Here is a 144,179-nt window from a genome sequence, read left to right on the forward strand (position 1 = left end):
CCCGTTGTCCCCAGGGCCCATTGTGGCACCATGTGGACCCCCTTTTTCCCGAGGGCCCATTATAACGTCCCAGGACCCCCCATTGTCCCCTGGGCCCATTGTGACATCCTGGGGTCCCCCTTTTGTCCCCTGGGCCCATTGTGACACTGTGGGGATCTCCTTTGTCCCCAGGGACCATTGTGACACTGTGGGGACCCCCTTTGTCCCCAGGGCCCATTGTGACATCCTGGGGAATCCCTTTGTCTCCAGGGCCCATTGTGACGTCCCAGGACCCTGCTTTGTCCCCGGGGCCCATTGTGACATCCTGGGGAACCGCTTTGTCCCCAGGACCCATTGTGACGTCCCAGGACCCCCCCTTGTCCCCAGGGCTCATTGTGATGTCCCAGGATCCCCATTGTCCCCAGAGCCCATTGTGATGTCCTGGGAACCCCCTTTGACCCCAGGGTCCATTGTGACACCATGGGGACCCCCTCTTGTCCCCAGGGCCCATCGTGGCACCGTGGGGACCCCCTTGTCACTGGGGACCCATTGTGACACTATGGGGACCCCCCTTTGTGCCCAGGGCCCATTGTAACATCCTGGGGACCCCCTTGCCTCCAGGGCCCCTTGTGACATCAAAGGATCACCCTTTGTCCCCAGGACCCATTGTGACATCCCAGGACCCCACTTACTCCCCAGGGCCCATTGTGGCACCATGAGGACCCCCTTTGTCACTGGTGCCCATTGTGACATCCCAGGACCCCCCATTGTCTGCAGAGCCCATTGTGACACTATAGGGACCCCCCTTGTCACTGAGGACCCATTGTGACACCATGGGCACCTCCCCTTGTCGTCAGAGCCCATCGTGACATCCCAAAACCCCCAATTGTCTCCAGGGCCCATTGTGACATCCTGGGGACCTCCCTTTCTCCCCAGGGCCCATTGTGACGTTCCAGGAACCCCCATTGTCCTCAGGGCCCATTGTGACTTTCAGGGGACCCCCTTTGTCTTCAGGGCCCGTTGTGACACCATGGAGACCCCATTTGTCACTCGGGCCCATTGTGACATCCTAGGACCCCCCATTGTCCCCAAGGCCCATTGCGACATCCTGGGGACCCCCCTTTGTCCTCAGGGCCCACTGTGACATTCAGGGCACCCCTCTTTGTCCCCAGGGCCCATTCTGATGCCATGGGGACGCCTTTGTCCCCAGGGCCCACTGTGACATCCTGGGGACGCCCTTTGTCCCCAGGGCCCATTTTGACACCATGTGCACCCCCCTTTGTGCCCAGGGCCGATTGTGACATCCTGGGGACCCTCTTTGTCCCCAGGGCCCATTGTGACATCCTGGGGACACCCCATTGTCTCCAGGGCCCATTGTGAACATCCTGGGGACCCCCTTGTCCCCAGGGCCCATCGTGGCACCGTGGGGACCCCCCGTTGTCCCCAGGGCCTATAGTGACACCGTGGGTACCCCCTTTGTCCCCAGTGCCCATTGTGACATCCTGGGGACCCCCCTTGTCCCCAGGGCTTATTGTGACATCCTGGGGACCGCCTTAGTCCCCAGGGCCCATTGTGACATCCCAGGACCCCAAGTTGTCCCCAGGGACCATTGTGACACCGTGGGGACCCCCTTTGTCCTCAGGGCCCGTTGTGAACATCCTGGGGACCCCCTTGTCCACACGACCCATCGTGGCACCGTGGGGACCCCCCGTTGTCCCCAGGGCCTATAGTGACACCGTGGGTACCCCCTTTATCCCATGAGCCCATTGTGACATCCTGGGGACCCCCTTGTCCCCAGGGCCCATTGTGACACCATGGGGATCGCCTTTGTCCCCGTGGCCCATTGTGACATCCCAGGACCCCGCGTTGTCCCCAGGGCCCATTCTGACATCCTGGGGACCCCCCTTCTCCCCAGGGCTTATTGTGACATCCTGGGGACCCCTTTGTCCCAGGGGCACATTGTGGCACCATGGGGACCCCCTTTATCCCCAGGGCCACTTGTGACATCCTGGGGACCCCCCTTGTCCCCAGTGCCCATTATGACATTCTGGGGACCCCCTTTGTCCCAGGGGCACATTGTGGCACCACGGGGACCCCCTTTGTCACCGGGGCCCATTGTGACATCCCAGGACCCCAAGTTGTCCCCAGGGCCCATTGTGACACCATGGGTACCCCCTTTGTCCCATGGGCCCATTGTGACATCCTGGGGACCCCCTTGTCGCCAGGGCCCATCATGGCACCGTGGGGACCCGCCTTTGTCCCCAGTGCCCATTGTGACATCCTGGGGACCCCCCTTGTCCCCATGGCTTATTGTGACACCCTGGGACCGCCTTTGTCCCCAGGGCCCATTGTGACGTCCCAGGACCCCCCATTGTCCCCAGGGACCATTGTGACATCCTGGGGACCCCCTTTGTCCCAAGACCCCATTGTGACATCCTGGGGACCCCGCCTTGTCCCCAAAGCCCATTGTGACATCCTGGGGACCCTCTTTGTCCCCAGGGCCCATTGTGGCACCATGGGGACACCCTTTGTCACTGGGGCCAGTTGTGACATGCCAGGACCCCACTTTGTCCCCAGGGCTTATTGTGATACCATGGGGACCCCCCTTGTCCCCAGGGCCCATTGTGACATTCAGGGGGACTCCTCTTTGTCCCCAGGGCCTATTGTGTCATCCTGGGGATCTCCCCTTGTCTCTAGGGCCCATTGTGAGACTGTGGAAGACCCCCTTTGTCCCCAAGTCCCATTGTGACGTCCCAGGACGCCTCGTTGTCCCCAGGACCCATTGTGACTCCATGGGAACCCCCCCTTGTCCCCAGGGCCCATTGTGACATCCTGGGACCCCCCTTTGTCCCCAGTGCTCATTGTGAAATCCTGGGGACCCACTTTGTCCCCAGGGCCCATTGTGGCACCATGGGGAGCGCCTTTGTCACTGGGGACCATTGTGACATTCCAGGATTTTACTTTGTCCCCGGGGCCCATTGTGACATCCTGGGGATCCCCCTTTGTCGCCAGGGCCCACTGTGACACCGTGGGCACCCTCTTTGTCCCATGGGCCCATTGTGACCTTCAAGGGACCCCCCATTGTCCCCAGGGCCCATTGTGACATCCTGGGTACCCCCTTCGTCCCCAAGACCCATTGTGACATCCTAGTACCCCCCGCAGTCCCCAGGGCCCATTGTGACATCCTGGGGATCCCTTTGGCCCCAGGGCCCATTGTGACAGGGCGGGGATCCCCCTTGTCCCCAGGGCCCATTGTGAAACCGTGGGGACCCTCTTGTCCCCAGGGCCCATTGTGGCACCGTGGAGACCCCCCCTTTGTCTCCAGTGCCCATTGTGACATCCTGGGGACCCCCTTTGTCCCCAGTGCTCATTGTGACAGGGTGGGACGCCCCTTGTACCCAGGGCCCGTTGTGACATCCTGGGGAGTCCCCTTTATCCCCAGGGCCCATTGTGACATCCTGGGGACCCCCTTTGTCCCTAGGGTTCATTGTGACATCCCAGGACCCCCATTGTCCCCAGGGCCCATTGTGAACAACCTGGGGACCCCCCTTTTTCCCCGGGCCCATTGTGGCGTCCCAGGATGCTTCGTTGTCCCCTGGGCCCATTGTGACATCCCGGGGACCCCTTTTGTCCCCAGGGTCCATTGTGACATCCTGGGACCCCCCTTTGTCCCCAGTGCTCATTGTGAAATCCTGGGGACCCACTTTGTCCCCAGGGCCCATTGTGGCACCATGGGGAGCGCCTTTGTCACTGGGGACCATTGTGACATTCCAGGATTTTACTTTGTCCCCGGGGCCCATTGTGACATCCTGGGGATCCCCCTTTGTCGCCAGGGCCCACTGTGACACCGTGGGCACCCTCTTTGTCCCATGGGCCCATTGTGACCTTCAAGGGACCCCCCATTGTCCCCAGGGCCCATTGTGACATCCTGGGTACCCCCTTCGTCCCCAAGACCCATTGTGACATCCTAGTACCCCCCGCAGTCCCCAGGGCCCATTGTGACATCCTGGGGATCCCTTTGGCCCCAGGGCCCATTGTGACAGGGCGGGGATCCCCCTTGTCCCCAGGGCCCATTGTGAAACCGTGGGGACCCTCTTGTCCCCAGGGCCCATTGTGGCACCGTGGAGACCCCCTCTTTGTCTCCAGTGCCCATTGTGACATCCTGGGGACCCCTTTGTCCCCAGGCACCATTGTGACAGGGTGGGACCCCCCTTGTACCCAGGGACCGTTGTGACATCCTGGGGACCCCCTTTGTCCCCAGGGCCTATTGTGACATCCTGGGGAGTCCCCTTTATCCCCAGGGCCCATTGTGACATCCTGGGGACCCCCTTTGTCCCTAGGGTTCATTGTGACATCCCAGGACCCCCATTGTCCCCAGGGCCCATTGTGAACAACCTGGGGACCCCCCTTTTTCCCCGAGCCCATTGTGGCGTCCCAGGATGCTTCGTTGTCCCCTGGGCCCATTGTGACATCCCGGGGACCCCTTTTGTCCCCAGGGACCATTGTGACACTGTGGGGATCTCCTTTGTCCCCAGGGACCATTGTGACACTGTGGGGACCCCCTTTGTCCCCAGGGCCCATTGTGACATCCTGGGGAATCCCTTTGTCTCCAGGGCCCATTGTGACGTCCCAGGACCCTGCTTTGTCCCCGGGGCCCATTGTGACATCCTGGGGAACCGCTTTGTCCCCAGGACCCATTGTGACGTCCCAGGACCCCCCTTGTCCCCAGGGCTCATTGTGATGTCCCAGGATCCCCATTGTCCCCAGAGCCCATTGTGATGTCCTGGGAACCCCCTTTGACCCCAGGGTCCATTGTGACACCATGGGGACCCCCTCTTGTCCCCAGGGCCCATCGTGGCACCGTAGGGACCCCCTTGTCACTGGGGACCCATTGTGACACTATGGGGACCCCCCTTTGTGCCCAGGGCCCATTGTAACATCCTGGGGACCCCCTTGCCTCCAGGGCCCCTTGTGACATCAAAGGATCACCCTTTGTCCCCAGGACCCATTGTGACATCCCAGGACCCCCCATTGTCTGCAGAGCCCATTGTGACACTATAGGGACCCCCCTTGTCACTGAGGACCCATTGTGACACCATGGGCACCTCCCCTTGTCGTCAGAGCCCATCGTGACATCCCAAAACCCCCAATTGTCTCCAGGGCCCATTGTGACATCCTGGGGACCTCCCTTTCTCCCCAGGGCCCATTGTGACGTTCCAGGAACTCCCATTGTCCTCAGGGCCCATTGTGACATTCAGGGGACCCCCTTTGTCTTCAGGGCCCATTGTGACACCATGGAGACCCCATTTGTCACTCGGGCCCATTGTGACATCCTAGGACCCCCCATTGTCCCCAAGGCCCATTGCGACATCCTGGGGACCCCCCTTTGTCCTCAGGGCCCATTGTGACATTCAGGGCACCCCTCTTTGTCCCCAGGGCCCATTCTGATACCATGGGGACCATTTTGTCCCCAGGGCCCACTGTGACATCCTGGGGACGCCCTTTGTCCCCAGGGCCCATTTTGACACCATGTGCACCCCCCTTTGTGCCCAGGGCCGATTGTGACATCCTGGGGACCCTCTTTGTCCCCAGGGCCCATTGTGACATCCTGGGGACACCCCATTGTCTCCAGGGCCCATTGTGAACATCCTGGGGACCCCCTTGTCCCCAGGGCCCATCGTGGCACCGTGGGGACCCCCCGTTGTCCCCAGGGCCTATAGTGACACCGTGGGTACCCCCTTTGTCCCCAGTGCCCATTGTGACATCCTGGGGACCCCCCTTGTCCCCAGGGCTTATTGTGACATCCTGGGGACCGCCTTAGTCCCCAGGGCCCATTGTGACACCGTGGGGACCCCCTTTGTCCTCAGGGCCCGTTGTGAACATCCTGGGGACCCCCTTGTCCACACGACCCATCGTGGCACCGTGGGGACCCCCCGTTGTCCCCAGGGCCTATAGTGACACCGTGGGTACCCCCTTTATCCCATGAGCCCATTGTGACATCCTGGGGACCCCCTTGTCCCCAGGGCCCATTGTGACACCATGGGGATCGCCTTTGTCCCCGTGGCCCATTGTGACATCCCAGGACCCCGCGTTGTCCCCAGGGCCCATTCAGACATCCTGGGGACCCCCCTTGTCCCCAGGGCTTATTGTGACATCCTGGGGACCCCTTTGTCCCAGGGGCACATTGTGGCACCATGGGGACCCCCTTTATCCCCAGGGCCACTTGTGACATCCTGGGGACCCCCCTTGTCCCCAGTGCCCATTATGACATTCTGGGGACCCCCTTTGTCCCAGGGGCACATTGTGGCACCACGGGGACCCCCTTTGTCACCGGGGCCCATTGTGACATCCCAGGACCCCAAGTTGTCCCCAGGGCCCATTGTGACACCATGGGTACCCCCTTTGTCCCATGGGCCCATTGTGACATCCTGGGGACCCCCTTGTCGCCAGGGCCCATCATGGCACCGTGGGGACCCCCCTTTGTCCCCAGTGCCCATTGTGACATCCTGGGGACCCCCCTTGTCCCCATGGCTTATTGTGACACCCTGGGACCGCCTTTGTCCCCAGGGCCCATTGTGACGTCCCAGGACCCCCCATTGTCCCCAGGGACCATTGTGACATCCTGGGGACCCCCTTTGTCCCAAGACCCCATTGTGACATCCTGGGGACCCCGCCTTGTCCCCAAAGCCCATTGTGACATCCTGGGGACCCTCTTTGTCCCCAGGGCCCATTGTGGCACCATGGGGACACCCTTTGTCACTGGGGCCAGTTGTGACATCCCAGGACCCCACTTTGTCCCCAGGGCTTATTGTGATACCATGGGGACCCCCCTTGTCCCCAGGGCCCATTGTGACATTCAGGGGGACTCCTCTTTGTCCCCAGGGCCTATTGTGTCATCCTGGGGATCTCCCCTTGTCTCTAGGGCCCATTGTGAGACTGTGGAAGACCCCCTTTGTCCCCAAGTCCCATTGTGACGTCCCAGGACGCCTCGTTGTCCCCAGGACCCATTGTGACTCCATGGGAACCCCCCCTTGTCCCCAGGGCCCATTGTGACATCCTGGGACCCCCCTTTGTCCCCAGTGCTCATTGTGAAATCCTGGGGACCCACTTTGTCCCCAGGGCCCATTGTGGCACCATGGGGAGCGCCTTTGTCACTGGGGACCATTGTGACATTCCAGGATTTTACTTTGTCCCCGGGGCCCATTGTGACATCCTGGGGATCCCCCTTTGTCGCCAGGGCCCACTGTGACACCGTGGGCACCCTCTTTGTCCCATGGGCCCATTGTGACCTTCAAGGGACCCCCCATTGTCCCCAGGGCCCATTGTGACATCCTGGGTACCCCCTTCGTCCCCAAGACCCATTGTGACATCCTAGTACCCCCCGCAGTCCCCAGGGCCCATTGTGACATCCTGGGGATCCCTTTGGCCCCAGGGCCCATTGTGACAGGGCGGGGATCCCCCTTGTCCCCAGGGCCCATTGTGAAACCGTGGGGACCCTCTTGTCCCCAGGGCCCATTGTGGCACCGTGGAGACCCCCCCTTTGTCTCCAGTGCCCATTGTGACATCCTGGGGACCCCCTTTGTCCCCAGTGCTCATTGTGACAGGGTGGGACGCCCCTTGTACCCAGGGCCCGTTGTGACATCCTGGGGAGTCCCCTTTATCCCCAGGGCCCATTGTGACATCCTGGGGACCCCCTTTGTCCCTAGGGTTCATTGTGACATCCCAGGACCCCCATTGTCCCCAGGGCCCATTGTGAACAACCTGGGGACCCCCCTTTTTCCCCGGGCCCATTGTGGCGTCCCAGGATGCTTCGTTGTCCCCTGGGCCCATTGTGACATCCCGGGGACCCCTTTTGTCCCCAGGGTCCATTGTGACATCCTGGGGCCTCCCTTTGTCCCCAGGGCCCATTGTGACATCGCAGGAGCCCCCATTGTCCCAAGGGCACATTGTTACATCCTGGGGACCCCCTTGTCCCCAGGGCCCATCGTGGCACCGTGGGGACCCCCCCTTTGTCTCCAGTGCCCATTGTGACATCCTTGGGACCCCCCTTGTCCCCAGGACCCGTTGTGACATCTTGGGGACCCCTATGTCACCAGAGCCCATTGTGATATCCTGGGGAGCCCCCTTTGTCCCCAGGGCCCATTGTGCACATCCTGTGGACCCCTCTTTGTCCCCAGGGCCCATTGTGATATCCTGGGGAGCCCTCTTTTTCCCCAGGGCCTATTGTGACATCCTGGGGACCCCCTTTGTCCCCCGGGCCCATTGTGACATCCTGAAGACCCCCTTTGTCCCCAGGGCCTATTGTGACATGCCAGGACCCCCCCTTTTCTCCAGGGCCCATTGTGACGTCCCAGGACCCCCTATTGTCCCCAGAGCCCATTGTGACATCCCAGGACCCCCCATTGTCCCCAGGCCCCATTATACACATCCTGGGGTCCCCCTTTATCCCCAGGGCCATTGTGACACCATGGGGACCCCCTTTGTCCCCAGGGCCCATTGTGACGTCCCAGGATGCCCCATTGTCCCCTGGGCCCATTGTGAAATCATGGGGACCCCCTTTGTCCCCAGGGCCTATTGTGACATCCCAGGACCCCCCATTGTCCCCAGGGCCCATTGTGACACCGTGGAGACCCTCCTTGTCCTCAGGGCCCATTATGACATTCAGGGGACTCCTCTTTGTCCCCAGGGACTATTGTGACATCCTGGGGACGCCCCTTTACTCCAGGGCCCATTGTGACACCGTGGAGACCCCATTTGTCACTGGGGCCCATTGTGACATCCCAGGACACCCCATTGTCCCCAGGGCCCACTGAGACATCCCGGCGACCACCCTTTGTCCCCAGGGCCCATTATGCACATTCAGGGGACACCCCTTTGTCCCCAAGGCCCATTGTGACATCCTGGGGAGACCCCATTGTCCCCAAGGCCCATTGTGGCACCATGGGGACCCCCTTTGTCCCCAGTGCCCATTGTGACATCTTAGGACCCCACTTTGTCCCCAGGGCCCATTGTGACATCCTGGGGACCACCTGTGTCCCCAGGGCCCATTGTGACATCCCAGGAGCCACCGTTGTCCCCAGGGCCCATTGTGACATCCTGGGGACCCCCTTGTCCCCAGTGTCCATTGTGGCATCCTGGGACCCCCGTTGTCCCCAGGGCCCATTGTGGCACCATGTGGACCCCCTTTTTCCCGAGGGCCCATTATAACGTCCCAGGACCCCCCATTGTCCCCTGGGCCCATTGTGACATCCTGGGGTCCCCCTTTTGTCCCCTGGGCCCATTGTGACACTGTGGGGATCTCCTTTGTCCCCAGGGACCATTGTGACACTGTGGGGACCCCCTTTGTCCCCAGGGCCCATTGTGACATCCTGGGGAATCCCTTTGTCTCCAGGGCCCATTGTGACGTCCCAGGACCCTGCTTTGTCCCCGGGGCCCATTGTGACATCCTGGGGAACCGCTTTGTCCCCAGGACCCATTGTGACGTCCCAGGACCCCCCCTTGTCCCCAGGGCTCATTGTGATGTCCCAGGATCCCCATTGTCCCCAGAGCCCATTGTGATGTCCTGGGAACCCCCTTTGACCCCAGGGTCCATTGTGACACCATGGGGACCCCCTCTTGTCCCCAGGGCCCATCGTGGCACCGTGGGGACCCCCTTGTCACTGGGGACCCATTGTGACACTATGGGGACCCCCTTTGTGCCCAGGGCCCATTGTAACATCCTGGGGACCCCCTTGCCTCCAGGGCCCCTTGTGACATCAAAGGATCACCCTTTGTCCCCAGGACCCATTGTGACATCCCAGGACCCCACTTACTCCCCAGGGCCCATTGTGGCACCATGAGGACCCCCTTTGTCACTGGTGCCCATTGTGACATCCCAGGACCCCCCATTGTCTGCAGAGCCCATTGTGACACTATAGGGACCCCCCTTGTCACTGAGGACCCATTGTGACACCATGGGCACCTCCCCTTGTCGTCAGAGCCCATCGTGACATCCCAAAACCCCCAATTGTCTCCAGGGCCCATTGTGACATCCTGGGGACCTCCCTTTCTCCCCAGGGCCCATTGTGACGTTCCAGGAACCCCCATTGTCCTCAGGGCCCATTGTGACTTTCAGGGGACCCCCTTTGTCTTCAGGGCCCGTTGTGACACCATGGAGACCCCATTTGTCACTCGGGCCCATTGTGACATCCTAGGACCCCCCATTGTCCCCAAGGCCCATTGCGACATCCTGGGGACCCCCCTTTGTCCTTAGGGCCCATTGTGACATTCAGGGCACCCCTCTTTGTCCCCAGGGCCCATTCTGATACCATGGGGACCACTTTGTCCCCAGGGCCCACTGTGACATCCTGGGGACGCCCTTTGTCCCCAGGGCCCATTTTGACACCATGTGCACCCCCCTTTGTGCCCAGGGCCGATTGTGACATCCTGGGGACCCTCTTTGTCCCCAGGGCCCATTGTGACATCCTGGGGACACCCCATTGTCTCTAGGGCCCATTGTGAGACTGTGGAAGACCCCCTTTGTCCCCAAGTCCCATTGTGACGTCCCAGGACGCCTCGTTGTCCCCAGGACCCATTGTGACTCCATGGGAACCCCCCCTTGTCCCCAGGGCCCATTGTGACATCCTGGGACCCCCCTTTGTCCCCAGTGCTCATTGTGAAATCCTGGGGACCCACTTTGTCCCCAGGGCCCATTGTGGCACCATGGGGAGCGCCTTTGTCACTGGGGACCATTGTGACATTCCAGGATTTTACTTTGTCCCCGGGGCCCATTGTGACATCCTGGGGATCCCCCTTTGTCGCCAGGGCCCACTGTGACACCGTGGGCACCCTCTTTGTCCCATGGGCCCATTGTGACCTTCAAGGGACCCCCCATTGTCCCCAGGGCCCATTGTGACATCCTGGGTACCCCCTTCGTCCCCAAGACCCATTGTGACATCCTAGTACCCCCCGCAGTCCCCAGGGCCCATTGTGACATCCTGGGGATCCCTTTGGCCCCAGGGCCCATTGTGACAGGGCGGGGATCCCCCTTGTCCCCAGGGCCCATTGTGAAACCGTGGGGACCCTCTTGTCCCCAGGGCCCATTGTGGCACCGTGGAGACCCCCCCTTTGTCTCCAGTGCCCATTGTGACATCCTGGGGACCCCCTTTGTCCCCAGTGCTCATTGTGACAGGGTGGGACGCCCCTTGTACCCAGGGCCCGTTGTGACATCCTGGGGAGTCCCCTTTATCCCCAGGGCCCATTGTGACATCCTGGGGACCCCCTTTGTCCCTAGGGTTCATTGTGACATCCCAGGACCCCCATTGTCCCCAGGGCCCATTGTGAACAACCTGGGGACCCCCCTTTTTCCCCGGGCCCATTGTGGCGTCCCAGGATGCTTCGTTGTCCCCTGGGCCCATTGTGACATCCCGGGGACCCCTTTTGTCCCCAGGGTCCATTGTGACATCCTGGGGCCTCCCTTTGTCCCCAGGGCCCATTGTGACATCGCAGGAGCCCCCATTGTCCCAAGGGCACATTGTTACATCCTGGGGACCCCCTTGTCCCCAGGGCCCATCGTGGCACCGTGGGGACCCCCCCTTTGTCTCCAGTGCCCATTGTGACATCCTTGGGACCCCCCTTGTCCCCAGGACCCGTTGTGACATCTTGGGGACCCCTATGTCACCAGAGCCCATTGTGATATCCTGGGGAGCCCCCTTTGTCCCCAGGGCCCATTGTGCACATCCTGTGGACCCCTCTTTGTCCCCAGGGCCCATTGTGATATCCTGGGGAGCCCTCTTTTTCCCCAGGGCCTATTGTGACATCCTGGTGACCCCCTTTGTCCCCCGGGCCCATTGTGACATCCTGAAGACCCCCTTTGTCCCCAGGGCCTATTGTGACATGCCAGGACCCCCCCTTTTCTCCAGGGCCCATTGTGACGTCCCAGGACCCCCTATTGTCCCCAGAGCCCATTGTGACATCCCAGGACCCCCCATTGTCCCCAGGCCCCATTATACACATCCTGGGGTCCCCCTTTATCCCCAGGGCCATTGTGACACCATGGGGACCCCCTTTGTCCCCAGGGCCCATTGTGACGTCCCAGGATGCCCCATTGTCCCCTGGGCCCATTGTGAAATCATGGGGACCCCCTTTGTCCCCAGGGCCTATTGTGACATCCCAGGACCCCCCATTGTCCCCAGGGCCCATTGTGACACCGTGGAGACCCTCCTTGTCCTCAGGGCCCATTATGACATTCAGGGGACTCCTCTTTGTCCCCAGGGACTATTGTGACATCCTGGGGACGCCCCTTTACTCCAGGGCCCATTGTGACACCGTGGAGACCCCATTTGTCACTGGGGCCCATTGTGACATCCCAGGACACCCCATTGTCCCCAGGGCCCACTGAGACATCCCGGCGACCACCCTTTGTCCCCAGGGCCCATTATGCACATTCAGGGGACACCCCTTTGTCCCCAAGGCCCATTGTGACATCCTGGGGAGACCCCATTGTCCCCAAGGCCCATTGTGGCACCATGGGGACCCCCTTTGTCCCCAGTGCCCATTGTGACATCTTAGGACCCCACTTTGTCCCCAGGGCCCATTGTGACATCCTGGGGACCACCTGTGTCCCCAGGGCCCATTGTGACATCCCAGGAGCCACCGTTGTCCCCAGGGCCCATTGTGACATCCTGGGGACCCCCTTGTCCCCAGTGTCCATTGTGGCATCCTGGGACCCCCGTTGTCCCCAGGGCCCATTGTGGCACCATGTGGACCCCCTTTTTCCCGAGGGCCCATTATAACGTCCCAGGACCCCCCATTGTCCCCTGGGCCCATTGTGACATCCTGGGGTCCCCCTTTTGTCCCCTGGGCCCATTGTGACACTGTGGGGATCTCCTTTGTCCCCAGGGACCATTGTGACACTGTGGGGACCCCCTTTGTCCCCAGGGCCCATTGTGACATCCTGGGGAATCCCTTTGTCTCCAGGGCCCATTGTGACGTCCCAGGACCCTGCTTTGTCCCCGGGGCCCATTGTGACATCCTGGGGAACCGCTTTGTCCCCAGGACCCATTGTGACGTCCCAGGACCCCCCCTTGTCCCCAGGGCTCATTGTGATGTCCCAGGATCCCCATTGTCCCCAGAGCCCATTGTGATGTCCTGGGAACCCCCTTTGACCCCAGGGTCCATTGTGACACCATGGGGACCCCCTCTTGTCCCCAGGGCCCATCGTGGCACCGTGGGGACCCCCTTGTCACTGGGGACCCATTGTGACACTATGGGGACCCCCTTTGTGCCCAGGGCCCATTGTAACATCCTGGGGACCCCCTTGCCTCCAGGGCCCCTTGTGACATCAAAGGATCACCCTTTGTCCCCAGGACCCATTGTGACATCCCAGGACCCCACTTACTCCCCAGGGCCCATTGTGGCACCATGAGGACCCCCTTTGTCACTGGTGCCCATTGTGACATCCCAGGACCCCCCATTGTCTGCAGAGCCCATTGTGACACTATAGGGACCCCCCTTGTCACTGAGGACCCATTGTGACACCATGGGCACCTCCCCTTGTCGTCAGAGCCCATCGTGACATCCCAAAACCCCCAATTGTCTCCAGGGCCCATTGTGACATCCTGGGGACCTCCCTTTCTCCCCAGGGCCCATTGTGACGTTCCAGGAACCCCCATTGTCCTCAGGGCCCATTGTGACTTTCAGGGGACCCCCTTTGTCTTCAGGGCCCGTTGTGACACCATGGAGACCCCATTTGTCACTCGGGCCCATTGTGACATCCTAGGACCCCCCATTGTCCCCAAGGCCCATTGCGACATCCTGGGGACCCCCCTTTGTCCTTAGGGCCCATTGTGACATTCAGGGCACCCCTCTTTGTCCCCAGGGCCCATTCTGATACCATGGGGACCACTTTGTCCCCAGGGCCCACTGTGACATCCTGGGGACGCCATTTGTCCCCAGGGCCCATTTTGACACCATGTGCACCCCCCTTTGTGCCCAGGGCCGATTGTGACATCCTGGGGACCCTCTTTGTCCCCAGGGCCCATTGTGACATCCTGGGGACACCCCATTGTCTCCAGGGCCCATTGTGAACATCCTGGGGACCCCCTTGTCCCCAGGGCCCATCGTGGCACCATGGGGACCCCCCGTTGTCCCCAGGGCCTATAGTGACACCGTGGGTACCCCCTTTGTCCCCAGTGCCCATTGTGACATCCTGGGGACCCCCCTTGTCCCCAGGGCTTATTGTGACATCCTGGGGACCGCCTTTGTCCCCAGGGCCCATTGTGACATCCCAGGACCCCAAGTTGTCCCCAGGGACCATTGTGACACCGTGGGGACCCCCTTTGTCCTCAGGGCCCGTTGTGAACATCCTGGGGACCCCCTTGTCCACACGACCCATCGTGGCACCGTGGGGACCCCCCGTTGTCCCCAGGGCCTATAGTGACACCGTGGGTACCCCCTTTATCCCATGAACCCATTGTGACATCCTGGGGACCCCCTTGTCCCCAGGGCCCATTGTGACACCATGGGGATCGCCTTTGTCCCCGTGGCCCATTGTGACATCCCAGGACCCCGCGTTGTCCCCAGGGCCCATTCTGACATCCTGGGGACCCCCCTTGTCCCCAGGGCTTATTGTGACATCCTGGGGACCCCTTTGTCCCAGGGGCACATTGTGGCACCATGGGGACCCCCTTTATCCCCAGGGCCACTTGTGACATCCTGGGGACCCCCCTTGTCCCCAGTGCCCATTATGACATTCTGGGGACCCCCTTTGTCCCAGGGGCACATTGTGGCACCACGGGGACCCCCTTTGTCACCGGGGCCCATTGTGACATCCCAGGACCCCAAGTTGTCCCCAAGTTGTCCCCAGCGCCCATTGTGACACCATGGGTACCCCCTTTGTCCCATGGGCCCATTGTGACATCCTGGGGACCCCCTTGTCGCCAGGGCCTATCATGGCACCGTGGGGACCCCCCTTTGTCCCCAGTGCCCATTGTGACATCCTGGGGACCCCCCTTGTCCCCATGGCTTATTGTGACACCCTGGGACCGCCTTTGTCCCCAGGGCCCATTGTGACGTCCCAGGACCCCCCATTGTCCCCAGGGACCATTGTGACATCCTGGGGACCCCCTTTGTCCCAAGACCCCATTGTGACATCCTGGGGACCCCGCCTTGTCCCCAAAGCCCATTGTGACATCCTGGGGACCCTCTTTGTCCCCAGGGCCCATTGTGGCACCATGGGGACACCCTTTGTCACTGGGGCCAGTTGTGACATCCCAGGACCCCACTTTGTCCCCAGGGCTTATTGTGATACCATGGGGACCCCCCTTGTCCCCAGGGCCCATTGTGACATTCAGGGGGACTCCTCTTTGTCCCCAGGGCCTATTGTGTCATCCTGGGGATCTCCCCTTGTCTCTAGGGCCCATTGTGAGACTGTGGAAGACCCCCTTTGTCCCCAAGTCCCATTGTGACGTCCCAGGACGCCTCGTTGTCCCCAGGACCCATTGTGACTCCATGGGAACCCCCCCTTGTCCCCAGGGCCCATTGTGACATCCTGGGACCCCCCTTTGTCCCCAGTGCTCATTGTGAAATCCTGGGGACCCACTTTGTCCCCAGGGCCCATTGTGGCACCATGGGGAGCGCCTTTGTCACTGGGGACCATTGTGACATTCCAGGATTTTACTTTGTCCCCGGGGCCCATTGTGACATCCTGGGGATCCCCCTTTGTTGCCAGGGCCCACTGTGACACCGTGGGCACCCTCTTTGTCCCATGGGCCCATTGTGACCTTCAAGGGACCCCCCATTGTCCCCAGGGCCCATTGTGACATCCTGGGTACCCCCTTTGTCCCCAAGACCCATTGTGACATCCTAGTACCCCCCGCAGTCCCCAGGGCCCATTGTGACATCCTGGGGATCCCTTTGGCCCCAGGGCCCATTGTGACAGGGCGGGGATCCCCCTTGTCCCCAGGGCCCATTGTGAAACCGTGGGGACCCTCTTGTCCCCAGGGCCCATTGTGGCACCGTGGAGACCCCCCCTTTGTCTCCAGTGCCCATTGTGACATCCTGGGGACCCCCTTTGTCCCCAGTGCTCATTGTGACAGGGTGGGACCCCCCTTTTACCCAGGGCCCGTTGTGACATCCTGGGGACCCCCTTTGTCCCCAGGGCCTATTGTGACATCCTGGGGAGTCCCCTTTATCCCCAGGGCCCATTGTGACATCCTGGGGACCCCCTTTGTCCCTAGGGTTCATTGTGACATCCCAGGACCCCCATTGTCCCCAGGGCCCATTGTGAACAACCTGGGGACCCCCCTTTTTCCCCGGGCCCATTGTGGCGTCCCAGGATGCTTCGTTGTCCCCTGGGCCCATTGTGACATCCCGGGGACCCCTTTTGTCCCCAGGGTCCATTGTGACATCCTGGGGCCTCCCTTTGTCCCCAGGGCCCATTGTGACATCGCAGGAGCCCCCATTGTCCCAAGGGCACATTGTTACATCCTGGGGACCCCCTTGTCCCCAGGGCCCATCGTGGCACCGTGGGGACCCCCCCTTTGTCTCCAGTGCCCATTGTGACATCCTTGGGACCCCCCTTGTCCCCAGGACCCGTTGTGACATCTTGGGGACCCCTATGTCACCAGAGCCCATTGTGATATCCTGGGGAGCCCCCTTTGTCCCCAGGGCCCATTGTGCACATCCTGTGGACCCCTCTTTGTCCCCAGGGCCCATTGTGATATCCTGGGGAGCCCTCTTTTTCCCCAGGGCCTATTGTGACATCCTGGGGACCCCCTTTGTCCCCCGGGCCCATTGTGACATCCTGAAGACCCCCTTTGTCCCCAGGGCCTATTGTGACATGCCAGGACCCCCCCTTTTCTCCAGGGCCCATTGTGACGTCCCAGGACCCCCTATTGTCCCCAGAGCCCATTGTGACATCCCAGGACCCCCCATTGTCCCCAGGCCCCATTATACACATCCTGGGGTCCCCCTTTATCCCCAGGGCCATTGTGACACCATGGGGACCCCCTTTGTCCCCAGGGCCCATTGTGACGTCCCAGGATGCCCCATTGTCCCCTGGGCCCATTGTGAAATCATGGGGACCCCCTTTGTCCCCAGGGCCTATTGTGACATCCCAGGACCCCCCATTGTCCCCAGGGCCCATTGTGACACCGTGGAGACCCTCCTTGTCCTCAGGGCCCATTATGACATTCAGGGGACTCCTCTTTGTCCCCAGGGACTATTGTGACATCCTGGGGACGCCCCTTTACTCCAGGGCCCATTGTGACACCGTGGAGACCCCATTTGTCACTGGGGCCCATTGTGACATCCCAGGACACCCCATTGTCCCCAGGGCCCACTGAGACATCCCGGCGACCACCCTTTGTCCCCAGGGCCCATTATGCACATTCAGGGGACACCCCTTTGTCCCCAAGGCCCATTGTGACATCCTGGGGAGACCCCATTGTCCCCAAGGCCCATTGTGGCACCATGGGGACCCCCTTTGTCCCCAGTGCCCATTGTGACATCTTAGGACCCCACTTTGTCCCCAGGGCCCATTGTGACATCCTGGGGACCACCTGTGTCCCCAGGGCCCATTGTGACATCCCAGGAGCCACCGTTGTCCCCAGGGCCCATTGTGACATCCTGGGGACCCCCTTGTCCCCAGTGTCCATTGTGGCATCCTGGGACCCCCGTTGTCCCCAGGGCCCATTGTGGCACCATGTGGACCCCCTTTTTCCCGAGGGCCCATTATAACGTCCCAGGACCCCCCATTGTCCCCTGGGCCCATTGTGACATCCTGGGGTCCCCCTTTTGTCCCCTGGGCCCATTGTGACACTGTGGGGATCTCCTTTGTCCCCAGGGACCATTGTGACACTGTGGGGACCCCCTTTGTCCCCAGGGCCCATTGTGACATCCTGGGGAATCCCTTTGTCTCCAGGGCCCATTGTGACGTCCCAGGACCCTGCTTTGTCCCCGGGGCCCATTGTGACATCCTGGGGAACCGCTTTGTCCCCAGGACCCATTGTGACGTCCCAGGACCCCCCCTTGTCCCCAGGGCTCATTGTGATGTCCCAGGATCCCCATTGTCCCCAGAGCCCATTGTGATGTCCTGGGAACCCCCTTTGACCCCAGGGTCCATTGTGACACCATGGGGACCCCCTCTTGTCCCCAGGGCCCATCGTGGCACCGTGGGGACCCCCTTGTCACTGGGGACCCATTGTGACACTATGGGGACCCCCTTTGTGCCCAGGGCCCATTGTAACATCCTGGGGACCCCCTTGCCTCCAGGGCCCCTTGTGACATCAAAGGATCACCCTTTGTCCCCAGGACCCATTGTGACATCCCAGGACCCCACTTACTCCCCAGGGCCCATTGTGGCACCATGAGGACCCCCTTTGTCACTGGTGCCCATTGTGACATCCCAGGACCCCCCATTGTCTGCAGAGCCCATTGTGACACTATAGGGACCCCCCTTGTCACTGAGGACCCATTGTGACACCATGGGCACCTCCCCTTGTCGTCAGAGCCCATCGTGACATCCCAAAACCCCCAATTGTCTCCAGGGCCCATTGTGACATCCTGGGGACCTCCCTTTCTCCCCAGGGCCCATTGTGACGTTCCAGGAACCCCCATTGTCCTCAGGGCCCATTGTGACTTTCAGGGGACCCCCTTTGTCTTCAGGGCCCGTTGTGACACCATGGAGACCCCATTTGTCACTCGGGCCCATTGTGACATCCTAGGACCCCCCATTGTCCCCAAGGCCCATTGCGACATCCTGGGGACCCCCCTTTGTCCTTAGGGCCCATTGTGACATTCAGGGCACCCCTCTTTGTCCCCAGGGCCCATTCTGATACCATGGGGACCACTTTGTCCCCAGGGCCCACTGTGACATCCTGGGGACGCCATTTGTCCCCAGGGCCCATTTTGACACCATGTGCACCCCCCTTTGTGCCCAGGGCCGATTGTGACATCCTGGGGACCCTCTTTGTCCCCAGGGCCCATTGTGACATCCTGGGGACACCCCATTGTCTCCAGGGCCCATTGTGAACATCCTGGGGACCCCCTTGTCCCCAGGGCCCATCGTGGCACCATGGGGACCCCCCGTTGTCCCCAGGGCCTATAGTGACACCGTGGGTACCCCCTTTGTCCCCAGTGCCCATTGTGACATCCTGGGGACCCCCCTTGTCCCCAGGGCTTATTGTGACATCCTGGGGACCGCCTTTGTCCCCAGGGCCCATTGTGACATCCCAGGACCCCAAGTTGTCCCCAGGGACCATTGTGACACCGTGGGGACCCCCTTTGTCCTCAGGGCCCGTTGTGAACATCCTGGGGACCCCCTTGTCCACACGACCCATCGTGGCACCGTGGGGACCCCCCGTTGTCCCCAGGGCCTATAGTGACACCGTGGGTACCCCCTTTATCCCATGAACCCATTGTGACATCCTGGGGACCCCCTTGTCCCCAGGGCCCATTGTGACACCATGGGGATCGCCTTTGTCCCCGTGGCCCATTGTGACATCCCAGGACCCCGCGTTGTCCCCAGGGCCCATTCTGACATCCTGGGGACCCCCCTTGTCCCCAGGGCTTATTGTGACATCCTGGGGACCCCTTTGTCCCAGGGGCACATTGTGGCACCATGGGGACCCCCTTTATCCCCAGGGCCACTTGTGACATCCTGGGGACCCCCCTTGTCCCCAGTGCCCATTATGACATTCTGGGGACCCCCTTTGTCCCAGGGGCACATTGTGGCACCACGGGGACCCCCTTTGTCACCGGGGCCCATTGTGACATCCCAGGACCCCAAGTTGTCCCCAAGTTGTCCCCAGCGCCCATTGTGACACCATGGGTACCCCCTTTGTCCCATGGGCCCATTGTGACATCCTGGGGACCCCCTTGTCGCCAGGGCCTATCATGGCACCGTGGGGACCCCCCTTTGTCCCCAGTGCCCATTGTGACATCCTGGGGACCCCCCTTGTCCCCATGGCTTATTGTGACACCCTGGGACCGCCTTTGTCCCCAGGGCCCATTGTGACGTCCCAGGACCCCCCATTGTCCCCAGGGACCATTGTGACATCCTGGGGACCCCCTTTGTCCCAAGACCCCATTGTGACATCCTGGGGACCCCGCCTTGTCCCCAAAGCCCATTGTGACATCCTGGGGACCCTCTTTGTCCCCAGGGCCCATTGTGGCACCATGGGGACACCCTTTGTCACTGGGGCCAGTTGTGACATCCCAGGACCCCACTTTGTCCCCAGGGCTTATTGTGATACCATGGGGACCCCCCTTGTCCCCAGGGCCCATTGTGACATTCAGGGGGACTCCTCTTTGTCCCCAGGGCCTATTGTGTCATCCTGGGGATCTCCCCTTGTCTCTAGGGCCCATTGTGAGACTGTGGAAGACCCCCTTTGTCCCCAAGTCCCATTGTGACGTCCCAGGACGCCTCGTTGTCCCCAGGACCCATTGTGACTCCATGGGAACCCCCCCTTGTCCCCAGGGCCCATTGTGACATCCTGGGACCCCCCTTTGTCCCCAGTGCTCATTGTGAAATCCTGGGGACCCACTTTGTCCCCAGGGCCCATTGTGGCACCATGGGGAGCGCCTTTGTCACTGGGGACCATTGTGACATTCCAGGATTTTACTTTGTCCCCGGGGCCCATTGTGACATCCTGGGGATCCCCCTTTGTTGCCAGGGCCCACTGTGACACCGTGGGCACCCTCTTTGTCCCATGGGCCCATTGTGACCTTCAAGGGACCCCCCATTGTCCCCAGGGCCCATTGTGACATCCTGGGTACCCCCTTTGTCCCCAAGACCCATTGTGACATCCTAGTACCCCCCGCAGTCCCCAGGGCCCATTGTGACATCCTGGGGATCCCTTTGGCCCCAGGGCCCATTGTGACAGGGCGGGGATCCCCCTTGTCCCCAGGGCCCATTGTGAAACCGTGGGGACCCTCTTGTCCCCAGGGCCCATTGTGGCACCGTGGAGACCCCCCCTTTGTCTCCAGTGCCCATTGTGACATCCTGGGGACCCCCTTTGTCCCCAGTGCTCATTGTGACAGGGTGGGACCCCCCTTTTACCCAGGGCCCGTTGTGACATCCTGGGGACCCCCTTTGTCCCCAGGGCCTATTGTGACATCCTGGGGAGTCCCCTTTATCCCCAGGGCCCATTGTGACATCCTGGGGACCCCCTTTGTCCCTAGGGTTCATTGTGACATCCCAGGACCCCCATTGTCCCCAGGGCCCATTGTGAACAACCTGGGGACCCCCCTTTTTCCCCGGGCCCATTGTGGCGTCCCAGGATGCTTCGTTGTCCCCTGGGCCCATTGTGACATCCCGGGGACCCCTTTTGTCCCCAGGGTCCATTGTGACATCCTGGGGCCTCCCTTTGTCCCCAGGGCCCATTGTGACATCGCAGGAGCCCCCATTGTCCCAAGGGCACATTGTTACATCCTGGGGACCCCCTTGTCCCCAGGGCCCATCGTGGCACCGTGGGGACCCCCCCTTTGTCTCCAGTGCCCATTGTGACATCCTTGGGACCCCCCTTGTCCCCAGGACCCGTTGTGACATCTTGGGGACCCCTATGTCACCAGAGCCCATTGTGATATCCTGGGGAGCCCCCTTTGTCCCCAGGGCCCATTGTGCACATCCTGTGGACCCCTCTTTGTCCCCAGGGCCCATTGTGATATCCTGGGGAGCCCTCTTTTTCCCCAGGGCCTATTGTGACATCCTGGGGACCCCCTTTGTCCCCCGGGCCCATTGTGACATCCTGAAGACCCCCTTTGTCCCCAGGGCCTATTGTGACATGCCAGGACCCCCCCTTTTCTCCAGGGCCCATTGTGACGTCCCAGGACCCCCTATTGTCCCCAGAGCCCATTGTGACATCCCAGGACCCCCCATTGTCCCCAGGCCCCATTATACACATCCTGGGGTCCCCCTTTATCCCCAGGGCCATTGTGACACCATGGGGACCCCCTTTGTCCCCAGGGCCCATTGTGACGTCCCAGGATGCCCCATTGTCCCCTGGGCCCATTGTGAAATCATGGGGACCCCCTTTGTCCCCAGGGCCTATTGTGACATCCCAGGACCCCCCATTGTCCCCAGGGCCCATTGTGACACCGTGGAGACCCTCCTTGTCCTCAGGGCCCATTATGACATTCAGGGGACTCCTCTTTGTCCCCAGGGACTATTGTGACATCCTGGGGACGCCCCTTTACTCCAGGGCCCATTGTGACACCGTGGAGACCCCATTTGTCACTGGGGCCCATTGTGACATCCCAGGACACCCCATTGTCCCCAGGGCCCACTGAGACATCCCGGCGACCACCCTTTGTCCCCAGGGCCCATTATGCACATTCAGGGGACACCCCTTTGTCCCCAAGGCCCATTGTGACATCCTGGGGAGACCCCATTGTCCCCAAGGCCCATTGTGGCACCATGGGGACCCCCTTTGTCCCCAGTGCCCATTGTGACATCTTAGGACCCCACTTTGTCCCCAGGGCCCATTGTGACATCCTGGGGACCACCTGTGTCCCCAGGGCCCATTGTGACATCCCAGGAGCCACCGTTGTCCCCAGGGCCCATTGTGACATCCTGGGGACCCCCTTGTCCCCAGTGTCCATTGTGGCATCCTGGGACCCCCGTTGTCCCCAGGGCCCATTGTGGCACCATGTGGACCCCCTTTTTCCCGAGGGCCCATTATAACGTCCCAGGACCCCCCATTGTCCCCTGGGCCCATTGTGACATCCTGGGGTCCCCCTTTTGTCCCCTGGGCCCATTGTGACACTGTGGGGATCTCCTTTGTCCCCAGGGACCATTGTGACACTGTGGGGACCCCCTTTGTCCCCAGGGCCCATTGTGACATCCTGGGGAATCCCTTTGTCTCCAGGGCCCATTGTGACGTCCCAGGACCCTGCTTTGTCCCCGGGGCCCATTGTGACATCCTGGGGAACCGCTTTGTCCCCAGGACCCATTGTGACGTCCCAGGACCCCCCCTTGTCCCCAGGGCTCATTGTGATGTCCCAGGATCCCCATTGTCCCCAGAGCCCATTGTGATGTCCTGGGAACCCCCTTTGACCCCAGGGTCCATTGTGACACCATGGGGACCCCCTCTTGTCCCCAGGGCCCATCGTGGCACCGTGGGGACCCCCTTGTCACTGGGGACCCATTGTGACACTATGGGGACCCCCTTTGTGCCCAGGGCCCATTGTAACATCCTGGGGACCCCCTTGCCTCCAGGGCCCCTTGTGACATCAAAGGATCACCCTTTGTCCCCAGGACCCATTGTGACATCCCAGGACCCCACTTACTCCCCAGGGCCCATTGTGGCACCATGAGGACCCCCTTTGTCACTGGTGCCCATTGTGACATCCCAGGACCCCCCATTGTCTGCAGAGCCCATTGTGACACTATAGGGACCCCCCTTGTCACTGAGGACCCATTGTGACACCATGGGCACCTCCCCTTGTCGTCAGAGCCCATCGTGACATCCCAAAACCCCCAATTGTCTCCAGGGCCCATTGTGACATCCTGGGGACCTCCCTTTCTCCCCAGGGCCCATTGTGACGTTCCAGGAACCCCCATTGTCCTCAGGGCCCATTGTGACTTTCAGGGGACCCCCTTTGTCTTCAGGGCCCGTTGTGACACCATGGAGACCCCATTTGTCACTCGGGCCCATTGTGACATCCTAGGACCCCCCATTGTCCCCAAGGCCCATTGCGACATCCTGGGGACCCCCCTTTGTCCTTAGGGCCCATTGTGACATTCAGGGCACCCCTCTTTGTCCCCAGGGCCCATTCTGATACCATGGGGACCACTTTGTCCCCAGGGCCCACTGTGACATCCTGGGGACGCCATTTGTCCCCAGGGCCCATTTTGACACCATGTGCACCCCCCTTTGTGCCCAGGGCCGATTGTGACATCCTGGGGACCCTCTTTGTCCCCAGGGCCCATTGTGACATCCTGGGGACACCCCATTGTCTCCAGGGCCCATTGTGAACATCCTGGGGACCCCCTTGTCCCCAGGGCCCATCGTGGCACCATGGGGACCCCCCGTTGTCCCCAGGGCCTATAGTGACACCGTGGGTACCCCCTTTGTCCCCAGTGCCCATTGTGACATCCTGGGGACCCCCCTTGTCCCCAGGGCTTATTGTGACATCCTGGGGACCGCCTTTGTCCCCAGGGCCCATTGTGACATCCCAGGACCCCAAGTTGTCCCCAGGGACCATTGTGACACCGTGGGGACCCCCTTTGTCCTCAGGGCCCGTTGTGAACATCCTGGGGACCCCCTTGTCCACACGACCCATCGTGGCACCGTGGGGACCCCCCGTTGTCCCCAGGGCCTATAGTGACACCGTGGGTACCCCCTTTATCCCATGAACCCATTGTGACATCCTGGGGACCCCCTTGTCCCCAGGGCCCATTGTGACACCATGGGGATCGCCTTTGTCCCCGTGGCCCATTGTGACATCCCAGGACCCCGCGTTGTCCCCAGGGCCCATTCTGACATCCTGGGGACCCCCCTTGTCCCCAGGGCTTATTGTGACATCCTGGGGACCCCTTTGTCCCAGGGGCACATTGTGGCACCATGGGGACCCCCTTTATCCCCAGGGCCACTTGTGACATCCTGGGGACCCCCCTTGTCCCCAGTGCCCATTATGACATTCTGGGGACCCCCTTTGTCCCAGGGGCACATTGTGGCACCACGGGGACCCCCTTTGTCACCGGGGCCCATTGTGACATCCCAGGACCCCAAGTTGTCCCCAAGTTGTCCCCAGCGCCCATTGTGACACCATGGGTACCCCCTTTGTCCCATGGGCCCATTGTGACATCCTGGGGACCCCCTTGTCGCCAGGGCCCATCATGGCACCGTGGGGACCCCCCTTTGTCCCCAGTGCCCATTGTGACATCCTGGGGACCCCCCTTGTCCCCATGGCTTATTGTGACACCCTGGGACCGCCTTTGTCCCCAGGGGCCATTGTGACGTCCCAGGACCCCCCATTGTCCCCAAAGCCCATTGTGACATCCTGGGGACCCTCTTTGTCCCCAGGGCCCATTGTGGCACCATGTGGACACCCTTTGTCACTGGGGCCAGTTGTGACATCCCAGGACCCCACTTTGTCCCCAGGGCTTATTGTGATACCATGGGGACCCCCCTTGTCCCCAGGGCCCATTGTGACATTCAGGGGGACTCCTCTTTGTCCCCAGGGCCTATTGTGTCATCCTGGGGATCTCCCCTTGTCTCTAGGGCCCATTGTGAGACTGTGGAAGACCCCCTTTGTCCCCAAGTCCCATTGTGACGTCCCAGGACGCCTCGTTGTCCCCAGGACCCATTGTGACTCCATGGGAACCCCCCCTTGTCCCCAGGGCCCATTGTGACATCCTGGGGATCCCCCTTGTCCCCAGGGCCCATTGTGAAACCGTGGGGACCCTCTTGTCCCCAGGGCCCATTGTGGCACCGTGGAGACCCCCCCTTTGTCTCCAGTGCCCATTGTGACATCCTGGGGACCCCCTTTGTCCCCAGTGCTCATTGTGACAGGGTGGGACCCCCCTTGTACCCAGGGCCCGTTGTGACATCCTGGGGACCCCCTTTGTCCCCAGGGCCTGTTGTGACATCCTGGGGACCCCCTTTGTCCCTAGGGTTCATTGTGACATCCCAGGACCCCCATTGTCCCCAGGGCCCATTGTGAACAACCTGGGGACCCCCCTTTTTCCCCGGGCCCATTGTGGCGTCCCAGGATGCTTCGTTGTCCCCTGGGCCCATTGTGACATCCCGGGGACCCCTTTTGTCCCCAGGGTCCATTGTGACATCCTGGGGCCTCCCTTTGTCCCCAGGGCCCATTGTGACATCGCAGGAGCCCCCATTGTCCCAAGGGCACATTGTTACATCCTGGGGACCCCCTTGTCCCCAGGGCCCATCGTGGCACCGTGGGGACCCCCCCTTTGTCTCCAGTGCCCATTGTGACATCCTTGGGACCCCCCTTGTCCCCAGGACCCGTTGTGACATCTTGGGGACCCCTATGTCACCAGAGCCCATTGTGATATCCTGGGGAGCCCCCTTTGTCCCCAGGGCCCATTGTGCACATCCTGTGGACCCCTCTTTGTCCCCAGGGCCCATTGTGATATCCTGGGGAGCCCTCTTTTTCCCCAGGGCCTATTGTGACATCCTGGGGACCCCCTTTGTCCCCCGGGCCCATTGTGACATCCTGAAGACCCCCTTTGTCCCCAGGGCCTATTGTGACATGCCAGGACCCCCCCTTTTCTCCAGGGCCCATTGTGACGTCCCAGGACCCCCTATTGTCCCCAGAGCCCATTGTGACATCCCAGGACCCCCCATTGTCCCCAGGCCCCATTATACACATCCTGGGGTCCCCCTTTATCTCCAGGGCCATTGTGACACCATGGGGACCCCCTTTGTCCCCAGGGCCCATTGTGATGTCCCAGGATGCCCCATTGTCCCCTGGGCCCATTGTGAAATCATGGGGACCCCCTTTGTCCCCAGGGCCTATTGTGACATCCCAGGACCCCCCATTGTCCCCAGGGCCCATTGTGACACCGTGGAGACCCTCCTTGTCCTCAGGGCCCATTATGACATTCAGGGGACTCCTCTTTGTCCCCAGGGACTATTGTGACATCCTGGGGACCCCCCTTTACTCCAGGGCCCATTGTGACACCGTGGAGACCCCATTTGTCACTGGGGCCCATTGTGACATCCCAGGACACCCCATTGTCCCCAGGGCCCACTGAGACATCCCGGCGACCACCCTTTGTCCCCAGGGCCCATTATGCACATTCAGGGGACACCCCTTTGTCCCCAAGGCCCATTGTGACATCCTGGGGAGACCCCATTGTCCCCAAGGCCCATTGTGGCACCATGGGGACCCCCTTTGTCCCCAGTGCCCATTGTGACATCTTAGGACCCCACTTTGTCCCCAGGGCCCATTGTGACATCCTGGGGACCCCCTTGTCCACACGACCCATCGTGGCACCGTGGGGACCCCCCGTTGTCCCCAGGGCCTATAGTGACACCGTGGGTACCCCCTTTATCCCATGATCCCATTGTGACATCCTGGGGACCCCCTTGTCCCCAGGGCCCATTGTGACACCATGGGGATCGCCTTTGTCCCCGTGGCCCATTGTGACATCCCAGGACCCCGCGTTGTCCCCAGGGCCCATTCTGACATCCTGGGGACCCCCCGTGTCCCCAGGGCTTATTGTGACATCCTGGGGACCCCTTTGTCCCAGGGGCACATTGTGGCACCATGGGGACCCCCTTTATCCCCAGGGCCACTTGTGACATCCTGGGGACCCCCCTTGTCCCCAGTGCCCATTATGACATTCTGGGGACCCCCTTTGTCCCAGGGGCACATTGTGGCACCACGGGGACCCCCTTTGTCACCGGGGCCCATTGTGACATCCCAGGACCCCAAGTTGTCCCCAAGTTGTCCCCAGCGCCCATTGTGACACCATGGGTACCCCCTTTGTCCCATGGGCCCATTGTGACATCCTGGGGACCCCCTTGTCGCCAGGGCCCATCATGGCACCGTGGGGACCCCCCTTTGTCCCCAGTGCCCATTGTGACATCCTGGGGACCCCCCTTGTCCCCATGGCTTATTGTGACACCCTGGGACCGCCTTTGTCCCCAGGGCCCATTGTGACGTCCCAGGACCCCCCATTGTCCCCAGGGACCATTGTGACATCCTGTGGACCCCCTTTGTCCCAAGACCCCATTGTGACATCCTGGGGACCCCGCCTTGTCCCCAAAGCCCATTGTGACATCCTGGGGACCCTCTTTGTCCCCAGGGCCCATTGTGGCACCATGGGGACACCCTTTGTCACTGGGGCCAGTTGTGACATCCCAGGACCCCACTTTGTCCCCAGGGCTTATTGTGATACCATGGGGACCCCCCTTGTCCCCAGGGCCCATTGTGACATTCAGGGGGACTCCTCTTTGTCCCCAGGGCCTATTGTGTCATCCTGGGGATCTCCCCTTGTCTCTAGGGCCCATTGTGAGACTGTGGAAGACCCCCTTTGTCCCCAAGTCCCATTGTGACGTCCCAGGACGCCTCGTTGTCCCCAGGACCCATTGTGACTCCATGGGAACCCCCCCTTGTCCCCAGGGCCCATTGTGACATCCTGGGACCCCCCTTTGTCCCCAGTGCTCATTGTGAAATCCTGGGGACCCACTTTGTCCCCAGGGCCCATTGTGGCACCATGGGGAGCGCCTTTGTCACTGGGGACCATTGTGACATTCCAGGATTTTACTTTGTCCCCGGGGCCCATTGTGACATCCTGGGGATCCCCCTTTGTCGCCAGGGCCCACTGTGACACCGTGGGCACCCTCTTTGTCCCATGGGCCCATTGTGACCTTCAAGGGACCCCCCATTGTCCCCAGGGCCCATTGTGACATCCTGGGTACCCCCTTTGTCCCCAAGACCCATTGTGACATCCTAGTACCCCCCGCAGTCCCCAGGGCCCATTGTGACATCCTGGGGATCCCTTTGGCCCCAGGGCCCATTGTGACAGGGCGGGGATCCCCCTTGTCCCCAGGGCCCATTGTGAAACCGTGGGGACCCTCTTGTCCCCAGGGCCCATTGTGGCACCGTGGAGACCCCCCCTTTGTCTCCAGTGCCCATTGTGACATCCTGGGGACCCCCTTTGTCCCCAGTGCTCATTGTGACAGGGTGGGACCCCCCTTGTACCCAGGGCCCGTTGTGACATCCTGGGGACCCCCTTTGTCCCCAGGGCCTATTGTGACATCCTGGGGAGTCCCCTTTATCCCCAGGGCCCATTGTGACATCCTGGGGACCCCCTTTGTCCCTAGGGTTCATTGTGACATCCCAGGACCCCCATTGTCCCCAGGGCCCATTGTGAACAACCTGGGGACCCCCCTTTTTCCCCGGGCCCATTGTGGCGTCCCAGGATGCTTCGTTGTCCCCTGGGCCCATTGTGACATCCCGGGGACCCCTTTTGTCCCCAGGGTCCATTGTGACATCCTGGGGCCTCCCTTTGTCCCCAGGGCCCATTGTGACATCGCAGGAGCCCCCATTGTCCCAAGGGCACATTGTTACATCCTGGGGACCCCCTTGTCCCCAGGGCCCATCGTGGCACCGTGGGGACCCCCCCTTTGTCTCCAGTGCCCATTGTGACATCCTTGGGACCCCCCTTGTCCCCAGGACCCGTTGTGACATCTTGGGGACCCCTATGTCACCAGAGCCCATTGTGATATCCTGGGGAGCCCCCTTTGTCCCCAGGGCCCATTGTGCACATCCTGTGGACCCCTCTTTTTCCCCAGGGCCTATTGTGACATCCTGGGGACCCCCTTTGTCCCCCGGGCCCATTGTGACATCCTGAAGACCCCCTTTGTCCCCAGGGCCTATTGTGACCACCCAGGACCCCCCATTGTCCCCAGGGCCCATTGTGACACCGTGGAGACCCTCCTTGTCCTCAGGGCCCATTATGACATTCAGGGGACTCCTCTTTGTCCCCAGGGCCTATTGTGACATCCTGGGGACCCCCCTTTACTCCAGGGCCCATTGTGACGTCCCAGGACCCCCTATTGTTCCCAGGGCCCATTGTGACATTCTGGGGACCCCAAATGTCCTCAGGGCCTATTGTGACATCCTGGGGAGCACCCTTTATCCCCAGGGCCCATTGTGACATCCTGGGGACCCCCTTTGTCCCTAGTGTTCACTGTGACATCCCAGGACCCCTCGTTGTCCCCAGTGCCCATTGTGACATCCTGGGGACCCCCCTTGTCCCCAGGGCCCATTGTGAAATCCGGGGAACCCCCTGGTCTCCAGGGCCCATAGTGGTACCGTGGGGACTCGTCCTGTCACTTGGGTCCATTGTGACACCATGGGGACCCTGCCTTTGTCCCCAGTACCCATTGTGACATCCTGGGGACCCCTTTGTCCCCGGGGCCCATTGTGACATCCTGGGGACCCCCCTTTGTCCCCAAGGCCCATTGTGACACCGTGGGGACCCCACTTCTTTCCAGGACCCATTGTGGCATTCTGGGGACTTCCTTTGTCCCCAGGGCCCATTGTGACATCCTGGAGACCCCCTTTATCCCCAGAGCTCGTTGTCGCACCATGGGGACCCCCTTTGTCACTGGGGCCCATTGTGACATCCCAGGACCCCCCATTGTCCCCAGGGCCCATTGTGACACCGTGGGGACCCCGCCTTTTCCCCAGGGCCCATTGTGACGTTTCAGGACCCCCTTTGTCCCCAGGGCCCACTGTGGCACCATGGGGACCCCCTTTGTCCTCTGGGCCCATTGTGACATTCCAGGACCCCACTTTGTCCCCAGGGCCCATTGTGACACCGTGGGGACCCCCCTTGTCCCCAGGGCCCATTGTGACAATTAAGGGACCCCCTATGTCCCCAGGGCCCATTTTGACATCCCAGGACCCCACTTTGTCCCCAGTGCTCATTGTGAAATTCTGGGGACCCCCCTTGTCCTCAGGGCTCATTGTGACAGCCGAGGACCTTACTTTGTCCCCAGGGCCCATTGTGACATCCCATGACCCCCCACTGTCTCCAGTGCCCATTGTGACATCATGGGGACCACCCTTTTTCCCCAGGGCTCATTGTGACATCCCAGGACCCCTCGTTGTCCCCAGGCCCCATCGTGACATCCTGGGGACCCCCCTTGTCCCCAGGGCCCATTGTGACATCCGTGGGACCCCCTTGTCTCCAGGGCCCATAGTGGCACTGTGGGGACTCATCACTTGGGCCCATTGTGACATCCTGGAGACCCCATTTGTCACTGGGGCCCATTGTGACATCCCAGGACACCCCACTGTCCCCAGGGCCCACTGAGACATCCTGGCGACCACCCTTTGTCCCCAGGGCCCATTATGCACATTCAGGGGACACCCCTTTGTCCCGAAGGCCCATTGTGACATCCTGGGGAGACCCCATTGTCCTCAAGGCCCATTGTGGCACCATGGGGACCCCCTTTGTCCCCAGTGCCCATTGTGACATCTTAGGACCCCACTTTGTCCCCAGGGCCCATTGTGACATCCTGGGGACCACCTGTGTCCCCAGGGCCCATTGTGACATCCCAGGAGCCTCCTGTGTCCCTAGGGCCCATTGTGACATCCTGGGGACCCCCTTGTCCCCAGTGTCCATTGTGGCATCCTGGGACCCCCGTTGTCCCCAGGGCCCATTGTGGCACCATGTAGATCCCCTTTTTCCCGAGGGCCCATTATAACGTCCCAGGACCCCCCATTCTCCCCTGGGCCCATTGTGACATCCTGGGGTCCCCCTTTTGTCCCCTGGGCCCATTGTGACACTGTGGGGACCTCCTTTGTCCCCAGGGCCCATTGTGACACTGTGGGGACCCCCTTTGTCCCCAGGGCCCATTGTGACGTCCTGGGGAACCGCTTTGTCCTCAGGACCCATTGTGAGGTCCCAGGACCCCCACTTGTCCCCATGGCTCATGTCCCAGGATCCCCATTGTCCCCAGAGCCCATTGTGATGTCCTGGGAACCCCCTTTGACCCCAGGGTCCATTGTGACACCATGGGGACCCCCTCTTGTCCCCAGGGACCATCGTGGCACCGTGGGGACCCCCTTGTCACTGGGGACCCATTGTGACACTATGGGGACCCCCCTTTGTGCCCAGGGCCCATTGTAACATCCTGGGGACCCCCTTGCCTCCAGGGCCCCTTGTGACATCAAAGGATCACCCTTTGTCCCCAGGACCCATTGTGACATCCCAGGACCCCACTTACTCCCCAGGGCCCATTGTGGCACCATGAGGACCCCCTTTGTCACTGGTGCCCATTGTGACATCCCAGGACCCCCCATTGTCTGCAGAGCCCATTGTGACACTATAGGGACCCCCCTTGTCACTGAGGACCCATTGTGACACCATGGGCACCTCCCCTTGTCGTCAGAGCCCATCGTGACATCCCAAAACCCCCAATTGTCTCCAGGGCCCATTGTGACATCCTGGGGACCTCCCTTTCTCCCCAGGGCCCATTGTGACGTTCCAGGAACCCCCATTGTCCTCAGGGCCCATTGTGACATTCAGGGGACCCCCTTTGTCTTCAGGGCCCATTGTGACACCATGGAGACCCCATTTGTCACTCGGGCCCATTGTGACTCCTAGGACCCCCCATTGTCCCCAAGGCCCATTGCGACATCCTGGGGACCCTCCTTTGTCCTCAGGGCTTATTGTGACATCCTGGGGACCGCCTTTGTCCCCAGGGCCCATTGTGACATCCCAGGACCCCAAGTTGTCCCCAGGGACCATTGTGACACCGTGGGGACCCCCTTTGTCCTCAGGGCCCGTTGTGAACATCCTGGGGACCCCCTTGTCCACACGTCCCATCGTGGCACCGTGGGGACCCCCCGTTGTCCCCAGGGCCTATAGTGACACCGTGGGTACCCCCTTTATCCCATGAGCCCATTGTGACATCCTGGGGACCCCCTTGTCCCCAGGGCCCATTGTGACACCATGGGGATCGCCTTTGTCCCCGTGGCCCATTGTGACATCCCAGGACCCCGCATTGTCCCCAGGGCCCATTCTGACATCCCAGGACCCCCCGTTGTCCCCAGGGCCCATTGTGACACCATGGGTACCCCCTTTGTCCCATGGGCCCATTGTGACATCCTGGGGACCCCCTTGTCGCCAGGGCCCATCATGGCACCGTGGGGACCCCCCTTTGTCCCCAGTGCCCATTGTGACATCCTGGGGACCCCCCTTGTCCTCATAGCTTATTGTGGCACCCTGGGACCCCCTTTGTCCCCAGGGCCCATTGTGACGTCCCAGGACCCCCCATTGTCCGCAGGGACCATTGTGACATCCTGGGGACCCCCTTTGTCCCAAGACCCCATTGTGACATCCTGGGGACCCCGCCTTGTCCCCAAAGCCCATTGTGACATCCTGGGGACCCTCTTTGTCCCAGGGCCCATTGTGGCACCATGTGGACCCCCTTTGTCACTGGGGCCAATTGTGACATCCCAGGACCCCACTTTGTCCCCAGGGCTTATTGTGATACCATGGGGACCCCCCTTGTCCCCAGGGCCCATTGTGACATTCAGGGGGACTCCTCTTTGTCCCCAGGGCCTATTGTGTCATCCTGGGGATCTCCCCTTGTCTCTAGGGCCCATTGTGAGACTGTGGAAGACCCCCTTTGTCCCCAAGTCCCATTGTGACGTCCCAGGACGCCTCGTTGTCCCCAGGACCCATTGTGACTCCATGGGAACCCCCCCTTGTCCCCAGGGCCCATTGTGACATCCTGGGACCCCCCTTTGTCCCCAGTGCTCATTGTGAAATCCTGGGGACCCACTTTGTCCCCAGGGCCCATTGTGGCACCATGGGGAGCGCCTTTGTCACTGGGGACCATTGTGACATTCCAGGATTTTACTTTGTCCCCGGGGCCCATTGTGACATCCTGGGGATCCCCCTTTGTCGCCAGGGCCCACTGTGACACCGTGGGCACCCTCTTTGTCCCATGGGCCCATTGTGACCTTCAAGGGACCCCCCATTGTCCCCAGGGCCCATTGTGACATCCTGGGTACCCCCTTTGTCCCCAAGACCCATTGTGACATCCTAGTACCCCCCGCAGTCCCCAGGGTCCATTGTGACATCCTGGGGATCCCCGTTGTCCCCAGGGCCCATTGTGAAACCGTGGGGACCCTCTTGTCCCCAGGGCCCATCGTGGCACCGTGGAGACCCCCCCTTTGTCTCCAGTGCCCATTGTGACATCCTGGGGACCCCCTTTGTCCCCAGTGCTCATTGTGACAGGGTGGGACCCCCCTTGTACCCAGGGCCCGTTGTGACATCCTGGGGACCCCCTTTGTCCCCAGGGCCTATTGTGACATCCTGGGGAGTCCCCTTTATCCCCAGGGCCCATTGTGACATCCTGGGGACCCCCTTTGTCCCTAGGGTTCATTGTGACATCCCAGGACCCCCATTGTCCCCAGGGCCCATTGTGAACAACCTGGGGACCCCCCTTTTTCCCCGGGCCCATTGTGGCGTCCCAGGATGCTTCGTTGTCCCCTGGGCCCATTGTGACATCCCGGGGACCCCTTTTGTCCCCAGGGTCCATTGTGACTTCCTGGGGCCTCCCTTTGTCCCCAGGGCCCATTGTGACATCGCAGGAGCCCCCATTGTCCCAAGGGCACATTGTTACATCCTGGGGACCCCCTTGTCCCCAGGACCCGTTGTGACATCTTGGGGACCCCTATGTCACCAGAGCCCATTGTGATATCCTGGGGAGCCCCCTTTGTCCCCAGGGCCCATTGTGCACATCCTGTGGACCCCTCTTTTTCCCCAGGGCCTATTGTGACATCCTGGGGACCGCCTTTGTCCCCCGGGCTCATTGTGACATCCTGAAGACCCCCTTTGTCCCCAGGGCCTATTGTGACATGCCAGGACCCCCCCTTTTCTCCAGGGCCCATTGTGATGTCCCAGGACCCCCTATTGTCCCCAGAGCCCATTGTGACATCCCAGGACCCCCCATTGTCCCCAGGCCCCATTATACACATCCTGGGGTCCCCCTTTATCCCCAGGGCCATTGTGACACCATGGGGACCCACTTTGTCCCCAGGGCCCATTGTGACGTCCCAGGATGCCCCATTGTCCCCTGGTCCCATTGTCAAATCATGGGGACCCCCTTTATCCCCAGGGCCTGTTGTGACATCCCAGGACCCCCCATTGTCCCCAGGGCCCATTGTGACATCCCAGGACCCCCCATTGTCCCCAGGGCCCATTCTGACACCATGGGGACCCCCTTTGTCCCCAGGGCCCATTGTGATATCCTGGGGACTCCCTTTGTCCCCAGGGCCCATTGTGACACCGTGGAGACCCTCCTTGTCCTCAGGGCCCATTATGACATTCAGGGGACTCCTCTTTGTCCCCAGGGCCTATTGTGACATCCTGGGGACCCCCCTTTTCTCCAGGGCCCATTGTGACGTCCCAGGACCCCCTGTTGTTCCCCGGGGCCATTGTGAAATCCTGGGGACCCCCTCTTTTTCCCCAAGGCCCATTGTGACATCCCACGACCCCCCATTGTCCCCAGGCCCCATTATGCACATCCTGCGGTCCCCCTTTATCCCCCGGCCCCATTCTGACACTGTGGGGACCCCCGTTGTCCCCAGGGCCCATTGTGACATCCTGGGGACTCCCTTTGTCCCCAGGGCCCATTGTGACATCCCAGGACCCCCCATTGTCCCCAGGGCCCATTGTGACATCCTGGGAACCCCCTTGTCCCCAGGGCCCGTCGTGGCACCGTGGGGACCCTCCCCTTTTTCTCCAGTGCCAATTGTGACATCCTTGGGACCCCTCTTGTCCTCAGAGCCCATTGTGACATCCTGGGGAGCCCCCTTTGTCCCCAGGGCCGATTGTGACATCCTGGAGACCCCGTTTGTCCCTAGGGCCCATTGTGGCACCATGGGGACCCCCTTTGTCCCCAGGGCCCATTGTGACGTCCCAGGCCCCCCCATTTTCCCCAGGGCGCATTGTGACATCCTGGGGACCCCCTTTGTCCCCAGGGGCCATTGTGACGTACCAGGACCCATCCTTGTCCCCAGGGCCCTTTGTGACATCCTGGGGACCCCCATTGTCCCCAGAGTCCATTGTGACATCCTGGGCAGCCCCCTTTGTCCCTAGGGCCCATTGTGACATCCCAGGACCCCCCTTGTCTCCAGACCCCATTGTGACATCCTGGGGACCCTGTTGTCACAAGGGCCCATTGTGACACCGTGGGGACCCCCTTTGTCACTGGGGCCCATTGTGGCATACCAGGACTCCACTTTGTCCCCAGGGCCCATTGTGACACCGTGGGGACCCCTTTGTCCCCAGGACCCATTGTGACATCCCATGACCCCCCCTTGTCCCCAGGGCCCATTGTGACATCCTGGGGACCCCTTTGTCCCCAGGGACCATTGTGACAGGGTGGGACACCCCTTGTCTCCAAGGCCCATTGTGACATCATGGGGACCCCCCTTTGTCCCCAGGGCCCATTGTGACATCCTGGGGATCCCGTTTGTCCCCAGGGCCCATTGTTACATCCTGGGGACCCCCTTTGTCCCCAGGGGCCATTGTGACATCCTGGGGACCCCCCTTGTCCCCAGAGCCCATTGTGACATTCAGGGGACCCTCTCTTTGTCTCCAGGGCCGATTGTGACATCCTTGGGACCTCGTTTGTCCCCAGGGCCCATTGTTGTACCATGGGGACCCCCTTTGTCCCCAGGGCCCATTGTGGCACCATGGTGAACCCCTTTGTCACTGGGGCTCATTGTGACATCCCAGGACCCCCCGTTGTCCCCAGGGGCCATTGTGACATCCCAGGACCCCCCGGTGTCCCCAGGGCCCATTGTGACATCCTGGGTCCCCCTTTGTCCCTGTCGAGGGTTAAGATTGCGGGGTGACAATCAAACCCTGGCAGATGTGTTGTCAACCTCCTCTGCCCCCCACTTCCCCCTTCTGCCCCTCCCTCTCCCCCCTTCCCACTCAGGGCAGGCGATCGGGAGGGGAAGAAGCACAGAGGGGAGAGAGTTGGAAAAGTTCAAGATGTTTTACTGATGCTACTGATGAGAACAGAGAAAATGATACAAATATACAAAACCCATCTTGTAAGTCTGAGCAACTGCAGAGCCAGCACCCAAAGTCCTGGATCAGACTCTGCAGCCAACCGGAGCTGGATTCAGTCTCTCACTGGCCTCCGTTCGCAGGGACGACCAGCAAGGTCCTCTCCTGATGTCGGCCATGAGCAGAAGGGAAGGAAAAAGGCAAAAGGGAAGGAAAAGGGACGAGATTCTCGTGATCTCCCGCTTTTATATGAAGTATTCACGTGAACGGAATGTTATACACAGTTGCTCACCGGTTTCTCGTTGCCCCTCTCGCGAGATGTCCATCTGTGCTTGTCAATAAGTTTCCATTCCATTGCTGGGTTTGCCAAAACATGTGTCTGGTTCTCCAGGAAAATGCAGCTGACATGAAGGCTTTGGCTGACAGGCAAAATTCACTAAAAGAGAAACTTATTTTTACCAAAACCAGGACAGGTGGGGGCGCAGAGGCTGCTGAGACATGGAGATGGACTGGAACACGGGGGTGGGCTGGGACATAGAGATAGGCTGGGACATGGATGGCCTGGGTCACAGAGACTGCTGGGATGTGCAGACGGGCTGGGTCATGGGCACGAGTCAGAGCCAGCACAGGAGCAGGGAGGCTGGGGCAGCTCCATCCTGCAGACGTGCTTGTCCTGGCCATGCCAGCCATGGGATACGTGCCCCAGCACAGACACACACCCGTGGGACACACAGCTGGCCACAGGGACCCCAGAGACACACGCATGCCCCGTGCCATCATTCCAGTTCACTGGTGGAGCCGTGGGGGTCACTGGGGTGGCGGTGGCCAAGCGTGGCAAGGGTGGCACCAAGGTGCTCACAGTCCAAACTGATCACTGTGTTTAAAAAGATAATCGAGGGGGAAGGGCAACCAAAGAGCCAGGAATCCATATTTCAAATAAATCAATAAGGTGAGAGGGTTGTTAATTAGATGAATGAGACAGGTAAACTGAGGCCAGCCCTGGGGAGTCTGTAACCCCTGCAGTGCCAAGCGCTGGGGAGCAGGGCAGGGAATGTGCAGCTGGGGTTGGTGGATGTGTAAGCGGGGGCTTTTTGTCCCATTCCCTGTGCTGTCTTTGGGTAGAACACCTGGTCTTGCCAAATCGTTTATAAAATACGCTTTGCTGAGAGATCCTGCCCGGGGCTGTTCTCTTGGCAAGGGGATTGTTTCCCACAGTAGGGTTTGGCAGCAGAAGGTGGGCAGGACAAGAGGGCCCATGAGGTCAGAAAGCACAGCAGAGCTGGAACATGGGGTCACGGGCACCAAACCCAGCTCGGGTGGAGCCAAGAGGGTCCCCTCGTGTGCAGGGCCCAAAGCACCATCTGTGGCATCTGCCCGTCCTTCTGAGCGCCCAGAGCCTCCCTCTTGGGGCCTAATCCTCATGTTTAGGGTCCCAACGTGTCTTTCATCACCCACGGCCTTTGGTCAGGGCCCGCAGCTTCATTTTCAGGTGGAGCCGCTGCCTGGCAACAACCGCCCGGAAGTCTGTGGACAGCCAGGGGATGAAATGCAGCCAATCACATTTGAGGAGGCGGGCAAGTCATGTGATTGAAACGTAAGCAGCCAATCGAGATTTGAGACCTGCAGGACAGTTGGCGACAGTTGGACAAACTGGGCAGCCCTCAGGGGCGGGCTGTGCTGGCTGCACCAATCACACCTGGTGGGAGTGCAGCAGAGGGATGATTGACAAATAACCTGACCAATCATTTGGTGGGGGGAGCCAGTGGGAAATCCCAGACAGCCAATCAGAGAAAAGAGCGGCTCAGGGAAGGCGGACACTGTGGGGGGAGTAACCCCTCAGGCCGCCAATCAGAGAGAGTATCACCTCAGGGCAGGGCGAGCCCCAAAGCAGGACAGAATCACTGCCTAGGCAGCCAATCAGCTCAGGGGAGGAGACTGACAGCCCTCCCGACCAATGGTGGCGCAGCCCAGGCTGAGCAGGCGGTTGCTCTGCAGGCGGCCAGCGTGAGCTTTGCCATGGCGCCCGTGGAGCTGCCCGAGGCCGAGCAGCGCCCGGCCCAGCCCTGGGGCCCTTTTTCCTCCCTCTGGGGCCCTGGAGATGTCTTGCTGCCTCTGGCCCAGGTGTGTGTGGGCTGCTCTGGCCTTGTTCTCCTGGGCGGGGGAGGGGGCAGGGGGCACTTTCTGGAGAGGAGCTGCTGGGGCTGGAGCTGGAGAGAGCAGGAGAAGGGGAAGCAGCTGGAGGGTGAAGTGCAGGGGATCCCCACAGCTGCTGCTGCAGCTGCACCAGAGACAGCTGCCCCTCTGGGTGAGGAAGAGTCCCTGTGAGCAGCCTCAGCAGAGCAGATCACAAACGTGCACCGCAGGGTCTGTGTAAGTGGGGAAAATCACTGTCCGGCCGTATAGTGTGTGTGTGTGTGGGGTGCGTCTGGGGAGCCTCGTGCTGTGAGAGCTGTCAGACACCCATGTGTTCTCTTAGGTGCGGGATGGACAAACGACTGGAGCTACAGAATAGGAGGGGAGGGAAAGACAGGCAGACAGAAGGGCCTGAACTGCACAGCTTGCCTGGCAGTGCAGAGAGCAGGAACTGTGGTGAGTGCTGGGCCCTTGGGCTCATTTCATCCTGTTTTGTGCTCCCCTCCCTCCCTCCCTGCTCCCTCCTCTTTCCTACCGTGTCCTTCTCCCTCTTCATCTCTTCTCTCTCTGCCCCTCTCTGCTTCTTCCTCACCGTTTCCTCCACCCGTCTCCACCTCTGTGCAGGGTTTCTCGTATCTCCCTCTCTGTCTCCGCTGCTCTGTGCTTCTCATCATCCCTGGTTTCTCTTTGTCACCATTCTGCTCTGTTGCTGTGTCCTGCTCCCTGCCCCATCATTTCTCACTGTATCCCTCTGTCCTGCTCCCTGCACCTATTCCTGCCCCTCTTCTTTTTTACTCCCTCTCCATCTTGCTGCCCGCCCCAGGATTTTTTCCCCAATCTCTATCCTGCCCCCAACCCTTGTTGTTCTTTCTCTCTCCTGCTCCCCTTCTGTCTTTCTGCCTGTCTTCCCTTTCCCGGCTGCTTCTTTCTCCAGCTCTGTCCAGATTACTGCTCCTCTTCCTTTTGATGTCTTTCTGTCCTGGTTTTCTTTCTGTCTCCCATCCCTGTTCCCAGTGCCATCCCTTCTCGCTATATCACCCCTGTCCAGCTGGCTCTGCCTTTTCGTTGTCTTCTCTTCCTCTTTCCTGCTGCTCAGCCCTCTTTTCCTCTTTCTCCAGCTCCTTGCTGCATGTTTCCCCTTTCCAGTCTCTTCATTTGGATCCCCACTTTGCTTTATTTCTCACTCCCTTTGTTCTGTTCCCTGTCTTTCTTTTTGTCTCTCCATCTGTGCATCCCCCTCCCTGTCTTTCTCCAGCCCCTTCCTGCTTCTCCTCCTCCCCCCTCCCCATCCCTCTGTCCTGCTCATCAGCCCTGCTGGTTCTTCCTCCCTGTCTCATCCCAGCTCATTGTCCCTTTTTGCCTTCATCTCTCCGTCCTTTTCCCTGTGTGTTTGTTTCTCTCTCAGCTCCTCTGTCTTCTCTCTTGTCTGATTTGTCTCTTGCTGGTCCTCTGTCCTTCTCCCCAGCAGCTTCAACTGAATGGCCAGGTGTCCCTGCACTCTGGTGGTTCCTCATCACTGCCCTGGGCTGTGTCTGTAGGGCTGGGGATCATTTAGGAGCTGCTCTCCTTCTGCAGACAGCAGAGCCTGGTGCAGCTACAGCAGAGGTTGTTCTCAGCTGCTGCTTATGCAGCTCGTTGGAAGAGCAGCTGTGGGCCTTCTTTGGAAGGGAGGTTTCTTGTTCTGTGCTTACTGCTCCTGGGGACCCTGCACAGGAGCGGTGTTGGGGTCTGCAGGGACGGGTGGGACCTGCTGTGATTCCTGGTGAACGTGAACTGAGCTTGTCCTGATGTACTCGAATGAAAACAGACTGACTGGAGATGGTTTACTGCCCTGTTTCAGTTCCAAACTACATGTTTGGCACTGGAGAACATGAGACTTTGTGCTGCTTTCCAGATGTCAGCTGAGAACATCACTGCCTTTGGTACCAGGGCAGGTGGTCTGTGATCAGGGGTGCGGACTTGCATGGCAGTGCTTTAATGAACATTTTATGGTCTTGCCACTTCAAAGCCCTTCATTTTCCTAGAAATTTGAAGATGGCATTTCTCATTCGGAGGTTCAGACTTCGGTTGGACTTGATGTTGAATGGTCCATACAATGGGGTGCATAAAAGAAGAATCTCGCTTCCTTGTTGTTGTTGTTTTCTAACGCTGTCTGAATTTGGTAAGCAAGAGGAAGAGTGGCTTGCAGTGTCTGCTTTTGAGAGGAACGTATTCCTGACTGTCTCCATCTCTGTATGGTGAAGCTTTCTGCCTGCACTATGATTTTGCTGGGCTGTGAGGCTGTGTTGGAGCAGCAGAGCTCAGAAGTGGTGGCTTTAAAGGCGTTGAAGCTGTGGTCAAACTAGCAGGAAAAGCTGGTTTCTTCCCAGAGAGCTGCCTGACAAATATAGCTACAAGTAAAGACCCTTGAAGTTGGCTTTTTTTATTTAAATTTACTATTAATATGTAGCTTTTGGGATTGATTGATTGATTGATTGATTTCTGGGAAGCAAGAAGTGAGAGCCTGTGCACTCCCACAGGCAGAGCTGCCTCCCAAAATAGGTGCCCCCTTCTCCACCTCGGTTCCTTCCATGCTGGTGTAGCACAAGGCCATGCAGCAGTGTGCAGATGTGGTGATTCCAATGTGACTGTGAGGTCAGAGCCCCTCGGTGACGTGCTGTGCTGTGTCTTGGCAGCAGCAGCATCATGGGGCGAGCGTGGGGGCCATGGTCCTCACCCTGTTCCTCCTCCTGGTGTCCCTGCCAGCCCGGGACGCCCAGGCTGCTCCAGCCGAGCGCAGGGAGCAGGTGGGCGAGCAGGGGCAGCACCCAGCCCCGAGCAGCTCAGCAGGGCAGCAGTGGGGCCAGGGCTGGGGCTGGGGCCGGGAGAGCAGCCGGGCTGGGCCGGGCAGGGCGAGCCAGGCAGCACCAGGGTGTGGGCAGGGGGCAGACACCCGCAGGGAGGGGAGAGGGGCTGCGGCTGCTTCAGGGGCAGGTTCTGGGCAAGCAGGGGCTGGGAGTGCTGGCACAGGGCAGAAACCAGCACTGAGTCCCTGTGGGGCCCTCCCTGCCCCCCAGCCTCGTGCCACACGGCCCCATCCCAGGGCGCGCTTTGAGCCTTTGGGCCCGTTTCAAATCAAAGCTGGGATTGCTTTGGCACTTTGGGCCACTTTAGAGCTAAACCTGGGCACATTTGTGCCCTTTGGGATCGTTTCTGCCTATATCTGGGAGTTCTTTGGTTTTCCAGTTTTGTTTATACCCAAATCTGGGGGTGTTTGGGCCATTTTTGGCCATTTTTTTACCCAAATCTGGGCATACTTCGACTCTTTGGTCCAGTTTCACCCTGAATCTGGGGATGTTATACCCCTTTTTGGCCAGTTTTGCTCAAATCTAGTGGTGCTTTGGTTTTTTCTGCCTCTCTTGACCCGATATACTCAGGTGCTTTTGCCCATTTTTTCCCCTGATATGGGCACTGTGATCCCAAATATGGGATGTTTTCATGTTTGCCGACAGCTTTGCACCCAAGTGTGGATGTTTTTGCCTCTTTGGGCCACTTTTTGCCCAAATACTCAGATTGTTTTGCCTGTGTTGACCAATTTAGCCCCCAAATATTTGGAATATTTTGTCGTTTTGCCAGTTTTTTCCCCAAATACGGCTATTTTTCTGCAAGATATGGGCACTGTTGTCCTAAATATGTTGTGTTGTGTTTTGTTTTTTCTCTCTTGTCTATGTCCTCTTTTACCTGGAATGCAGGAGTGTTGCTCGGTGAGCCTGGAAACCTCTCTGATCTGTGCTTGACTCCAGGACATGGCCTTGGCAGAGTTGATCGAGCTTCTCAGCTGGGTCCTGGTTAGGAGCCTTGGGCTGTCCCAGAGGTGAGTTGTCACTGTCTGTCTGCTTGAGCGAATAAACACTCGTGTTTTAATAGGTTATTCGTGTGTGATTGTACCCAAGATCCTCTCAGAGGCTTTCCAAAAGCTTTTTGTGCCTTGGTGGTATTACACAGACAAGTCATGAATGTTCAATTTGCCTGAAAACCTGCTAGGTCTCAGCAAAAAGGTCACCCGTGCTCTGTTTCTAGCTGTGGGAACACACACCTCTGTATGTGTCTCGTGTCATTATCTCACCCTCTCCCATCACAGCAGGTGACTGAGGAAGCAGGAGATCACAACGTGCCATGGAAGCTCCCACCCGTGTTTGACTCCCTGTTTGGTTCCTGCAGTCCATGCTGATCAAGCCTCTTGGTGTAATCCTGTTCCTGAGCCTGAGGGGAATCGCAGGGGTAAGTGTTCAGTGTTCATTGGTTACTGGCCTTTTGCGTTTGTTAGTATTTGGTTTATTATTTGTGAACGTTTTCTTGCAATAGTTGAGCCTTGCAGTAGCCAGCAGGCTCTGATTTAGGAGAAACATGGATGATCATTTTTTGCCCTGGTGCTCCATGCTCCCACGTTAGTGTGGGTTTCCTTTTGTGTGTGTGAGAGGTCTCCTGGTCAGAAGGCCCTGAGAGGCCCCGTGTTGGTCCATCTGGTCCTTGAGGGGTGTTGCATGTGGCCTGGACACAGTAGTTTGGAAGCTGCCAGGTCCCAGACAAGGGCTCTGCAGCCCCTCTGCAGCTTTGGCAATTTCAGCATGCGTCTGGGTCCCGTGTTGTTGCCTGACCCCCGTCCAGGCGCTGCAGGTCATTTCACAACGTGAAATGGAAACGCTTTTCCTTTCTGCTCGATTCCAGCCGTCCCTGTAGGCAGCGGCTCCTTGACTGCTTCACCTGAGTGTGTCCGTGAGCCTCGGGGCGATCCCACAGGTACGACCTGGGAACAAATGAGCGTTTCCATGTTAATTTTCCGTTCCTGTGAAATTTAGCTTGCTGCTTTCTTGGCTGACGCTCGGTCACGCAGAGGGGAAGTGGGTCCAGCTCAGTGCTGTGCCCCAGAGGGCTCTGCCTTGCAAAGCTCTTTGCCAACTGCTCCGTCTCTGCGCCGCTCGCAGTGCCGGCTGCCGAGGCAGCAGCAGGTTGGGGCTGAGTTTAGAGCTGGGTGAGCTCCAGGGAGTCCTTTCTCCTGACAGCTCCAGGCCTGCTTAGTGGCCACTGAGTTTGGGTTTGGGTTAGGGTTAGGCTTAGGTTTTGGAGTTTGGGTTAGGGTTAGGCTTAGGAGTTTGGGTTAGGCTTAGTCTTAAGCTTAGGAGTTTGGTTTAGGCTTAGACTTAAGGTTAGGAGTTTGAGTTAGGATTTAGGGTTAGTCTTAAGGCTAGGAGTTTGGGTTAGGGTTAGGAGTTTCCGTTAGGGTTAGGCTTAGTGTTAGGAGTTTGGCTTAGGCGTCTGGGTTGGGCTTAGGCGTCTGGGTTGGGCTTAGGCTTAGAGTTAGGAGTTTGGGTTAGGGTTAAGGGATTGGGATAAGGGTTAAGAGATTGGGTTAGGGTTAAGGGATTGGGTTAGGATTGGGTTTAGGGTTAGGAATTAGGCTTAGGTTTAGGATTAGGATTAGCGTTATGGTCTGGGTTAGGAGTTGGGGTTAGGAGTTGGGGTTAGGAATCTTAACCCTCGACAGGGACAAAGGGGGTCCCCAGGATGTCACAATGGGCCCTGGGGACAACATGGGGCCCTGGGAATTCACAATGGGCCCTGGGGACAAAGAGGGGTCCTCTGAATGTCACAATGGGCCCTGGGGACAAATGGGGGTCCCGATGGTGTCACAATGGGCCCTGGGGACAAAGTAAGGTCCTGGAATGTCACAATGGGACCCAGTAACAAAGGGGGTCCCCATGGTGCGAAAATGGGCCCTGGGGACAAAGGGGGTCCCTAGGATGTCACAATGGGCTCTGGGGACAATGGGGGGTCCTGGGATGTCACAATGGGCCCTGGGGACAAGGGGGTCCCCCGAATATCACAATGGGCCCTGGGGACAAAGGGGGTCCCCACGGTGTCCCAATGATCCCTGGGGACAATGGGGGGTCCTAGGAAGTCACAATGCGCCCAGGGGAGAAAGCGGGGTCCTCTGGATGTCACAATGGGCCCTGGGGACAAGGGGGAGTCATGGGACGTCCAATGGGCCCTGGGGACAAAGGGGGTCCCCAGGATGTCACAATGGGCTCTGGGGACAAGGCGGGGTCCCCATGGTGTCACAAAACACCGTCCTCAGGGATACGGGTCAGTGCCAGGGGTGGGTTATGCTTGGCCTCCATGACCTCGAGGGTCTTTTCCAACCAAAATGAGTTTTTAGGGTTTATCCCAAATGATGGGAACCCCCGCTTCCAGCTCTGCTCTTCACCAAACACCTTTTAGAGGATGAAGAGGAAGGAGACGCAACACCTCAGCATACGGAGGGTCTTCCCCAAAGGGGTGGTCTGGGGTATCCAAAACACAAGGGGTGGTGTGGGCATCCGAAGCACAAGGGGTGGTCTGGGGTATCCAAAACACAAGGGGTGGTGTGGGCATCCGAAGCACAAGGGGTGGTCTGGGGTATCCAAAGCTCTCCTGGAGCGACTGCTGCTTCTTCTTGCTTTCCATCAGCTTCTTGATGTCTTCCCGCGTGGGGACACGCTCGTCATCTTCATCATCTTCATCATCTTCATCATCTTCGTCATCTTCGTCATCTTCGTCATCTTCGTCATCTTCGTCATCTTCCTCATCTTCGCCATCAGATTCCGAGGATTCTGGAGGAGCGAACAGAGAGAAATGGGCTGGGGAGGGTCCAGCACCGGCCCTGGCTCTTCCTGCCCAGCATCCCAGGCCCATCCCCAGCTGCTCCAGCTTCATCCAAAAGAGGTGGCGAGCTCCAAAAACTCAGTGGCTCCTCCAAGAGCGTCCAATGGGAAGAGGCCCCAGGCAGAGAAGTCGTGGGCTCAAAGGAAAGCACCACGTTGCGAGGATCTCCAGAGGATCCCTGGCCTGCTCCAGAAGATCCCCATCATCAACAAGGTGAGGTCGTCCATGTTGTTTTCAAAGGCGAGGAGGAGCTCAAGGGCCCTCAGCATCGGGGCTCGCGTGCGGTTATGAGAGGGCAAGGAGGGAAGGAAGGAAGGAGGGAAGGAAGGAGGGAAGGAAGGAGGGAAGGAAGGAGGGAAGGAAGGAGGGAAGGAAGGAGGGAAGGAAGGAGGGAAGGAAGGAGGGAAGGAAGGAAGGAGGGAAGGAAGGAAGGAAGGAAGGAAGGAGGGAAGGAAGGAGGGAAGGAAGGAGGGAAGGAAGGAAGGAGGGAAGGAAGGAGGGAAGGAAGGAAGGAGGGAAGGAAGGAAGGAAGGAGGGAAGGAAGGAAGGAAGGAGGGAAGGAGGGAAGGAAGGAGGGAAGGAAGGAAGGAGGGAAGGAAGGAAGGAAGAAAGGAGGGAGGGAAGGAAGGAAGGAAGGAGGGAGGGACGGAAGGAAGGAAGGAGGGAGGGAAGGAAGGAGGGAGGGAAGGAAGGAAGGAAGGAGGGAGGGAAGGAAGGAGGGAGGGAAGGAAGGAGGGAGGGAGGGAAGGAAGGAAGGAGGGAGGGAGGGAAGGAAGGAAGGGAGGAAGGGGGGAAGGAAGGGAGGAAGGGAGGAAGGGAGGAAGGAAGGAAGGAAGGGAGGGAGGAAGGAAGGGAGGGAGGAAGGGAGGAAGGAAGGGAGGAAGGGAGGAAGGAAGGGAGGAAGGGAGGAAGGAGGGAGGGAGGGAAGGAAGGAAGGAGGGAAGGAAGGAGGGAAGGAAGGAGGGAAGGAAGGAAGGAAGGAAGGAAGGAAGGAAGGAAGGAAGGAAGGAAGGAAGGAACCGGGGGTTCCCATCATTTGGGATAAACCCTAAAAACTCATTAATCACTTTGGTTGGAAAAAAGCACCCACCTCCATAGGACCCCATAGGGACCCATAGAGACCATAGAGGCCCATAGGGAGCCACAGAGCCCCATGGAACCCCATAGAGACCCATAGGGACCGTAAAGCCTGTAGAGACCCATAGGGACCCATAGAGACCCATAGAGCTCCATAGGACCCCATAGGGACCCATAGAGACCATAGAGGCCCATAGGGAGCCGCAGAGCCCCATGGAACCCCATAGGGACCCATAGAGACCCAAAGGGACCCATAGGGACCCATAGAGACCATAGAGACCCATAGGGACCCATAGGGACCGTAGAGCCTGTAGAGACCCATAGGGACCCATAGAGCTCCATAGGACCCCATAGGGACCCATAGAGACCATAGAGGCCCATAGGGAGCCACAGAGCCCCATGGAACCCCATAGGGACCCATAGAGACCCAAAGGGACCCATAGGGACCCATAGAGACCATAGAGACCCATAGGGACCCATAGGGACCGTAGAGCCTGTAGAGACCCATAGGGACCCATAGAGCTCCATAGGACCCCAGAGGGACCCATAGAGACCATAGAGGCCCATAGGGAGCCACAGAGCCCCATGGAACCCCATAGAGACCCATAGGGACCGTAGAGCCTGTAGAGACCCATAGGGACCCATAGAGCTCCGTAGGACCCCATAGGGACCCATAGAGACCATAGAGGCCCATAGGGAGCCACAGAGCCCCATGGAACCCCATAGAGACCCATAGGGACCGTAGAGCCTGTAGAGACCCATAGGGACCCATAGAGCTCCGTAGGACCCCATAGGGACCCATAGAGACCATAGAGGCCCATAGGGAGCCACAGAGCCCCATGGAACCCCATAGAGACCCATAGGGACCCATAGAGACCCAAAGGGACCCATAGAGAGGGAGGGTTTTAGGACCCTGGGGGTTCCATAGAGACCCATAGAGCATCAAGGAGCCCCATAGGGACCCATAGAGCCTGTAGAGACCCATAGGGACCCGTAGAGACCCATAGAGACCCATAGGGACCCATAGAGACCCAAGGAGCCCCATAGAGACCCATTAAGACCCATAAGGACCCATAGGGACCCATAGGGACCCATAGAGCCCCATAGAGGCCCATAGGAAACCACAGAGCCCCATGGAACCCCATAGGGACCTAGAGAGCTCCATAGGGACCCATAGGGACCCATAGAGCTCCATAGGGACCCATAGAGCCCCATAGGGACCCATAGAGAGGGAGGGTTTTAGGACCCCGGGGGTTCCTGCTGGGCTCAACTATGGCAAGAAAACCTTAACGAATAATTAACCGAATATTAATGAATGCAAAAGGCCAGGAACCAATGAGGAGTGAGCACTGAGCCCTGGGACAGCGGGGACAGGGACAGCGGGAATGCGACCCTGGGACCCATTGACCCCATTGACTCCCATTGACCCCATTGACCCCATTGACTGACCCCATTGACCCCCATTGATCCCCATTGACCGATTGACACCCATTGACCCCATTGACCCCATTGACCCATTGACCCCATTGACCCATTGATCCCCATTGACCCATTGATCCCCATTGACCCCATTGACCCCATTGATCCCCATTGACCCATTGATCCCCATTGACCCCCATTGACCCCATTGATTCCCATTGACCCATTGACCCCACTGACCCCATTGACCCATTGATCCCCATTGACCCCCATTGAGTCATTGAGTCATTGACTTCATTGACCCCCCATTGACCCCCCATTGCCCCCCATTGCCCCCCATTGATCACCATTGATCCCCATTGCCCCCATTGCCCCCCATTGCCCCCATTGACCCCCATTGACCCCCATTGACCCCGTTGACCCATTGATCCCCATTGCCCCCCATTGACTCCCATTGCCCCCATTGACCCCATTGACCCATTGACCCATTGACCGCATTGACTCCCATTGCCCCCATTGACCCCATTGCCCCCCATTGTCCCATTGCCCCCCATTGCCCCCCACTGCCCCCATTGCCCCCCATTGCCCCCCATTGCCCCCATTGTACCCACTGCCCCCATTGTCCCCCATTGCCCCCCATTGCCCCCCACTGACCCCATTGCCCCCCACTGACCCCATTGCCCCCCATTGACCCCATTGCCCCCCATTGCCCCCATTGTCCCATTTCAGGTAAAAGAGGACATAAACAAGAGAGAAAAAACAAAACACAACACATTTGGGTACTCCTGGGTCCTTTGGGGCACTCCTGGGTCCCTCCTGAACTCCTGGGTCCTTTGGGGCACTCCTGGGTCCCTCCTGAACTCCTGGGTCCTTTGGGGCACTCCTGGGTCCCTTGGGGTACTCCTGGGTCCCTCCTGAACTCCCCATAGACCCCCATAATTTCCCCCTTAGGGACCCAGGAGTGCCCCATAGTGACCCATAAGTGACTCATGGAGCCCCCTAAGTGTGTTCGGGTCCCTTCGGGTCCCTTCGGGTGAGTGCGGGCCCCACTCGGGTCCCTTCGGGTGCGTTCGGGTCCCTTCGGGTGCGTTCGGGTCCCCTCGGGTGCGTTCGGGCCCCACTCGGGTCCCCTCGGGTGCGTTCGGGCCCCACTCGGGTCCCTTCGGGTGCGTTCGGGTCCCTTCGGGTGCGTTCGGGTCCCTTCGGGTCCCCTCGGGTCCCTTCGGCTCCCTTCGTGTATCTTCGGCTCCTCTCGGAGCCGCCTCCGCGCACGCCACGCACAGTGGGCGTGGCCACGCACCCCCCCCGCTTCCCATTGGCCGCCGCCTGAGGAAGGGGGCGTGGCCTCGCTCGCAGCCACCGTCGCGGCGGGAAACGATCGTGAGGCGGGAAAAGGGGAAGAAAGGGGGCGGGGGGAGGAAGAGGAGGGGCCGGGGGGGGAGCGGAACACGGGTTTTGGGGTAAAAAGGGGGGGATTTGGGAGTTTGGCGCCTTTTGGGGCACTTTCGGGTGGGTTCGGGTCCCTTCGGGGAGACTTCGGGCCCCTTCGGGTGGGTTCGGGCCCCTTCGGGGAGACTTCGGGTCCCTTCGGGTGCGTTCGGTTCCCTTCGGGTGCGTTCGGCTCCACTCGGACCCCTTCGGGTGCGTTCGGGTCCCTTCGGGTGCGTTCGGGTCCCTTCGGGTGCGTTCGGGTGCGTTCGGGTCCCTTCGGGTGGGTTCGGGTCCCTTCGGGTTTGTTCGGCTCCACTCGGGCCCCTTCGGGTGGGTTCGGGTCCCTTCGGGTGCGTTCGGCTCCACTCGGACCCCTTCGGGAAGACTTCGGGTCCCTTCGGGTGCGTTCGGCCCCTTCGGGTGCGTTCGGGTGCGTTCGGCTCCACTCGGACCCCTTCGGGAAGACTTCGGGTCCCTTCGGGTGCGTTCGGCCCCGGCCGGGACTCGGGCGCCGCTCGGCTCCGCTCGGGCGCCGCTCGGCTCCGCTCGGGCGCCGTTCGGCTCCGCTCGGGCGCCGTTCGGCTCCGCTCGGGCCCATTCGGCTCAGCTCGGCTCTTTCCGTCTCCGCTCGTTTTCCCGCGCTTTCCCTCAGAGCGCGAAGCGAAGCGCGGGGACCCCCGGGGCCGCTTTTTTCGCGCTTTTCCCGAGGTGACAACAGCGGGGGCTTTGGGGACACAGCTCGGGGAGCCTCAGCGGGAGGGTTTTGGGTTGAAAAAGCGCTATTTTGGGTCAATTTTGAGGTGGTTTGTGGCCCTCCCGGCGGGGCAAGATGGCGGCTCCGGACATCGAGGGGCTGCTGGGTGAGTAATGAGGGGGAATTAGGGGTGATTAGCGCGAATTAGGGGGTAATTAGGGGGCAGCGGGGATACGGGGGGGTGGGGGGGGTGTTAATTAGCGCTGCTGAGGGTGTTAATTGTTAATGAATGCAGAGGAGGAGCCGTTGCAGGAGCTGCACCCCGGGCTGGCCCCGCTGAGGGGGATTGGGGGGGTGGGAGCGGAGCTGGAGAGGGAGGTGAGACAGGTAAGGGGGCATTGGGGACAATGGGGACAGAGAGAGAGAGTGTGTGCGGATCAGCAGTGATCACCCCAAACCTGCCCCGCAGACACGGCACCCAAAATCCTGCACCCCAAAATACTCTTCCCAAACCTGCACCCCAGATCCTGACCCCAAGCCCTGCACCAAAACCCTGCCCCTCAATCCTGCATCCCCAAATCCTCCACCCCCGATCCTGTCTTCCCAAACCCTGCACCCCAGATCCTGCACCCCCAAATTCGGCCCTACCAAAGTCTGCACCCCTAAACCCTACAACTGAAACCTTGCACCCCCTAATCCTGCCCTCCCTACCTTCCTGAACCCCGAAACCTGCACCCCAAACCCTGCATTCCCAAATCTTTCCGTCCTATACCCTCCACCCCTAAACCTGCCCCCAAACCCTGTACCCCAAAGAATTCCCTCCCAAACCCTGCACCTCCAAATCCTGCACCTCAAAGGCCTGGCAACCCAAGCCCTTCAACCCCATCCCTGCAACACCAAATCCTGTACCCCAAACCCAGCACCCCAGAATCCTGCACCCCAAATCCTGCCTACCAAACCTTTCACTGCAAACCCCTGCACCCCAAGATTGTGCTGCCCTAAACACTGAACCCCCAAATCCTGAAGACCCGGATCCTTGCCTCCCAAGACTCTGCACCCCCAAATCCTGCACCCAAATCTCTCACCCCCACCACCCTGCACTCCCAACCCCTGCACCCCAAAACTCCACACCTCCAAATCCTGAACCCTGAAACCCCGCACCCCCAAATCCTGTGCCCCAGTCCTGTGAACCCCACACTCTGCAACCTTAAATTTCCCCCCAAGCCCCTGCACCCCAAACGCTGCACTCTTAGACCTGACTTCTAAACCCCAAGGGCCCATTGTGACATCCCAGAACCTCCTATTGTCCCCAGGGCCCATTGTGACATCCTGGGGACCCCCATTGTCCCCAGGGCCCATTGTGACATTCAGGGGACTCCTCTTTGTCCCCAGGGCCCATTGTGACATCCTGGGGACCCCCCCTTGTCACTGGGGCCCATTGTGACGTCCCAGGACCCCCCGTTGTCCCCAGGGTTCATTGTGACGTCTTAGGTCCCCCCATTGTCCCCAGGGCCCATTTTGATATCCTGGGGACCCCTCTTTGTCCCCAGGGCCCATTGTGACATCCTGGGGACCCCCCCTTGTCACTGGGGCCCATTGTGACGTCCCAGGATCCCTCCTTGTCCCCAGGGCCCATTGTGACGTCTTAGGACCCCCCATTGTCCCCAGGGCCCATTGTGACATTCAGGGCACCCCCTTGTCCCCAGGGCCCATTGTGACATTCCGGGGACGCCTCTTTGTCCCCAGGGCACATTGTGACATCCTGGGGACCCCCCCTTGTCACTGGGGCCCATTGTGACGTCCCAGGATCCCCCATTGTCCCCAGGGCCCATTGTGACATTCAGGGGACTCCTCTTTGTCCCCAGGGCCCATTGTGACATCCTGGGGATCCCTCCTTGTCCCCAGGGCCCATTGTGACGTCCCAGGACCCCCCATTTTCCCCAGGACCCATTGTGACATTCAGGGGGCCCCTTTGTCACTGGGGCCCATTGTGACATCCCAGGACCCCACATTGTCCCCAGGACACATTGTGACATCGTGGGGACCCCACTTGTCCCCAGGACCCATTGTGACACTGTGGGGTCCCCCCCTTGTTCCCAGGGCCCATTGTGACACCGTGGGTACCACCCTTGTCCGCAGGGCTCATTGAGACATCCCAGGACCCCCCTTTGTCCCCAGGGCGCATTGTGACATCCAGGGGACCCCCTTTGTCCCCAGGGCCCATTGTGACATCGAAGGACCCCCCTGGTCCCCAGGGCCCATTATGACATCCTGGGGATGCCCCCTTATCACTGGGGCCCATTGTGACGTCCCAGGACCCCCCATTGTCCCCAGGGCCCATTGTGACATCCTGGGGATCCCTGTTTGGCCCCAGGGCACATTGTGACATCCTGGGGACCCCCCCTTGTCCCCAGGGCCCATTGTGACGTCCCAGGACCCCCCATTGTCTTCAGGACCCATTGTGACATTCAGGGCACCCCCTTTGTCACTGGGGCCCATTGTGACATCCCAGGACCCCACATTGTCCTCAGGGCCCATTGTGACATCCTGGGGACCCCACTTGTCCCCAGGACCCATTGTGACACTATGGGCACCCCGCCTTGTTCCCAGGGCCCATTGTGACACCGTGGGTACCACCCTTGTCCCCAGAGCCCATTGTGACATCCAGGGGACCCCCTTTGTCCCCAGGGCCCATTGTGACATCGCAGGACCCCCCCTGGTCCCCAGGGCCCATTGTGACATCCTGCGGACCCCTTTTGTCCCCACGGCCCATTGTGGCACCATGGGGACCCCCTTTGTCACTGGGGCCCATTGTGACATCCCAGGACCCCACTTTGTCCCCAGGCCTTATTGTGACACCATGGGGACCTCCCTTGTCCCCAGGGCCCATTGTGACATCCCATGACCCCCCTTTGTCCCCAGTGCTATTGTGAAATCCTGGGGACCCCCTTTGTGCCCAGGGCCCATTGTGGCACCATGGGGAACCCCTTTGTCACTGGGGGCCATTGTGACATCCCAGGATTCCACTTTGTCCCCAGGGCTCGTTCTGACACCTTGGGGACTCCCATTGTCCCCAGGGCCCATTGTGACATCCTGGGGATCCCCCTTTGTCCCCAGGGTCCATTGTGACATCCTGGGCAACCCCATTGTCCCCAGGGCCCATTGTGACATCTGGGGGACCCCCTTGTCCCCAGGACCCATCGTGGCACCGTGGGGCCCTCCTTGTCACTTGGGCCCATTGTGACACCATGGGGACGCCCCCTTTGTCCCCAGTACCCATTGTGACATCCTGCTACCCCCCTTTGTCCCCAGGGCCCATTTTGACATTCAGGGGACCCACCATTGTCCCCAGGGCCCATTGTGACATCCTGGGCAACCCCAATGTCCCCAGGGCCCATTGCGACATCTGGGGGACCCCCTTGTCCCCAGGACCCATCGTGGCACCGTGGGTGCCCTCCTTGTCACTTGGGCCCATTGTGACACTATGGGGACCCCCCCTTTGTCCCCAGGGCCCATTTTGACATTCAGGGGACCCACCATTGTCCCCAGGGCCCATTGTGACCTTCAAGGGACCCCCATTGTTCCTAGGGCCCATTGTGACGTCCTGGGGACCCTCTCTGTTCCCAGGGCTCATTGTGACTTTCAGGGGACCCCCCCCTTGTCCCCAGGGCTGATTGTGACGTCCTAGGGCCCCTCTGTGTCCCCAGGGCCCATTGTGACACTTTAGAGACCCCTCTTTGTCCCCAGGGCCCATTGTGACATCCTGGGGACCACCCCTTGTCCCCAGGGCCCATTGTGACATCCTCGGCACCCCCTTGTCCCCAGGGCCCATTGTGACATTCAGGGGACCCCTCTTTGTCCCCAGGGCCCATTGTGACATCCTGGGGACCCCCTCTTGTCCCCAGGGCCCATTGTGACGTCCCAGGACCCCCCATTGTCCCCAGGGCCCATTGTGACATCCTGGGGATCCCTCTTTGTCCCCAGGGCCCATTGTGACGTCCCAGGACCCCAGATTGTCCCCAGGGCCCATTGTGACATCCTGGGGACCCCCTTTGTCTCCAGGGCCCATTGTGACGTCCCAGGACCCCCCATTGTCCCCAGGGTCCATGGTTACATCCTGGGGACCCCCTTGTCCCCAGGACCCATCGTGACACCATGGGGACCCTCCTTGTCACTGGGGACCCATTCCGACACCCTGGGGAGCCCCCCTTGTCCTCAGGGCCCATTGTGACATCCTGGGCATCCCCCTTTTTCCCCCTGGACCATTGTAACACCGTGGGGACCCCCTTTGTCCCCAGGGCCCATTGTGACACTGTGGGACCCCCGCTTTGTCCCCAGGGCCTATTATTCCGTCCCGGGACCCCCATTGTCCCCAGGGCCCATTGTGACACTTGGGGACCCCCCTTGTCACTGGGGACCAATTGTGACAGCATGGGGACCACCCCTTGTCCTCAGGGCCTATTGTGAACATCCTGGGGAACCTCCATTGTCCCCAGAGCCCACTGTGAGTCCTGGGGACCCCCTTGTCCCCAGGTCCCATTGTGACATCCTGGGGAGCCTCTTTGTCCCCAGGGCCCATTGTGACGTCCCAGGACCCCCCATTGTCCCCAGGGCCCATTGTGGCATCCTGGGGACCTCCTTGTCCCCAGGACCCATCGTGGCACCGTGGGGACCTCCCTTGTCACTGGGGACCCTTTGTGACACCATGGGGACCTCCCATTGTCCTCAGGGCCCATTGAGACATCCTGGGGACCCCCTTTGTCACTGGGGACCCATTGTGACATCCCAGGAACCCCATTGTCCCAAGGGCCCATTGTGACATCCTGGGGACCCCTCTTTGTCTCCAGGACATATTGTGACACCGTGGGGACCACATTAGTCCCCAGGGCCCATTGTGACATCCTAGGAATCCCCTCTTGTCCCCAGGACCCATTGCGACATCCCAGGAACCCCATTGTGCCAAGAGCAGATTGTAACATCCTGGGGACCCCCCTTTTTCTCCAGGACGCATTGTGACACCGTGGGGACCTCATTAGTCCCCAGGGCCCATTGTGACATTGTAGGGACCTCCCTTTGTCCCCAGGGCTCATTGTGGCCCCATGGGGACCCCCCCGTGTCACTGGGGACCCATTGTGACACCATGGGGACCCCCCCATGTCCTCAGGGTCCATTGTGACATCCTGGGCACCCCCCATTGTCCCCAGGACCCATTGTGACATCCTGGCCACCCCCTTGCTCCCAGGGCCCATTTTAGCACCATGGGGACCGCCTTTGACCCCAGGGCCCCTTGTGGCACCATGGCAACCACTTTTGTTCCCAGGGCCCATTGTGACATTCAGGGGACCCCATTGTCCCCAGGGCCTATTGTGACACCATGGGGACCCCTCCTTGTCACTGGGGACCCATTGTGACACCATGGGGACCCCCCCATGTCCTCAGGACTCATTTTCACATCCTGGGCACCCCCCATTGTCCCCAGGGCCCATTGTGACATCCCAGAACCTCCTATTGTCCCCAAGGCCCATTGTGACATCCTGGGGACCCCCATAGTCCCCAGTGCCCATTGTGACATTCCAGGACCCCCCATTGTCCCCAGTGCCCATTGTGACATCCTCGGCACGCCCTTGTCCCCAGGGCCCATTGTGACATTCCGGGGACCCCTCTTTGTCCTCAGGGCCCATTGTGACATCCTGGGGACCCCCCCTTGTCACTGGGGCCCATTGTGACGTCCCAGGACCCCCCATTGTCGCCAGGGCCCATTGTGACATCCTGGGGATCCCTCCTTGTCCCCAGGGCCCATTGTGACGTCCCAGGACCCCACATTGTACCCAGGACCCATTGTGACATTCAGGGGACCCCCTTTGTCACTGGGGCCCATTGTGACATCCCAGGACCCCACATTGTCCCCAGGACCTATTGTGACATCCTGGGGACCCCACTTGTCCCCAGGACCCATTGTGACACTATGGGGACCCCCCCTTGTGCCCAGGGCCCATTGTGACAATGTGGGTACCACCCTTGTCTGCAGGGCTCATTGTGACATCCCAGGACCCCATTGTCCCCAGGGCCCATTGTGACATCCCATGACCCCCCTTTGTCCCCAGTGCTATTGTGAAATCCTGGGGACCCCCTTTGTGCCCAGGGCCCATTGTGACACCATGGGGAACCCCTTTGTCACTGGGGGCCATTGTGACATCCCAGGATTCCACTTTGTCCCCAGGGCTCGTTCTGACACCTTGGGGACTCCCATTGTCCCCAGGGCCTATTGTGACATCTGGGGATCCCTCCTTGTCCCCAGGGCCCATTGTGACACTATGGGGACCCCCCCTTGTTCCCAGGGCCCATTGTGACATCCTGGGGATCCCTCCTTGTCCGCAGGGCCCATTGTGACGTCCCAGGACCCCCCATTGTCCCCAGGGCCCATTGTGACATCCTCTGCACCCCCTTGTCCCCAGGGCCCATTGTGACATTCCGGGGACCCCTGTTTGTTCCCAGGGCCCATTGTGACATCCTGGGGACCCCCTCTTGTCACTGGGGCCCATTGTGATGTCCCAGGACCCCCCATTGTCCCCAGGGCCCATTGTGACATTCAGGGGACCCCTCTTTGTCCCCAGGGCCCATTGTGAAGTCTAAGGACCCCCCATTGTCCCCAGGGCCCATTGTGACATCCTGGGGATCCCTCCTTGTCCCCACGACCCATTGTGACATCCTGGGGATCCCTCCTTGTCCCCAGAGCCCATTGTGACATCCAAGGGACCCCCTTTGTCTCCAGGGCCCATTGTGGCACCATGGGGACCCCCTTTGACACTGGGGCCCATTGTGACACCGTCGACACCCCCCTTTGTCCCCAGGGCCCATTGTGACGTCCTGGGGACCCCCCTTGTCCCCAGAGCCCATTGTGACATCCAGGGGACCCCCTCTTGTCCCCAGGGCCCATTGTGACGTCCCAGGACCCTCCATTGTCCCCAGGGCCCATTGTGACATCGTGGGGATCCCTCCTTGTCCCCAGGGCCCATTGTGACGTCCCAGGACCCCCCATTGTCCCCAGGACCCATTGTGACATTCAGGGGACCCCCTTTGTCACTGGGGCCCATTGTGACATCCCAGGACCCCACATTGTCCCCAGGGCCCATTGTGACATCCTCTGCACCCCCTTGTCCCCAGGGCCCATTGTGACATCCTGGGGATCCCTCGTTGTCCCCAGGGCCCATTGTGACGTCCCAGCACCCCCCATTGTCCCCAGGACCTACTATGACATTCAGGGGAGCCACTTTGTCACTGGGGCCCATTGTGACACCATGGAGACCCCCGCTTGTCCTCAGGGTCCATTGTGACATCCTGGGCACCCCCCATTTTCCCCAGGACCCATTGTGACATCCTGGCCACCCCCTTGCTCCCAGGGCCCGTTGTGGCACCATGGGGATACCCCCTTTGTCCCCAGGGCCCATTGTGACATCCCAGGACCCCCATTTGTCCCCAGGGCCATTGTGGAATCCTGGGGACCCCTTTTGTCCCCCGGGCCCATTGTGGCACCATGGGGAACCCCTTTGTCACTGGGGACCATTGTGACATTCCAGGATTCCACTTTGTCCCCAGGGCTCGTTCTGACACCTTGGGGACTCCCATTGTCCCCAGGGCCCATTGTGACATCCCAGGACCCCACTTTGTCCCCAGGGCGTATTGTGACATCTGGGGGACGCCCTTGTCCCCAGGACCCATCCTGGCACCGTGGGGACCCTCCTTGTCACTTGGGCCCATTGTGACACCATGGGGACCCACCCTTTGTCCCCAGTGCCCATTGTGACATCCTGCGGACCCCCCGTTGTCCCCAGGGCCCATTGTGACATTCAGGGGACCCACCATTGTCCTCAGGGCCCATTGTGACGTCCCAGGACCCCCCATTGTCCCCAGGGCCCATTGTGACATCCTCAGCACCCCCTTGTCCCCAGGGCCCATTGTGACATTCAGGGGACCCCTCTTTGTCCCCAGGGCCCATTGTGACATCCTGGGGACCCCCCCTTGTCCCCAGGGCCCATTGTGACGTCCCAGAACCCACCATTGTCCCCAGGGCCCATTGTGACATCCTGGGGATCCCTGCTTGTCCCCAGGGCCCATTGGGACGTCCCAGGACCCGCTATTGTCCCCAGGGCCCATTTTGACATCCTGGGGATCCCTCCTTGTCCCCAGGGCCCATTGGGACGTCCCAGGACCCCCATTGTCCCCAGGGCCCATTGTGACATTCAGGGGCCCCCGTTTGTCACGGGGGCCCATTGTGACATCCCAGGACCCCACATTGTCCCCAGGGCCCTTGTGACATCCTGGGGAGCCCACTTGTCCCCAGGACCCATTGTGACACTATAGGGACCCCCCCTTGTGCCCAGTGACCATTGTGACACCGTGGGTACCACCCTTGTCCGCACGGCCCATTGTGACATCCTAGGGACATCCCCTTGTCTCCAGGGCCCATTGTGACATCCTGGGAATCCCTCCTTGTCCCCAGGGCCCATTTTGACTTTCAGGGGACCCCCCATTGTCCCCAGGGCCCATTGTGACATCCTCTGCACCCCCTTGTCCCCAGGGCCCATTGTGACATTCAGGGGACCCCTCTTTGTCCCCAGGGCCCATTGTGACATCCTGGGGATCCCTCGTTGTCCCCAGGGCCCATTGTGACGTCCCAGCACCCCCCATTGTCCCCAGGACCTACTGTGACATTCAGGGGTGCCCCTTTGTCACTGGGGCCCATTGTGACACCATGGAGACCCCCGCTTGTCCTCAGGGTCCATTGTGACATCCTGGGCACCCCCCATTTTCCCCAGGACCCATTGTGACATCCTGTCCACCCCCTTGCTCCCAGGGCCCGTTGTGGCACCATGGGGACACCCCCTTTGTCCCCAGGACCCATTGTGACATCCCGGGACCCCCCTTTGTCCCCAGGGCCATTGTAGCACCATGGGGACCCCCTTTGACCCCAGGGCCCATTGTGGCACCATGGCAACCCCTTTTGTCCCCAGGGCCCATTGTGACATTCTTGGACCCCACTTTGTCCCCAGGGCCTATTGTGACACCATGGGGACCCCTCCTTGTCACTGGGGACCCATTGTGACACCATGGGGACCCCCCCTTGTCCTCAGGACTCATTCTCACATCCTGGACACCCCCCATTGTCCCCAGGGCCCATTGTGACATCCACTGCACCCCCTTGTCCCCAGGGCCCATTGTGACATTCAGGGGACCCCTCTTTGTCCCCAGGGCCCATTGTGACATCCTGGGGACCCCCCCTTGTCCCCAGGGCTCATTGAGACGTCCCAGGACCCCCCACTGTCCCCAGGACCCATTGTGACATTCAGGGGCCCCCGTTTGTCCCCAGGGCCCATTCTGATACCGTGGGGACCCCCCATTGTCCCCAGGGCCCATTGTGACATGCTGGGGACGCTCTTTGTCCACAGGGCCCATTGTGACATCCTGGGGACCCTCCTTGTCCCCAGAGCCCATTGTGACATCCAGGGGACCCCCTTTGTCCCCAGGGCCCATTGTGGCACCATGAGGACCCTCTTTGTCACTGGGGCCCATTGTGACATCCCAGGACCTCCCTTTGTCCCCAGGGCCCATTGTGACATCCTGGGGACCCTCCTTGTCCCCAGAGCCCATTGTGACATCCCAGGACCCCACTTTGTCCCCAGGGCTTATTGTGACGCCATGGGGATCTCCCTTGTCCCCAGGGCCCATTGTGACATCCCATGACCCCCCTTTGTCCCCAGTGCTATTGTGAAATCCTGGGGACCCCTTTTGTCCCCAGGGCCCATTGTGACACCATGGGGAACCCCTTTGTCACTGGGGGCCATTGTGACATTCCAGGATTCCACTTTGTCCCCAGGGCTCGTTCTGACACCTTGGGGACTCCCATTGTCCCCAGGGCCCATTGTGACATCTTGGGGACCCCCATTGTCCCCAGGGCCCATTGTGACACCATGGGGACCCCCCCTTGTCCTCAGGACTCATTCTCACATCCTGGACACCCCCCATTGTCCCCAGGGCCCATTGTGACATCCACTGCACCCCATTGTTCCCAGGGCCCATTGTGACATTCAGGGGACCCCTCTCTGTCCCCAGGGCCCATTGTGACATGCTGGGGACGCTCTTTGTCCCCAGGGCCCATTGTGACATCCTGGGGACCCTCCTTGTCCCCAGAGCCCATTGTGACATCCAGGGGACCCCCTTTGTCCCCAGGGCCCATTGTGGCACCATGAGGACCCTCTTTGTCACTGGGGCCCATTGTGACGTCCCAGGACCCCCCATTGTCGCCAGGGCCCATTGTGACATCCTGGGGATCCCTTCTTGTCCCCAGGGCCCATTGTGACGTCCCAGGACCCCCCATTGTCCCCAGGACCCATTGTGACATTCAGGTGGCCCCTTTGTCACTGGGGCCCATTGTGACATCCCAGGACCCCACATTGTCCCCAGGACCCATTGTGACACTATGGGGACCCCCCCTTGTTCCCACGGCCCATTGTGACACCGTGGGTACCACCCTTGTCCGCAGGGCTCATTGTGACATCTCAGGACCCCCCTTTGTCCCCAGGGCCCATTCTGATACCGTGGGGATCCCCTTTGTCCCCAGAGTCCATTGTGACATCCAGGGGACCCCCTTTGTCCCCAGGGCCCATTGTGACATCGCAGGACCCCCCTGGGCCCCAGGGCGCATTTTGACATCCTGGGGATGCCCCCTTGTCAACGGGGCCCATTGTGACGTCCCAGGACCCCCCATTGTTTCCAGGGCCCATTGTGACATCCTGGGGATCCCTGCTTGTCCCCAGGGCCCATTGTGACGTCTTAGGACCCCCCGTTGTCCCCAGGGCCCATTGTGACATCCTGGGGATCCCTCCTTGTCCCCAGGGCCCATTGTGACGTCCCAGGACTCCCCACTGTCCTCAGGACCTATTGTAACATTCAGGGGACCCCCTTTGTCACTGGGGCCCATTGTGACATCCCAGGACCCCACATTGTCCCCAGGGCCCATTGTGACATCCTGGGGACCCCATTTTCCCCAGGACCCATTGTGACACTATGGGTACCCCCCCTTGTCCCCAGGGCCAATTGTGACGTCCCAGGACCCCCCATTGTTCCCAGGGCCCATTGTGATGTCCTTGGGAGCCCCCTCTCTTCCCAGGGCTCATTGTGACTCTCAGGGGACCCCACCTTGTCCCCAGGACTGATTGTGACGTCCTAGGGCCCCTCTGTGTCCCCAGGGCCCATTGTGACGTCCCAGGACCCCCATTGTCCCCAGGGCCCATTGTGACATTCAGGGGACCCCTCTTTTTCCCCAGGGCCCATTGTGACGTCCCAGGAACCCCCATTGTCCCCAGGACCCATTGTGACATTCAGGGGACCCCCTTTGTCACTGGGGCCCATTGTGACATCCCAGGACCCCACATTGTCCCCAGGGCCCATTGTGACATCCTGGGGAACCCCATGTCACTGGGGCCCATTGTGACGTCCCAGGACCCCGCATTGTCCCCAGGGCCCATTGTGACACCTTGGGGACCCCCTTGTCACTGGAGACCCGTTGTGACATCATGGGGACCACCCCTTGTCCTCAGGGCCTATTGTTACGTCCCAGGACCCCCCATTGTCCCCAGGGCCTATTGTGACACCTTGGGGACCCCCTTGTCACTGGAGACCCGTTGTGACAGCATGGGGACCACCCCTTGTCCTCAGGGCCTATTGTTACGTCCCAGGACCCCCCATTGTCCCCAGGGCCCATTGTGACACCTTGGGGACCCCCTTGTCACTGGAGACCCATTGTGACACCATGGGGACCACCCCTTGTCCTCAGGGCCTATTGTGAACATCCTGGGGAACCTCCATTGTCCCCAGAGCCCATTGTGAGTTCCTGGAGACCCCCTTGTCCCCAGGTCCCATTGTGACATCCTGGGCAGCCTCTTTGTCCCCAGGGCCCATTGTGACATCCTGGGGACCTCCTTGTCCCCAGGACCCATCCTGGCACCGTGGAGACCTCCCTTGTTACTGGGGACCCATTGTGACACCATGGGGACCTCCCATTGTCCTCAGGGCCCATTGAGACATCCTGGGGACCCCCTTTGTCACTGGGGACCCAATGTGACATCCCAGGAACCCCATTGTCCCAAGGGCCCATTGTGACATCCTGGGGACCCCCCTTTGTCTCCAGGACATATTGTGACACCGTGGGGACCACATTAGTCCCCAGGGCCCATTGTGACATCCTAGGGATCCCCTCTTGTCCCCAGGGCCCATTGTGACGTCCCAGGACCCCCCATTGTCCCCAGGGCCCATTGTGACCTCCTCGGCACCCCCTTGTCCCTAGGGCCCATTGTGACATTCACGGGACCCCCCTTTGTCCCCAGGACCCATTGTGACATCCTGGGGACCCTCCTTGTCCCCAGAGCCCATTGTGACATCCAGGGGACCCCCTTTGTCCCCAGGGCCCATTGTGACATCCTGGGGTCCCCCCTTTGTCCCCAGGGCCCATTGAAATGTCCCAGGACCACCGTTTGTCCCCAGGGTTCATTATGACATCCTGGGAACCCCATTTGTCCCCACGGCCCATTGTGGCACCATGGGGACCCCCTTTGTCACTGGGGCCCATTGTGACATCCCAGGACCCCACATTGTCCCCAGGGCCCATTGTGACATCCTGGGGGCCCCATTTTCCCCAGGACCCATTGTGACACTATGGGGACCCCCCCTTGTTCCCAGGGCCCTTTGTGAAAACCAGGGGACACCCTTTGTCCCCAGGGCCCATTGTGACATCGCAGGACCACCCTGGTCCCCAGGGCCCATTGTGACATCCTGGGCACCCCTTTTGTCCCCACGGCCCATTGTGGCACTATGGGGACCCCCTTTGTCACTGGGGCCCATTGTGACATCCCAGGACCCCACTTTGTCCCCAGGGCTGATTGTGACGTCCCAGGGCCACTCTGTGTCCCCATTGTGACACTTTAGGGACCCCTCTTTGTCCCCAGGGCCCATTGTGACATCCTGGAGACCCCCCCTTGTCCCCAGGGCCCATTGTGACGTCCCAGGACCCCCCATTGTTCCCAGGGCCCATTGTGATGTCCTGGGGAGCCCCCTCTGTTCCCAGGGCTCATTGTGACTTTCAGGGGACCCCCCCTTGTCCCCAGGGCTGATTGTTCCGTCCTAGGGCCCCTCTGTGTCCCCAAGGCCCATTGTGACATCCCATGACCCCCCTTTGTCCCCAGTGCTATTGCGAAATCCTGGGGACCCCTTTTGTCCCCAGGGCCCATTGTGACACCATGGGGAACCCCTTTGTCACTGGGGGCCATTGTGACATCCCAGGACCCCACATTGTCCCCAGGGCCCTTGTGACATCCTGGGGATACCCCCTTATCTCCAGGGCCCATTGTGACATCCTGGGAATCCCTCCTTGTCACTGGGGCCCATTTTGACATTCAGGGGACCCCCCATTGTCCCCAGGGCCCATTGTGACATCCTCTGCACCCCCTTGTCCCCAGGGCCCATTGTGACATTCAGGGGACCCCTCTTAGTCCCCAGGGCCCATTGTGACATCCTGGGGACCCCACTTGTCCCCAGGACCCATTGTGACACTATGGGGACCCCCCCTTGTGCCCAGTGCCCATTGTGACACCGTGGGTACCACCCTTGTCTGCAGGGCTCATTGTTTCATCCCAGGACCCCCCATTTTCCCCAGGGCCCATTGTGACATTCAGGGGACCCCCCTTTGTCCCCAGGGCCCATTCTGATACCGTGGGGACCCCCTTTGTCCCCAGGGTCCATTGTGACATGCTGGGGACGCTCTTTGTCCCCAGGGCCCATTGTGACATCCTGGGGACCCTCCTTGTCCCCAGAGCCCATTGTGACATCCAGGGGACCCCCTTTGTCCCCAGGGCCCATTGTGGCACCATAGGGACCCCCTTTGTCACTGGGGCCCATTGTGACATCCCAGGACCCCCCCTGGTCCCCAGGCCTCATTGTGACATCCTGGGGACCCCTTTGTCCCAAGACTTCATTGTGACATCCTGGGGACCACCCTTGTCCTCAGGGTCCATTGTGACAGCCCAGGACCTTACATTTTCCCCAGGACCCATTGTGACATCCTGGGGCCACCCCCTTGCTCCCAGGGCCCGTTGTGGCACCGTGGGGACACCCCCTTGTCCTCAGGACTCATTCTCACATCCTGGACACCCCCCATTGTCCCCAGGGCCCATTGTGACATCCACTGCACCCCCTTGTCCCCAGGGCCCATTGTGACATTCAGGGGACCCCTCTTTGTCCCCAGGGCCCATTGTGACATCCTGGAGACCCCCCCTTGTCCCCAGGGCCCATTGTGACGTCCCAGGACCCCCCACTGTCCCCAGGGCCCATTGTGACATCCTGGGGATCCCTCCTTGTCCCCAGGGCCCATTGTGACATCCTGGGGACCCCCCCTTGTCCCCAGGGCCCATTGTGACGTCCCAGGACCCCCCACTGTCCCCAGGGCCCATTGTGACATCCTGGGGATCCCTCCTTGTCCCCAGAGCCCATTGTGACATCCCAGGACCACACTTTGTCCCCAGGGCTTATTGTGACACCATGGGGATCTCCCTTGTCCCCAGGGCCCATTGTGACATCCCATGACCCCCCTTTGTCCCCAGTGCTATTGTGAAATCCTGGGGACCCCTTTTGTCCCCAGGGCCCATTGTGACACCATGGGGAACCCCTTTGTCACTGGGGGCCATTGTGACATTCCAGGATTCCACTTTGTCCCCAGGGCTCGTTCTGACACCTTGGGGACTCCCATTGTCCCCAGGGCCCATTGTGACATCCTGGGCAACCCCATTGTCCCCAGGGCCCATTGTGACATCCTGGGGACCCCCATTGTCCCCAGGGCCCATTGTGACATTCCAGGACCCCCCATTGTCCCCAGGGCCCATTGTGACATCCACTGCACCCCCTTGTCCCCAGGGCCCATTGTGACATTCAGGGGACCCCTCTTTGTCCCCAGGGCCCATTGTGACATCCTGGGGACCCCCCCTTGTCCCCAGGGCCCATTGTGACGTCCCAGGACCCCCCATTGTCCCCAGGGCCCATTGTGACATCCTGGGGATCCCTCCTTGTCCCCAGGGCCCGTTGTGACGTCCCAGGACCCCCCATTGTCCCTAGGACCCATTGTGACATTCAGGGGGCCCCTTTGTCACTGGGGCCCATTGTGACATCCCAGGACCCCACATTGTCCCCAGGACACATTGTCACATCCTGGGGACCCCACTTGTCCCCAGGACCCATTGTGACAGCGTGGGTACCACCCTTGTCCGCAGGGCTCATTGTGACATCCCAGGACCCCCCTTTGTCCCCAGGGCCCATTCTGATACCGTGGGGATCCCCTTTGTCCCCAGAGTCCATTGTGACATCCAGGGGACTCCCTTTGTCCCCAGGGCCCATTGTGACATCGCAGGACCCCCCTGGGCCCCAGGGCGCATTTTGACATCCTGGGGATGCCCCCTTGTCAACGGGGCCCATTGTGACGTCCCAGGACCCCCCATTGTCCCCAGGGCCCATTGTGACGTCCCAGGACCCCCCATTGTCTTCAGGACACATTGTGACATTCAGGGCACCCCCTTTGTCACTGGGGCCCATTGTGACATCCCAGGACCCCACATTGTCCCCAGGGCCCATTGTGACATCCTGGGGACCCCATTTTCCCCAGGACCCATTGTGACACTATGGGTACCCCCCCTTGTCCCCAGGGCCAATTGTGACGTCTTAGGGCCCCTCTGTGTCCCCAGGGCCCATTGTGACGTCCCAGGACCCCCATTGTCCCCAGGGCCCATTGTGACATCCTCGGCACCCCCTTGTCCCCAGGGCCCATTGTGACATTCAGGGGACCCCTCTTTGTCCCCAGGGCCCATTGTGACATCCTGGGGACCCCCTCTTGTCCCCAGGGCCCATTGTGACGTCCCAGGACCCCCCATTGTCCCCAGGGCCCATTGTGACATCCTGGGGATCCCTCCTTGTCCCCAGGGCCCATTGTGACGTCCCAGGACCCCCCATTGTCCCCAGGGCCCATTGTGACATTCAGGGGACCCCCTTTGTCACTGGGGCCCATTGTGACATCCCAGGACCCCCCTTTGTCCCCAGGGCCCATTGTGACATCCTGGGGATCCCCATGTCACTGGGGCCCATTGTGACGTCCCAGGACCCCCCATTGTCCCCAGGGTCCATTGTTACATCCTGGGGACCCCCTTGTCACTGGGACCCATCAAGACACCATGGGGACCCTCCTTGTCACTGGGGACCCATTGTGACACCATGGGGACCCCCCCTTGTCCTCAGGGCCCATTGTGACATCCTGGGCATCCCCCCTGTCCCCCGGGACCATTGTAACACCGTGCGGACCCCCTTTGTCCCCAGGGCCCATTGTGACACTGTGGGGAACCCCCTTGTCCCCAGGTCCTATTGTTACGTCCCAGGAACCCCCGTTGTCCCCAGGGCCCATTGTGACACCTTGGGGACCCCCTTGTCACTGGAGACCCATTGTGACAGCATGGGGACCACCCCTTGTCCTCAGGGCCTATTGTGAACATCCTGGGGAACCTCCATTGTCCCCAGAGCCCATTGTGAGTTCCTGGAGACCCCCTTTGTCCCCAGGTCCCATTGTGACATCCTGGGGAGCCTCTTTGTCCCCACGGCCCATTGTGACATCCTGGGGACCTCCTTGTCCCCAGGACCCATCCTGGCACCGTGGAGACCTCCCTTGTCACTGGGGACCCATTGTGACACCATGGGGACCTCCCATTGTCCTCAGGGCCCATTGAGACATCCTGGGGACCCCCTTTGTCACTGGGGACCCATTGTGGCATCCCAGGAACCCCATTGTCCCAAGGGCCCATTGTGACATCCTGGGGACCCCCCTTTGTCTCCAGGACATATTGTGACACCGTGGGGACCACATTAGTCCCCAGGGCCCATTGTGACATCCTAGGGATCCCCTCTTGTCCCCAGGGCCCATTGTGACGTCCCAGGACCCCCCATTGTCCCCAGGGCCCATTGTGACATCCTGGGGACGCCCTTTGTCCCCAGGGCCCATTTTGACACCGTCGACACCCCCCTTTGTCTCTAGGGCCCATTGTGACATCCTGGGGACCCTCCTTGTCCCCAGAGGCCATTGTGACATCTAGGGGACCCCCTTTGTCCCCAGGGCCCATAGTGACATCCTGGGGTCCCCCCTTTGTCCCCGGGGCCCATTGTGACATCCTGGGGATCCCTCCTTGTCCCCAGGGCCCATTGTGACGTCCCAGGACCCCCCATTGTCCCCAGGGCCCATTGTGACATTCAGGGGACCCCCTTTGTCACTGGGGCCCATTGTGACATCCCAGGACCCCCCTTTGTCCCCAGGGCCCATTGTGACATCCTGGGGACCCCCTTGTCACTGGGACCCATCATGACACCATGGGGACCCTCCTTGTCACTGAAGACACATTGTGACACCATGGGGACCCCCACTTGTCCTCAGGGCCCATTGTGACATCCTGGGCATCCCCCCTGTCCCCCGGGACCATTGTAACACCGTGCGGACCCCCTTTGTCCCCAGGGCCCATTGTGACACTGTGGGGAACCCCCTTGTCCCCAGGGCCTATTGTGACACCTTGGGGACCCCCTTGTCACTGGGGACCCATTGTGACACCATGGGGACCACCCCTTGTCCTCAGGGCCTATTGTGAACATCCTGGGGAACCTCCATTGTCCCCAGAGCCCATTGTGATTTCCTGGAGACCCCCTTTTTCCCCAGGGCCCATTGAAATGTCCCAGTATCACCGTTTGTCCCCAGGGTTCATTGTGACATCCTGGGGACCCCATTTGTCCCCACGTCCCATTGTGGCACCATGGGGAACCCCTTTGTCACTGGGGCCCATTGTGACATATCAGGACCCCACTTTGTCCCCAGGGCTTATTGTGACACCATGGGGATCTCCCTTGTCCCCAGGGCCCATTGTGACATCCCATGACCCCCCTTTATCCCCAGTGCTATTGTGAAATCCTGGGGACCCCTTTTGTCCCCAGGGCCCATTGTGGCACCATGGGGAACCCCTTTGTCACTGGGGGCCATTGTGACATCCCAGGATTCCACTTTGTCCCCAGGGCTCGTTCTGACACCTTGGGGACTCCCATTGTCCCCAGGGCCCATTGTGACATCCTGGGCAACCCCATTGTCCCCAGGGCCCATTGTGACATCTGGGGAACGCCCTTGTCCCCAGGAGCCATCGTGGCACTGTGGGGACCCTCCTTGTCACTTGGGCCCATTGTGACACCATGGGGACCCCCCCTTTGTCCCCAGGGTCCATTGTGACATCCTGGGCAACCCCATTGTCCCCAGGGCCCATTGTGACATCTGGGGAACGCCCTTGTCCCCAGGAGCCATCGTGGCACCGTGGGGACCCTCCTTGTCACTTGGGCCCATTGTGACACCATGGGGACCCCCCCTTTCTCCCCAGGGCCCATTGTGACATCCTGGGGATCCCTCCTTGTCCCCAGGGCCCATTGTGACGTCCCAGTACCCCCCATTGTCCCCAGGACCCATTGTGACATTCAGGGGACCCCCTTTGTCACTGGGGCCCATTGTGACATCCCAGGACCCCACATCGTCCCCAGGGCCCATTGTGACATCCTGGGGACCCCACTTGTCCCCAGGACCCATTGTGACACTATGGGAACCCCCCTTTGTGCCCAGAGCCCATTGTGACACTGTGGGTACCACCCTTGTCCGCAGGGCTCATTGTGACATCCCAGGACCCCCCTTTGTCCCCAGGGCTCATTGTGACATTCTAGGACCCCACTTTGTCCCCAGGGCCTATTGTGACACCATAGGGAACCCTCCTTGTCACTGGGGACCCATTGTGACACCATGGGGACCCCCCCCTTGTCCCCAGTGCCCATTGTGACATCCTGGGCAACCCCATTGTCCCCAGGGCCCATTGTGACATCTAGGGGGACGCCCTTGTCCCCAGGACCCATCGTGGCACCGTGGGGACCCCCATTGTCCCCAGGGCCCATTGTGACGTCCCAGGACCCCCATTGTCCCCAGGGCCCATTGTGACATCCCAGGACCCCACTTTGTCCCCAGGGCTTATTGTGACACCATGGGAATCTCCCTTGTCCCCAGGGCCCATTGTGACATTCAGGGGCCCCCGTTTGTCACTGGGGCCCATTGTGACATCCCAGGACCCCACATTGTCCCCAGGGCCCATTGTGACTTTCAGGGGACCCCACTTGTCCCCAGGACCCATTGTGACACTATAGGGACCCCCCCTTGTGCCCAGTGCCCATTGTGACACCGTGGGTACCACCCTTGTCCGCAGGGCCCATTGTGACATCCTGGGGACACCCCCTTGTCCCCAGGGCCCATTGTGACATCCTGGGGATCCCTCCTTGTCCCCAGGGCCCATTGTGACGTCCCAGGACCCCCCATTGTCCCCAGGACCCATTGTGACATTCAGGGGACCCCCTTTGTCACTGGGGCCCATTGTGAAATCCCAGGACCCCACATTGTCCCCAGGGCCCATTGTGACATCCTGGGGACCCCCCCTTTGTCCCCAGTGCCCATTGTGACATCCTGCGGACCCCCCTTTGTCCCCAGGGTGCATTGTGACATCCTGGGGACCCCATTGTCACCAAAGCCCATTGTGATATCCTGGCGACCACCTTTTGTCCCCAGGGCCCATTGTGATATCCTGAGGACCGCCCTTTGTCCCCAGGGCCCATTGTGACATCCTGGGGACCCCCCTTGTCCTCAGGGTCCATTGGGACAGCCCAGGACCTTACATTGTCCCCAGGGCCCATTGTGATATCTGGGGGACCCCCTTATTCCCAAGGCCCATTGTGACATCCTGGGGACCCCCCCTTGTCCCCCGGGCCCATTGTGACATCCCAAGACCTTACTTTGTCCCCAGGGCCCATTGTGACATCCTGGAGACCCCCCCTTGTCCCCAGGGCCCATTGTGACATCCTGGGGATCCCTCCTTGTCCCCAGGGCCCATTGTGACATCCCAGGACCCCCATTGTCCCCAGGGCCCATTGTGACATCCTCTGCACCCCCTTGTCCCCAGGGCCCATTGTGACATTCAGGGGACCCCTCTTTGTCCCCAGGGCCCATTGTGACATCCTGGGGACCCCCCCTTGTCCCCAGGGCCCATTGTGACATCCTGGGGATCCCTCCTAGTCCCCAGGGCCCATTGTGACGTCCCAGGACCCCCCATTGTCCCCAGGGCCCATTGTGACATTCAGGGGACCCCCTTTGTCACTGGGGCCCATTGTGACGTCCCAGGACCCCCCATTGTTCCCAGGGCCCATTGTGATGTCCTTGGGAGCCCCCTCTCTTCCCAGGGCTCATTGTGACTCTCAGGGGACCCCATCTTGTCGCCAGGGCTCATTGTGACGTCCTAGGGCCCCTCTGTGTCCCCAGGGCCCATTGTGACGTCCCAGGACCCCCATTGTCCCCAGGGCCCATTGTGACATCCTCGGCACCCCCTTGTCCCCAGGGCCCATTGTGACATTCAGGGGACCCCTCTTTGTCCCCAGGGCCCATTGTGACATCCTGGGGACCCCCTCTTGTCCCTAGGGCCCATTGTGACGTCCCAGGACCCCCCATTGTCCCCAGGGCCCATTGTGACATCCTGGGGATCCCTCCTTGTCCCCAGGGCCCATTGTGATGTCCCAGGACCCCCCATTGTCCCCAGGGCCCATTGTGACATTCAGGGGACCCCCTTTGTCACTGGGGCCCATTGTGACATCCCAGGACCCCACATTGTCCCCAGGGCCCATTGTGACATCCTGGGGACCCCCATGTCACTGGGACCCATTGTGACGTCCCAGGACCCCCCATTGTCCCCAGGGTCCATTGGTACATCCTGGGGACCCCCTTGTCCCCAGGGCCCATCATGACACCATGGGGACCCTCCTTGTCACTGGGGACCCATTGTGACACCATGGGGACCCCCCCTTGTCCTCAGGGCCCATTGTGACATCCTGGGCATCCCCCTTTGTCCCCCGGGACCATTGTAACACCGTGCGGACCCCCTTTGTCCCCAGGGCCCATTGTGACACTGTGGGGAACCCCCTTGTCCCCAGGACCTATTGTTACGTCCCAGGACCCCCCATTGTCCCCAGGGCCCATTGTGACACCTTGGGGACCCCCTTGTCACTGGAGTCCCATTGTGACAGCATGGGGACCACCCCTTGTCCTCAGGGCCTATTGTGAACATCCTGGGGAACCTCCATTGTCCCCAGAGCCCATTGTGAGTTCCTGGAGACCCCCTTGTCCCCAGGTCCCATTGTGACATCCTGGGGAGCCTCTTTGTCCCCAGGGCCCATTGTGACATCCTGGGGACCTCCTTGTCCCCAGGACCCATCCTGGCACTGTGGAGACCTCCCTTGTCACTGGGGACCCATTGTGACACCATGGGGACCTCCCATTGTCCTCAGGGCCCATTGAGACATCCTGGGGACCCCCTTTGTCACTGGGGACCCATTGTGACATCCCAGGAACCCCATTGTCCCAAGGGCCCATTGTGACATCCTGGGGACCCCTCTTTGTCTCCAGGACATATTGTGACACCGTGGGGACCACATTAGTCCCCAGGGCCCATTGTGACATCCTAGGAATCCCCTCTTGTCCCCAGGGCCCATTGTGACATCCCAGGACCCCCCTTTGTCCCCAGGGCTCATTGTGACATTCTAGGACCCCACTTTGTCCCCAGGGCCTATTGTGACACCATGGGGAACCCTCCTTGTCACTGGGGACCCATTGTGACACCATGGGGACCCCCGCTTTGTCCCCAGTGCCCATTGTGACATCCTGGGCAACCCCATTGTCCCCAGGGCCCATTGTGACATCTAGGGGGACGCCCTTGTCCCCAGGACCCATCGTGGCACCGTGGGGACCCCCATTGTCCCCAGGGCCCATTGTGACGTCCCAGGACCCCCATTGTCCCCAGGGCCCATTGTGACATCCCAGGACCCCACTTTGTCCCCAGGGCTTATTGTGACACCATGGGGATCTCCCTTGTCCCCAGGGCCCATTGTGACATTCAGGGGACGCCTCTTTGTCCCCAGGGCCCATTGTGACATCCTGGGGATCCCTCCTTGTCCCCAGGGCCCATTGTGACGTCCCGGGACCCCCCATTGTCCCCAGGGCCCATTGTGACATTCAGGGGCCCCCGTTTGTCACTGGGGCCCATTTTGACATTCAGGGGACCCACCATTGTCCTCAGGGCCCATTGTGACTTTCAGGGGACCCCACTTGTCCCCAGGACCCATTGCGACACTATAGGGACCCCCCCTTGTGCCCAGTGCCCATTGTGACACCGTGGGTACCACCCTTGTCCGCAGGGCCCATTGTGACATCCTGGGGACACCCCCTTGTCCCCAGGGCCCATTGTGACATCCTGGGGATCCCTCCTTGTCCCCAGGGCCCATTGTGACGTCCCAGGACCCCCCATTGTCCCCAGGACCCATTGTGACATTTAGGGGACCCCCATTGTCACTGGGGCCCATTGTGAAATCCCAGGACCCCACATTGTCCCCAGGGCCCATTGTGACATCCTGGGGACACCCCCTTTGTCCCCAGTGCCCATTGTGACATCCTGCGGACCCCCCTTTGTCCCCAGGGCCCATTTTGACATTCAGGGGACCCACCATTGTCCTCAGGGCCCATTGTGAGGTCCCAGGACCCCCCATTGTCCCCAGGGCCCATTGTGACATCCTCGGCACCCCCTTGTCCCCAGGGCCCATTGTGACACTATGGGGACCCCCCCTTGTGCCCAGGGCCCATTGTGACACTGTGGGTACCACCCTTGTCTGCAGGGCTCATTGTGACATCCCAGGACCCCCCATTGTCCCCAGGGCCCATTGTGACATTCAGGGGACCCCCCTTGTCCCCAGGGCCCATTCTGATACCGTGGGGACCCCCTTTGTCTTCAGGACCCATTGTGACATGCTGGGGACCCTCCTTGTCCCCAGAGCCCATTGTGACATCCAGGGGACCCCCTTTGTCCCCAGGGCCCATTGTGGCACCATAGGGACCCCCTTTGTCACTGGGGCCCATTGTGACATCCCAGGACCCCCCCTGGTCCCCAGGGCCCATTGTGAACATCCTGGGGACCCCCTTTGTCCCAAGACTTCATTGTGACATCCTGGGGACCCCCCTTGTCCTCAGGGTCCATTGTGACAGCCCAGGACCTTACATTGTCCCCAGGGCCCATTGTGATATCTGGGGGACCCCCTTGTTCCCAAGGCCCATTGTGACATCCTGGGGACCCCCCCTTGTCCCCAGGGCCCATTGTGACATCCCAGGACCTTACTTTGTCCCCAGGGCCCATTGTGACATCCCAGGACCCCCCATTGTCCCCAGGGCCCATTGTGACATCCTCTGCACCCCCTTGTCCCCAGGGCCCATTGTGACATTCAGGGGACCCCTCTTGGTCCCCAGGGCCCATTGTGACATCCTAGGAATCCCCTCTTGTCCCCAGGGCCCATTGTGACATCCCAGGACCCCCCTTTGTCCCCAGGGCTCATTGTGACATTCTAGGACCCCACTTTGTCCCCAGGGCCTATTGTGACACCATGGGGAACCCTCCTTGTCACTGGGGACCCATTGTGACACCATGGGGACCCCCCCATTGTCCCCAGTGCCCATTGTGACATCCTGCCCACCCCCCTTTGTCCCCAGGGTCCATTGTGACATCCTGGGCAACCCCATTGTCCCCAGGGCCCATTGTGACATCTAGGGGGACGCCCTGGTCCCCAGGACCCATCGTGGCACCGTGTGGACCCCCATTGTCCCCAGGGCCCATTGTGACGTCCCAGGACCCCCATTGTCCCCAGGGCCCATTGTGACATCCCAGGACCCCACTTTGTCCCCAGGGCTTATTGTGACACCATGGGGATCTCCCTTGTCCCCAGGGCCCATTGTGACATCCTCAGCACCCCCTTGTCCCCAGGGCCCATTGTGACATCCTGGGGACCCCCCCTTTGTCCCCAGGGCCCATTGTGACATCCTGGGGATCCCTCCTTGTCCCCAGGGCCCATTGTGACATCCTCTGCACCCCCTTGTCCCCAGGGCCCATTGTGACATTCAGGGGACCCCTCTTTGTCCCCAGGGCCCATTGTGACATCCTGGGGACCCCCCTTGTCCCCAGGGCCCATTGTGACATCCTGGGGATCCCTCCTAGTCCCCAGGGCCCATTGTGACGTCCCAGGACCCCCCATTGTCCCCAGGGCCCATTGTGACATCCTGGGGACGCTCTTTGTCCCCAGGGCCCACTGTGACATCCTGGGGACCCTCCTTGTCCCCAGAGCCCATTGTGACATCCAGGGGACCCCCTTTGTCCACAGGGCCCATTGTGGCACCATAGGGACCCCCTTTGTCACTGGGGCCCATTGTGACATCCTGGGGACCCCCTTTGTCCCAAGACTTCATTGTGACATCCTAGGGACCCCCCTTGTCCTCAGGGTCCATTGTGACATCCCAGGACCTTACATTGTCCCCAGGGCCCATTGTGATATCTGGGGGACCCCCTTGTTCCCAAGGCCCATTGTGACATCCTGGGGACCCACCCTTGTCCCCAGGGCCCATTGTGACATCCTGGGGATCCCTCCTTGTCCCCAGGGCCCATTGTGACATCCTGGGGATCCCTCCTTGTCTCCAGGGCCCATTGTGACGTCCCAGGACCCCCCATTGTCCCCAGGACCTTTTGTGACATTCAGGGGACCCCCTTTGTCACTGGGGCCCATTGTGACACCATGGAGACCCCTGCTTGTCCTCAGGGTCCATTGTGACATCCTGGGCACCCCCCATTTTCCCCAGGACCCATTGTGACATTCTGGCCACCCCCTTGCTCCCAGGGCCCGTTGTGACATCCTCTGCACCCCTTTGTCCCCAGGGCCCATTGTGACATCCCAGGACCCCCCTTTGTCCCCAGGGCCCATTGTAGCACCATGGGGACCCCCTTTGACCCCAGGGCCCATTGTGGCACCATGGCAACCCCTTTTGTCCCCAGGGCCCATTGTGACATTCTTGGACCCCACTTTGTCCCCAGGGCCTATTGTGACACCATGGGGACCCCCCCTTGTCCTCAGGACTCATTCTCACATCCTGGACACCCCCCATTGTCCCCAGGGCCCATTGTGACATCCTGGGGACCCCTCTTTGTCCCCAGGGCCCATTGTGACATCCTGGGGACCCCCCCTTGTCCCCAGGGCCCATTGTGACGTCCCAGGACCCGACATTGTCCCCAGGGCCCATTGTGACATCCTCTGCACCCCCTTGTCCCCAGGGCCCATTGTGACGTCCCAGGATCCCCCCTTGTCCCCAGGGCCCATTGTGACGTCCCAGGACCCCCCTTTGTCCCCAGGGCCCATACTGATACCGTGGGGACCCCCTTTGTCCCCAGGGCCCATTGTGACATGCTGGGGACCCTCCTTGTCCCCAGGGCCCATTGTGACATCCAGGGGACCCTCTTTGTCACTGGAGGCCATTGTGACATCCCATGACCCCCCTTTGTCCCCAGTGCTATTGTGAAATCCTGGGGACCCCTTTTGTCCCCACGGCCCATTGTGACACCATGGGGAACCCCTTTGTCACTGGGGGCCATTGTGACATCCCAGGATTCCACTTTGTCCCCAGGGCTCGTTCTGACACCTTGGGGACTCCCATTGTCCCCAGGGCCCATTGTGACATCCTGGGCAACCCCATTGTCCCCAGGGCCCATTGTGACATCTGGGGGACGCCCTTGTCCCCAGGGCCCATTGTGACATTCAGGGGACCCCTCTTTGTCCCCAGGGCCCATTGTGACGTCCCAGGACCCCCCATTGTCCCCAGGACCCATTGTGACATTCAGGGGACCCCTCTTTTTCCCCAGGGCCCATTGTGACATCCTGGGGACCCCCCCTTGTCCCCAGGGCCCATTGTGACGTCCCAGAACCCGCCATTGTCCCCAGGGCCCATTGTGACATCCTGGGGATCCCTGCTTGTCCCCAGGGCCCATTGGGACGTCCCAGGACCCGCTATTGTCCCCAGGGCCCATTTTGACATCCTGGGGATCCCTCCTTGTCCCCAGGGCCCATTGGGACGTCCCAGGACCCCCATTGTCCCCAGGGCCCATTGTGACATTCAGGGGCCCCCGTTTGTCACTGGGGCCCATTGTGACATCCCAGGACCCCACATTGTCCCCAGGGCCCTTGTGACATCCTGGGGAGCATACTTGTCCCCAGGACCCATTGTGACACTATAGGGACCCCCCCTTGTGCCCAGTGCCCATTGTGACACCGTGGGTACCACCCTTGTCCGCACGGCCCATTGTGACATCCTAGGGACACCCCCTTGTCTCCAGGGCCCATTGTGACATCCTGGGAATCCCTCCTTGTCCCCAGGGCCCATTTTGACATTCAGGGGACCCCCCATTGTCCCCAGGGCCCATTGTGACATCCTGCGGACCCCCCGTTGTCCCCAGGGCCCATTGTGACATTCAGGGGACCCACCATTGTCCTCAGGGCCCATTGTGACGTCCCAGGACCCCCTGTTGTCCCCAGGGGTCATTGTGACGTCTTAGGACCGCCCATTGTCCCCAGGGCCCATTGTGACATCCACTGCACCCCCCTGTCCCCAGGGCCCATTGTGACATTCAGGGGACCCCTCTTTGTCCCCAGGGCCCATTGTGACATCCTGGGGACCCCCCCTTGTCCCCAGGGCCCATTGTGACGTCCCAGGACCCCCCATTGTCCCCAGGACCCATTGTGACATTCAGGGGACCCCCTTTGTCATTGGGGCCCATTGTGAAATCCCAGGACCCCACATTGTCCCCAGGGCCCATTGTGACATCCTGGGGACCCCCCCTTTGTCCCCAGTGCCCATTGTGACATCCTGTGGACCCCCTTTGTCCCCAGGGCCCATTTTGACATTCAGGGGACCCACCATTGTCCTCAGGGCCCATTGTGCGGTCCCAGGACCCCCCATTGTCCCCAGTGCCCATTGTGACATCCTCGGCACCCCCTGGTCCCCAGGGTCCATTGTGACACTTTGGGTACCACCCTTGTCTGCAGGGCTCATTGTGACATCCCAGGACCCCCCTTGTCCCCAGGGCCCATTCTGATACCGTGGGGACCCCCTTTGTCCCCAGGGCCCATTGTGACATCCTGGGGACCCCCCTTGTCCTCAGGGTCCATTGTGACAGCCCAGGACCTTACATTGTCCCCAGGGCCCATTGTGATATCTGGGGGACCCCCTTGTTCCCAAGGCCCATTTTGACATCCTGGGGACCCACCCTTGTCCCCAGGGCCCATTGTGACATCCCAGGACCCCCCATTGTCCCCAGAGCCCATTGTGACATCCTCGGCACCCCCTTGTCCCCAGGGCCCATTGTGACATCCTGGGGACCCCCCCTTCTTCCCAGGGCCCATTGTGACGTCCCAGGACCCCCCATTGTCCCCAGGGCCCATTGTGACATCCTGGGGATCCCTCCTTGTCCCCAGGGCCCATTGTGATGTCCCAGGACCCCCCATTGTCCCCAGGGCCCATTGTGACATCCTCTGCACCCCCTTGTCCTCAGGGCCCATTGTGACATTCAGGGGACCCCTCTTTGTCCCCAGGGCCCATTCTGACATCCTGGGGATCCCTCCTTGTCCCCAGGGCCCATTGTGACGTCCCAGGACCCCCCATTGTCCCCAGGACCTATTGTGACATTCAGGGGACCCCCTTTGTCACTGGGGCCCATTGTGACACCATGGAGACCCCCGCTTGTCCTCAGGGTCCATTGTGACATCCTGGGCACCCCCCATTTTCCCCAGGACCCATTGTGACATCCTGGCCACCCCCTTGCTCCCAGGGCCCGTTGTGGCACCATGGGGACACCCCCTTTGTCCCCAGGGCCCATTGTGACATCCCAGGACCCCCCTTTGTCCCCAGGGCCCATTGTAGCACCATGGGGACCCCCTTTGACCCCAGGGCCCATTGTGGCACCATGGTAACCCCTTTTGTCCCCAGGGCCCATTGTGACATTCTTGGACCCCACTTTGTCCCCAGGGCCTATTGTGACACCATGGGGACCCCTCCTTGTCACTGGGGACCCATTGTGACACCATGGGGACCCCCCCTTGTCCTCAGGACTCATTCTCACATCCTGGACACCCCCCATTGTCCCCAGGGCCCATTGTGACATCCACTGCACCCCCTTGTCCCCAGGGCCCATTGTGACATTCAGGGGACCCCTCTTTGTCCCCAGGGCCCATTGTGACATCCTGGGGACCCCCCCTTGTCCCCAGGGCTCATTGAGACGTCCCAGGACCCCCCACTGTCCCCAGGGCCCATTGTGACATTCAGGGGACCCCCTTTATCCCCAGGGCCCATTCTGATACCGTGGGGACCCCCCATTGTCCCCAGGGCCCATTGTGACATGCTGGGGACGCTCTTTGTCCACAGGGCCCATTGTGACATCCTGGGGACCCTCCTTGTCCCCAGAGCCCATTGTGACATCCAGGGGACCCCCTTTGTCCCCAGGGCCCATTGTGGCACCATGAGGACCCTCTTTGTCACTGGGGCCCATTGTGACATCCCAGGACCCCCCTTTGTCCCCAGGGCCCATTGTGACATCCTGGGGACCCTCCTTGTCCCCAGAGCCCATTGTGACATCCCAGGACCCCACTTTGTCCCCAGGGCTTATTGTGACGCCATGGGGATCTCCCTTGTCCCCAGGGCCCATTGTGACATCCCATGACCCCCCTTTGTCCCCAGTGCTATTGTGAAATCCTGGGGACCCCTTTTGTCCCCAGGGCCCATTGTGACACCGTGGGGAACCCCTTTGTCACTCGGGCCATTGTGACATTCCAGGATTTCACTTTGTCCCCAGGGCTCGTTCTGACACCTTGGGGACTCCCATTGTCCCCAGGGCCCATTGTGACATCCTGGGCAACCCCATTGTCCCCAGGGCCCATTGTGACATCCTGGGCAACCCCATTGTCCCCAAGGCCCATTGTGACATTCTAGGACCCCCCATTGTCCCCAGGGCCCATTGTGACATCCACTGCACCCCCTTGTCCCCAGGGCCCATTGTGACATTCAGGGGACCTCTCTTTGTCCCCAGAGCCCATTGTGACATTCTGGGGACCCCCCTTCTTACTTGGGCCCATTGTGACGTCCCAGGACCCCCCATTTTCCCCAGGGCCCATTGTGACATTCAGGGGGCCCCTTTGTCACTGGGGCCCATTGTGACATCCCAGGACCCCACATTGTCCCCAGGACCCATTGTGACATGCTGGGGACGCTCTTTGTCCCCAGGGCCCATTGTGACATCCTGGGGACCCTCCTTGTCCCCAGAGCCCACTCTGACATCCAGGGGACCCCCTTTGTCCCCATGGCCCATTGTGGCACGATAGGGACCCCCTTTGTCACTGGGGCCCATTGTGACATCCCAGGATACCCCCTGGTCCCCAGGCCCCATTGTGACATCCTGGGGACCCCCTTTGTCCCAGGACTTCATTGTGACATCCTGGGGACCCCCCTTGTCCTCAGGGTCCATTGTGACAGCCCAGGACCTTACATTGTCCCCAGGGCCCATTGTGATATCTGGGGGACCCCCTTGTCCCCAGGGCCCATTGTGACATCCCAGGACCCCCCATTGTCCCCAGGGCCCATTGTGACATCCTCGGCACCCCTTTGTCCCCCGGGCCCATTGTGACATCCTGGGGACCCCCCCTTGTCCCCAGGGCCCATTGTGACGTCCCAGGATCCCCATTGTCCCCAGGACCTATTGTGACATTCAGGGGACCCCCTTTGTCACTGGGGCCCATTGTGACACCATGGAGACCCCCGCTTGTCCTCAGGGTCCATTGTGACATCCTGGGCACCCCCCATTTTCCCCAGGACCCATTGTGACATCCTGGCCACCCCCTTGCTCCCAGGGCCCATTGTGGCACCATGGCAACCCCTTTTGTCCCCAGGGCCCATTGTGACATTCTTGGACCCCACTTTGTCTCCAGGGCCTATTGTGACACCATGGGGACCCCTCCTTGTCACTGGGGACCCATTGTGACACCATGGGGACCCCCCCTTGTCCTCAGGACTCATTCTCACATCCTGGACACCCCCCATTGTCCCCAGGGCCCATTGTGACATCCTGGGGACCCTCCTTGTCCCCAGAGCCCATTGTGACATCCCAGGACCCCACTTTGTCCCCAGGGCTTATTGTGACACCATGGGGATCTCCCTTGTTCCCAGGGCCCATTGTGACATCCCATGACCCCCCTTTGTCCCCAGTGCTATTGTGAAATCCTGGGGACCCCTTTTGTCCCCAGGGCCCATTGTGACACCATGGGGAACCCCTTTGTCACTGGGGGCCATTGTGACATTCCAGGATTCCACTTTGTCCCGAGGGCTCGTTCTGACACCTTGGGGACTCCCATTGTCCCCAGGGCCCATTGTGACATCCACTGCACCCCCTTGTCCCCAGGGCCCATTGTGACATTCAGGGGACCCCTCTTTGTCCCCAGGGCCCATTGTGACATCCTGGGGACCCCCCCTTGTCCCCAGGGCTCATTGAGACGTCCCAGGACCCCCCACTGTCCCCAGGGCCCATTGTGACATTCAGGGGACCCCCTTTATCCCCAGGGCCCATTCTGATACCGTGGGGACCCCCCATTGTCCCCAGGGCCCATTGTGACATGCTGGGGACGCTCTTTGTCCACAGGGCCCATTGTGACATCCTGGGGACCCTCCTTGTCCCCAGAGCCCATTGTGACATCCAGGGAACCCCCTTTGTCCCCAGGGCCCATTGTGGCACCATGAGGACCCTCTTTGTCACTGGGGCCCATTGTGACATCCCAGGACCCCCCTTTGTCCCCAGGGCCCATTGTGACATCCTGGGGACCCTCCTTGTCCCCAGGGCCCATTGTGACATCCCATGACCCCCCTTTGTCCCCAGTGCTATTGTGAAATCCTGGGGACCCCTTTTGTCCCCAGGGCCCATTGTGACACCGTGGGGAACCCCTTTGTCACTGGGGCCATTGTGACATTCCAGGATTCCACTTTGTCCCCAGGGCTCGTTCTGACACCTTGGGGACTCCCATTGTCCCCAGGGCCCATTGTGACATCCTGGGCAACCCCATTGTCCCCAGGGCCCATTGTGACATCCTGGGGACCCCCATTGTCCCCAAGGCCCATTGTGACATTCTAGGACCCCCCATTGTCCCCAGGGCCCATTGTGACATCCACTGCACCCCCTTGTCCCCAGGGCCCATTGTGACATTCAGGGGACCCCTCTTTGTCCCCAGAGCCCATTGTGACATTCTGGGGACCCCCCTTCTTACTTGGGCCCATTGTGACGTCCCAGGACCCCCCATTTTCCCCAGGGCCCATTGTGACATTCAGGGGGCCCCTTTGTCACTGGGGCCCATTGTGACATCCCAGAACCCCACATTGTCCCCAGGACCCATTGTGACATGCTGGGGACGCTCTTTGTCCCCAGGGCCCATTGTGACATCCTGGGGACCCTCCTTGTCCCCAGAGCCCACTCTGACATCCAGGGGACCCCCTTTGTCCCCATGGCCCATTGTGGCACCATAGGGACCCCCTTTGTCACTGGGGCCCATTGTGACATCCCAGGATACCCCCTGGTCCCCAGGCCCCATTGTGACATCCTGGGGACCCCCTTTGTCCCAGGACTTCATTGTGACATCCTGGGGACCCCCCTTGTCCTCAGGGTCCATTGTGACAGCCTAGGACCTTACATTGTCCCCAGGGCCCATTGTGATATCTGGGGGACCCCCTTGTCCCCAGGGCCCATTGTGACATCCCAGGACCCCCCATTGTCCCCAGGGCCCATTGTGACATCCTCGGCACCCCTTTGTCCCCCAGGCCTATTGTGACATCCTGGGGACCCCCCCTTGTCCCCAGGGCCCATTGTGACGTCCCAGGATCCCCATTGTCCCCAGGACCTATTGTGACATTCAGGGGACCCCCTTTGTCACTGGGGCCCATTGTGACACCATGGAGACCCCCGCTTGTCCTCAGGGTCCATTATGACATCCTGGGCACCCCCCATTTTCCCCAGGACCCATTGTGACATCCTGGCCACCCCCTTGCTCCCAGGGCCCATTGTGGCACCATGGCAACCCCTTTTGTCCCCAGGGCCCATTGTGACATTCTTGGACCCCACTTTGTCTCCAGGGCCTATTGTGACACCATGGGGACCCCTCCTTGTCACTGGGGACCCATTGTGACATCCCAGGATTCCACTTTGTCCCGAGGGCTCGTTCTGACACCTTGGGGACTCCCATTGTCCCCAGGGCCCATTGTGACATCCTGGGCAACCCCATTGTCCCCAGGGCCCATTGTGACATCCTGGGCAACCCCATTGTCCCAAGGGCCCATTGTGACATCCTGGGGACCCCCATTGTCCCCAAGGCCCATTGTGACATTCCAAGACCCCCCATTGTCCCCAGGGCCCATTGTGACATCCTCTGCACCCCCTTGTCCCCAGGGCCCATTGTGACATTCAGGGGACCCCTGTTTGTCCCCAGGGCCCATTGTGACATCCTGGGGACCCCCCCTTGTCACTGGGGCCCATTGTGACGTCCCAGGACCCCCCACTGTCCCCAGGGCCCATTGTGACATCCTGGGGATCCCTCCATGTCCCCAGGGCCCATTGTGACGTCCCAGGACCCCCCATTGTCCCCAGGACCCATTGTGACATTCAGGGGGCCCCTTTGTCACTGGGGCCAATTGTGACATCCCAGGACCCCACATTGTCCCCAGGACACATTGTGACATCCTGGGGACCCCACTTGTCCCCAGGACCCATTGTGACACTGTGGGGACCCCCCCTTGTTCCCAGGGCCTATTGTGACACCGTGGGTACCACCCTTGTCCGCAGGGCTCATTGTGACATCCCAGGACCCCCCTTTGTCCCCAGGGCCCATTCTGATACCGTGGGGATCCCCTTTGTCCCCAGAGCCCATTGTGACATCCAGGGAACCCCCTTTGTCCCCAGGGCCCATTGTGACATCGCAGGACCCCCCTGGGCCCCAGGGCGCATTTTGACATCCTGGGGATGCCCCCTTGTCACCGGGACCCATTGTGTCGTCCCAGGACCCCCCATTGTCCCCAGGGCCCATTGTGGCATCCTGGGGACCTCCTTGTCCCCAGGACCCATCGTGGCACCGTGGGGACCTCCCTTGTCACTGGGGACCCTTTGTGACACCATGGGGACCTCCCATTGTTCTCAGGGCCCATTGAGACATCCTGGTGACCCCCTTTGTCACTGGGGACCCATTGTGACATCCCAGGAACCCCATTGTCCCAAGGGCCCATTGTGACATCCTGGGGACCCCTCTTTGTCTCCAGGACATATTGTGATACCGTGGGGACCACATTAGTCCCCAGGGCCCATTGTGACATCCTAGGAATCCCCTCTTGTCCCCAGGGCCCATTGTGACATCCCAGGACCCCCCTTTGTCCCCAGGGCTCATTGTGACATTCTAGGACCCCACTTTGTCCCCAGGGCCTATTGTGACACCATGGGGAACCCTCCTTGTCACTGGGGACCCATTGTGACACCATGGGGACCCCCCCTTTGTCCCCAGTGCCCATTGTGACATCCTGCCCACCCCCCTTTGTCCCCAGGGTCCATTGTGACATCCTGGGCAACCCCATTGTCCCCAGGGCCCATTGTGACATCTAGGGGGACGCCCTTGTCCCCAGGACCCATCGTGGCACCGTGGGGACCCCCATTGTCCCCAGGGCCCATTGTGACATCCCAGGAACCCCATTGTGCCAAGAGCAGATTGTAACATCCTGGGGACCCCCCTTTTTCTCCAGGACGCATTGTGACACCGTGGGGACCTCATTAGTCCCCAGGGCCCATTGTGACATTGTAGGGACCTCCCTTTGTCCCCAGGGCTCATTGTGGCACCATGGGGACCCCCCCGTGTCACTGGGGACCCATTGTGACACCATGGGGACCCCCCCATGTCCTCAGGGTCCATTGTGACATCCTGGGCACCCCCCATTGTCCCCAGGACCCATTGTGACATCCTGGCCACCCCCTTGCTCCCAGGGCCCATTTTAGCACCATGGGGACCGCCTTTGACCCCAGGGCCCCTTGTGGCACCATGGCAACCACTTTTGTTCCCAGGGCCCATTGTGACATTCAGGGGACCCCATTGTCCCCAGGGCCTATTGTGACACCATGGGGACCCCTCCTTGTCACTGGGGACCCATTGTGACACCATGGGGACCCCCCCATGTCCTCAGGACTCATTTTCACATCCTGGGCACCCCCCATTGTCCCCAGGGCCCATTGTGACATCCCAGAACCTCCTATTGTCCCCAAGGCCCATTGTGACATCCTGGGGACCCCCATAGTCCCCAGTGGCCATTGTGACATTCCAGGACCCCCCATTGTCCCCAGGGCCCATTGTGACATCCACTGCACCCCCTTGTCCCCAGGGCCCATTGTGACATTCAGGGGACCCCTCTTTGTCCTCAGGGCCCATTGTGACATCCTGGGGACCCCCCCTTGTCACTGGGGCCCATTGTGACGTCCCAGGACCCCCCATTGTCCCCAGGGCCCATTGTGACATCCTGGGGATCCCTCCTTGTCCCCAGGGCCCATTGTGACGTCCCAGGACCCCACATTGTACCCAGGACCCATTGTGACATTCAGGGGACCCCCTTTGTCACTGGGGCCCATTGTGACATCCCAGGACCCCACATTGTCCCCAGGGCCCATTGTGACATCCTGGGGACCCCACTTGTCCCCAGGACCCATTGTGACACTATGGGGACCACCCCTTGTGCCCAGGGCCCATTGTGACACTGTGGGTACCACCCTTGTCCGCAGGGCTCATTGTGACATCCCAGGACCCCCATTGTCCCCAGGGCCCATTGTGACATTCAGGGGACCCCCCTTTGTCCCCAGGGCCCATTCTGATACCGTGGGGACCCCCTTTGTCCCCAGGGCATATTGTGACATCCTGGGGACGCCCTTTGTCCCCAGGACCCATTTTGACACCGTCGACACCCCCGTTTGTCCCCAGGGCCCATTGTGACATCCTGGGGACACTCCTTGTCCCCAGAGCCCATTGTGACATCCAGGGGACCCCCTTTCTCCCCAGGGCCCATTGTGACATTGCAGTACCCTCCCTGGTCCCCACGGCCCATTGTGGCACCATGGGGACCCCCTTTTGTCACTGGGGCCCATTGTGACATCCCAACACCCCACTTTGTCCCCAGGGCTTATTGTGACACCATGGGGACCTCCCTTGTCCCCAGGGCCCACTGTGACATCCCATGACCCCCATTTGTCCCCAGTGCTATTGTCAAATCCTGGGGACCCCCTTTGTCCCCAGGGACCATTGTGGCACCATGGGGAACCCCTTTGTCACTGGGGCCCATTGTGACATCCCAGGACCCCACATTGTCCCCAGGACCCATTGTGACATCCTGGGGACCCCACTTGTCCCCAGGACCCATTGTGACACTATGGGGACCCCACCTTGTTCCCAGGGACCATTGTGAAACCATCGACACCCCCCTTGTCCGCAGGGGTCATTGTGACATCCTGGGGACCCTCCTTGTCCCCAGAGCCCATTGTGACATCCAGGGGACCCACTTTCTCCCCAGGGCCCATTGTGACATCGCAGGACCCCCCTGGTCCCCAGGGCCCATTGTGACATCCTGGGGATCCCCCTTTGTCCCCAGTGCTATTGTCAAATCCTGGGGACCCCCTTTGTCCCCAGGGACCATTGTGGCACCATGGGGAACCCCTTTGTCACTGGGGCCCATTGTGACATCCCAGGACCCCACATTGTCCCCAGGACCCATTGTGACATCCTGGGGACCCCACTTGTCCCCAGGACCCATTGTGACACTATGGGGACCCCACCTTGTTCCCAGGGCCCATTGTGAAACCATCGACACCCCCCTTGTCCGCAGGGGTCATTGTGACATCCTGGGGACCCTCCTTGTCCCCAGAGCCCATTGTGACATCCAGGGGACCCACTTTCTCCCCAGGGCCCATTGTGACATCGCAGGACCCCCCTGGTCCCCAGGGCCCATTGTGACATCCTGGGGATCCCCCTTTGTCCCCAGGGTCCATTGTGACATCCTGGGCAACCCCATTGTCCCCAGGGCCCATTGTGACATCTGGGGGACCCCCTTGTCCCCAGGACCCATCGTGGCACCGTGGGGACCCTCCTTGTCACTTGGGCCCATTGTGACACCATGGGGACCTCCCCTTTGTCCCCAGTGCCCATTGTGACATCCTGCGGACCCCCCTTTGTCCCCAGGGCCCATTTTGACATTCAGGGGACCCACCATTGTCCCCAGGGCCCATTGTGACCTTCAAGGGACCCCCATTGTTCCCAGGGCCCATTGTGACGTCCTGGGGAGCCCCCTCTGCTCCCAAGGCTCATTGTGACTTTCAGGGGATCCCCCCATGTACCCAGGGCTGATTGTGACGTTGTAGGGCCCCTCTTTGTCCCCAGGGCCCATTGTGACATCCTGGGGAACCCCCTTGTTCCCCGGGCCCATTGTGATGTCCCGGGACCCCCCATTGTCCCCATGGCCCATTGTGACATCCTGGGGATCCCTCCTTGTCCCCAGGGCCCATTGTGACGTCCCAGGACCCCCCATTGTCCCCAGGGCCTACTGTGACATCCTCTGCACCCCCTTGTCCCCAGGGCCCATTGTGACATTCAGGGGACACCTCTTTGTCCCCAGGGCCCATTGTGACATCCTGGGGACCCCCTCTTGTCCCCAGGGCCCATTGTGACGTCCCAGGACCCCCCATTGTCCCCAGGGCCCATTGTGACATCCTGGCGATCCCTCCTTGTCCCCAGGGCCCATTGTGACGTCCCAAGACCCCCCCATTGTCCCCAGGGCCCATTGTGACATTCAGGGCACCCCCTTTGTCACTGGGGCCCATTGTGACATCCCAGGACCCCACATTGTCCCCAGGGCCCATTGTGACATCCTGGGGACCCCTCTTTGTCCTAAGGACCCATTGTGACGTCCCAGGACCCTGCATTGTCCCCAGAGCCCATTGTGACATCCTGGAGACACCCTTTGTCCCCAGGACCCATTGTGACGTCCCAGGACCCCCCATTGTCCCCAGGGTTCATTCTTACATCCTGGGGACCCCCTTGTCCCCAGGACCCATCGTGACACCATGGAGACCCCTCCTTGCCTCAGGGCCCATTGTGACATCCTGGGCATCCCCCTTTGTCACCCGGGACCATTGTAACACCGTGGGGACCCCCTTTGTCCCTAGGGCCTATTGTTACGTCCCAGGACCCCCCGTTGTTCCCAGGGCCCATTGTGACACCTTGGGGACCCCCTTGTCACTGGGGACCCATTGTGACACCATGGGGACCACCCCTTGTCCTCAGGGCCTATTGTGAACATCCTGGGGAACCTCCATTGTCCCCAGAGCCCATTGTGAGTTCCTGGGGACCCCCTTGTCCCCAGGTCCCATTGTGACATCCTGGGGAGTCTCTTTGTCCCCAGGGCCCATTGTGACATCCTGGGGACCCCCTTTGTCGCCAGGGCCCATGGTGACATCCTGGGGACCTCCTTGTCCGCAGGACCCATCCTGGCACCGTGGGGACCTCCCTTGTCACTGGGGACCCTTTGTGACACCATGGGGACCTCCCATTGTCCTCAGGGCCCATTGAGACATCCTGGGGACCCCCTTTGTCACTGGGGACCCGTTGTGACATCCCAGGAACCCCATTGTCCCAAGGGCCCATTGTGACATCCTAGGGACCTCCCTTTGTCCCCAGGGTTCATTGTGGCACCATGGGGACCCCCTTTGCACTGTGTCACATTGTGATATCCAAGAACCCCACTTTGTCCCCAAGGCCCATTTTGACATCCTGGGGACCCCCTTTCTCCCCAGGGCCCATTGTGACATTCAGGGGACACCCCCCTTGTCCCCAGGGCCCATTGTGACTTCCCAGGACTCCCCATTGTCCCTAGAGCCCATTGTGACATTCAGGGGACCCCCTTTGTCACTGGGGTCCATTGTGACATCCCAGGACCCCACATTGTCCCCAGGGCCCATTGTGACATTCAGGGGACACCCCCCTTGTCCCCAGGGCCCATTGTGACATTCAGGGGACCCCCTTTGGCACTGGGGCCCATTGTGACATCCCAGGACCCCACATTGTCCCCAGGGCCCATTGTGACATTCAGGGGTCCCCCCCTTGTCCCCAGGACCCATTGTGATGTCCCAGGACCCCTCATTGTCCCCACGGCCCATTGTGACATCCTGGGGACCCCCCTTTGTCACTGGGGCTCATTGAGACATCGTGGGGACCAACTTTGTCCCCAGGGCCCATTGTGACGTCCCAGGACCTCCCGTTGTCCCCAGTGTCCATTGTGACATCCGAGGAGCCCACTTTGTCCCCAGGACCCATTTTGATATTGAGGGGAACCACGTTTGTCCCCAGGGCCCATTGTGACACCCTGGGGACCCCCCCTTGTCACTGGGGACCCATTGTGACACCATGGAGACCCCTGCTTGTCCTCAGGGTCCATTGTGACATCTTGGGCACCTCCCATTGTCCCCAGGACCCATTGTGACATCCTGGGGACCCCCTTGCTCCCAGGGCCCATTGTGGCACCATGTGGACATCCCCTTTGTCCCCAGGGCCCATTGTGACATTCCAGGACCCCCCATTGTCCCCAGGGCCCATTGTGACATCCACTGCACCCCCTTGTCCCCAGGGCCCATTGTGACATTCAGGGGACCCCTCTTTGTCCCCAGGGCCCATTGTGACGTCCCAGGACCCCCCATTGTCCCCAGGGCCCATTGTGACATCCTGGGGATCCCTCCTTGTCCTCAGGGCCCATTGTGACGTCTTAGGACCCCCCATTGTCCCCAGGGCCCATTGTGACATTCAGGGGACGCCTCTTTGAAACCCAGGGCACATTGTGACATCCTGGGGACCCCCCCTTGTCCCCACAGCCCATTGTGACGTCCCAGGACCCCCCATTGTTCCCAGGGCCCATTGTGACATCCTGGGGATCCCTCCTTGTCCCCAGGGCCCATTGTGACACTATGGGGACCCCCCCTTGTTCCCAGGGCCCATTGTGACATCCTGGGTACCACCCTTGTCCGCAGGGCTCATTGTGATGTCCCAGGACCCCCCATTGTCCCCAGGGCCCATTGTGACATCCTGGGGATCCCTCCTTGTCCGCAGGGCCCATTGTGACGTCCCAGGACCCCCCATTGTCCCCAGGGCCCATTGTGACATCCTCGGCACCCCCTTGTCCCCAGGGCCCATTGTGACATTCAGGGGACCCCTGTTTGTCCCCAGGGCCCATTGTGACATCCTGGGGACCCCCTCTTGTCACTGGGGCCCATTGTGACGTCCCAGGACCCCCCATTTTCCCCAGGGCCCATTGTGACATTCAGGGGACCCCTCTTTGTCCCCAGGGGCCATTGTGACGTCTAACGACCCCCCATTGTCCCCAGGGCCCATTGTGACATCCTGGGGATCCCTCCTTGTCCTCAGGGCCCATTGTGACGTCCCAGGACCGCCCATTGTCCCCAGGGCCCATTGTGACATCCTGGGGATCCCTCCTTGTCCCCAGGGCCCATTGTGACGTCCCAGGACCCCCCATTGTCCCCAGGACCCATTGTGACATTCAGGGGACCCCCTTTGTCACTGGGGCCTATTGTGACATCGCAGGACCCCACATTGTCCCCAGGGCCCATTGTGACATCCTCTGCACCCCCTTGTCCCCAGGGCCCATTGTGACATTCAGGGGACCCCTCTTTGTCCCCAGGGCCCATTGTGACATCCTGGGGATCCCTCGTTGTCCCCAGGGCCCATTGTGACGTCCCAGCACCCCCCATTGTCCCCAGGACCTACTGTGACATTCAGGGGAGCCCCTTTGTCACTGGGGCCCATTGTGACACCATGGAGACCCCCGCTTGTCCTCAGGGTCCATTGTGACATCCTGGGCACCCCCCATTTTCCCCAGGACCCATTGTGACATCCTGGCCACCCCCTTGCTCCCAGGGCCCGTTGTGGCACCATGGGGACACCCCCTTTGTCCCCAGGGCCCATTGTGACATCCCAGGACCCCCCTTTGTCCCCAGGGCCATTGTAGCACCATGGGGACCCCCTTTGACCCCAGGGCCCATTGTGGCACCATGGCAACTCCTTTTGTCCCCAGGGCCCATTGTGACATTCTTGGACCCCACTTTGTCCCCAGGGCCTATTGTGACACCATGGGGACCCCTCCTTGTCACTGGGGACCCATTGTGACACCATGGGGACCCCCCCTTGTCCTCAGGACTCATTCTCACATCCTGGACACCCCCCATTGTCCCCAGGGCCCATTGTGACATCCACTGCACCCCCTTGTCCCCAGGGCCCATTGTGACATTCAGGGGACCCCTCTTTGTCCCCAGGGCCCATTGTCACATCCTGGGGACCCCCCCTTGTCCCCAGGGCTCATTGAGACGTCCCAGGACCCCCCACTGTCCCCAGGGCCCATTGTGACATTCAGGGGACCCCCTTTGTCCCCAGGGCCCATTCTGATACCGTGGGGACCCCCCATTGTCCCCAGGGCCCATTGTGACATCCTGGGGACCCCCCTTGTCCCCAGGGCCCATTGTGACATGCTGGGGACGCTCTTTGTCCACAGGGCCCATTGTGACATCCTGGGGACCCTCCTTGTCCCCAGAGCCCATTGTGACATCCAGGGGACCCCCTTTGTCCCCAGGGCCCATTGTGGCACCATGAGGACCCTCTTTGTCACTGGGGCCCATTGTGACATCCCAGGACCCCCCTTTGTCCCCAGGGCCCATTGTGACATCCTGGGGACCCTCCTTGTCCCCAGAGCCCATTGTGACATCCCAGGACCCCACTTTGTCCCCAGGGCCCATTGTGGCACCATGGGGATCTCCCTTGTCCCCAGGGCCCATTGTGACATCCCATGACCCCCCTTTGTCCCCAGTGCTATTGTGAAATCCTGGGGACCCCTTTTGTCCCCAGGGCCCATTGTGACACCGTGGGGTACCCCTTTGTCACTGGGGCCATTGTGACATTCCAGGATTTCACTTTGTCCCCAGGGCTCGTTCTGACACCTTGGGGACTCCCATTGTCCCCAGGGCCCATTGTGACATCCTGGGCAACCCCATTGTCCCCAGGGCCCATTGTGACATCCTGGGGACCCCCATTGTCCCCAAGGCCCATTGTGACATTCCAGGACCCCCCATTGTCCCCAGGGCCCATTGTGACATCCACTGCACCCCCTTGTCCCCAGGGCCCATTGTGACATTCAGGGGACCCCTCTTTGTCCCCAGAGCCCATTGTGACATCCTGGGGACCCCCCTTCTCACTGGGGCCCATTGTGACGTCCCAGGACCCCCCATTGTCCCCAGGGACCATTGTGACATCCTGGCGATCCCTCCTAGTCCCCAGGGCCCATTGTGACATCCCAGGACCCCCCATTGTCCCCAGGACCCATTGTGACATTCAGGGGGCCCCTTTGTCACTGGGGCCCATTGTGACATCCCAGGACCCCACATTGTCCCCAGGACACATTGTGACATGCTGGGGACGCTCTTTGTCCCCAGGGCCCATTGTGACATCCTGGGGACCCTCCTTGTCCCCAGAGCCCACTCTGACATCCAGGGGACCCCCTTTGTCCCCATGGCCCATTGTGGCACCATAGGGACCGCCTTTGTCACTGGGGCCCATTGTGACATCCCAGGACACCCCCTGGTCCCCAGGCCCCATTGTGACATCCTGGGGACCGCCCTTGTCCTCAGGGTCCATTGTGACAGCCCAGGACCTTACATTGTCCCCAGGGACCATTGTGATATCTGGGGGACCCCCTTGTCCCCAGGGCCCATTGTGACATCCCAGAACCCCCCATTGTCCCCAGGGCCCATTGTGACATCCTCGGCACCCCTTTGTCCCCCGGGCCCATTGTGACATCCTGGGGACCCCCCCTTGTCCCCAGGGCCCATTGTGACGTCCCAGGACCCCCCATTGTCCCCAGGGGCCATTGTGACATCCTAGGGATCCCTCCTTGTCCCCAGGGCCCATTGTGACATTCAGGGGACCCCTCTTTGTCCCTAGGGCCCATTGTGACATCCTGGGGATCCCTCCTTGTCCCCAGGACCCATTGTGACGTCCCAGGATCCCCATTGTCCCCAGGACCTATTGTGACATTCAGGGGACCCCCTTTGTCACTGGGGCCCATTGTGACACCATGGAGACCCCCGCTTGTCCCCAGGGCCCATTGTGACATCCCAGGACCCCCCTTTGTCCCCAGGGCCCATTGTAGCACCATGGGGACCCCCTTTCACCCCAGGGCCCATTGTGGCACCATGGCAACCCCTTTTGTCCCCAGGGCCCATTGTGACATTCTTGGACCCCACTTTGTCCCCAGGACCTATTGTGACACCATGGGGACCCCCCCTTGTCCTCAGGACTCATTCTCACATCCTGGACACCCCCCATTGTCCCCAGGGCCCATTGTGACATCCACTGCACCCCATTGTCCCCAGGGCCCATTGTGACATTCAGGGGACCCCTCTTTGTCCCCAGGGCCCATTGTGACATGCTGGGGACGCTCTTTGTCCCCAGGGCCCATTGTGACATCCTGGGGACCCTCCTTGTCCCCAGAGCCCATTGTGACATCCAGGGGACCCCCTTTGTCCCCAGGGCCCATTGTGGCACCATGAGGACCCTCTTTGTCACTGGGCCCCATTGTGACATCCCAGGACCCCCCTTTGTCCCCAGGGCCCATTGTGACATCCCAGGACCCCACTTTGTCCCCAGGGCTTATTGTGACACCATGGGGATCTCCCTTGTCCCCAGGGCCCATTGTGACATCCCATGACCCCCCTTTGTCCCCAGTGCTATTGTGAAATCCTGGGGACCCCTTATGTCCCCAGTGCCCATTGTGACACCATGGGGAACCTCTTTGTCACTGGGGGCCATTGTGACATTCCAGGATTCCACTTTGTCCCCAGGGCTCGTTCTGACACCTTGGGGACTCCCATTGTCCCCAGGGCCCATTGTGACATCCTGGGGACCCCCATTGTCCCCAGGGCCCATTGTGACATTCCAGGACCCCCCATTGTCCCCAAGGCCCATTGTGACATCCACTGCACCCCCTTGTCCCCAGGGCCCATTGTGACATTCAGGGCACCCCTCTTCGTCCCCAGGGCCCATTGTGACATCCTGGGGACCCCCACTTGTCACTGGGGCCCATTGTGACATCCCAGGACCCCCCATTGTCTCCAGGGCCCATTGTGACATTCAGGGCACCCCCTTGTCCCCAGGGCCCATTGTGACATTCAGGGCACCCCTCTTTGTCCCCAGGGCCCATTGTGACATCCTGGGGACCCCCACTTGTCACTGGGGCCCATTGTGACATCCCAGGACCCCCCATTGTCCCCAGGGCCCATTGTGACATCCACTGCACCCCCTTGTCCCCAGGGCCCATTGTGACATTCAGGGCACCCCTCTTTGTACCCAGGGCACACTGTGACATCCTGGGGACCCCCCCTTGTCACTGGGGCCCATTGTGACGTCCCAGGACCCCCCATTGTCGCCAGGGCCCATTGTGACATCCTGGGGATCCCTTCTTGTCCCCAGGGCCCATTGTGACGTCCCAGGACCCCCCATTGTCCCCAGGACCCATTGTGACATTCAGGTGGCCCCTTTGTCACTGGGGCCCATTGTGACATCCCAGGACCCCACATTGTCCCCAGGACACATTGTCACATCCTGGGGACCCCACTTGTCCCCAGGACCCATTGTGACACTATGGGGACCCCCCCTTGTTCCCACGGCCCATTGTGACACCGTGGGTACCACCCTTGTCCGCAGGGCTCATTGTGACATCGCAGGACCCCCCTTTGTCCCCAGGGCCCATTCTGATACCGTGGGGATCCCCTTTGTCCCCAGAGTCCATTGTGACATCCAGGGGACCCCCTTTGTCCCCAGGGCCCATTGTGACATCGCAGGACCCCCCTGGGCCCCAGGGCGCATTTTGACATCCTGGGGATGCCCCCTTGTCAACGGGGCCCATTGTGACGTCCCAGGACCCCCCATTGTGTCCAGGGCCCATTGTGACATACTGGGGATCCCTGCTTGTCCCCAAAGCCCATTGTGACGTCTTAGGACCCCACGTTGTCCCCAGGGCCCATTGTGACATTCAGGGGACTCCTCTTTGTCCCCAGGGCCCATTGTGACATCCTGGGGATCCCTCCTTGTCTTCAGGGCCCATTGTGATGTCCGAGGACCCCCCATTGTCCCCAGGGCCCATTGTGACATCCTCTGCACCCCCTTGTCCCCAGGGCCCATTGTGACATTCAGGGCACCCCTCTTTGTACCCAGGGCACACTGTGACATCCTGGGGACCCCCCCTTGTCACTGGGGCCCATTGTGACGTCCCAGGACCCCCCATTGTCGCCAGGGCCCATTGTGACATCCTGGGGATCCCTTCTTGTCCCCAGGGCCCATTGTGACGTCCCAGGACCCCCCATTGTCCCCAGGACCCATTGTGACATTCAGGTGGCCCCTTTGTCACTGGGGCCCATTGTGACATCCCAGGACCCCACATTGTCCCCAGGACACATTGTCACATCCTGGGGACCCCACTTGTCCCCAGGACCCATTGTGACACTATGGGGACCCCCCCTTGTTCCCACGGCCCATTGTGACACCGTGGGTACCACCCTTGTCCGCAGGGCTCATTGTGACATCGCAGGACCCCCCTTTGTCCCCAGGGCCCATTCTGATACCGTGGGGATCCCCTTTGTCCCCAGAGTCCATTGTGACATCCAGGGGACCCCCTTTGTCCCCAGGGCCCATTGTGACATCGCAGGACCCTCCTGGGCCCCAGGGCGCATTTTGACATCCTGGGGATGCCCCCTTTTCAACGGGGCCCATTGTGACGTCCCAGGACCCCCCATTGTGTCCAGGGCCCATTGTGACATACTGGGGATCCCTGCTTGTCCCCAGGGCCCATTGTGACGTCTTAGGACCCCACGTTGTCCCCAGGGCCCATTGTGACATCCTGGGGATCCCTCCTTGTCCCCAGGGCCCATTGTGACGTCCCAGGACTCCCCACTGTCCTCAGGACCTATTGTAACATTCAGGGGACCCCCTTTGTCACTGGGGCCCATTGTGACATCCCAGGACCCCACATTGTCCCCAGGGCCCATTGTGACATCCTGGGGACCCCATTTTCCCCAGGACCCATTGTGACACTATGGGTACCCCCCCTTGTCCCCAGGGCCAATTGTGACGTCCCAGGACCCCCCATTGTTCCCAGGGCCCATTGTGATGTCCTTGGGAGCCCCCTCTCTTCCCAGGGCTCATTGTGACTCTCAGGGGACCCCACCTTGTCCCCAGGACTGATTGTGACGTCCTAGGGCCCCTCTGTGTCCCCAGGGCCCATTGTGACGTCCCAGGACCCCCATTGTCCCCAGGGCCCATTGTGACATCCTTGGCACCCCCTTGTCCCCAGGGCCCATTGTGACATTCAGGGGACCCCTCTTTGTCCCCAGGGCCCATTGTGACATCCTGGGGACCCCCTCTTGTCCCCAGGGCCCATTGTGACGTCCCAGGACCCCCCATTGTCCCCAGGGCCCATTGTGACATCCTGGGGATCCCTCCTTGTCCCCAGGGCCCATTGTGACGTCCCAGGAACCCCCATTGTCCCCAGGACCCATTGTGACATTCAGGGGACCCCCTTTGTCACTGGGGCCCATTGTGACATCCCAGGACCCCACATTGTCCCCAGGGCCCATTGTGACATCCTGGGGACCCCCATGTCACTGGGGCCCATTGTGACGTCCCAGGACCCCGCATTGTCCCCAGGGCCCATTGTGACACCTTGGGGACCCCCTTGTCACTGGAGACCCGTTGTGACATCATGGGGACCACCCCTTGTCCTCAGGGCCTATTGTTACGTCCCAGGACCCCCCATTGTCCCCAGGGCCCATTGTGACACCTTGGGGACCCCCTTGTCACTGGAGACCCGTTGTGACAGCATGGGGACCACCCCTTGTCCTCAGGGCCTATTGTGAACATCCTGGGGAACCTCCATTGTCCCCAGAGCCCATTGTGACTTCCTGGAGACCCCCTTGTCCCCAGGTCCCATTGTGACATCCTGGGGATTCCTCTTTGTCCCCACGGCCCATTGTGACATCCTGGGGACCTCCTTGTCCCCAGGACCCATCCTGGCACCGTGGAGACCTCCCTTGTTACTGGGGACCCATTGTGACACCATGGGGACCTCCCATTGTCCTCAGGGCCCATTGAGACATCCTGGGGACCCCCTTTGTCACTGGGGACCCAATGTGACATCCCAGGAACCCCATTGTCCCAAGGGCCCATTGTGACATCCTGGGGACCCCCCTTTGTCTCCAGGACATATTGTGACACCGTGGGGACCACATTAGTCCCCAGGGCCCATTGTGACATCCTAGGGATCCCCTCTTGTCCCCAGGGCCCATTGTGACGTCCCAGGACCCCCCATTGTCCCCAGGGCTTATTGTGACACCATGGGGATCTCCCTTGTCCCCAGGGCCCATTGTGACATCCCATGACCCCCCTTTATCCCCAGTGCTATTGTGAAATCCTGGGGACCCGTTTTGTCCCCAGGGCCCATTGTGGCACCATGGGGACCCCCTTTGTCACTGGGGCCCATTGTGACATCCCAGGACCCCACTTTGTCCCCAGGGCTTATTGTGACACCATGGGGATCTCCCTTGTCCCCAGGGCCCATTGTGACATCCCATGACCCCCCTTTATCCCCAGTGCTATTGTGAAATCCTGGGGACCCCTTTTGTCCCCAGGGCCCATTGTGACACCGTGGGGTACCCCTTTGTCACTGGGGCCATTGTGACATTCCAGGATTCCACTTTGTCCCCAGGGCTCGTTCTGACACCTTGGGCAACCCCATTGTCCCCAGGGCCCATTGTGACATCTGGGGGACGCCCTTGTCCCCAGGACCCATCGTGGCACCGTGGGGACCCTCCTTGTCACTTGGGCCCATTGTGACATCCTGGGCACCCCTTTTGTCCCCACAGCCCATTGTGGCACCATGGGGACCCCCTTTGTCACTGGGGCCCATTGTGACATCCCAGGACCCCACATTGTCCCCAGGGCCCTTGTGACATCCTGGGGACCCCACTTGTCCCCAGGACCCATTGTGACACTATAGGGACCCCCCCTTGTGCCCAGTGACCATTGTGACACCGTGGGTACCACCCTTGTCCGCAGGGCCCATTGTGACATCCTGGGGACACCCCCTTGTCTCCAGCGCCCATTGTGACATCCTGGGAATCCCTCCTTGTCCCCAGGGCCCATTTTGACATTCAGGGGACCCCCCATTGTCCCCAGGGCCCATTGTGACATCCTCGGCACCTCCTTGTCCCCAGGGCCCATTGTGACATTCAGGGGACCCCACATTGTCCCCAGGGCCCATTGTGAAATCCTGGGGACCCCCCTTTGTCCCCAGGGCCCATTGTGACATCCAAGGGACCCCCCCTTGTCCCCAGGGCCCATTGTGACGTCCCAGGACCCCCCACTGTCCCCAGGGCCCATTGTGACATTCAGGGGACCCCCCATTGTCCCCAGGGCCCATTCTGATACCGTCGGGACCCCCTTTGTCCCCAGGGCCCATTGTGACATGCTGGGGACCCTCCTTGTCCCCAGAGCCCATTGTGACATCCAGGGGACCCCCTTTGTCCCCAGGGCCCATTGTGGCACCGTGAGGACCCTCTTTATCACTGGGGCCCATTGTGACATCCCGGGACCCCCTTTGTCCCCAGGGCCCATTCTGATACCGTGGGGATCCCCTTTGTCCCCAGAGCCCATTGTGACATCCAGGGGACCCCCTTTGTCCCCAGGGCCCATTGTGACATCGCAGGACCCCCCTGGGCCCCAGGGCGCATTTTGACATCCTGGGGATGCCCCCTTGTCACCGGAACCCATTGTGACGTCCCAGGACCCCCCATTGTCCCCAGGGCCCATTGTGACATCCTGGGGATCCCTGCTTGGCCCCAGAGCCCATTGTGACGTCCCAGGACCCCCATTGTCCTTAGGACCCATTGTAACATTCAGGGAACCCCTTTGTCACTGGGGCCCATTGTGACATCCCAGGACCCCACATTGTCCCCAGGGCCCATTGTGACATCCTGGGGACCCCATTTTCCCCAGGACCCATTGTGACACTATGGGGAACCCCCCTTGTTCCCAGGGCCCATTGTGACACTGTGGGTACCACCCTTGTCCGCAGGGCTCATTGTGACATCGCAGGACCCCCCTTTGTCCCCAGGGCCCATTGTGACATCGCTGGACCACCCTGGTCCCCAGGGCCCATTGTGACATCCTGGGCACCCCTTTTGTCCCCACGGCCCATTGTGGCACTATGGGGACCCCCTTTGTCACTGGGGCTCATTGTGACATCCCAGGACCCCACTTTGTCCCCAGGGCTGATTGTGACGTCCCAGGGCCACTCTGTGTCCCCAGGGCCCATTGTGACACTTTAGGGACCCCTCTTTGTCCCCAGGGCCCATTGTGACATCCTGGAGACCCCCCCTTGTCCCCAGGGCCCATTGTGACGTCCCAGGACCCCCCATTGTTCCCAGGGCCCATTGTGATGTCCTGGGGAGCCCCCTCTGTTCCCAGGGCTCATTGTGACTTTCAGGGGACCCCCCCTTGTCCCCAGGGCTGATTGTGACGTCCTAGGGCCCCTCTTGTCCCCAAGGCCCATTGTGACATCCCATGACCCCTCTTTGTCCCCAGCGCTATTGTGAAATCCTGGGGACCCCTTTTGTCCCCAGGGCCCATTGTGACACCATGGGGAACCCCTTTGTCACTGGGGGCCATTGTGACATTCCAGGATTCCACTTTGTCCCCAGGGCTCGTTCTGACACCTTGGGGACTCCCATTGTCCCCAGGGCCCATTGTGACGTCTTAGGACCCCCCATTTTCCCCAGGCCCCATTGTGACATTCAGGGCACCCCCTTGTCCCCAGGGCCCATTGTGACATTCCGGGGACGCCTCTTTGTACCCAGGGCACACTGTGACATCCTGGGGACCCCCCCTTGTCACTGGGGCCCATTGTGACGTCCCAGGACCCCCCATTGTCCCCAGGGCCCATTGTGACATCCTGGGGATCCCTCCTTGTCCCCAGGGCCCATTGTGACGTCCCAGGACCCACCATTGTCCCCAGGGCCCATTGTGACATCCTCAGCACCCCCTTGTCCCCAGGGCGCATTGTGACATTCAGGGGACGCCTCTTTGTCCCCAGGGCCCATTGTGACATCCTGGGGATCCCTCCTTGTCCCCAGGGCCCATTGTGACGTCCCAGGACCCGCCATTGTCCCCAGGGCCCATTGTGACATTCAGAGGGCCCCTTTGTCCCCAGGGCCCATTGTGACATCCCAGGACCACCCCTTGTCCCCAGGGCCCATTGTGACGTCCCAGGACCCGCCATTGTCCGGAGGGCCCATTGTGACATCCTGGGGATCCCTGCTTGTCCCCAGGGCCCATTGGGACGTCCCAGGACCCGCCATTGTCCCCAGGGCCCATTGTGACATTCTGGGGATCCCTCCTTGTCCCCAGGGCCAATTGGGACGTCCCAGGACCCCCATTGTCCCCAGGGCCCATTGTGACATTCAGGGGCCCCCGTTTGTCACTGGGGCCCATTGTGACATCCCAGGACCCCACATTGTCCCCAGGGCCCTTGTGACATCCTGGGGACACCCCCTTATCTCCAGGGCCCATTGTGACATCCTGGGAATCCCTCCTTGTCACTGGGGCCCATTGTGACATTCAGGGGACCCCACTTGTCCCCAGCACCCATTGTGACACTATGGGGACCCCCCCTTGTGCCCAGTGCCCATTGTGACACCGTGGGTACCACCCTTGTCTGCAGGGCTCATTGTATCATCCCAGGACCCCCCATTGTCCCCAGGGCCCATTGTGACATTCAGGGGACCCCCCTTTGTCCCCAGGGCCCATTCTGATACCGTGGGGACCCCCTTTGTCCCCAGGGCCCATTGTGACATGCTGGGGACGCTCTTTGTCCCCAGGGCCCATTGTGACATCCAGGGGACCCCCTTTGTCCCCAGGGCCCATTGTGGCACCATAGGGACCCCCTTTGTCACTAGGGCCCATTGTGACATCCCAGGACCCCCCCTAGTCCCCAGGGCCCATTGTGACATCCTGGGGACCCTCCTTGTCCCCAGAGCCCATTGTGACATCCAGGGGACCCCCTTTGTCCCTAGGGCCCATTGTGGCACCATAGGGACCCCCTTTGTCACTGGGGCCCATTGTGACATCCCAGGACCCCCCCTGGTCCCCAGGCCTCATTGTGACATCCTGGGGACCCCTTTGTCCCAAGACTTCATTGTGACATCCTGGGGAACCCCCTTGTCCTCAGGGTCCATTGTGACAGCCCAGGACCTTACATTTTCCCCAGGACCCATTGTGACATCCTGGGGCCACCCTTTGCTCCCAGGGCCCATTGTGGCACCGTGGGGACACCCCGTTTGTCCCCAGGGCCCATTGTGACATCCCAGGACCCCGCTTTGTACCCAGGGCCATTGTAGCACCATGGGGTCCCCTTTGACCCCATGGCCCATTGTGGCACCATGGCAACCCCTTTTGTCCCCAGGGCCCATTGTGACATTCTTGGACCCCACTTTGTCCCCAGGGCCTATTGTGACACCATGGGGACCCCTGCTTGTCACTGGGGACCCATTGTGACACCATGGGGACCCCCCCTTGTCCTCAGGACTCATTCTCACATCCTGGACACCCCCCATTGTCCCCAGGGCCCATTGTGACATCCACTGCACCCCCTTGTCCCCAGGGCCCATTGTGACATTCAGGGGACCCCTCTTTGTCCCCAGGGCCCATTGTGACATCCTGGGGACCCCCCCTTGTCCCCAGGGCCCATTGTGACATCCTGGGGACTCTCCTTGTCCCCAGAGCCCATTGTGACATCCTGGGGACCCCCTTTGTCCCCAGGGCCCATTGTGGCACCATGAGGACCCTCTTTGTCACTGGGGGCCATTGTGACATCCTGGGGATCCTCCTTGTCCCCAGAGCCCATTTTGACATCCCAGGACCACACTTTGTCCCCAGGGCTTATTGTGACACCATGGGGATCTCCCTTGTCCCCAGGGCCCATTGTGACATCCCATGACCCCCCTTTGTCCCCAGCGCTATTGTGAAATCCTGGGGACCCCTTTTGTCACCAGGGCCCATTGTGGCACCATGGGGAACCCCTTTGTCACTGGGGGCCATTGTGACATTCCAGGATTCCACTTTGTCCCCAGGGCTCGTTCTGACACCTTGGGGACTCCCATTGTCCCCATGGCCCATTGTGACATCCTGGGCAACCCCATTGTCCCCAGGGCCCATTGTCACATCCTGGGGACCCCCATTGTCCCCAGGGCCCATTGTGACATTCCAGGACCCCCCATTGTCCCCAGGGCCCATTGTGACATCCACTGCACCCCCTTGTCCCCAGGGCCCATTGTGACATTCAGGGGACCCCTCTTTGTCCCCAGGGCCCATTGTGACATTCAGGGGACCCCCCCTTGTCCCCAGGGCCCATTGTGACGTCCCAGGACCCCCCATTGTCCCCAGGGCCCATTGTGACATCCTGGGGATCCCTCCTTGTCCCCAGGGCCCGTTGTGACGTCCCAGGACCCCCCATTGTCCCTAGGACCCATTGTGACATTCAGGGGGCCCCTTTGTCACTGGGGCCCATTGTGACATCCCAGGACCCCCCTTGTCCCCAGGACACATTGTCACATCCTGGGGACCCCACTTGTCCCCAGGACCCATTGTGACACTATGGGGTCCCCCACTTGTGCCCAGGGCCCATTGTGACACCGTGGGTACCACCCTTGTCCGCAGGGCTCATTGTGACATCCCAGGACCCCCCTTTGTCCCCAGGGCCCATTCTGATACCGTGGGGATCCCCTTTGTCCCCAGAGTCCATTGTGACATCCAGGGGACTCCCTTTGTCCCCAGGGCCCATTGTGACATCGCAGGACCCCCCTGGGCCCCAGGGCGCATTTTGATATCCTGGGGATGCCCCCTTGTCAACGGGGCCCATTGTGACGTCCCAGGACCCCCCATTGTCCCCAGGGCCCATTGTGACATCCTGGGGATCCCTCCTTGTCCCCAGGGCCCATTGTGACGTCCCAGGACCCCCCACTGTCCTCAGGACCTATTGTAACATTCAGGGGACCCCCTTTGTCACTGGGGCCCATTGTGACATCCCAGGACCCCACATTGTCCCCAGGGCCCATTGTGACATCCTGGGGACCCCATTTTCCCCAGGACCCATTGTGACACTATGGGTACCCCCCCTTGTCCCCAGGGCCAATTGTGACGTCCCAGGACCCCCCATTGTTCCCAGGGCCCATTGTGATGTCCTTGGGAGCCCCCTCTCTTCCCAGGGCTCATTGTGACTCTCAGGGGACCCCACCTTGTCCCCAGGACTGATTGTGACGTCCTAGGGCCCCTCTGTGTCCCCAGGGCCCATTGTGACGTCCCAGGACCCCCATTGTCCCCAGGGCCCATTGTGACATCCTCGGCACCCCCTTGTCCCCAGGGCCCATTGTGACATTCAGGGGACCCCTCTTTGTCCCCAGGGCCCATTGTGACATCCTGGGGACCCCCTCTTGTCCCTAGGGCCCATTGTGACGTCCCAGGACCCCCCATTATCCCCAGGGCCCATTGTGACATCCTGGCGATCCCTCCTTGTCCCCAGGGCCCATTGTGATGTCCCAGGACCCCCCATTGTCCCCAGGGCCCATTGTGACATTCAGGGGACCCACTTTGTCACTGGGGCCCATTGTGACATCCCAGGACCCCACATTGTCCCCAGGGTCCATTGTTACATCCTGGGAACCCCCATGTCACTGGGACCCATTGTGACGTCCCAGGACCCCCCATTGTCCCCAGGGTCCATTGTTACATCCTGGGGACCCCCTTGTCCCCAGGACCCATCATGACACCATGGGGACCCTCCTTGTCACTGGGGACCCATTGTGACACCATGGGGACACCCCCTTGTCCTCAGGGCCCATTGTGACATCCTGGGCATCCCCCTTTGTCCCCCGGGACCATTGTAACACCGTGCGGACCCCCTTTGTCCCCAGGGCCCATTGTGACACTGTGGGGAACTCCCTTGTCCCCAGGGCCTATTGTTACGTCCCAGGACCCCCCATTGTCCCCAGGGCCCATTGTGACACCTTGGGGACCCCCTTGTCACTGGAGACCCATTGTGACAGCATGGGGACCACCCCTTGTCCTCAGGGCCTATTGTGAACATCCTGGGGAACCTCCATTGTCCCCAGAGCCCATTGTGAGTTCCAGGAGACCCCCTTGTCCCCAGGTCCCATTGTGACATCCTGGGGAGCCTCTTTGTCCCCACGGCCCATTGTGACATCCTGGGGACCTCCTTGTCCCCAGGACCCATCCTGGCACTGTGGAGACCTCCCTTGTCACTGGGGACCCATTGTGACACCATGGGGACCTCCCATTGTCCTCAGGGCCCATTGAGACATCCTGGGGACCCCCTTTGTCACTGGGGACCCATTGTGACATCCCAGGAACCCCATTGTCCCAAGGGCCCATTGTGACATCCTGGGGACCCCTCTTTGTCTCCAGGACATATTGTGACACCGTGGGGACCACATTAGTCCCCAGGGCCCATTGTGACATCCTAGGAATCCCCTCTTGTCCCCAGGGCCCATTGTGACATCCCAGGATCCCCCTTTGTCCCCAGGGCTCATTGTGACATTCTAGGACCCCACTTTGTCCCCAGGGCCTATTGTGACACCATGGGGAACCCTCCTTGTCACTGGCGTCCCATTGTGACACCATGGGGACCCCCCCTTTGTCCCCAGTGCCCATTGTGACATCCTGCCCACCCCCCTTTGTCCCCAGGGCCCATTGTGACATCCTGGGCAACCCCATTGTCCCCAGGGCCCATTGTGACATCTAGGGGGACGCCCTTGTCCCCAGGACCCATCGTGGCACCGTGGGGACCCCCATTGTCCCCAGGGCCCATTGTGACGTTCCAGGACCCCCATTGTCCCCAGGGCCCATTGTGACATCCCAGGACCCCACTTTGTCCCCAGGGCTTATTGTGACACCATGGGGATCTCCCTTGTCCCCAGGGCCCATTGTGACATCCTCGGCACCCCCTTGTCCCCAGGGCCCATTTTGACATACAGGGGACGCCTCTTTGTCCCCAGGGCCCATTGTGACATCCCGGGACCCCCATTGTCCCCAGGGCCCATTGTGACATTCAGGGGCCCCCGTTTGTCACTGGCGCCCATTTTGACATCCCAGGACCCCACATTGTCCCCAGGGCCCATTGTGACTTTCAGGGGACCCCACTTGTCCCCAGGACCCATTGTGACACTATAGGGACCCCACCTTGTGCCCAGTGCCCATTGTGACACCGTGGGTACCACCCTTGTCCGCAGGGCCCATTGTGACATCCTGGGTACACCCCCGTGTCCCCAGGGCCCATTGTGACGTCCTGGGAATCCCTCCTTGTCCCCAGGGCCCATTGTGACATCCAGGGGACCCCCCCTTGTCCCCAGGGCCCATTGTGACGTCCCAGGACCCGCCATTGTCCCCAGGGCCCATTGTGACATCCACTGCACCCCCTTGTCCCCAGGGCCCATTGTGACATCCACTGCACCCCCTTGTCCCCAGGGCCCATTGTGACATCCTGGGGACCCTCCTTGTCCCCAGAGCCCATTGTGACATCCAGGGGACCCCCTTTGTCCCCAGGGCCCATTGTGGCACCATAGGGACCCCCTTTGTCACTGGGGCCCATTGTGACATCCCAGGACCCCCCCTGGTCCCCAGGGCCCATTGTGACATCCTGGGGACCCCCCTTGTCCTCAGGGTCCATTGTGACAGCCCAGGACCTTACATTGTCCCCAGGGCCCATTGTGATATCTGGGGGACCCCCTTGTTCCCAAGGCCCATTGTGACACCATGGGGACCCCCCCTTTATCCCCAGTGCCCATTGTGACATCCTGCGGACCCCCCTTTGTCCCCAGGGCCCATTTTGACATTCAGGGGACCCACCATTGTCCTCAGGGCCCATTGTGAGGTCCCAGGACCCCCCATTGTCCCCAGGGCCCATTGTGACATCCTCGGCACCCCCTTGTCCCCAGGGTCCATTGTGACATCCCAGGACCCCCCATTGTCCCCAGGGCCCATTGTGACATTCAGGGGACACCCCTTTGTCCCCAGGGCCCATTGTGACATCGTGGGGACCCCCTTTGTCCCAAGACTTCATTGTGACATCCTGGGTTCCCCCCTTGTCCTCAGGGTCCATTGTGACAGCCCAGGACCTTACATTGTCCCCAGGGCCCATTGTGACATCCTGGGGACCCCCCCTTGTCCCCAGGGCCCATTGTGACATCCCAGGACCCCCCATTGTCCCCAGGGCCCATTGTGACATCCTCGGCACGCCCTTGTCCCCAGGGCCCATTGTGACATCCTGGGGACCCCCCCTTGTCCCCAGGGCCCATTGTGACATCCCAGGACCCCCCATTGTCCCCAGGACCTATTGTGACATTCAGGGGACCCCCTTTGTCACTGGGGCCCATTGTGACACCATGGAGACCCCCGCTTGTCCTCAGGCTCCATTGTGACATCCTGGGCACCCCCCATTTTCCCCAGGACCCGTTGTGACATCCTGGCCACCCCCTTGCTTCCAGGGCCCGTTGTGGCACCATGGGGACACCCCCTTTGTCCCCAAAGCCCATTGTGACATCCCAGGACCCCCCTTTGTCCCCAGGGCCCATTGTAGCACCATGGGGACCCCCTTTGACCCCAGGGCCCATTGTGGTACTATGGCAACCCCTTTTGTCCCCAGGGCCCATTGTGACATTCTTGGACCCCACTTTGTCCCCAGGGCCTATTGTGACACCATGGGGACCCCTCCTTGCCACTGGGGACCCATTGTGACACCATGGGGACCCCCCCTTGTCCTCAGGAGTCATTCTGACATCCTGGACACCCCCCATTGTCCCCAGGGCCCATTGTGACATCCACTGCACCCCCCTGTCCCCAGGGCCCATTGTGACATCCTCTGCACCCCCTTGTCCCCAGGGCCCATTGTGACATTCAGGGGACCCCTCTTTGTCCCCAGGGCCCATTGTGACATCCTGGGGATCCCTCCTTGTCGCCAGGGCCCATTGTGACGTCCCAGGACCCCCCATTGTCCCCAGGACCTATTGTGACATTCAGGGGACCCCCTTTGTCACTGGGGCCCATTGTGACACCATGGGGACCCCTCCTTGTCACTGGGGACCCATTATGACACCATGGGGACCCCCCTTGTCCTCAGGACTCATTCTCACATCCTGGACACCCCGCATTGTCCCCAGGGCCCATTGTGACATCCACTGCAACCCCTTGTCCCCAGGGCCCATTGTGACATTCAGGGGACCCCTCTTTGTCCCCAGGGCCCATTGTGACATCCTGGGGACCCTCTTTGTCACTGGGGCCTATTGTGACATCCCAGGACCCCCCTTTGTCCCCAGGGCCCATTGTAGCACCATGGGGACCCCCTTTGACCCCAGGGCCCATTGTGGCACCATGGCAACCGCTTTTGTCCCCAGGGCCCATTGTGACATTCTTGGACCCCACTTTGTCCCCAGGGCCTATTGTGACACCATGGGGACCCCTCCTTGTCACTGGGGACCCATTGTGATACCATGGGGACCCCCCCTTGTCCTCAGGACTCATTCTCACATCCTGGACGCCCCCCATTGTCCCCAGGGCCCATTGTGACATCCACTGCACCCCCTTGTCCCCAGGGCCCATTGTGACATTCAGGGGACCCCTCTTTGTCCCCAGGGCCCATTGTGACATCCTGGGGACCCCCCCTTGTCCCCAGAGCCCATTGTGACGTCCCAGGACCCCCCATTGTCCCCAGGGCCCATTGTGACATCCTGTGGATCCCTCCTTGTCCCCAGGGCCCATTGTGACGTCCCAGGACCCCCCATTGTCCCCAGGGCCCATTGTGATATGTTGGGGAGCCCTCTTTGTCCCCAGGGCCCATTGTGAAATTCAGGGGACCCCAACTTGTCCTCAGGGCCCATTCTGATATCCTGGGGACACTCTTTGTCCCCAGGGCCCATTGTGACATCCTGGGGACCCCATTGTCACCAAAGCCCATTGTGATATCCTGGCGACCACCTTTTGTCCCCAGGGCCCATTGTGATATCCTGAGGACCGCCCTTTGTCCCCAGTGCCCATTGTGACGTCCCAGGACCCCCCATTGTCCCCAGGGCCCATTGTGACATTCAGGGGCCCCCGTTTGTCATTGGGGCCCATTGTGAGATCCCAGGACCCCACATTGTCCCAAGGGCCCATTGTGACTTTCAGGGGACTCCACTTGTCCCCAGGACCCATTGTGACACTATAGGGACCCCACCTTGTGCCCAGTGCCCATTGTGACACCGTGGGTACCACCCTTGTCCGCAGGGCCCATTGTGACATCCTGGGGACACCCCCTTGTCCCCAGGGCCCATTGTGACATTTTGGGAATCCCTCCTTGTCCCCAGGGCCCATTGTGACGTCCCAGGAGCCCCCATTGTCCCCAGGACCCATTGTGACATTCAGGGGACCCCCTTTGTCACTGGGGCCCATTGTGAAATCCCAGGACCCCACACTGTCCCCAGGGCCCATTGTGACATCCTGGGGACCCCTCTTTGTCCCCAGGGCCCATTGTGACATCCTGGGGACCCCCCCTTGTCCCCAGGGCCCATTGTGACATCCTCGGCACCCCCTTGTGCCCAGGGCCCATTGTGACATTCAGGGGACCCCTCTTTGTCCCAAGGGCCCATTGTGACGTCGTGGGGACCCCCCCTTGTCCCCAGGGCCCATTGTGACGTCCCAGGACCCGCCATTGTCCCCAGGGCCCATTGTGACATCCTGGGTATCCCTCCTTGTCCCCAGGGCCCATTGTGACGTCCCAGGACCCCCCATTGTCCCCAGGGCCCATTGTGACATTCAGGGGCCCCCGTTTGTCACTGGGGCCCATTGTGACATCCCAGGACCCCACATTGTCCCCAGGGCCCATTGTGACTTTCAGGGGACCCCACTTGTCCCCAGGACCCATTGTGACACTATAGGGACCCCCCCTTGTCCCAGTGACCATTGTGACACCGTGGGTACCACCCTTGTCCCCAGGGCCCATTGTGACATCCTGGGGACACCCCCTTGTCCCCAGGGCCCATTGTGACATCCTGGGGATCCCTCCTTGTCCCCAGGGCCCATTGTGATGTCCCAGGACCCCCCATTGTCCCCAGGGCCCATTGTGACATTCAGGGGACCCCTCTTTGTCCCCAGGGCCCATTCTGACATCCTGGGGATCCCTCCTTGTCCCCAGGGCCCATTGTGACGTCCCAGGACCCCCCATTGTCCCCAGGACCTATTGTGACATTCAGGGGACCCCCTTTGTCACTGGGGCCCATTGTGACACCATGGAGACCCCCGCTTGTCCTCAGGGTCCATTGTGACATCCTGGGCACCCCCTTGCTCCCAGGGCCCGTTGTGGCACCATGGGGACACCCCCTTTGTCCCCAGGGCCCATTGTGACATGCCAGGACCCCCCTTTGTCCCCAGGGCCCATTGTAGCACCATGGGGTCCCCTTTGACCCCAGGGCCCATTGTGGCACCATGGCAACTCCTTTTGTCCCCAGGGCCCATTGTGACATCCTCGGCACCCCCTTGTCCCCAGGGCCCATTGTGACATTCAGGGGACCCCTCTTTGTCCCCAGGGCCCATTGTGACATCCTGGGGACCCCCCCTTGTTCCCAGGGCCCACTGTGACGTCCCAGGACCCCCCATTGTCCCCAGGGCCCTGTGTGACATCCTGGGGTGCCCTCCTTGTCCCCAGGGCCCATTGTGACGTCCCAGGACCCCCCATTGTTCCCAGAGCCCATTGTGACATCCAGGGGACCCCCTTTGTCACTGGGGCCCATTGTGACATCCCAGGACCCCCCCTGGTCCCCAGGGCCCATTGTGACATCTGGGGGACCCCCCTTGTCCTCAGGGTCCATTGTGACAGCCCAGGGCCTTACTTTGTTCCCAGGGCCCATTGCGATATCTGGGGGACCCCCTTGTCCCCAGGGCCCATTGTGACACCATGGGGACCCCCCTTTGTCCCCAGGGCCCATTGTGACATCCTGGGGTCCCCCGTTTGTCCCCAGGGCCCATTGAAATGTCCCAGGACCACCCTTTGTCCCCAGGGCTTATTGTGACACCATGGGGATCTCCCTTGTCCCCAGGGCCCATTGTGACATCCCATGAACCCCCTTTGTCCCCAGTGCTATTGTGAAATCCTGGGGACCCCTTTTGTCCCCAGGGCCCATTGTGGCACCATGGGGAACCCCTTTGTCACTGGGGGCCATTGTGACATTCCAGGATTCCACTTTGTCCCCAGGGCTCGTTCTGAACACCTTGGGGCCTCCCATTGTCCCCAGGGCCCATTGTGACATCTGGGGGACGCCCTTGTCCCCAGGACCCATCGTGGCACCGTGGGGACCCTCCTTGTCACTTGGGCCCATTGTGACACCATGGGGACCCCCCCTTTATCCCCAGTGCCCATTGTGACATCCTGCGGACCCCCCTTTGTCCCCAGGGCCCATTTTGACATTCAGGGGACCCACCATTGTCCTCAGGGCCCATTGTGAGGTCCCAGGACCCCCCATTGTCCCCAGGGCCCATTGTGACATCCTCGGCACCCCCTTGTCCCCAGGGTCCATTGTGACACTATGGGGACCCCCCCTTGTGCCCAGGGCCCATTGTGACACCGTGGGTACCACCCTTGTCCCCAGGGCTCATTGTGACATCCCAGGACCCCCCATTGTCCCCAGGGCCCATTGTGACACCGTGGGGACCCCCCTTGTCCCCAGGGCCCATTCTGACACCGTGGGGACCCCCTTTGTCCCCAGGGCCCATTGTGACATCCTGGGGACCCCACCTTGTCCCCAGGGCCCATTGTGACATCCCAGGACCCCCCATTGTCCCCAGGGCCCATTGTGACATCCTCGGCACGCCCTTGTCCCCAGGGCCCATTGTGACATCCTGGGGACCCCACCTTGTCCCCAGGGCCCATTGTGACATCCCAGGACCCCCCATTGTCCCCAGGGCCCATTGTGACATCCTCGGCACGCCCTTGTCCCCAGGGCCCATTGTGACATCCTGGGGACCCCCCCTTGTCCCCAGGGCCCATTGTGACGTCCCAGGACCCCCCATTGTCCCCAGGGCCCATTGTGACATCCTGGGGATCCCTCCTTGTCCCCAGGGCCCATTGTGACGTCCCAGGACCCCCTATTGTCCCCACGACCTATTGTGACATTCAGGGGACCCCCTTTGTCACTGGGGCCCATTGTGACACCATGGAGACCCCCGCTTGTCCTCAGGGTCCATTGTGACATCCTGGGCACCCCCCTTTGTCCCCAGGGCTCATTGTGACATCCCAGGACCCCCCTTTGTCCCCAGGGCCCATTGTAGCACCATGGGGACCCCCTTTGACCCCAGGGCCCATTGTGGCACTATGGCAACCCCTTTTGTCCACAGGGCCCATTGTGACATTCTTGGACCCCACTTTGTCCCCAGGGCCTATTGTGACACTATGGGGACCCCTCCTTGTCACTGGGGACCCATTGTGACACCATGGGGACCCCCCCTTGTCCTCAGGACTCATTCTGACATCCTGGATGCCCCCCATTGTCCCCAGGGCCCATTGTGACATCCACTGCACCCCCCTGTCCCCAGGGCCCATTGTGACATTCAGGGGACCCCTCTTTGTCCCCAGGGCCCATTGTGACGTCCCAGGACCCCCCGTTGTCCCCAGGACCCATTGTGACATTCAGGGGACCCCCTTTGTCACTGGGGCCCATTGTGAAATCCCAGGACCCCACATTGTCCCCGGGGCCCATTGTGACATCCTGGGGACCCCCCCTTTGTCCCCAGTGCCCATTGTGACATCCTGCGGACCCCCCTTTGTCCCCAGGGCCCATTTTGACATTCAGGGGACCCACCATTGTCCTCAGGGCCCATTGTGCGGTCCCAGGACCCCCCATTGTCCCCAGGGCCCATTGTGACATCCTCGGCACCCCCTTGTCCCCAGGGTCCATTGTGACACTATGGGGACCCCCCCTTGTGCCCAGGGCCCATTGTGACACTGTGGGTACCACCCTTGTCTGCAGGGCTCATTGTGACATCCCAGGACCCCCCATTGTCCCCAGGACCCATTGTGACACTATGGGGACCCCCCCTTGTCCCCAGGGCCCATACTGATACCGTGGGGACCCCCTTTGTCCCCAGGGCCCATTGTGACATCCTGGGGACCCTCCTTGTCCCCAGAGCCCATTGTGAGATTCCAGGACCCCCGCTTTGTCCCCAGGGCCCATTGTGACATCCTGGGGACCCCCATTGTCCCAAGACTTCATTGTGACATCCTGGGGACCCCCCTTGTCCTCAGGGTCCATTGTGACAGCCCAGGACCTTACATTGTCCCCAGGGCCCATTGTGATATCTGGGGGACCCCCTTGTTCCCTAGGCCCATTGTGACACCCTGGGGACTCCCATTGTCCCCAGGGCCCATTGTGACATCCTCTGCACCCCCTTGTCCCCAGGGCCCATTGTGACATTCAGGGGACCCCTCTTTTTCCCCAGGGCCCATTGTGACATCCTGGGGACCCCCCCTTGTCCCCAGGGCCCATTGTGACGTCCCAGGACCCCCCATTGTCCCCAGGACCCATTGTGACACTATGGGGACCCCCCGTTGTGCCCAGGGCCCATTGTGACACCGTGGGTACCACCCTTGTCCGCAGGGCTCATTGAGACATCCCAGGACCCCCCATTGTCCCCAGGGCCCATTGTGACATTCAGGGGACCCCCCTTTGTCCCCAGGGCCCATTCTGATACCGTGGGGACCCCCTTTGTCCCTAGGGCCCATTGTGACATGCTGGGGACGCTCTTTGTCCCCAGGGCCCATTGTGACATCCTGGGGACCCCCCCTTGTCCCCAGGGCCCATTGTGACGTCCCAGGACCCCCCATTGTCCCCAGGGCCCATTGTGATATGCTGGGGAGCCCTCTTTGTCCCCAGGGCCCATTGTGAAATTCAGGGGACCCCAACTTGTCCCCAGGGCCCATTGTGACATCCTGGGGACCCCATTGTCACCAGAGCCCATTGTGATATCCTGGCGACCGCCCTTTGTCCCCAGGGCCCATTGTGACATCCCAGGACCCCCTTTGTCCCTGTCGAGGGTTAGGATTGCGGGGTGACAATCAAACCCTGGCAGATGTGTTGTCAACCTCTTCTCTCCCCCCCAATTCCCCCTTCTGCCCCTCCCTCTCCCCCCTTCCCACTCAGCACAGGCGATCGGGAGGGGAAGAAGCACAGAGGGGAGAGAGCTGGAAAAGTTCAAGATGTTTTACTGATGCTACTGATGAGAACAGAGAAAATGATACAAATATACAAAACCCATCTTGTAAGTCTGAGCAACTGCAGAGCCAGCACCCAAAGTCCTGGATCAGACTCTGCAGCCAACCGGAGCTGGATTCAGTCTCTCACTGGCCTCCGTTCGCAGGGACGACCAGCAAGGTCCTCTCCTGATGTCGGCCATGAGGAAAAAAGGGAGAAAGGGAAAAGGGGCGAGATCCTCGTGATCTCCCACTTTTATATGAAGTATTCACGTGAATGGAATGTTATTCACCGTTGGTCAGTCTCTCGATCACCAGTTTCTCGTTGCCCCTCTCGCGAGATGTCCATCTGTGCTTGTCAATAAGTTTGCATTCCCTTGCTGGGTTTAACCAAAACATGTGTCGGGTTCTCCAGGAAAATGCAGCTGACATGAAGGCTTTGGCTGACAGGCAAATTCACTAAAAGAGAAACTTGTTTTTAACAAAACCAGGACATTCCACCCCTTATCATATGACATTCACTGAATACTTAAACCTTATCAATACAATCTATCAATACAATCTAATTAATCACTACTACTATATATATATACATATGTACATATATACACAGGAGTAATTAATCAGTGGACCATCCTTTGAAAAGTTCATTAAGTTCATTTTGTCACCACAGTCTCCCAGGGCAGGGAAAATGGTCCAAGTGCATCTCATGACCCCTGTTGGTGGGTTAAGGACACCAACTTCCAAGAAGGTGTCGGGCGCCACTCGAAGAAGCCAGCGCTGGTTTCATCACCATTGTCTTGATCTGAAAGACACTTATTAAACATTGTTAGTGCGGCAATTCACATCGTACAGTTCAGCATTGCATATTTTCACCTAAAATCAAATCCCCTTGAGGTGCACACTGAACTTCTCCATCCTTAAGCATCACCCACCAGGTGCTGCCAGGTCCCTGGGCAAAAACAATCCCACGAATAGGTTTGCCTGTGCCTGAGGCAGGAGGAACCCAGACTGCCTTTCCTAACATATTTTTCATGTGTACTACAGGGACTTTATCTCCTTCCACAGTCCATAGAATTTCTGATTGGGCAGGCCCGGCTCCATTGGTTGATCCCCTGGTGTTGCCCAACCAAGTGGCTTTTGCTAAATGTGAATCCCAGTTTTTAAAGGCTCCACCACCCAGTGCCTTTAGTGTAGTTTTTAACAAACCATTGTACCTTTCAATTTTCCCAGAGGCTGGTGCATGATATGGAATATGATATACCCACTCAATACCATGTTCTTTGGCCCAATTGTCTATAATACTGGTTTTGAAATGAGTACCATTGTCTGATTCAATTCTTTCTGGCGTACCCGGCCACCAAAGGACTTGCTTCTCAAGGCCCAAGATGGTATTTCGGGCTGTAGCAGGAGGTACGGCAGATGTTTCCAACCATCCAGTGGTTGCTTCCACCATTGTAAGTACATAACGCTTACCTTGACGTGTTTGTGGAAGTGTAATATAATCAATCTGCCAAGCTTCTCCATACATCACCCCCCACATAAGGACCCCCCATCTAAGGACCCCCCAGTTGCGCCCAGGGCTCATTGTAACGTATCAGGACGCCCCATTGTCCCCAGGGCCCATTGTGACGTCCCAGGACCTCCCGTCATCCCCAGGGCCCATTGTGACATCCTGGGGACCTCCCTTTGTCCCCAGGGCCCATTTTGACACCGTGGGTATCCCCCTTGTCCCCAGGGCCCATTGTGACATCCTGGGGACCCCCAGTTGTCCCCAGGACCCATTGTGACAACCTGGGGACCAACCTTTGTCCCTAGGGCCCATTGTGACATTCCAGGACCCCCCATTGTCCCCACAGCCCATTGTGACATCCTGGGCACCATCCTTGATCCCCAGGGCCCATTGTGACATCCCAGGACCCCACTTTATACTGAAGGCCCATTGTGACATCCTGGTGACCCCCATTGTCCCCAGGGCCCATTGTGACATTCAGGGGACAGCCTTTTTCCCAAGGGCCCATTGTGACATCCCAGGACCCCCCTTTTTCCCCAGGGCCCATTGTGGCATCCTGGGGACCCCCTTTATCCCCAGGGCCCATTGTGACATCCTGGGGACTCCCCTTGTCACTGGGAACCCATTGTGGCACCGTGGGGACCCCCCATTGTCCCCAGGGCCCATTGCGACATCTCAGGACCCCCCAGTTGTCCCGAGGGCCCATTGTGGCATCCGAGGACCCCCCTTTGTCCCCATGGCCCATTGTGACACCATGGGGACCCCCTTTGTCACTGGGGCCCATTGTGACATCCCAGGACCCCCTTTGTCCCCAGCTCCCATTGTGACAGTCAGGGGACCCCACTTTGTCCCCAGGGCCCACTGTGACATCCTAGGACCTCCCTTTGTCCCCAGGGCCCATTGTGACATCCGGTGGACCCCGTTGTCCGCAGGGCCCATCGTGGAACCATGGGGACCCTCCTTGTCACTTGGGCCCATTGTGACACCATGGGGACCACCCCTTTCTCCCCAGAGCCCATTGTGACATCCTGGGGACCCCCATTGTCCCCAGGGCCCATTGTGACATTCAGGGGACAGCCTTTTTCCCAAGGGCCCATTGTGACACCGTCGGAACCCTCGTTGTCCCCAGGGCCCATTGTGATATCCTGGGGACCCTCTTGTCCCCAGGGCCCATAGTGGCACCCTGGGGACCCCCTCTTTCTTCCCAGTGCCCATTGTGACATCCCAGGACCCCACATTGTCCTCAGGGCCCATTGTGACACCATGGGGACACCCCTTTGCCCCCAGGGCCCATTGTGACCTCCTGGGGACCCGCCCTTGTACGCAGGGCCCATTGTGAAGTCCCAGGACCCCCTTTGTCCCCAGGGCCCATTGTGACATCCTGGGGACCCCCCTTTGTCCCAAGGACCCATTGTGACATCTCAGGACCCCACTTGTCACTGGGGACCCATTGTGACACCATTGGGACCCCCGTTTGTCCCCAGGGTCCATTGTGACACCATGTGAACCCCCCTTGTCACTGGTAACCCATTGTGACAGCATGGGGACCCCCCCTTGTCCTCAGGGCCCATTGTGACATCCTGGGCACACCTCATTGTCCCCAGGGCCCATTGTGACATCATGGGGACCGCCTCGTCCCTCTGGCCCATTGTGGCACCGTGGGGACCCCCCTTATCACTCGGGACCCATTGTGACACCATGGGGACCCCCTCTTTCTCCCCAGGGCCCATTGTGACATCCTGGGGACCCCCTTTGTCCCCAGGGCCCATTGTGGCACCATGGGGCCCCCTTTTGTCACTGTGGCCCAGTGTGACACCCCAGGACCCCAGTTTGTACCCAAGGCCCATTGTGACACCGTGGGGACCCCCTTTGTCACTGGGGCCCACTGTGGCACCATGGGGACCTCCTTTGTCCCCAGGGCCCATTGGGGCACCATGGGGACCCCTTTTGTCACTGTGGCCCAATGTGACATCCCAGGACCCCACTTTGTACCCAAGACCCATTGTGACACCATGGGGAACCCCCTTGTCCCCAGAGCCCATTGTGACATCCTGGGGACGCCCTTTTTCCCCAGGACCCATTGTGGCACCATTGGGACCCCCTTTGTCACTGGGACCCATTGTGACGTCCCAGGACCCCCCTTTGTCCCCAGGGCCCATTGTGACGTTCCCGGACCCCCCATGGTCCCCAGAGCCCATTGTGACATCCTGGGGACCCCCATTGTCCCCAGGGCCCATTTTGACATTCAGGGGAACCCTTTGTCCCCAGGGCCCATTGTGACGTCCCAGGACCCCCCATTGTCCCCAGGGTCCATTGTGACATCCTGGGGACCCCTCTTTGTCTCCACGGCCCATTGTGAGATCCTGGGGGCCCCCTTGTCCCCAGGGCCCATTGTGACATCCTGGGGACCCCCTTTGTCCCCAGGGCCCATTGCAACATCTCCGGACCCCCCAATTGTCCCCAGGGCCCATTGTGTCACCCTGGGGATCCCCCATTATCCCCAGGGGCCATTGTGACGTCCCAGGTCACCCCGTTATCCCCAGGGCCCATTGTGACATCCTGGGGACCCCCTTAGTCCCCAGAACCTATTGTGACATTGCAGGTCCCCCCTTGTCCCCAGGGCCCATTTTGAGATCCTGGGGACCCTCCTTTGTCCCCAGGGCCTATTGTGACGTCCCAGGACCCCCTTTGTCCCCAGGGCCCATTGTGACATCCTGGGGACCCACTTTGTCCTGAGGGCCCATTTTGGCACCATGGGGACCCCCTTTGTCACTGGAGGCAATTGTGACATCCCAGGACCCCCTTTGTCCCCAGGTCCCATTCTGACATTCAGGGTACCCCACTTTGTCCCCAGGGCCCATTGTGACATTCAGGGGACCCCTCTTTGTCTCCAGGGCCCATTGTGACACCATGGGGTCCCCCCTTGTCCCCAGGGCCCATTTTGACATTCAGGAGACCCCACTTTGTCCCCAGGGCCCATTGTTGCATCCTGGGGACCCTCCCTTTTCCCCAGGGCACATTGTTACGTCCCAGGACCCCACTTTGTCCCCAGGGCCCATTGTGATGTTCCAGGACTCCCCATTGTCTCTAGGGCCCATTGAGACATCTTGGGGAACCCCCTTTGTCCCCAGGGCCCATTGTGACGCCATGGGGACCCCCTTTGTCACTGGGGCCCATTGTGACATCCCAGGACCCCCTTTGTCCCCAGGTCCCATTCTGACATTCAGGGCACCCTACTTTGTCCCCAGGGCCCACTGTGACATCCTAGGACCTCCCTATGTCCCCAGGGCCCATTGTGACATCCAGTGGACCCCGTTGTCCCCAGGGCCCATCGTGGAACCGTGGGGACCCTCCTTGTCACTTGGGCCCATTGTGACACCATGGGGACCACCCCTTTCCCCCCAGTGCCCATTGTGACATCCTGGGGACCCCACTTGTCCCCAGAACCCATTATCACATCCTGGGGACCCCTGTGTCCCCAGGGCCCATTGTGACATCCCAGGACCCCCCATTGTCCTCAGGGTGCATTGTGACATTCAGGGGACCCCCATTTGTCCCCAGGGCCCATTGTGACACCGTGGGGACCCCCTCTGTCCCCAGAGCCCATTGTGACATCCTGGGGAGCCCCCTTTGTCCCCAGGGCCCATTGTGACATTTCTGAACTCCCCACTGTCTCCAGGGCCCATTGTGAACATCCTGGGGACCCCTCTTTGTCCCCAGGGCCCATTGTGACATCCTGGGGAGCCCCCTTTGTCCCCAGGGCCCATTGCGACACCATGGGGACCCCCCCTTTGTCCCCAGTGCCCATTGTGACATCCTGGGTACCCCTATGTCCCCAGGGCCCATTGTGACGTCCCAGGACCCCCCATTGTCTCCAGGGCGCATTGTGACATTCAGGGGACCCCTCTTTGTCCCCAGGGCCCATTGTGACATCCTGGGGACCCCTTTGTCCCCAGAGCCCATTGTGACATCCTGGGGAGCCCCCTTTGTCTCCAGGGCCCATTGTGACGTCCCAGGACCCCCCTTTTTCCCTAGGGCCCATTGTGCCGTCCCAGAACCCCTCATTGTCCCCAGGGCCCATTGTGACATCCTGGCAACCTCCCTTTGTCCCCAGGGCCCATAGTGACATCCCAGGACCCCCAATTGTCCCCAAGGCCCATTGTGACACCATGGGGAACCCCCTTGTCACTGGCGATGCATTGTGACACAATGGGGACCCCCCCTTTGTCTCAGGTGCCCATTGTGACATCCTGGGGACCCCCCTTGTCCCCAGGGTCTATTGTGACATCCTGGGGACCCCTCTTTGTCCCCTGGGCCCATTATGACATCCTGGGCCCCCCGTTTGTCCCCAGGGCCCATTGTGACATCCCAGGGCCCCACTTTGTCCCCAGGGCCCATTGTGGCACCATGGGGACCCTCTTTGTCACTGGGGCCCATTGTGACATCCCAGGACCCCACTTTGTCTTAGAAGGTCACTGATCGGACTACTGGTACATCCTGACTCTGCTTTCTCAATAAACATTGAAGAACACCTGGGGTTTGTTTGCTCCAAGGGAAAACTTCCCTGCCACGGTTCCTGGTTCCCGGTCCTGTTTCCCGGTCCGGTTTGGCTTCGCTATCAGAACAGCTGCTGCCTCCACAGCCGCGCTCAAAGTCCCCGTTGTGACACCGGGATGGCGGGAGAAGGGGGGTGGCGGGGGCGGCAGCGGCGGCGATTGGGGGGGGGCAGTCGGGGCTGGGCGGACAAGCGGCGGCTGCTGCGGCTCCTCAGGCAGCGACAGCAGCAGCGATCGGGGGGACGTGGGGGGCGGACAAGCGGCGGCTGCTGCGGCTCCTCAGGCAGCGACAGCAGCAGCGATCGGGGGGACGTGGGGGGCGGACAAGCGGCGGCTCCTGCGGCTCCTCAGGCAGCGACAGCAGCAGCGATCGGGGGGACGTGGGGGGCGGACAAGCGGCGGCTCCTGCGGCTCCTCAGGCAGCGACAGCAGCAGCGATCGGGGGGACGTGGGGGGCGGACAAGCGGCGGCTGCTGCGGCTCCTCAGGCAGCGACAGCAGCAGCGATCGGGGGGACGTGGGGGGCGGACAAGCGGCGGCTGCTGCGGCTCCTCAGGCAGCGACAGCAGCAGCGATCGGGGGGACGTGGGGGGCGGACAAGCGGCGGCTCCTCCGGCCGCGGCCAGGACGTGGCTTCGCCGGCACCGGGGCCCGAGACCGCGCGCTGTGGGGCTGCGGGGCGGGTGTGGGGCCGGGGGTCTCCGGGGGTCCCGCAGCGGCCGCTGTGGGGCGGGATGGGGCGGCTGTGGAATTACCTGTGGGGCACTCATGGGGCTGCTGTAGGGGCTCTTAAGAGGCATGTCTGGAGCACTTATGGGGCGACTATGGGGCAGGTGCTGGGCTGCTACAGCGGGACCTGTGGGGCAGCCATAGGGCTGCTATGGGGTTGGTTATGGGTCACAGATGGGAGGGGGCAGCTGGGTGTGGCCCCGCCTACATGGGGTGGGGTCAGTGCCGAGGGGCGGGTACTGAGAGGGCACGCCCACGGGGAGCCCCTCGGGGGGGCGGAGCCTCTGTGTCACGCCCCATGGGAGGTGGTCTGGGGGCGGGCATTCTCTGGGGCACGCCCCCATGGGAGGAGCCTCTTGGGGTAGGGAGAGGGTGCGGTCAACATGGCACGGCCCCAAGGGGGCGTGGCTTAGCTCGGGAAGAGGTGGAGCCGAGAAGGGGCTGCCCGACCCGGCTCTCCAGGCGGCTCTGAGACGGAGCGGAGCGGGCCGGGCGGGGCCGGGCCGGGCACTCCCCGGGGCCTCGCAGAAACAGCGGCGCAGCGAGTCCGCTCCGGGCTCCAACGGTGCGCGCACGTGGCCGCCGAGAGCGCCCCGTGCACCTCGCAGCGCCCATTTCTGCGCATGCGCATTGGGAAGCCCTCGAGACAACCCTTCCCCCGCGGCCCGCCCCTTCTCTTCCCTCTCCGCAATCTGATTGGCCAGCTAAGCACGTCAATTTCCATTCTCTCCGCCTATCATCACCCGTCCCCGTTTGTCCCGCGCTGCGCTCTGATCCAGTGTCTATTTACACTTAAATACATTTAAACTTCCATTTTAACACTCAGGTATCTTTTCAAATTTACAGATTTTGACATATTTACAATTATATATATTTAGACTGGGATATCGATTTACATTTATTAATAAATTAAAGGTATGTATACGGGTGTGAGTGGATATATATAGATGATGTTTATTACCTATTTAGACTATGTAACACGTAGTAATTATACAGAGCTCTGCCTACTCACACTTTTTTCTATTTTAAGTTCCTATCTAGATATTTTTTTCTTTTTCAAGTCCTTCACTTTTTAATCTACAAATAGATAAGATGTTTGTATTCTTAAAACCATCAACAGAAATTTTTTACATTCTAAAATCCTTTATATAACAGAGTAGAAAAGGGGTTTTATTTTAAAATCATTTTATATCTACATGAATACCATTCTGCAATATATAAATACAAACGACAGACTTCTCTCTGTTTGAAATTCTCACGCTCATATTTACAGGGTTTAATAAGTTTTATCCTCCCCCAGGAATTTTCAGGCATTTTTGGACTGTGACCCCCTCTTTTCAGGGGGACTCCCTTTTGAGCCCCACATTGTGGGGGATTTGAGGGATTTTCTTGCAGTCAGTGAACATTGTATGGAACTGAACTGAACTGAACAGGGCTCTGAGGCCTCTGTGTCCTGCAAGAGAGCAGGAGAGCAGGAGTGGAGCAGCCCCCGTGTCTACGTGACTGTACAGCCTTCTTCAGTGTTGGAACCGAGCTGCTTCGCCTTCTGTTTGTCCACGTGCACACACACCATTCCTCACTGGAAAACAGGCAGAAACCTTCCCACACGCACCCAGGTCTGTGCACCCAGGCCTTGTCTGTTCCTGTCGGGTTTGCTGGGCTCTGTCAGGCTCCTCTGGCTCTGTCGTGCTGTGACAGCCTCTGTCAGGCCCTGCCAGACTCCACTGTTCGCTGTCAGGCGCTGTCGGGACTTGTCGGCCCCTGTTGAGTTCTATCAGGCTCTGTCAAGCCCTGTTGGGCTCTGTCGCGCTTTGTCAGGCTCTGCCTGGCTTTATCATGTTCCACAAGTGCTCCAAAAACTGGATGCTCTTGCGATGCTTGTATTCACACAATTATCGCATATTCATTACAATTTGGGGGAATTTTTAGCATCAAACGCATCTATAGTAAGAAAAAATGTCATAAACCTAGGGTTAGACTGAGGTTAATAATTTCATGGTCTTTGCTGCCATCTAGCGTCCCTTAAGAGAATGCACAGAACACACATTCGGAGGTGCCTGCAGGTATGTGCCTGTTCTTGGACGAACCTGTGCGCGAAAGCCTTAGTGCCTATAAACGTTGGTCTGTCCACATGCGAGTGCCTTGATGTCAGCTCCATTTATGCTAAAGCTGGAGCATCATCGTTCAGACGTGTGCGTGTGTGCAGTGTGCCAAACATCCACGCACGTGTTTACCCTCAAGCATGTCAGTGCATTTCACGTACGTCTTTCTGTCAATAGATGGGACTGGGCACGCTTGTGGAAGTGTGCGTGTGTGTGGCCACGTGTTTGCTTACACATCAGTGTGTAGCTGCGTGTGCGTGCACGCGGTGCTGGGTGCACATACCTGGGTGCCCCACAGGTCCCGCTGTAGCAGCCCAGCACCTGCCCCATAGTCGCCCCATAAGTGCTCCAGACATGCCTCTTAAGACCCCTACAGCAGCCCCATGAGTGCCCCACAGGTAATTCCACAGCCGCCCCATCCCGCCCCACAGCGGCCGCTGCGGGACCCCCGGAGACCCCCGGCCCCACACCCGCCCCGCAGCCCCACAGCGCGCGGTCTCGGGCCCCGGTGCCGGCGAAGCCACGTCCTGGCCGCGGCCGGAGGAGCCGCCGCTTGTCCGCCCCCCACGTCCCCCCGATCGCTGCTGCTGTCGCTGCCTGAGGAGCCGCAGCAGCCGCCGCTTGTCCGCCCCCCACGTCCCCCCGATCGCTGCTGCTGTCGCTGCCTGAGGAGCCGCAGCAGCCGCCGCTTGTCCGCCCCCCCACGTCCCCCCGATCGCTGCTGCTGTCGCTGCCTGAGGAGCCGCAGCAGCCGCCGCTTGTCCGCCCCCCACGTCCCCCCGATCGCTGCTGCTGTCGCTGCCTGAGGAGCCGCAGCAGCCGCCGCTTGTCCGCCCCCCCACGTCCCCCCGATCGCTGCTGCTGTCGCTGCCTGAGGAGCCGCAGCAGCCGCCGCTTGTCCGCCCCCCCACGTCCCCCCGATCGCTGCTGCTGTCGCTGCCTGAGGAGCCGCAGCAGCCGCCGCTTGTCCGCCCCCCACGTCCCCCCGATCGCTGCTGCTGTCGCTGCCTGAGGAGCCGCAGCAGCCGCCGCTTGTCCGCCCAGCCCCGACTGCCCCCCCCCCATCGCCGCCGCTGCCGCCCCCGCCACCCCCCTTCTCCCGCCATCCCGGTGTCACAACGGGGACTTTGAGCGCGGCTGTGGAGGCAGCAGCTGTTCTGATAGCGAAGCCAAACCGGACCGGGAAACAGGACCGGGAACCAGGAACCGTGGCAGGGAAGTTTTCCCTTGGAGCAAACAAACCCCAGGTGTTCTTCAATGTTTATTGAGAAAGCAGAGTCAGGATGTACCAGTAGTCCGATCAGTGACCTTCTAAGACAAAGTGGGGTCCTGGGATGTCACAATGGGCCCCAGTGACAAAGAGGGTCCCCATGGTGCCACAATGGGCTCTGGGGACAAAGGGAGTCACCAGGATGTCACAATGGGCCCTGGGGACAAGGGGGGTCCCACCCTGTAACAATGGGCCCTGGGGACAAAGTGGGGCCCTGGGATGTCACAATGGGCCCTGGGGACAAATGGGGTCCTGGGACGTCACAATGGGTCCTGGGGATAAAGGGGGTCCCCAGGATGTCACAATGGGCACTTGAGACAAAGGTGGGGTCCCCATTGTGTCACAATGCGTCCCCAGTGACAAGAGGGTTCCACATGGTGTCACAATGGGCCCTGGGGACAATTGGGGGTCCTGGGATGTCACAATGGGCCCTGAGGACAACAGGGGGTCCTCACGGTGTCAAAATGGGCCCTGGTGACATACGGGGCAGCCCAGGATGTCACAATGGGCCCTGGGGACAAAGAGGGGTCCCCAGGATGTTCACAATGGGCCCTGGAGACAGTGGGGGGTCCAGAAATGTCACAATGGGCCCTGGGGACAAAGGGGGCTCCCCAGGATGTCACAATGCACCCTGGGGACAATGGGGGGTCCTGGGACGTCACAATGGGCCCTGGGGACACAGGGGTCCCGAGGATGTGATAATGTGCTCTGGGGACAAGTGGGGTCCCCAGGATGTCACAATGGGCACTGGGGAGAAAGGGGTGGTCCCCATGGTGTCACAATGGGCCCTAGTGACAAAGAGGGTCCCCACGGTGTCACAATGGGCCCTGGGGACAAAGGGAGGTCCTAGGACGTCACAGTGGGCCCTGGGGACAAAGTGGGGTCCCCTGAGTGTCACATTGGGACCTGCAGACAAAGGGGGGTCCTGGGATGCCACAATGGGCCCCAGTGACAAAGGGGGTCCCCAGGATGTCACAACAGGCCCTGGGGACAAAGAGGGCTCTCCTGAATGTCAAAATGGGCCCTGGGGACAAGGGGGGACCCCAGGATGCAACAACGGGCCCTGGGGACAAAGAGGGGTCCCCTGAATGTCACAAAGGGCCCTGGGGACAAGGGGGTGTCCTGGGATGTCACAATGGACCCTGGGGACAAATAGCAGTTCCCTGAATATCACAATGGGCCCTGGAGACAAGGGGTGTCCTGGGATGTCACAATGGGCCCCCCTTTTTGCCTTCATCTCTCCGTCCTTTTCCCTGTGTGTTTGTTTCTCTCTCAGCTCCTCTGTCTTCTCTCTTGTCTGATTTGTCTCTTGCTGGTCCTCTGTCCTTCTCCCCAGCAGCTTCACCTGAATGGCCAGGTGTCCCTGCACTCTGGTGGTTCCTCATCACTGCCCTGGGCTGTGTCTGTAGGGCTGGGGATCATTTAGGAGCTGCTCTCCTTCTGCAGACAGCAGAGCCTGGTGCAGCTACAGCAGAGGTTGTTCTCAGCTGCTGCTTATGCAGCTCGTTGGAAGAGCAGCTGTGGGCCTTCTTTGGAAGGGAGGTTTCTTGTTCTGTGCTTACTGCTCCTGGGGACCCTGCACAGGAGCGGTGTTGGGGTCTGCAGGGACGGGTGGGACCTGCTGTGATTCCTGGTGAACGTGAACTGAACTTGTCCTGATGTACTCGAATGAAAACAGACTGACTGGAGATGGTTTACTGCCCTGTTTCAGTTCCAAACTACATGTTTGGCACTGGAGAACATGAGACTTTGTGCTGCGTTCCAGATGTCAGCTGAGAACATCACTGCCTTTGGTACCAGGGCAGGTGGTCTGTGATCAGGGGTGCGGACTTGCATGGCAGTGCTTTAATGAACATTTTATGGTCTTGCCACTTCAAAGCCCTTCATTTTCCTAGAAATTTGAAGATGGCATTTCTTATTCGGAGGTTCAGACTTCGGTTGGACTTGATGTTGAATGGTCCATACAATGGGGTGCATAAAAGAAGAATCTCGCTTCCTTGTTGTTGTTGTCTAACGCTGTCTGAATTTGGTAAGCAAGAGGAAGAGTGGCTTGCAGTGTCTGCTTTTGAGAGGAACGTATTCCTGACTGTCTCCATCTCTGTATGGTGAAGCTTTCTGCCTGCACTATGATTTTGCTGGGCTGTGAGGCTGTGTTGGAGCAGCAGAGGTCAGAAGTGGTGGCTTTAAAGGCATTGAAGCTGTGGTCAAACTAGCAGGAAAAGCTGGTTTCTTCCCAGAGAGCTGCCTGACAAATATAGCTACAAGTAAAGACCCTTGAAGTTGGCTTTTTTTATTTAAATTTACTATTAATATGTAGCTTTTGGGATTGATTGATTGATTGATTTCTGGGAAGCAAGAAGTGAGAGCCTGTGCACTCCCACAGGCAGAGCTGCCTCCCAAAATAGGTGCCCCCTTCTCCACTTCTGTTCCTTCCATGCTGGTGTAGCACAAGGCCATGCAGCAGTGTGCAGATGTGGTGATTCCAATGTGACTGTGAGGTCAGAGCCCCTCGGTGACGTGCTGTGCTGTGTCTTGGCAGCAGCAGCATCATGGGGCGAGCGTGGGGGCCATGGTCCTCACCCTGTTCCTCCTCCTGGTGTCCCTGCCAGCCCGGGACGCCCAGGCTGCTCCAGCCGAGCGCAGGGAGCAGGTGGGCGAGCAGGGGCAGCACCCAGCCCCGAGCAGCTCAGCAGGGCAGCAGTGGGGCCAGGGCTGGGGCTGGGGCCGGGAGAGCAGCCGGGCTGGGCCGGGCAGGGCGAGCCAGGCAGCACCAGGGTGTGGGCAGGGGGCAGACACCCGCAGGGAGGGGAGAGGGGCTGCGGCTGCTTCAGGGGCAGGTTCTGGGCAAGCAGGGGCTGGGAGTGCTGGCACAGGGCAGAAACCAGCACTGAGTCCCTGTGGGGCCCTCCCTGCCCCCCAGCCTCGTGCCACACGGCCCCATCCCAGGGCGCGCTTTGAGCCTTTGGGCCCGTTGCAAATCAAAGCTGGGATTGCTTTGGCACTTTGGGCCACTTTAGAGCTAAACCTGGGCACATTTGTGCCCTTTGGGATCGTTTCTGCCTATATCTGGGAGTTCTTTGGTTTTCCAGTTTTGTTTATACCCAAATCTGGGGGTGTTTGGGCCATTTTTGGCCATTTTTTTACCCAAATCTGGGCATACTTCGACTCTTTGGTCCAGTTTCACCCTGAATCTGGGGATGTTATACCCCTTTTTGGCCAGTTTTGCTCAAATCTAGTGGTGCTTTGGTTTTTTCTGCCTCTCTTGACCCGATATACTCAGGTGCTTTTGCCCATTTTTTCCCCTGATATGGGCACTGTGATCCCAAATATGGGATGTTTTCATGTTTGCCGACAGCTTTGCACCCAAGTGTGGATGTTTTTGCCTCTTTGGGCCACTTTTTGCCCAAATACTCAGATTGTTTTGCCTGTGTTGACCAATTTAGCCCCCAAATATTTGGAATATTTTGTCGTTTTGCCAGTTTTTTCCCCAAATACGGCTATTTTTCTGCAAGATATGGGCACTGTTGTCCTAAATATGTTGTGTTGTGTTTTGTTTTTTCTCTCTTGTCTATGTCCTCTTTTACCTGGAATGCAGGAGTGTTGCTCGGTGAGCCTGGAAACCTCTCTGATCTGTGCTTGGCTCCAGGACATGGCCTTGGCAGAGTTGATCGAGCTTCTCAGCTGGGTCCTGGTTAGGAGCCTTGGGCTGTCCCAGAGGTGAGTTGTCACTGTCTGTCTGCTTGAGCGAATAAACACTCGTGTTTTAATAGGTTATTCGTGTGTGATTGTACCCAAGATCCTCTCAGAGGCTTTCCAAAAGCTTTTTGTGCCTTGGTGGTATTACACAGACAAGTCATGAATGTTCAATTTGCCTGAAAACCTGCTAGGTCTCAGCAAAAAGGTCACCCGTGCTCTGTTTCTAGCTGTGGGAACACACACCTCTGTATGTGTCTCGTGTCATTATCTCACCCTCTCCCATCACAGCAGGTGACTGAGGAAGCAGGAGATCACAACGTGCCATGGAAGCTCCCCACCCGTGTTTGACTCCCTGTTTGGTTCCTGCAGTCCATGCTGATCAAGCCTCTTGGTGTAATCCTGTTCCTGAGCCTGAGGGGAATCGCAGGGGTAAGTGTTCAGTGTTCATTGGTTACTGGCCTTTTGCGTTTGTTAGTATTTGGTTTATTATTTGTGAACGTTTTCTTGCAATAGTTGAGCCTTGCAGTAGCCAGCAGGCTCTGATTTAGGAGAAACATGGATGATCATTTTTTGCCCTGGTGCTCCATGCTCCCACGTTAGTGTGGGTTTCCTTTTGTGTGTGTGAGAGGTCTCCTGGTCAGAAGGCCCTGAGAGGCCCCGTGTTGGTCCATCTGGTCCTTGAGGGGTGTTGCATGTGGCCTGGACACAGTAGTTTGGAAGCTGCCAGGTCCCAGACAAGGGGTCTGCAGCCCCTCTGCAGCTTTGGCAATTTCAGCATGCGTCTGGGTCCCGTGTTGTTGCCTGACCCCCGTCCAGGCGCTGCAGGTCATTTCACAACGTGAAATGGAAACGCTTTTCCTTTCTGCTCGATTCCAGCCGTCCCTGTAGGCAGCGGCTCCTTGACTGCTTCACTTGAGTGTGTCCGTGAGCCTCGGGGCGATCCCACAGGTACGACCTGGGAACAAATGAGCGTTTCCATGTTAATTTTCCGTTCCTGTGAAATTTAGCTTGCTGCTTTCTTGGCTGACGCTCGGTCACGCAGAGGGGAAGTGGGTCCAGCTCAGTGCTGTGCCCCAGAGGGCTCTGCCTTGCAAAGCTCTTTGCCAACTGCTCCGTCTCTGCGCCGCTCGCAGTGCCGGCTGCCGAGGCAGCAGCAGGTTGGGGCTGAGTTTAGAGCTGGGTGAGCTCCAGGGAGTCCTTTCTCCTGACAGCTCCAGGCCTGCTTAGTGGCCACTGAGTTTGGGTTTGGGTTAGGGTTAGGCTTAGGTTTTGGAGTTTGGGTTAGGGTTAGGCTTAGGAGTTTGGGTTAGGCTTAGTCTTAAGCTTAGGAGTTTGGTTTAGGCTTAGACTTAGGGTTAGGAGTTTGAGTTAGGATTTAGGGTTAGTCTTAAGGCTAGGAGTTTGGGTTAGGGTTAGGAGTTTCCGTTAGGGTTTGGCTTAGGCGTCTGGGTTGGGCTTAGGCGTCTGGGTTGGGCTTAGGCTTAGAGTTAGGAGTTTGGGTTAGGGTTAAGGGATTGGGATAAGGGTTAAGAGATTGGGTTAGGGTTAAGGGATTGGGTTAGGATTGGGTTTAGGGTTAGGAATTAGGCTTAGGTTTAGGATTAGGATTAGCGTTATGGTCTGGGTTAGGAGTTGGGGTTAGGAGTTGGGGTTAGGAATCTTAACCCTCGACAGGGACAAAGGGGGTCCCCAGGATGTCACAATGGGCCCTGGGGACAACATGGGGCCCTGGGAATTCACAATGGGCCCTGGGGACAAAGAGGGGTCCTCTGAATGTCACAATGGGCCCTGGGGACAAATGGGGGTCCCGATGGTGTCACAATGGGCCCTGGGGACAAAGTAAGGTCCTGGAATGTCACAATGGGACCCAGTAACAAAGGGGGTCCCCATGGTGCGAAAATGGGCCCTGGGGACAAAGGGGGTCCCTAGGATGTCACAATGGGCTCTGGGGACAATGGGGGGTCCTGGGATGTCACAATGGGCCCTGGGGACAAGGGGGTCCCCCGAATATCACAATGGGCCCTGGGGACAAAGGGGGTCCCCACGATGTCCCAATGATCCCTGGGGACAATGGGGGGTCCTAGGAAGTCACAATGCGCCCAGGGGAGAAAGCGGGGTCCTCTGGATGTCACAATGGGCCCTGGGGACAAGGGGGAGTCATGGGACGTCCAATGGGCCCTGGGGACAAAGGGGGTCCCCAGGATGTCACAATGGGCTCTGGGGACAAGGCGGGGTCCCCATGGTGTCACAAAACACCGTCCTCAGGGATACGGGTCAGTGCCAGGGGTGGGTTATGCTTGGCCTCCATGACCTCGAGGGTCTTTTCCAACCAAAATGAGTTTTTAGGGTTTATCCCAAATGATGGGAACCCCCGCTTCCAGCTCTGCTCTTCACCAAACACCTTTTAGAGGATGAAGAGGAAGGAGACGCAACACCTCAGCATACGGAGGGTCTTCCCCAAAGGGGTGGTCTGGGGTATCCAAAACACAAGGGGTGGTGTGGGCATCCGAAGCACAAGGGGTGGTCTGGGGTATCCAAAACACAAGGGGTGGTGTGGGCATCCAAAACACAAGGGGTGGTCTGGGGTATCCAAAACACAAGGGGTGGTGTGGGCATCCGAAGCACAAGGGGTGGTCTGGGGTATCCAAAGCTCTCCTGGAGCGACTGCTGCTTCTTCTTGCTTTCCATCAGCTTCTTGATGTCTTCCCGCGTGGGGACACGCTCGTCATCTTCATCATCTTCATCATCTTCGTCATCTTCGTCATCTTCGTCATCTTCGCCATCAGATTCCGAGGATTCTGGAGGAGCGAACAGAGAGAAATGGGCTGGGGAGGGTCCAGCACCGGCCCTGGCTCTTCCTGCCCAGCATCCCAGGCCCATCCCCAGCTGCTCCAGCTTCATCCAAAAGAGGTGGCGAGCTCCAAAAACTCAGTGGCTCCTCCAAGAGCGTCCAATGGGAAGAGGCCCCAGGCAGAGAAGTCGTGGGCTCAAAGGAAAGCACCACGTTGCGAGGATCTCCAGAGGATCCCTGGCCTGCTCCAGAAGATCCCCATCATCAACAAGGTGAGGTCGTCCATGTTGTTTTCAAAGGCGAGGAGGAGCTCAAGGGCCCTCAGCATCGGGGCTCGCGTGCGGTTATGAGAGGGCAAGGAGGGAAGGAAGGAAGGAGGGAAGGAAGGAGGGAAGGAGGGAAGGAAGGAAGGAGGGAAGGAAGGAGGGAAGGAAGGAGGGAAGGAGGGAAGGAAGGAAGGAGGGAAGGAAGGAAGGAGGGAAGGAAGGAAGGAGGGAAGGAAGGAAGGAGGGAAGGAAGGAAGGAAGGAAGGAAGGAAGGAAGGAAGGAAGGAAGGAAGGAAGGAACTGGGGGTTCCCATCATTTGGGATAAACCCTAAAAACTCATTAATCACTTTGGTTGGAAAAAAGCACCCACCTCCATAGGACCCCATAGGGACCCATAGAGACCATAGAGGCCCATAGGGAGCCACAGAGCCCCATGGAACCCCATAGAGACCCATAGGGACCGTAAAGCCTGTAGAGACCCATAGGGACCCATAGAGACCCATAGAGCTCCATAGGACCCCATAGGGACCCATAGAGACCATAGAGGCCCATAGGGAGCCGCAGAGCCCCATGGAACCCCATAGGGACCCATAGAGACCCAAAGGGACCCATAGGGACCCATAGAGACCATAGAGACCCATAGGGACCCATAGGGACCGTGGAGCCTGTAGAGACCCATAGGGACCCATAGAGCTCCATAGGACCCCATAGGGACCCATAGAGACCATAGAGGCCCATAGGGAGCCACAGAGCCCCATGGAACCCCATAGGGACCCATAGAGACCCAAAGGGACCCATAGGGACCCATAGAGACCATAGAGACCCATAGGGACCCATAGGGACCGTAGAGCCTGTAGAGACCCATAGGGACCCATAGAGCTCCATAGGACCCCAGAGGGACCCATAGAGACCATAGAGGCCCATAGGGAGCCACAGAGCCCCATGGAACCCCATAGAGACCCATAGGGACCGTAGAGCCTGTAGAGACCCATAGGGACCCATAGAGCTCCGTAGGACCCCATAGGGACCCATAGAGACCATAGAGGCCCATAGGGAGCCACAGAGCCCCATGGAACCCCATAGAGACCCATAGGGACCGTAGAGCCTGTAGAGACCCATAGGGACCCATAGAGCTCCGTAGGACCCCATAGGGACCCATAGAGACCATAGAGGCCCATAGGGAGCCACAGAGCCCCATGGAACCCCATAGAGACCCATAGGGACCCATAGAGACCCAAAGGGACCCATAGAGAGGGAGGGTTTTAGGACCCTGGGGGTTCCATAGAGACCCATAGAGCATCAAGGAGCCCCATAGGGACCCATAGAGCCTGTAGAGACCCATAGAGACCCATAGGGACCCGTAGAGACCCATAGAGACCCATAGGGACCCATAGAGACCCAAGGAGCCCCATAGAGACCCATTAAGACCCATAAGGACCCATAGGGACCCATAGGGACCCATAGAGCCCCATAGAGGCCCATAGGAAACCACAGAGCCCCATGGAACCCCATAGGGACCTAGAGAGCTCCATAGGGACCCATAGGGACCCATAGAGCTCCATAGGGACCCATAGAGCCCCATAGGGACCCATAGAGAGGGAGGGTTTTAGGACCCCGGGGGTTCCTGCTGGGCTCAACTATGGCAAGAAAACCTTAACGAATAATTAACCGAATATTAATGAATGCAAAAGGCCAGGAACCAATGAGGAGTGAGCACTGAGCCCTGGGACAGCGGGGACAGGGACAGCGGGAATGCGACCCTGGGACCCATTGACCCCATTGACTCCCATTGACCCCATTGACCCCATTGACTGACCCCATTGACCCCCATTGATCCCCATTGACCGATTGACCCCCATTGACCCATTGACCCCATTGACCCCATTGACCCATTGATCCCCATTGCCCCCCATTGATCCCTATTGACCCATTGACCCCATTGACCCATTGATCCCCATTGACCCCATTGACCCATTGACCCCATTGACTCCCATTGACCCATTGATCCCCATTGACCCCATTGACCCCCATTGACCCCATTGACTCCCATTGACCCATTGACCCCACTGACCCTATTGACCCATTGATCCCCATTGACCCCCATTGAGTCATTGAGTCATTGACTTCATTGACCCCCCATTGACCCTCATTGCCCCCCATTGATCACCATTGATCCCCATTGCCCCCCATTGATCCCCATTGCCCCCATTGCCCCCATTGACCCATTGACCCCCATTGACCCCGTTGACCCATTGATCCCCATTGCCCCCCATTGACTCCCATTGCCCCCATTGACCCCATTGACCCATTGACCCATTGACCGCATTGACTCCCATTGCCCCCATTGACCCCATTGCCCCCCATTGTCCCATTGCCCCCCATTGCCCCCCACTGCCCCCATTGCCCCCCACTGCCCCCATTGCCCCCCACTGCCCCCATTGTCCCCCACTGACCCCATTGCCCCCCATTGACCCCATTGCCCCCCATTGCCCCCATTGTCCCATTTCAGGTAAAAGAGGACATAAACAAGAGAGAAAAAACAAAACACAACACATTTGGGTACTCCTGGGTCCTTTGGGGCACTCCTGGGTCCCTCCTGAACTCCTGGGTCCTTTGGGGCACTCCTGGGTCCCTCCTGGACTCCTGGGTCCTTTGGGGCACTCCTGGGTCCCTTGGGGTACTCCTGGGTCCCTCCTGAACTCCCCATAGACCCCCATAATTTCCCCCTTAGGGACCCAGGAGTGCCCCATAGTGACCCATAAGTGACTCATGGAGCCCCCTAAGTGTGTTCGGGTCCCTTCGGGTCCCTTCGGGTGAGTGCGGGCCCCACTCGGGTCCCTTCGGGTCCCTTCGGGTGTGTTCGGGTCCCACTCGGGTCCCTTCGGGTGCGTTCGGGTCCCTTCGGGTGCGTTCGGGTCCCTTCGGGTGCCTTCGGGTGCCTTCGGGTCCCCTCGGGTGCGTTCGGGCCCCACTCGGGTCCCTTCGGGTGCGTTCGGGTCCCTTCGGGTGCGTTCGGGTCCCTTCGGGTCCCCTCGGGTCCCTTCGGCTCCCTTCGTGTATCTTCGGCTCCTCTCGGAGCCGCCTCCGCGCACGCCACGCACAGTGGGCGTGGCCACGCACCCCCCCCGCTTCCCATTGGCCGCCGCCTGAGGAAGGGGGCGTGGCCTCGCTCGCAGCCACCGCCGCGGCGGGAAACGATCGTGAGGCGGAAAAAGGGGAAGAAAGGGGGCGGGGGGAGGAAGAGGAGGGGCCGGGGGGGGAGCGGAACACGGGTTTTGGGGTAAAAAGGGGGGGATTTGGGAGTTTGGCGCCTTTTGGGGCACTTTCGGGTGGGTTCGGGTCCCTTCGGGGAGACTTCGGGTCCCTTCGGGGAGACTTCGGGCCCCTTCGGGTGGGTTCGGGCCCCTTCGGGGAGACTTCGGGTCCCTTCGGGTGCGTTCGGGTCCCTTCGGGTGCGTTCGGCTCCACTCGGACCCCTTCGGGTGCGTTCGGGTCCCTTCGGGTGCGTTCGGGTCCCTTCGGGTGCGTTCGGGTCCCTTCGGGTGGGTTCGGGTCCCTTCGGGTTTGTTCGGCTCCACTCGGGCCCCTTCGGGTGGGTTCGGGTCCCTTCGGGTGCGTTCGGCTCCACTCGGACCCCTTCGGGAAGACTTCGGGTCCCTTCGGGTGCGTTCGGCCCCTTCGGGTGCGTTCGGGTGCGTTCGGCTCCACTCGGACCCCTTCGGGAAGACTTCGGGTCCCTTCGGGTGCGTTCGGCCCCGGCCGGGACTCGGGCGCCGTTCGGCTCCGCTCGGGCGCCGTTCGGCTCCGCTCGGGCGCCGCCCGGCTGCGCTCGGGCGCCGCTCGGCTCCGCTCGGGCGCCGCTCGGCGCCGCTCGGCTCCGCTCGGGCGCCGCTCGGCTCCGCTCGGGCGCCGTTCGGCTCCGCTCGGGCCCATTCGGCTCCGCTCGGGCCCATTCGGCTGCGCTCGGCTCTTTCCGTCTCCGCTCGTTTTCCCGCGCTTTCCCTCAGAGCGCGAAGCGAAGCGCGGGGACCCCCGGGGCCGCTTTTTTCGCGCTTTTCCCGAGGTGACAACAGCGGGGGCTTTGGGGACACAGCTCGGGGAGCCTCAGCGGGAGGGTTTTGGGTTGAAAAAGCGCTATTTTGGGTCAATTTTGAGGTGGTTTGTGGCCCTCCCGGCGGGGCAAGATGGCGGCTCCGGACATCGAGGGGCTGCTGGGTGAGTAATGAGGGGGAATTAGGGGTGATTAGCGCGAATTAGGGGGTAATTAGGGGGCAGCGGGGATACGGGGGGGTGGGGGGGGTGTTAATTAGCGCTGCTGAGGGTGTTAATTGTTAATGAATGCAGAGGAGGAGCCGTTGCAGCAGCTGCACCCCGGGCTGGCCCCGCTGAGGGGGATTGGGGGGGTGGGAGCGGAGCTGGAGAGGGAGGTGAGACAGGTAAGGGGGCATTGGGGACAATGGGGACAGAGAGAGAGAGTGTGTGCGGATCAGCAGTGATCACCCCAAACCTGCCCCGCAGACACGGCACCCAAAATCCTGCACCCCAAAATACTCTTCCCAAACCTGCACCCCAGATCCTGACCCCAAGCCCTGCACCAAAACCCTGCCCCTCAATCCTGCATCCCCAAATCCTCCACCCCCGATCCTGTCTTCCCAAACCCTGCACCCCAGATCCTGCACCCCCAAATTCGGCCCTACCAAAGTCTGCACCCCTAAACCCTACAACTGAAACCTTGCACCCCCTAATCCTGCCCTCCCTACCTTCCTGAACCCCGAAACCTGCACCCCAAACCCTGCATTCCCAAATCTTTCCGTCCTATACCCTCCACCCCTAAACCTGCCCCCAAACCCTGTACCCCAAAGAATTCCCTCCCAAACCTTGCACCTCCAAATCCTGCACCTCAAAGGCCTGGAAACCCAAGCCCTTCAACCCCATCCCTGCAACACCAAATCCTGTACCCCAAACCAGCACCCCAGAATCCTGCACCCCAAATCCTGCCTACCAAAACTTTCACTGCAAACCCCTGCACCCCAAGATTGTGCTGCCCTAAACACTGAACCCCCAAATCCTGAAGACCCGGATCCTTGTCTCCCAAGACTCTGCACCCCCAAATCCTGCACCCAAATCTCTCACCCCCACCACCCTGCACTCCCAACCCCTGCACCCCAAAACTCCACACCTCCAAATCCTGAACCCTGAAACCCCGCACCCCCAAATCCTGTGCCCCAGTCCTGTGCACCCCACACTCTGCAACCTTAAATTTCCCCCCAAGCCCCTGCACCCCAAACGCTGCACTCTTAGACCTGACTTCTAAACCCCAAGGGCCCATTGTGACATCCCAGAACCTCCTATTGTCCCCAGGGCCCATTGTGACATCCTGGGGACCCCCATTGTCCCCAGGGCCCATTGTGACATTCAGGGGACTCCTCTTTGTCCCCAGGGCCCATTGTGACATCCTGGGGACCGCCCCTTGTCACTGGGGCCCATTGTGACGTCCCAGGACCCCCCGTTGTCCCCAGGGCCCATTGTGACATCCACTGCACCCCCCTGTCCCCAGGGCCCATTGTGACATTCAGGGGACCCCTCTTTGTCCCCAGGGCCCATTGTGACATCCTGGGGACCCCCCCTTGTCCCCAGGGCCCATTGTGACGTCCCAGGACCCACCATTGTCCCCAGGACCCATTGTGACATTCAGGGGACCCCCTTTGTCACTGGGGCCCATTGTGAAATCCCAGGACCCCACATTGTCCCCAGGGCCCATTGTGACATCCTGGGGACCCCCCCTTTGTCCCCAGTGCCCATTGTGACATCCTGCGGACCCCCCTTTGTCCCCAGGGCCCATTTTGACATTCAGGGGACCCACCATTGTCCTCAGGGCCCATTGTGCGGTCCCAGGACCCCCCATTGTCCCCAGGGCCCATTGTGACATCCTCGGCACCCCCTTGTCCCCAGGGTCCATTGTGACACTATGGGGACCCCCCCTTGTGCCCAGGGCCCATTGTGACACTGTGGGTACCACCCTTGTCTGCAGGGCTCATTGTGACATCCCAGGACCCCCCATTGTCCCCAGGGCCCATTGTGACATTCAGGGGACCCCCCCTTGTCCCCAGGGCCCATTCTGATACCGTGGGGACCCCCTTTGTCCCCAGGGCCCATTGTGACATCCTGGGGACCCCCCTTGTCCTCAGGGTCCATTGTGACAGCCCAGGACCCCCCATTGTCCCCAGAGCCCATTGTGACATCCTCGGCACCCCCTTGTCCCCAGGGCCCATTGTGACATCATGGGGACCCCCCTTTCTTCCCAGGGCCCATTGTGACGTCCCAGGACCCCCCATTGTCCCCAGGGCCCATTCTGACATCCTGGGGATCCCTCCTTGTCCCCAGGGCCCATTGTGACGTCCCAGGACCCCCCATTGTCCCCAGGACCTATTGTGACATTCAGGGGACCCCCTTTGTCACTGGGGCCCATTGTGACACCATGGAGACCCCCGCTTGTCCTCAGGGTCCATTGTGACATCCTGGGCATCCCCCATTTTCCCCAGGACCCATTGTGACATCCTGGCCACCCCCTTGCTCCCAGGGCCCGTTGTGGCACCATGGGGACACCCCCTTTGTCCCCAGGGCCCATTGTGACATCCCAGGACCCCCCTTTGACCCCAGGGCCCATTGTGGCACCATGGCAACCCCTTTTGTCCCCAGGGCCCATTGTGACATTCTTGGACCCCACTTTGTCCCCAGGGCCTATTGTGACACCATGGGGACCCCCCCTTGTCCTCAGGACTCATTCTCACATCCTGGACACCCCCCATTGTCCCCAGGGCCCATTGTGACATCCACTGCACCCCATTGTCCCCAGGGCCCATTGTGACATTCAGGGGACCCCTCTTTGTCCCCAGGGCCCATTGTGACATCCTGGGGACCCTCCTTGTCCCCAGAGCCCATTGTGACATCCAGGGGACCCCCTTTGTCCCCAGGGCCCATTGTGGCACCATGAGGACCCTCTTTGTCACTGGGCCCCATTGTGACATCCCAGGACCCCCCTTTGTCCCCAGGGCTTATTGTGACACCATGGGGACCTCCCTTGTCCCCAGGGCCCATTGTGACGTCCCAGGACCCCCCATTGTCTTCAGGACCCATTGTGACATTCAGGGCACCCCCTTTGTCACTGGGGCCCATTGTGACATCCCAGGACCCCACTTTGTCCCCAGGGCTTATTGTGACACCATGGGGACCTCCCTTGTCCCCAGGGCCCATTGTGACATCCCGTGACCCCCCTTTGTCCCCAGTGCTATTGTGAAATCCTGGGGACCCCCTTTGTGCCCAGGGCCCATTGTGGCACCATGGGGAACCCCTTTGTCACTGGGGGCCATTGTGACATCCCAGGATTCCACTTTGTCCCCAGGGCTCGTTCTGACACCTTGGGGACTCCCATTGTCCCCAGGGCCCATTGTGACATCCTGGGGATCCCCCTTTGTCCCCAGGGCCCATTGTGACACCATGGGGACGCCCCCTTTGTCCCCAGTACCCATTGTGACATCCTGCTACCCCCCTTTGTCCCCAGGGCCCATTTTGACATTCAGGGGACCCACCATTGTCCCCAGGGCCCATTGTGACATCCTGGGCAACCCCAATGTCCCCAGGGCCCATTGTGACATCTGGGGGACCCCCTTGTCCCCAGGACCCATCGTGGCACCGTGGGTGCCCTCCTTGTCACTTGGGCCCATTGTGACACCATGGGGACTCCCCCTTTGTCCCCAGTGCCCATTGTGACATCCTGCGGACCCCCCCTTTGTCCCCAGGGCCCATTTTGACATTCAGGACACCCACCATTGTCCCCAGGGCCCATTGTGACCTTCAAGGGACCCCCATTGTTCCTAGGGCCCATTGTGACGTCCTGGGGACCCCCTCTGTTCCCAGGGCTCATTGTGACTTTCAGGGGACCCCCCCCTTGTCCCCAGGGCTGATTGTGACGTCCTAGGGCCCCTCTGTGTCCCCAGGGCCCATTGTGACACTTTAGAGACCCCTCTTTGTACCCAGGGCCCATTGTGACATCCTGGGGACCCCCCCTTGTCCCCAGGGCCCATTGTGACATCCTCGGCACCCCCTTGTCCCCAGGGCCCATTGTGACATTCAGGGGACCCCTCTTTGTCCCCAGGGCCCATTGTGACATCCTGGGGACCCCCTCTTGTCCCCAGGGCCCATTGTGACGTCCCAGGACCCCCCATTGTCCCCAGGGCCCATTGTGACATCCTGGGGATCCCTCCTTGTCCCCAGGGCCCATTGTGACGTCCCAGGACCCCAGATTGTCCCCAGGGCCCATTGTGACATCCTGGGGACCCCCTTTGTCACTGGGGCCCATTGTGACGTCCCAGGACCCCACATTGTCCCCAGGGCCCATTGTGACATCCTGGGGACCCCCTTTGTCTCCAGGGCCCATTGTGACGTCCCAGGACCCCCCATTGTCCCCAGGGTCCATTGTTACATCCTGGGGACCCCCTTGTCCCCAGGACCCATCGTGACACCATGGGGACCCCCCTTGTCACTGGGGACCCATTGTGACACCATGGGGACCACCCCTTGTCCTCAGGGCCTATTGTGAACATCCTGGGGAACCTCCATTGTCCCCAGAGCCCACTGTGAGTCCTGGGGACCCCCTTGTCCTCAGGTCCCATTGTGACATCCTGGGGAGCCTCTTTGTCCCCAGGGCCCATTGTGACGTCCCAGGACCCCCCATTGTCCCCAGGGCCCATTGTGGCATCCTGGGGACCTCCTTGTCCCCAGGACCCATCCTGGCACTGTGGAGACCTCCCTTGTCACTGGGGACCCTTTGTGACACCATGGGGACCTCCCATTGTTCTCAGGGCCCATTGAGACATCCTGGGGACCCCCTTTGTCACTGGGGACCCATTGTGACATCCCAGGAACCCCATTGTCCCAAGGGCCCATTGTGACATCCTGGGGACCCCTCTTTGTCTCCAGGACATATTGTGACACCGTGGGGACCACATTAGTCCCCAGGGCCCATTGTGACATCCTAGGAATCCCCTCTTGTCCCCAGGGCCCATTGTGACATCCCAGGACCCCCCTTTGTCCCCAGGGCTCATTGTGACATTCTAGGACCCCACTTTGTCCCCAGGGCCTATTGTGACACCATGGGGAACCCTCCTTGTCACTGGGGACCCATTGTGACACCATGGGGACCCCCCCTTTGTCCCCAGTGCCCATTGTGACATCCTGCCCACCCCCCTTTGTCCCCAGGGTCCATTGTGACATCCTGGGCAACCCCATTGTCCCCAGGGCCCATTGTGACATCTAGGGGGACGCCCTTGTCCCCAGGACCCATCGTGGCACCGTGGGGACCCCCATTGTCCCCAGGGCCCATTGTGACATCCCAGGAACCCCATTGTGCCAAGAGCAGATTGTAACATCCTGGGGACCCCCCTTTTTCTCCAGGACGCATTGTGACACCGTGGGGACCTCATTAGTCCCCAGGGCCCATTGTGGCACCATGGGGACCCTCCCGTGTCACTGGAGACCCATTGTGACACCATGGGGACCCCCCCATGTCCTCAGGGTCCATTGTGACATCCTGGGCACCCCCCATTGTCCCCAGGACCCATTGTGACATCCTGGCCACCCCCTTGCTCCCAGGGCCCATTTTAGCACCATGGGGACCGCCTTTGACCCCAGGGCCCCTTGTGGCACCATGGCAACCACTTTTGTTCCCAGGGCCCATTGTGACATTTAGGGGACCCCATTGTCCCCAGGGCCTATTGTGACACCATGGGGACCCCTCCTTGTCACTGGGGACCCATTGTGACACCATGGGGACCCCCCCATGTCCTCAGGACTCATTTTCACATCCTGGGCACCCCCCATTGTCCCCAGGGCCCATTGTGACATCCCAGAACCTCCTATTGTCCCCAAGGCCCATTGTGACATCCTGGGGACCCCCATAGTCCCCAGTGCCCATTGTGACATTCCAGGACCCCCCATTGTCCCCAGGGCCCATTGTGACATCCTCGGCACGCCCTTGTCCCCAGGGCCCATTGTGACATTCAGGGGACCCCTCTTTGTCCTCAGGGCCCATTGTGACATCCTGGGGACCCCCCCTTGTCACTGGGGCCCATTGTGACGTCCCAGGACCCCCCATTGTCCCCAGGGCCCATTGTGACATCCTGGGGATCCCTCCTTGTCCCCAGGGCCCATTGTGACGTCCCAGGACCCCACATTGTACCCAGGACCCATTGTGACATTCAGGGGACCCCCTTTGTCACTGGGGCCCATTGTGACATCCCAGGACTCCACATTGTCCCCAGGACCTATTGTGACATCCTGGGGACCCCACTTGTCCCCAGGACCCATTGTGACACTATGGGGACCACCCCTTGTGCCCAGGGCCCATTGTGACACTGTGGGTACCACCCTTGTCCGCAGGGCTCATTGTGACATCCCAGGACCCCCATTGTCCCCAGGGCCCATTGTGACATTCAGGGGACCCCCCTTTGTCCCCAGGGCCCATTCTGATACCGTGGGGACCCCCTTTGTCCCCAGGGCATATTGTGACATCCTGGGGACGCCCTTTGTCCCCAGGACCCATTTTGACACCGTCGACACCCCCGTTTGTCCCCAGGGCCCATTGTGACATCCTGGGGACACTCCTTGTCCCCAGAGCCCATTGTGACATCCAGGGGACCCCCTTTCTCCCCAGGGCCCATTGTGACATTGCAGTACCCCCCCTGGTCCCCACGGCCCATTGTGGCACCATGGGGACCCCCTTTTGTCACTGGGGCCCATTGTGACATCCTAACACCCCACTTTGTCCCCAGGGCTTATTGTGACACCATGGGGACCTCCCTTGTCCCCAGGGCCCACTGTGACATCCCATGACCCCCATTTGTCCCCAGTGCTATTGTCAAATCCTGGGGACCCCCTTTGTCCCCAGAGACCATTGTGGCACCATGGGGAACCCCTTTGTCACTGGGGCCCATTGTGACATCCCAGGACCCCACATTGTCCCCAGGACCCATTGTGACATCCTGGGGACCCCACTTGTCCCCAGGACCCATTGTGACAGTATGGGGACCCCACCTTGTTCCCAGGGCCCATTGTGAAACCATCGACACCCCCCTTGTCCGCAGGGGTCATTGTGACATCCTGTGGACCCTCCTTGTCCCCAGAGCCCATTGTGACATCCAGGGGACCCCCTTTCTCCCCAGGGCCCATTGTGACATCGCAGGACCCCCCTGGTCCCCAGGGCCCATTGTGACATCCTGGGGATCCCCCTTTGTCCCCAGGGTCCATTGTGACATCCTGGGCAACCCCATTGTCCCCAGGGCCCATTGTGACATCTGGGGGACCCCCTTGTCCCCAGGACCCATCGTGGCACCGTGGGGACCCTCCTTGTCACTTGGGCCCATTGTGACACCATGGGGACCTCCCCTTTGTCCCCAGTGCCCATTGTGACATCCTGCGGACCCCCCTTTGTCCCCAGGGCCCATTTTGACATTCAGGACACCCACCATTGTCCCCAGGGCCCATTGTGACCTTCAAGGGACCCCCATTGTTCCCAGGGCCCATTGTGACGTCCTGGGGAGCCCCCTCTGCTCCCAAGGCTCATTGTGACTTTCAGGGGATCCCCCCATGTACCCAGGGCTGATTGTGACGTTGTAGGGCCCCTCTTTGTCCCCAGGGCCCATTGTGACATCCTGGGGAACCCCCTTGTTCCCCGGGCCCATTGTGATGTCCCGGGACCCCCCATTGTCCCCATGGCCCATTGTGACATCCTGGGGATCCCTCCTTGTCCCCAGGGCCCATTGTGACGTCCCAGGACCCCCCATTGTCCCCAGGGCCTATTGTGACATCCTCTGCACCCCCTTGTCCCCAGGGCCCATTGTGACATTCAGGGGACACCTCTTTGTCCCCAGGGCCCATTGTGACATCCTGGGGACCCCCTCTTGTCCCCAGGGCCCATTGTGACGTCCCAGGACCCCCCATTGTCCCCAGGGCCCATTGTGACATCCTGGCGATCCCTCCTTGTCCCCAGGGCCCATTGTGACGTCCCAAGACCCCCCCATTGTCCCCTGGGCCCATTGTGACATTCAGGGCACCCCCTTTGTCACTGGGGCCCATTGTGACATCCCAGGACCCCACATTGTCCCCAGGGCCCATTGTGACATCCTGGGGACCCCTCTTTGTCCTAAGGACCCATTGTGACGTCCCAGGACCCTGCATTGTCCCCAGAGCCCATTGTGACATCCTGGAGACACCCTTTGTCCCCAGGACCCATTGTGACGTCCCAGGACCCCCCATTGTCCCCAGGGTTCATTCTTACATCCTGGGGACCCCCTTGTCCCCAGGACCCATCGTGACACCATGGAGACCCCTCCTTGCCTCAGGGCCCATTGTGACATCCTGGGCATCCCCCCTGTCCCCCGGGACCATTGTAACACCGTGGGGACCCCCTTTGTCCCTAGGGCCTATTGTTACGTCCCAGGACCCCCCGTTGTTCCCAGGGCCCATTGTGACACCTTAGGGACCCCCTTGTCACTGGGGACCCATTGTGACACCATGGGGACCACCCCTTGTCCTCAGGGCCTATTGTGAACATCCTGGGGAACCTCCATTGTCCCCAGAGCCCATTGTGAGTTCCTGGGGACCCCCTTGTCCCCAGGTCCCATTGTGACATCCTGGGGAGTCTCTTTGTCCCCAGGGCCCATTGTGACATCCTGGGGACCCCCTTTGTCCCCAGGGCCCATTGAGACATCCTGTGGACCCCCTTTGTCACTGGGGACCCGTTGTGACATCCCAGGAACCCCATTGTCCCAAGGGCCCATTGTGACATCCTAGGGACCTCCCTTTGTCCCCAGGGTTCATTGTGGCACCATGGGGACCCCCTTTGCACTGTGTCACATTGTGATATCCAAGAACCCCACTTTGTCCCCAAGGCCCATTTTGACATCCTGGGGACCCCCTTTCTCCCCAGGGCCCATTGTGACATTCAGGGGACACCCCCCTTGTCCCCAGGGCCCATTGTGACTTCCCAGGACCCCCCATTGTCCCTAGAGCCCATTGTGACATTCAGGGGACCCCCTTTGTCACTGGGGCCCATTGTGACATCCCAGGACCCCACATTGTCCCCAGGGCCCATTGTGACATTCAGGGGACACCCCCCTTGTCCCCAGGGCCCATTGTGACGTCCCAGGATCCCCCATTGTCCCCAGGGCCCATTGTGACATTCAGGGGACCCCCTTTGTCACTGGGGCCCATTGTGACATCCCAGGACCCCACATTGTCCCCAGGGCCCATTGTGACATTCAGGGGTCCCCCCCTTGTCCCCAGGACCCATTGTGATGTCCCAGGACCCCTCATTGTCCCCACGGCCCATTGTGACATCCTGGGGACCCCCCTTTGTCACTGGGGCTCATTGAGACATCGTGGGGACCAACTTTGTCCCCAGGGCCCATTGTGACGTCCCAGGACCTCCCGTTGTCCCCAGTGTCCATTGTGACATCCGAGGAGCCCACTTTGTCCCCAGGACCCATTTTGATATTGAGGGGAACCACCTTTGTCCCCAGGGCCCATTGTGACACCATGGGGACCCCCCCTTGTCACTGGGGACCCATTGTGACACCATGGAGACCCCTGCTTGTCCTCAGGGTCCATTGTGACATCTTGGGCACCTCCCATTGTCCCCAGGACCCATTGTGACATCCTGGGGACCCCCTTGCTCCCAGGGCCCATTGTGGCACCATGTGGACATCCCCTTTGTCCCCAGGGCCCATTGTGACATTCCAGGACCCCCCATTGTCCCCAGGGCCCATTGTGACATCCACTGCACCCCCTTGTCCCCAGGGCCCATTGTGACATTCAGGGGACCCCTCTTTGTCCCCAGGGCCCATTGTGACGTCCCAGGACCCCCCATTGTTCCCAGGGCCCATTGTGACATCCTGTGGATCCCTCCTTGTCCCCAGGGCCCATTGTGACACTATGGGGACCCCCCCTTGTTCCCAGGGCCCATTGTGACATCCTGGGTACCACCCTTGTCCGCAGGGCTCATTGTGACGTCCCAGGACCCCCCATTGTCCCCAGGGCCCATTGTGACATCCTGGGGATCCCTCCTTGTCCGCAGGGCCCATTGTGACGTCCCAGGACCCCCCATTGTCCCCAGGGCCCATTGTGACATCCTCTGCACCCCCTTGTCCCCAGGGCCCATTGTGACATTCAGGGGACCCCTGTTTGTTCCCAGGGCCCATTGTGACATCCTGGGGACCCCCTCTTGTCACTGGGGCCCATTGTGACGTCCCAGGACCCCCCATTGTCCCCAGGGCCCATTGTGACATTCAGGGGACCCCTCTTTGTCCCCAGGGCCCATTGTGAAGTCTAAGGACCCCACATTGTCCCCAGGGCACATTGTGACATCCTGGGGACCCTCCTTGTCCCCAGAGCCCATTGTGACATCCAAGGGACCCCCTTTGTCTCCAGGGCCCATTGTGGCACCATGGGGACCCCCTTTGACACTGGGGCCCATTGTGACACCGTCGACACCCCCCTTTGTCCCCAGGGCCCATTGTGACGTCCTGGGGACCCCCCTTGTCCCCAGGGCCCATTGTGACGTCCCAGGACCCTCCATTGTCCCCAGGGCCCATTGTGACATCCTGGGGATTCCTCCTTGTCCTCAGGGCCCATTGTGACGTCCCAGGACCGCCCATTGTCCCCAGGGCCCATTGTGACATCCTGGGAATCCCTCCTTGTCCCCAGGGCCCATTGTGACATCCCAGGACCCCCCATTGTCCCCAGGACCC

The 144,179-nt window shown here is 60.3% G+C and overlaps 1 long non-coding RNA gene across 1 annotated transcript; it reads left to right on the forward strand.

Annotated features, from left to right (window-relative positions):
- The first annotated feature begins 49,128 nt into the window (after positions 1 to 49,128).
- LOC139826748 (uncharacterized) lies at positions 49,129 to 113,681 on the forward strand. The gene is made up of 3 exons (XR_011736880.1): positions 49,129 to 49,174; positions 50,026 to 50,085; positions 112,403 to 113,681. It is a non-coding gene; the product is annotated as an uncharacterized lncRNA (long non-coding RNA).
- The last annotated feature ends 30,498 nt before the right edge of the window (positions 113,682 to 144,179 follow it).

The sequence above is a fragment of the Patagioenas fasciata genome, unplaced genomic scaffold (genome assembly GCF_037038585.1).
Source record: "Patagioenas fasciata isolate bPatFas1 unplaced genomic scaffold, bPatFas1.hap1 Unplaced_14, whole genome shotgun sequence".
NCBI classification, from domain to species: Eukaryota; Metazoa; Chordata; class Aves; order Columbiformes; family Columbidae; genus Patagioenas; species Patagioenas fasciata.